General features: G+C 51.4%; 8 protein-coding genes and 1 long non-coding RNA gene across 13 annotated transcripts in view; 6 read left to right on the top strand and 3 right to left on the bottom strand.

Annotated features, from left to right (window-relative positions):
- LOC134506548 (mothers against decapentaplegic homolog 6-like) overlaps nt 1-8968 on the bottom strand; it is a 9785-nt gene extending 817 nt beyond the window's left edge. The window contains exons 1-4 of the mRNA XM_063316781.1: nt 8865-8968; nt 7658-8037; nt 5165-5257; nt 1-2097 (exon numbers count right to left, since the gene is read on the bottom strand). The exon at nt 1-2097 is cut by the window's left edge and continues 817 nt beyond it. Coding sequence (XP_063172851.1) covers nt 1559-2097; nt 5165-5257; nt 7658-8033 — 1008 coding nt within the window. The 5' untranslated portion in view covers nt 8034-8037; nt 8865-8968 and the 3' untranslated portion in view covers nt 1-1558. The remainder of the gene's footprint in view (nt 2098-5164; nt 5258-7657; nt 8038-8864) is intronic.
- Nucleotides 8969-14671: 5703 nt separating this feature from the next.
- FLAD1 (flavin adenine dinucleotide synthetase 1) lies at nt 14672-21034 on the bottom strand. Its single transcript, XM_063316852.1, has 7 exons — nt 20663-21034; nt 18992-19751; nt 18611-18758; nt 17580-17678; nt 17175-17364; nt 16044-16117; nt 14672-15048 (listed from the first exon to the last, which is right to left on the bottom strand). Exons 1-7 carry the CDS (start codon nt 20765-20767, stop codon nt 14913-14915), a joined length of 1512 nt encoding a protein of 503 aa, XP_063172922.1. The 5' UTR covers nt 20768-21034; the 3' UTR covers nt 14672-14912.
- A 2854-nt stretch (nt 21035-23888) lies between these two features.
- On the bottom strand, nt 23889-27067 carry CKS1B (CDC28 protein kinase regulatory subunit 1B). The gene is made up of 3 exons (XM_063316612.1): nt 26902-27067; nt 25751-25878; nt 23889-24381 (listed from the first exon to the last, which is right to left on the bottom strand). Exons 1-3 carry the CDS (start codon nt 26958-26960, stop codon nt 24329-24331), a joined length of 240 nt encoding a protein of 79 aa, XP_063172682.1. The 5' UTR covers nt 26961-27067; the 3' UTR covers nt 23889-24328.
- Nucleotides 27068-28370: 1303 nt separating this feature from the next.
- On the top strand, nt 28371-51389 carry SHC1 (SHC adaptor protein 1). Of its 3 annotated transcripts, XM_063317284.1 has the most exons (14): nt 28381-28487; nt 33243-33301; nt 38068-38229; nt 40127-40197; nt 42795-42858; nt 44913-45032; nt 45619-45672; nt 46192-46243; nt 46922-47048; nt 47497-47668; nt 47980-48040; nt 48310-48441; nt 49440-49693; nt 50052-51389. In XM_063317284.1, exons 2-14 carry the CDS (start codon nt 33290-33292, stop codon nt 50178-50180), a joined length of 1410 nt encoding a protein of 469 aa, XP_063173354.1. In that variant the 5' UTR covers nt 28381-28487; nt 33243-33289; the 3' UTR covers nt 50181-51389. The 3 variants fall into 3 exon arrangements, with proteins under 3 accessions (XP_063173355.1, XP_063173354.1, XP_063173357.1); XM_063317285.1 differs by lacking the exon at nt 33243-33301 and having other exon boundaries at nt 28371-28487; XM_063317287.1 differs by lacking the exons at nt 28381-28487; nt 33243-33301 and having other exon boundaries at nt 37588-38229.
- A 1315-nt stretch (nt 51390-52704) lies between these two features.
- On the top strand, nt 52705-58135 carry PYGO2 (pygopus family PHD finger 2). Its single transcript, XM_063316826.1, has 3 exons — nt 52705-52913; nt 55070-55119; nt 55893-58135. The coding sequence occupies exons 1-3, from the start codon at nt 52775-52777 to the stop codon at nt 56979-56981; spliced, it is 1278 nt and encodes a 425-aa protein (XP_063172896.1). The 5' UTR covers nt 52705-52774; the 3' UTR covers nt 56982-58135.
- A 1985-nt stretch (nt 58136-60120) lies between these two features.
- Nucleotides 60121-65578, top strand: LOC134506565 (uncharacterized). Its single transcript, XR_010068818.1, has 3 exons — nt 60121-60163; nt 64493-64589; nt 65505-65578. It is a non-coding gene; the product is annotated as an uncharacterized LOC134506565 (long non-coding RNA).
- A 199-nt stretch (nt 65579-65777) lies between these two features.
- On the top strand, nt 65778-72653 carry PBXIP1 (PBX homeobox interacting protein 1). Of its 2 annotated transcripts, XM_063316802.1 has the most exons (8): nt 65778-65836; nt 66435-66594; nt 67638-67874; nt 67955-67978; nt 68168-68238; nt 69164-69337; nt 70624-71615; nt 72366-72653. In XM_063316802.1, the coding sequence occupies exons 5-8, from the start codon at nt 68179-68181 to the stop codon at nt 72436-72438; spliced, it is 1299 nt and encodes a 432-aa protein (XP_063172872.1). In that variant the 5' UTR covers nt 65778-65836; nt 66435-66594; nt 67638-67874; nt 67955-67978; nt 68168-68178; the 3' UTR covers nt 72439-72653. The 2 variants fall into 2 exon arrangements, with proteins under 2 accessions (XP_063172872.1, XP_063172870.1); XM_063316800.1 differs by lacking the exon at nt 65778-65836 and having other exon boundaries at nt 66051-66594.
- A 1723-nt stretch (nt 72654-74376) lies between these two features.
- PMVK (phosphomevalonate kinase) lies at nt 74377-80449 on the top strand. The gene is made up of 5 exons (XM_063316879.1): nt 74377-74607; nt 75406-75469; nt 76211-76363; nt 76547-76676; nt 79461-80449. Exons 1-5 carry the CDS (start codon nt 74522-74524, stop codon nt 79595-79597), a joined length of 570 nt encoding a protein of 189 aa, XP_063172949.1. The 5' UTR covers nt 74377-74521; the 3' UTR covers nt 79598-80449.
- A 4251-nt stretch (nt 80450-84700) lies between these two features.
- Nucleotides 84701-122637, top strand: KCNN3 (potassium calcium-activated channel subfamily N member 3). Of its 2 annotated transcripts, XM_063316939.1 has the most exons (8): nt 84701-85595; nt 92654-92749; nt 98545-98963; nt 104082-104223; nt 114561-114671; nt 118490-118617; nt 118947-119016; nt 121714-122637. In XM_063316939.1, exons 1-8 carry the CDS (start codon nt 84816-84818, stop codon nt 122008-122010), a joined length of 2043 nt encoding a protein of 680 aa, XP_063173009.1. In that variant the 5' UTR covers nt 84701-84815; the 3' UTR covers nt 122011-122637. The 2 variants fall into 2 exon arrangements, with proteins under 2 accessions (XP_063173009.1, XP_063173010.1); XM_063316940.1 differs by lacking the exon at nt 92654-92749 and having other exon boundaries at nt 85407-85595.
- Nucleotides 122638-134636: the final 11999 nt, after the last annotated feature.

Raw genomic sequence — 134636 nt, 5'->3', positions numbered from 1 at the left:
CACCTTTGCATTATATAGCCTATGTCTCTTTTCTTTTTTTAACTCTGATTCTTTTTCATCCATTCCTACTTCCCTCGCCTTCTTTTCCGCTCTTTCAATCGAATCAGCGTTTTTCTGTTGTTCAGCGGCTCCACCAGTCTTTTCAATCCAAACCACCCCACTTGCCTTCTACTAGAAAAAAACACACAAAAACTTATTTTTTTCTGCCTCTTTCCTGAGTCCTTCCTTGCATTAGGATAAGATTATTCCAACTTTTCCCCCCCCAATCACTGTTACGCTTAATGCACTTTGAGTAAAATTTTAAGTGCTAAGAAGAAAAGGAAAAAAAAAAGACGAGGGGAGAACTGGGCACTGGGATACAGATCGAGTGATTCAGAAACCCAAGCAACTTTTCCTTAGCTGCCGTTTTATTCTTAGCCTTTGCCTTTCTTGGGTCCTAACTGTGGCGAGCTGAAAGGAGCATCGGTGCTAGATTTCTTGCAATTTGCAGAGGATTTTGATTCTGTGCTGCAAATGGATCCCCTCTGCAGCAATTCAGAGGAGGGGGTTTCCTCTCCTGGCTTCAATGGGGCTTGTCTGTAAAATGGGTGTCTTGATCAAATGCTTTTGGCAGCCTGTCCTTCAGCGAGCTGCAATCATTTCCTGCCTAAAGGGAACTTGCGTGCAATAAGGTGAAACAGGGGCCGTTTCTGGCCGGCAGAGCCCAGAATTTGAGCCAACTTAGGGAAGATTCTGACGTCCTTTTCTAAAGCTTTTTAAATCACTAGCTGATAGTCACTGTTGTTAGCTGCTCTGCAACGTGTTGTACACACAAACATTTTCACTAACCTATTACCAAATGCTCACTTTTAGCAGATCCTCCAAGTTCGCGTTTCTCAGCCTCGGGAACTTGAAGATGGGTGGACTTCCACTCCCAGAATTCCCCAGGCAGCACCAGAATTCTTCAACTCCCAGAATTAGCATGACTCAGCATGCTGGCTGGGGGATTCTGGGAGCAGAAGCCCACCCACCTTCAAGTTGCTAAGGTTGAGGAACGCTGCTTCAAGTCCTGCACCTTTCCTAAGGCTGTAAAATGTCTAATATGTTCTCTCTGGGTCTTTTCCAAAAAATAAAATAAAAGGAGGGGGGGAAAATTCCTTTTCTTTTCTCCTTCCCACTTGCAAAATCTCAGCTCCAGAAACCTGGTGCCTTTGAAACTTCCCTGGGTGCCAGAGCGTTCGAGCCCGGTTTTGTCCCTCTGAAATCAGAACGACGGGGCAGATCTGTTTCGGGGATATTTGAGGCCGAGGCTGGTGAGAGATAAACCAACTGGGGGAAGTGGGTTACGCAGCCCGGAGTGGTGCTCTCCCCTGCTTGGTAAGTGCGTCTGTTTTGCCTGCTTGAGGCTACTTTCTGGAGTATTTATATTCCAGAATTCAGAAAGAGGAGGAAAAAAAGCCACTGAAAGCTTCCACGGCTCTCCAGCAAAGAAGCTAGATTTTTCCCTCCCTGAATTATCTAGGTTGGGAGCAGTGCTATTACATGGTCCCCTTTTTGTTCTTCCCCACCCGTGACTGCTTCATCTCGGGGCATTCAGCAACACTTCCAGCCAACATGGGCAAGAGGTAATAAATCTGCGGGTGTAAGAGGGACCCCAGCCTTTAGCAAAGCTGATCCGGACCGTGTGCCCATCGTGGGGACCGTCGCTGGTGCCCTGGCCCCTGGCCGCCAGGCTGGTGGCACGCTCGTAATCAAACACTTTGATGGAGTAACCCGGAAGGACTTTGTGGACCGCAGGGGAGAAGCTACCCACAGGCCCTAGAGTGGGGGAACAGACAAAGAGGGGGTATTCGCTGCGGTTATAAGCCCAGACGCCACCCGATTCCTGGCTGAGCAACAGCCCTCGGCCGATCTTAGCCTGGGTCCTCCGGACAGCTTGGCTGCGGCTTCGGGAAGCGAGCTGGCCCAGGCAGAACCCGCTGCTGTTGGGGAGGTTAGAGAATATGCAGATGTTCTCGTCGTGGACAGGGTAGAGCCTTCCTACCCGCAGGCGATACTCCCAATACGCCAGTTTGCACCAGTAACCATCTTTCAGAGAACAGCGGGAGAGGGTCGTGTCTGCGGGAGAGAACAAGCCAACATGAAAGGGCCTGGGATAAGCACAGCCTAGGGAATAGTCGGATAAGAGAGGGCATGGCCCACAGCTGCATAATGGGGGGAGAAAGCGGCTGAGAAGGACTTTCAGACTTGCCAGATTCTGTCAATGTAGCTTCACAACAAAGCAGAATCCGCTCATCTGGTCGTGTTTCCTGTCTGGTCTACCTGGGAAGGCTGGCATCGCTCTTCAGACTGAGCGATGCTCCGTTTGAGCGATGCTCAATTTTCCATGCATGCCCCTGGCGGGAACTCCGGCCATGACATTTTCCTTGCGCACATTTAGCATGCAACTCTTCTGTCCTATTCACCCAACCCGGCTAGGGGGGAGTGCAGACTTTGAAAACTGCTGGGAGAGGCAGGCTTGGGCCGTGCTGCGGAGCTTCGGGGTGGCATGTAGGCAGGGCCGCAACTAAGGTCTGTGTCACCTGGGGCAAACATGGATTCCGTGCCCATTTTGGTGCCCCCCCAGTGCTCATTTTGGTGCCCCCCCAGTGCGGCGCCCGAGTCACATGCCCCGCTTGCGCCCCCCCAGTTGCGGCCCTGCACGTAGGCATGGGACTTTCTTGGGGGACCCCGTCTTCAGCCGGGAAGAGGAAAAGAGACCAGGCGCCGAGGCTGCTTGGATGTGGCTGGGTGGCCCGGCGCCAACATTCAGCCCTGCTTTGTACGTCAAGAGATTGTTAGCGTCTCTCTGGGCCGCACTTCCTCGCTTCCTCTGGCGGGGGCCAGAAATAAACAAGCCAGCCGTCTGTCTGTGTTAAGGAATGAGGAAAGCCTCCGACGTGGGGTTCCTGGTTCTTTTCCATCTCCTGGGCCATCCACAGAACGTGCCACGCCCAGACAAACAAAACCTTCCTCTATTTTTCTCTCCCTGTGTCTGCGCCACATCATTGGAAGATGCAATTTTCCCTGGGGACGGGGTGGGGGTGGGGGTCCCTTTGGAAAAAACTAAAATAACATTCAGCAAAGCTTTTTGCTAACGGTCCGTGCATTGCCCACTTAGCCAGGGGGAGAAACCAACGGCTACCACGTTGTCCAAATTTGGCAGGGGGAACGGAGGGGATTGGGGCGGTGGGGGCTAAAAAAGAGGACCAGGAATCTCAAATTGCCCTGGGCTATAGGTTGCCCAATCTGGCTTTGGCCTTTCTGGAGCAGCGACCATTTCGGGAGAGGTACAGTCTGGTGACAGTCTGGTGACGCAGCAATGGGAACTTGGGTCAGTGTTAAAAGCAAGGGAGGGTGGTGGACTTGCGGAGCAATGTTTGAGGGCAGTTTTCTGCCAAGCGGGCGCCTTCCTCACGCCCCTTGTAAAGGAAGGTAGAAATGACCTTGGGGAAAGGAAGGAATCCACCATTCAGGATTGCAGGAAAAAGTCACATCGTCTTGAGAAAAGCAGAAAAGTGTGAGGCAGAGGCTCAACATAACCCTGCCCTGATTTTGTTTGGTATAAGACGGAGTAGAGAGAAACTTCCAAGTATCTGTGATTCTCCCTTCTCTAATAAACAGCATTCCTGGAATCTCTTCTAGGCCTCTTTCTGAATCTGGCCAACCTCAAAGATGAACCTGGCCCCAATCCTGAAAGACTGTCTGCGTTTTTGTACTCTGTCTTATACCAAGCACAGGGACGCGGTGGCGCTGCGGGTTAAACCGCTGAGCTGTCGATCGGAAGGTCGGCGGTTCGAAACCGCGCGGCGGGGTGAGCTCCCGTTGCTCGTCCCAGCTTCTGCACACCAAGCAGTTCGAAAACATGCAAATGTGAGTAGATTAATTGGTACCGCTTCGGCGGGAAGGTAACGGCGTTCCGTGAGTCATACTGGCCACATGACCCGGAAGTGTCTATGACAACGCCGGCTCCAAGGCTTTGAAACGGAGATGAGCACCGCCCCCTAGAGTCGGACACGACTGGACTTTACGTCAAGGGAAACCTTTACCTTTACCTTTACCTTATACCAAGCAAAATCAAGGCAGGGTTAAGTTGAGCTTCTCACGCTGGATTCTACAAGTTCCCCCCTTAACGGTTCACTTCTTCCTTCCCCAATATCAGGTCTACGTTCCTTCACACCCCCCCAGCTAACAAGGCTTAGGGCAAACGGAGTGGGCCTCGTAAATTAAGATGATCGCGTAAGCCACGGCGAACACTCCAGGCTATGGGAATTATGGTTTGAAAGAAGAGGAAGCAGGAAAATCAGAGTATCAATGATTAATGAATTGAAGAAATGTTTAGAGATTCTTCACAGTTGCTTTATCCTCTTCTAATTTCAAAGCTGGATCATTGTTTATTTGGGGGGGGGTTAAATCAAAGGGGTGGGGTGGGGTTGAAAGAAGCTTGAGGCTTGTTTCTCTGCCTCCCCAATTGTTTTTGGACAGTGGTGAAGTCATCCTGTCGGATTTCCAGGTCTCTTTTAAGGTTTGGGGGGGGGTGCTGCTGCAGGGGTTGGATCGAAAATAAAAATGTGGGGGGTGGAGGGGGCACCATAGCCCCAGATCCAGAGAAAAGGGGCCGTCCCAAAGGGCGGACGAGTGATCAGTTTGCGTTGTGGGAGGTGGGTGTTTTGCAACAGGCCACACCCAACGTGGCAGCCCCTTTGGGACAGGGGGGTGCCATTTTGTGTGTGTGGGCCCCACGTACTTGCCACAATGTGTTGTTCCTGCTTATTGCGTTAATCTCCCTTTGTAAGATGGCTGGGAAGGTGTCCTGTATGGACGGGAGCGGTGTGTAAGCTGCAGAAATTCAGCAAGAGCAAGGATTTCAAATCTGCCCGCTGGGCCAACCCGGCTGCTGACCCCTGTTGCGTGAAATGCGATCGCCTGTGGCACAGCTTGGCAATCCCACGATAGGGTTTGGCAGCCCATGTCCTTGGCTCTCCCCCACTCTGGCTTCCCATTGTGAGGGACCCCAGCCAGTGGGAAAAGTCTGAATTGATTGCGTCCCCTCTCCCCACAACTTTGCTCTGGGTATTAGCTGTGACTGGAACACCCACAATGACACACACCCACAAACACCACAGCACAAAATCTCCCTTCTCACCTTGCCATCTTTGGCAGCTGTTGTCCAAAATATTGGCGCACTTCAGCGGTACAGCAAAAGGGGCAATCTTGCAATATGGGGGCGGCGGGGTGTCTGCAAAAATCCCAAGCCAAGAAGATCGTGAGCCATTTTGAAATGCCAGAGGCACGATTCCCAAGTCAAGGTGTCAACCGACACGTTGGCTGTTTCCCTGCCCTGCTTCACATCACCCGCAAACTCCTCAACCCGGGTTAACAAAAGTTACGGGCTACGGTTTTGTTTCTGACAGTCCGTTATCACTCTTAGAAATAGCAGCGTAGGAGGAAGAGCAGAACAGGAAAAAAAGAACCAACTGCTGTGTTTGCAGGACACGGGATGCCCGACTAAAGACACTCAGTTTTGTTTCACGTGATGTCCGGCTTCACGCCATGCGCTTTTGCAAATTCGGCCACAGAACTGACAAATCAGGCAACCCCCTGCTGGCCTTCAGCACTGTGGGACTGAAGAATAAGCTAGGATCCAGCCAGTCCTGGGAAATCAGTTGTGCAAATACAACCATGGTTTTAGACATGGGAAGTGCTAAATCCCCCCCCCTTTTCCCCCTAGACTATTTTAACGATTTGGGCAGCTGAAGACCAACATTTGAGCTGCTTGGGACTGTAAGCCACTTTGAACAGAAAGGTGGACTTTTGTTTTGCCCCCAAAAACGTTACGTCCCGAGCCAGGCTGGGATGATGGCTACCAGTGTGAATGGAGATGATGTTTTAATCTGGAGGCTCAGTGACTAGCAGAGCTGAAGGAATTCGATCTCAGAACGAAAGGAATCTGGGGGCGGCAGTGATGGATTCACTCTGGAGCGTTGATCTATCGGCACCGCCATCCACAACTAAGAGATCATAGGCCTACCTTACAGGGAGGAGGTAAGGATGATGGGGCCAACGGTTGCAGACCAATACTGCACCAATTGATATAAATCTTGCCCCATCCAGCACTGGGTCCCTACATAGCTGGATGCAATAGGTATATGTGAGTGGGACACCCTTTGAGGTTTTCAAACCCTCCACAGGTAGTCCTCGCTTAACGACCACAATTGGGACTGGAATTTTGCTTGCTGAGCGATGCGGTCATTAAGCGAATCTGACCCGATTTTACGACCTTTTTTGCAACAGCCGTTAAGCAAATCACTTGGTGGCTAAGCAAACCACGTGGTCGTTAAGCAAATCATGTGGTCCCCCACTGATGTTGCTTGCTGGCAAAAATGGCCATCGTGTGACAGTGGGATGCTGCAACGGTTGTAAGTGCAAGGAGTGGTCACAAGTTGTTTTTTCAGTGCAGTCATAAGTCTGAACTATTGCTAAACAAATGGTTGTTAAATGAGGACTACCTGCATTGCTTTTCACACTGAGCTAAGCAAGAAGGTGGAGTGCTGGTGGAGTGCACCTCCAGCTGCTGTGGACAGTTCACACCAATGTAAAACAAAACAAAACAAAACCACTCCCCTCATTGCAATAAATCTATCTGTGGATCAACCCAGACCAACAGACGTAAGGAAAGTGCGGCTCTGTTTATCCTATTCACACGCAGAGCGGGTCCTGCATGACTCTGTTTACAAGCAGTCCTCATTTAGTGCTTGCCTCATTTTGCTACTATTCTATTGACAACAGTGATGGAAAAGCAACTTTGTGACCAAGCCTCATATTGACAACGTTTGCAGGTCTGTCAAGCGAAGGGAAACAGAAGGAAGGTCGTAAAACTGGGATGTTTCACTTAGTGACCACTTTGCTTAATGACTGAGTTGCCAGTCCCCATTGAGGTTGCTGAACGAAGAGGACCTGGACTCAATTCACACGTCTTGCCAATCTGGGCTTAATCTGAGTGGAACGCTGCACAATTTGGGCCAGTTTGGTCTAGTGGTTAAGGTGCTGGGCTAGAAACCAGGAGACGGTGAGCTCTAGTCACGCCATAGGCATGAAAGCCGGCTGGGTGACCTTGGGCCGGTCCCTCTCTCTCAGCCCAACCCACCTCACAGGGTTGCTTCTTGTGGGGAAAATAGGAGGAGGAAGGAGTGTTAGGTATGTTCACCGCCTTGAGTTATCTATAAAAATAATAAAGGTGGGATAAAAATAAAAAAAATAAAAGTAAAAAATAATGCCTGCTCCGTTTGGTGCCTTGCTGTCATGGCACGTGGGAAAGACCTTGGGAGACGGGGCGAAGAGACGCTGCCAAGGGAACGATCAGATAACAGAGGGCATGGCCCGCAGCTGCATAATGGGCGGAGAAAGAGGCTCAGAAGGGACCCTCCCTAGTTTCTCGGGCTGTGAAGGAGACGGGGGAGAACTGGACTTTCAGACTTGCCAGATTCTGTCAATGTAGCCTTACAGTAAAGTAGAATTAGCTCATCTGGCTGTGTTTCCCGTCTGTTTTGCCCCGTGAGGCCGACCCTTGCAATCAGAACAGGTGAGGTGCATTTTGCCGGCACATTGCCAGCGTCCCCTCTCCTCCCCCCATACCCACCGGGGAGAGCGAGCCGGCTCAGATGGTGCGGGTTGCAACAGTGGACGGCGCCCTCGCCCCCAGCGGCCTTGCAGAAACACAGCCGCTTCAGCTCGTGCGGGTGGCGCAGGTCCGGCCAACGGTAGAGGCGGCAGAGGAGCAGTGAAGCTGACGGGCCAGCCTTGACGCCGCGGGGCTCGACCCAGACGCAGCCGGACTCCCCGGCCCCCTGGCTCTCGACGGCCTGCAGCAGCTGCTCGAGCTCCCGGTCCTTCAGCTTCTTGAAGAGCGCATGAGCCACCGGCTTCAGGGCCCCGCAGTTGTCGTCCAGGCCAGGCGTCACGCAGTGCAGTCTCCAGAGGCGTTGCACCAAGCTGGCTCGCCGAGACCGGAACATGAGGCTTGGAGAAAAACATGAGTGGCAGGGCAGCATTATTAGGTGGGTATTGCGAGCGACAACAGCCTTGCAAGGTAGACCGCTACCATCACAACCTCGGTTGGCAGAGCGAGGAGAAGAGCATTTATCCTGGATTCAGATCCTCCCTGTTTCCTAAGGCTTCCTGATGAATCCTGACCTTTCCTTCCCTCTCTCTGCATTGGAGGTATTTAGGCTGAGGCTGGTGGCATCTCTTAGGGGGCCTATTGCGAATCTTGGTCTCAAATCTCCAACAAGAGGGGTGGTGTAGATGTCCTCTAAGTTCACTCCCTCCTCTGCCCAGCCTACCCCACAGGGTTGTTGTTATGGGCAAGGGAAAAAAGGAGGAGGAAATGCTAACTACAGAGCCTTTTGTTCCTGGAGGAGAGGCAAACTATAAACGAAGCCAAAAATAAATACAGGATTTATAGAATTTCCGATTGAGAAACACCACTAGCTACTGCTCCTGAAATCCCCGGGGTGAGATTCTGCTCATCTCTGCACAAATCAGTGCAGAAGAGAGAGAAGGGGGGCTGTCACCCCCCCAGGGAGGGCCACGCAGGAATTAAGGACCTACCCCCCCTCCACGCAACGGCACCTCCCTGAATCACAACACTGATGCAAGCTACCCGGCGTCGTGTGAACGCAGGAACACCCAGGTCCGGGATTTTTAGGTCATACAATTAGGATGCAAAGCTCACCCAGCCACCTAATACACCCCCCTCCAAATATCAAGACCCCCATTTGCAAAGTTAAGAGCCTGGAATGAGGAATGAATGGGCTGCCAGGCTTGGCCCCAAAGGCATCACTCACTGTGTAAGAGGGGAGGGCGGACGACTCCACTGGATGCTGCCCGTCGGCTGGAGAACGGACGGCTCAACCCACAGATTTCCTGCCCCGATCTTTTCTCTGCTGGGTGTCCCCTCCCCATCCTTCCTTAGCCCAGCCTCTCAGTGTGGGAGTCAGTGGCCGGGGGGAGGAAACGAGGAGGGGTCTGGAATACCTTCAGCCTTCCTGGGAAGGCCTTGGCCAAAAGGAGGTGGAGGTATGGCCGAAAGCAAAATCGGGGGCTGATTCGGGGGTTGGCGCCCCCAGATTGGAGGAGCAAAGGCCAATTCTCCCCACTTCTGCCAGACTTGGCCAAAGGAGATGCCCAATTCTGTCTGGTTTGAAGGGGGAGACGAAAGGCAGCAGGGGATGAGGGCGGTGGTCTTTTAGATTTGCAATCCCCTTGTTCTGGGTTCAGAACTCCAGCCTTGCTTCTGTTCGCCAAGGGCTGAATCTGCTGGACTGGGTCGAGAACAGGCCCTATTCTGGCTTTGCAGCAACAAGCAGGCTGGGTAGGCCCCCCACTAAACTCCCCCCCTCCAATCTCTTAATTCTGGGGAACGTGAATGAAGTTAGCAATGGGCAAGTCACTCCTGCACTCCCTGTCTATGTGCAGCCACTGAGGGTGTTGTGTGGGTTCAATTGCACGACTCTCTGATGGCCAAGCGTTTGAGGCAAATTGAAGGGAAGGGACGGGGGCTTTGGGGTTTTGGACTCCAGTTTAGGCTGACCTCTGTGGGAAATCTGTCTCTTCCTCAAAGGAACAGGCAGGTCTGTTTCTGGGTTGGTAGCAAGCCAACATTTATCTATCTTTTCCCTCGTTTCCTCTGTCTTGCCCCTCTGTCCCCCAGGGAAGTGGAGACGTGAAGCCGGCACCCCATTATGCGGCCCTAGGGACCCACCCTTGCTTGCTCTGTCTCCCCTTATTACAGAAGTGGATGGTGGTGGGGACCGGGAGGGGACACACACACCACCCTCTCCACACCTTTCCATCAAGGCAGAGAGTTTTTAGCTTTCTTTGGATGACCAAGCCTTCCACTGCTGTTCCTTTCAAACAATGCCAAGCTTCTAGTCCTCATGGTCCCCTGAATGAGGCCACTTTGACCCAGGAAGAGCAAAAGCCCCTTAGAGTTGGAGGCTGGGGCAGCACCTGCTGCAGTCCACCTGGTAGGGCTTTTCTGCACTCCCTCTAGTGTTTCTCAGACTTGGCAACTTGAAGATATGTGGACTTCAACACCCAGAATTCTGGGAGTTGACATCCACCCATCTTCAAGCATGCCGGCTGGGGAATTCTGGGAGTTGACGTCCACCCATCTTCAAGCATGCCGGCTGGGGAATTCTGGGAGTTGAGTCCACCCATCTTCAAGCCGCTGAGGTTGAAAAACACTGGATTACAACGAAGCCAACCATCTGCGGAGTTTCCAGTGGTTTCCTCGGCCGGTCCTTCCCTAGGGATTGATGGGAGCGTCTTCCATGGGGCCTCTCCTGTCGAAGGGGAGGGAGGGCTTGCAAAATCCCAGGGAGGCTGCCCTTTAAGCAGCCCGGGCGTTCGCGAGACGGCTGCGGCCCGCGCTATCTTCCCCGCTTCCTCTTCCAACTTCCCCAGGAGATAGGAGAGATTGCGCTGGCGCCGCGCGGCTCTTGGTCCCAGGACCAAGCCAGCCGCGCTTGGCGCCGGCGAGGCAAGCCTCGGGCAAGGAGGTCGCCTCCGCCCCCGCCACAGCAAAATCAGCGCGCGCCCCCGCCACTCCGCCGCAGCCAGCATCCAAAGCGGGGGGCCGCTTCCGTGCGCCCCGCGCCCCGTCTCTGCAGGACGCGCGGCGGGCGCTGCAACCCAGCGGTACCCATCCAGATGTGATCTGGGCACGCCGCGGAAAGCCGGCTCCGGAGGTCGGGCGGGCAGGCGGGCAGCGAGGGAGGCAGGGAGTCCCCAGCCTGGCTGCACCCTTAGCAGCCCGGGGAGGGTTGGCCACGCGGTGACCTCTGGCGCCAGCCCCGGCCGCGCCGCGTTCGGCGCGGGGAGAGGATCTTATCAAGAGAAGCAGGAAGGAAGGAGCGGAGACGGAGAAGCTCGGCCGGAGTTAGGAATGGGGAAGTGGCTGTCGCGATGGGGGCCGGGACGGGGATGGGGAATGGGGGGGGCAGTTGACATTAGCCGCGGAGAAGCGCAAAGGAAACGCACCCACCACCGCCCCCGCAGCCCAGCCTCCTGTTTCCAATCGTGGCCAGCCTGGTGGGGGAATAAGTTATGAATCTCGACCCCGTTGCCTTAACTTCCCGACCGAGGTAGACTGCTCTTGGACAGGGAGGCTCTGCTCCAATTCCCCCGTCGGGAGGACAAAGCGGGGGGAATCGGCGGGCCGGCCAACTCGAGCAGGGAATGCCCGCTGGAGGAGAAAGGGGTCAGCAACCTTTTGGTGAAGGGCCAGCCAGCCAGCGAAGAGATTTTTATTTTTATTTCATTTCTGGGAAAGGCGGATTTGTGAAGCTGCGGCGCGAGCGACTGGCTCCTCAAATGCGCATGCAAGAAGTTGTTTTGGCAAACAGCGCAGCTGAATTCATTCCCCGCATTGAAGGCAGGCATAACTGAGAAAAACCAGAAGCAGGATGTCCCACGATCAAAATGTCAGCCGGCCTACAGGCTTAAAACAGCAGAGCTCGCTTCAAAAGGCACACTATTCAGGAGGGGTACTTTTTAGGGATCTGGGCAATGCTACGATTGACTGTTTAAAAAAAAAAAAAGACTCATTCCCCGCAAGGAAATAACTAGCCTCGTAGCTCTCCCCCTTGACACTCTAGCTTTCTACATGCAGGGCGGGTTCTTTTAACCCAGGGAGTTGGAGCAGTTCAGCGGTGTGTAGCTAAGTTAACCAGGTTTCACCAAAAAATTCCGCCGGCAAGGGAACTGTGGCCGTTGCTCACCCCTAGGCGGAAAGGCGAGGGAGGCAAGTCATCTCTAGGCTGTGGTTGGGTCTGCTCCGCAATTCTTAAAAATGCAGGCGGCACAGTGCAATTTTTTATTTTTGCAAGTCAGCCACTGAATCAAACCGGAGAGTTGGCTTCGGATGCGGATTTTTTTTTTCCGGTTTGGACATTCCTAGCAAAGAAGAAAGGCAGCTCTAATCCCACCGCCCCCCCACCCCTCCTGGCCAACTATTGTTTTTTCCCTCAATGAAACATCCTCGTTCTGGCAAAAAAAGGGCGGTGGCATCGGCATCACAGCGTCGCTCCCTCGTTGCAAGGGCCTGAAACGAAAGATAAGTGAAGATGGGAAAGCCGGCCAAATAAATCCAGGATGCGAATGTTTTCCTGTGTCTTGGACCGAACAGGGCCTGCCCATGCTAAGCCTCTGAGTGGAAAGATATCCCATCATCTAAGCCAGTGTTTCTCCACCTTGGCCTTTTGAAGATGTTCTGGGAGTTGAATTCTGGGAGTTGAAGTCCACACACCTTCAAGTGGCCAAGCTGGAGACACACTGATCTAAGCTAACATTTCCCCCGCTGCCTAACATCCAGAGGCGCTGGACTACAAAACCCATTGCCCCAGCCCTGTGGGGGATTATGGCAGCTGTAGTCCAGCACAGCTGGAAGCCACTGTTACGCCCTAGACTCTTACCCAGGCTGCTGGAGAGACCCCTGAATGAGACTGAATTAAATTGCCTATTTTCTCAAAAAGACCCTTTCCTGAAGAAACGGCAAACACTGAAAAGCCCCGCAGGAGCAGAGGAAGGACCCGTGTAGCCGAAGGATGAGGTTGCTTAGCCTCCCAGCATCTAATACCCCAGAGGCATACTGCCCCTGGACATGGAAGTTCAGCTATGATGGCGAAGGAGGCAAGATCGTTAAAAAAAAACAAACCCAGACCTCAGCACCACATCCGGTTTCCCGACGGAGCGAGCCAGAAGCCTTCTCCTTTTTGGGGGGAGTGGGCTGGTGATAGAACTTTGAATAGTAATTTTTAAAAAAGTGTGCAAAACAGGGCTTTGGGACCGCCCTTGGTGTCCAGGGACAGACTCCCATGAAGAAATCCAACCGATTTGTATTGCGGCAATTAACCGGCCCAATTATTTCCCCGGCCTTGATGAACGGTGGCCCTCCTCGGTCCCCACGCTCTGAGCGGGGAGGTTATGCGGAGCCGGTTCAGGGATCCCCCCCCCCCCGCCATCTTGCTCTGGCCTCTTGGGGATCCCAAGGCTGAAAGCATCCATGCGCAGCCCAAACGCCCCTCCGCAAAACAGCCTTTTGCTTGCCCGGGGACCAAAAAGACATCTCCACTTACTTGACTGCGTGGCCAGGAATAATTCCAGCCCCAGTGCCAATGTGGGGAATCGGCCTCTGCGGGACGCTTTAATCCAGCAGCTCCTTTAGACACCAGCAGCAAAGGAAGAGATAGAAGCATTCTCGGAGAAGTTTCAGCTTCCGCAGCACGGGAAAGCGAGCCTCTGGACGGCCTGCCGTAAGCCGCAGGATCCCGTCGAGGCAGCCAGGACCGCCGAATGTGGGCCCTAAAACCTTTCCAGAGAGGACATGATGCTCTGGGTCAATCAGGTACCAGATCTGCTTTTTAAGCCACATGCGAGGCACCAGCTCTGTTGGTTGCCAGCCCTGGAAATATCTGAAATATCTGGATGAAACGCCCGCCGGGCCACAACTAAGCCGTGGGGCCCCCGCGCTAACAAAGAGTAGGCTTTTGCTCTGCGCAGTCATGACAAAACATGTTTCCAGTTGATTCTCCAATTAGATGCTCGCTGTTTTCGTCCGCGAGAGCTCGGAAACATTTTGTGCATTGGAGTCTTCGGCCTGGGGCCCCTGTGTTGCCCCCATGTGGATGCCAGCATTCCCCCCCCCCCAACAGCCAAAAATGATGATAAACATGAGGATTAAAATAGCAAAAAGGGAGAGAGGTTGGTGGCAAATGGATAGCAGGGCAATTTGAATGCAGCGGAGCTGAGCATGCCAAGAAAACTCAAGGGAGGAGGTAGTGCAGCCGTGCCGGCCGGGGACGATGGCAGTTGTAATCCCTACCTTGAAATTAACCATGAAAGGAAAGGGGGGAAAAAAAACCTTGCAGGTCAATTTCACTACTTTAGCACGGAAGTCTATTTCACTTGTTTATAGACTGGGCTGCTGAGATTAACACCTCAGTTAACCAAGCAAGGCTCTAAGAAGATCTAAGCACTGCATTTCTGCAGCATGCTAAACTTGTTAATATTAAGCTAGCTTAGGCTACTTTGTGGCTTATGGTGTTGCGCCAACACGGCCCATTCAATTGGTTGGTGGCGCAACCCCACAATCCCCAAGAAAGCTTTTCCGCTCATCCTTTCCTGCAGATTGTGCTGGCTGTTTTGTAAGGCCCCGTAACAGCCGCTGCACCCAGCCCCTTAGCGAATTCATAGAATTAGAGGATGGAGGTACCTCAGAGGTCAGCTAGACCAACCCTCACCCAGCGCAGGAAGCCATATTGGCCAACCTTCCACAAATTGCAGTTTTCTAGATAATCTCACCCAGAATGGGAATCCTAGAATGGGAGGGTGGGAAGTATCGCTGGAGATCATCTAGTCCAACCCCTCTGCCCAGGACAGGAATCCAACCCAAGGGCCTTGCTGGCTGGGGAATTCTGGGAGTTGAAGTCCACCCATTTTAAAGTTGCCAAGGTTGGGAAACGCTGCTGTACAGAACAGATCTCCAATTCCTCATGGGCAAGTCTAACCAGCCCTCTGACTGACTCAATTCACAGCAGCGCCAAGCTCAAAATGAGGACCGGGGAACACCGTGAACTGGAAATAACAGGGATTTATTCCCTTTTTCTTTGCAACGCAGAGAACAGACAACACAGCCCGCCAGCCACTGTCTCAGCGGCGAGATATATAATAATTCGGGGCATAAGACCCATCTACCAGATGCCAAGGGGACTAGAGAGGCCCGAGGGTGGCTGTTGCCATGCATTCACTTCCACTCTAATAAGCCGGGCCTGAACTCAGTTACTTTTTTCAGGCCTTGCTGAACCAGCCATGCTGGCCACGGACATCACAGTTCAGTGGCGGGAGACACGTTCCTCTTCTTCGTTTTCCAACTCGTAAGCTGGCCGGTAGGATTCCTGGCCTCGTGCGTCTGTGTAACGCAGAGCTTGGTTTTTCCGTGTGTTGGTCATGCTGCCCAGCGAGGTGTAACTGCCAAAATGTGGAGCCAGCCAGAGAAAGGAAAGAACCAGGACATCATCAATCCACAGCTAATCAGCTTCATTACAGGTAGTCCTCACTTAATGACCATTTGTTGAGTGATGCTTCAGACTTACGACGGTGCTGAAACAACCAACTTACAACCGGTGCTCACGCTTAAGACTGTCTCAGCATCCTTGCAGTCACGGGATCACGATTTGGGCACTTGGCAACCGGTTTGCATTTATGACCGTTGCAGCATCCCGTGGTCACATGGCTGCCATTTTTCGACTGTGGCGATTTGTAAAATTGGGTCAGATTCGCCTAATGACTGCTTTGCTTAGCAACCAAAATTCTGGTCTCAATTGTGGTCGTTAAGCGAGGACTACCTGTACATACCCATTCTAACCAAAGAGACCATTTCAGGAGTTAACCCTTGTTTTTCGAACAGGTGTTTGGTGCCTGCGTGATTTCACATAAAACATTGTGCCTATCGTCCCGGCTTTGAAGGACTACAATCCTAAAGGGCTCAGCCAGCATCACTGGCTGCAAACCCCAGAAGGTTCAATTCGTACAGCCGTATCTGGAAGGCTTGAAATCCTCTTTTTTTGCCCTGGCAAGAACTCTGTGGCTTAAATCAAAGGCGGGAAAGTCAGATCTGGTTGAGTTTCCAACGCAAAACGACCCCAGGAGCCTGCCTCTCGAAATCAAGAGTCAACCCCTGCAAACTTGTGTAGGTCTCAAAAAGTGTAGACCTAGTTTGAAAACAAACCTCACCCCTCTGAAACAAGAGAAAAATCCAGAATATCCCAGTCTAGTGAGCAGCCCTGTCCACGCTGGCGCTCTCCTCTTCTCCCCCACGCCCCCCATGTTAAAGACGGTCACATTCTGAACACATCTGGGCTTTTAAAAGCTTCCTAGGGTCTTTGACTGCTTACGAGTGCAAATACTCCTGTAAATGCTTTTTTTCCAGCTTAGCTAAGGACCCAAGAGGTTACTGCACTTACCCCTTGTCGTACAGAATGCAGTAGGGAATGTAAAGGCTGCGAAGAAAGCCCCATATATCGTGGTACTTCCAGTCCTAAGTGTCAGTCAGGAGAGGGGAAAAAATAATCAAGGGCATGAGTGGGGGTTCGACACGCACATCGCAAGAACCCACCAAGCCTGTTCCAGCAAGAAAAGTTGGATTGTAGGGGCAGTGCAACTGAAAAGCAGTGATTCACAAAGGGGAGACATTTTTTTTAATGCCAAAATTGAAAAAAAAAAAAGTGTTCAAGCGCCCTCCGTCCGTTAAAAATAAAGGGAATTCAAGAACAACGAGGCTGGAAATGTTAAGGGTGGCATGCCAATTAATACAGATTCTTAGTTAAGATGAATTGAGTTTATTATGGCTGATAATTGTGCTGGGTGACATATACTGTGTTGATCACCGCTCTTGAGTGCTTTAAAGTTTAATAGCGAGTCTTAAGACTGCCAATATGACAACCTCAATTATTTATTGCTAATTAACAAAAGTGCCAGACTCCACGACACTCCTAAATCCCTGGTTTATTCCCTTGTGGTTGATTCCCTCATTCTTTTTGCGTGCCTCTTTTTCAAAACTTATGTATTTTCTTTAAAGGGTCTAATAAAAATGCCAAAATTAAAAAAAAAAGTGTTCAAGCACCATCCGTCTGTTAAAAATAAAGGGAATCCAAGAACAACAAGGCTGGAAATGTTTAGCGACGGTTCGGACTTACGACGGCGCTAAACCCGACTTGCGACCGGTCGACTTGGGACCAGTCCTTGCACTTACGACTGTCACAGCATCCCTGCAGTCATGTGATCATCACTTTCAACCTTCCCAGCTGGCTTCCGGCAAGCAAAATCAACGGGAAATCGCGTGATTTGCTTAACCACATGATTCGCTTAACAGCCATGCGATTTGTTTAAAGACCACTGCAAAAATGGTCGCAACATCGGGTCTGGGTTCACTTGACGACCGCATCACTTAGCGACCAAAATTCCGGTCCCCGTTGTGGTCGTTAAGCGAGGACTGCCTGTATTGTCAAGACGCTGGTCTATGACTGTAATAAAGATTTGATCGGATCGTATCCTCCAATGAGCTCTATTAAAATACCAGCCGCAGCAGGACTTACCAGCAGAGGGCTGACCCGCATATACTGTGGCCACTCGGGGTCCGTCATGCAGAAGGGCGTCAGGGTGCAGGAGTAGGGATCGGTGCGACGCGTACCCATCAGCACAGCCTCCAGATTGGGCTGCTGAGTTTTCAGGATGCCGAGAGCCTCTCTGATGTTCCCGTGGACCACACAAATGCGAATCTTGTACCTGTGGGAAGAATCGCCGGGAGGTTTGACAAGTGCCAAAATGCCCGGATTCTGTGTCATGGCTGTTTTTGGAATCCCTTCCTCTGGATTGGTGGACGGGACCGTAGTTCTGCGTGAATGCAGGACTGCTGAGGCTCCACAGCAAAAAAGAATGCGGCAGCAGACTTGCCCTGACGTGGCGTCAAAAGATGCCCCAAAGGAAGCTTCGGTGCCTACCGCTGAGCAGTGTCCTGAATGAACTCTTCCATCTCCGGGAAGGGAAGCGTGGTGCGGACGTAAAGAGCCTGCAGCTGTTCCAGCTTCTCTGGGTATCGTCTACAGACGAAAAAGTTGCAAAAAGGAAGAATTGAGGTAACGGTGTGTGGGAAAGACCTTGGGAGACGGGGCAAAGGGACGCTGCCTAGAAAATGGTCAGATAAGAGAGGGCTGAGCCTGCAGCTGCATAATGGCTGGAGAAAGAGGCTCAGAAGGGACCCTCCCTGGCTTCTCGGGCTGTAAAGGAGACGGGGGGAGAATTGGACTTTCAGACTTGCAAGATCCTGTTAATGTAGCCTTACAGTAAAGTAGAATTAGCTCAACTGGTTGTGTTTCCTGTCTGGTCTACCTGGGAAGGCTGACACCAGCCGCCGGTCTGCTTTCAGTCAGGGACTGGTAGTTACCATCATCTGGTCTACCTGGTTAGGCTGACATCAATCTTGCAAGTCTGAAAGTCCAATTCTCCCTCCGTCTCCTTTACAGCCCGAGAAACTAGGGAGGGTCCCTTCTGAGCCTCTTTCCCCTCCCATTATGCAGCTGCGGGCTAAGCCGCCTCTTATCTGACTGTTCCCTTGGCAGTGTCTCTTTGCCCCGTCTCCCAAGGTCTTTCCCACATGCCACTACAATAAGCAACAGCATCGAGAGCTCACCTGACTGTCTTGGGGCTCTGATCCCACACAAGCTCAACTGGATGGCCTCCAGTTGTGCTTGATCACAGCCCCCATCATCCCCAGGTGTCTGGGAACCTCAAGCCACCAGATCTGGAACACACCAAATCGCGCGGGGAAAGCCGGTCAAGTACCAGCATTTTAACCTCCTGCAAAACCGAACTTGGAGCTATATGGATGATACAGACCTGAAGCCAACCCTAAGGACTAGAAACTAGCCTCTTCTTTCTAAAGCCCACCGAAATTTAAGATTTTAATGACGGTTTGGGAGGCTGGCCTTGCAAGCACTTCAAAGCAGGATCGAAAGCAGAGAAAGCAAGGCACCTGTGCACAGCAGCGTAACAAAGATGCAACAGGGCCGTGCAGTCTTTCCCGCCATTAAACCCAATGCAGATTTTTGAGATACTGTAGCTATCCAAGCTTTCTTCAATGGTCCGTAATGCTGCTGCCACCTTCTGCCCAAGGGGAGAACCTGTGGGTAGGAAGGAGAAGGTGCCATGAGCAAAACCTCGGTTGACAAGGGCCAGAAATCTGTGGGCTTCCTGGGGTTGCTAACCTATATCTCCCAGCATAGGGGCAGGGAAGGATAGGGGCAAGGGAGGGTTCTGGCAAGAAGCAGGGAAGAGTTGTAATTTGGCACCAACTGGGGCTTGCCGGCTCTCCTATCTCGAAAGATATGCCCGTACGGCAGATAGGTCTACCTACCGGATTCAGCCAAGCTGTAGACATCCGTAGCGGCCCGGGAGATGGGATCGGCGATCAAGGGCACCACTAACCCCGAAGGCAAGTTCTCCATCAGGAAAGCGTGGACCTCGTCCAGCTCTGCCTTCGAGTCCGAGTCAAGGATCAGCTTGACTCGGTGGTAGTTACTGACCCAATCGGGGTACGAGCCCAGGTTAGTGCGGGGCCAGAACTTGGCGTGGGCTTGGTTGAGCACCGAAGCGATCCGGGTTTCTTCGGCATTCACGTAGATCTCCTGGGAGTAAAACTGGGTCTTCTCGTTTTGGAAGAGATGCCCGAGACCATCCAGGGCCCGTTTCATCAGCGACGGGATGCCTGGGAAGATGTACACATTTCGGACGCTGACGAGGGGGAACGGGAAGGTACGGCCTGTCTCCTTGTCCACCCCGTAATTGAGAAGGGATGACTCGGGGACACAAGCCAGCTTCATCTTGGGGCTCTCGGGCTTGGACTTGCCGAAAAATTGGTTAACTAGCTCGACCATCTCTGGGTGGGGACGGACTTCTTCGCCGAAGGCTTTTGCGATGGCTTCAAAGGTGACATCGTCGTGCGTGGGGCCGATGCCACCCGACGTCAAGACGTAAGTGAATCTGTTGGCGAAGGATGTGACCTCGGTGGCAATGGCGTCCACTTCGTCCGGCACCACGGAGATCTTGGCCACCTTCACGCCCAGCGAGCGGAGCTTATGGCACATGAAAAAAGAATTGGTGTCCTGAGTGTAACCCTGCAAAGAGAGACAGATTTTAGCAGGATCCCCTTCAGTCGAAGAGGGCCCCAGTTCTGAAATCTGTATTTTAAAATATATACCACGTTTTATTTTTTATTTTAAAATATATACTATGTTTGCTCTAGAAATCTAATTCCAGGTCTCCTCTGCCTTCTTCCAGGTTCCTTGAGGACTAGTAACTTAGTGACCTGCTTTTGCAAACCAGCTGTCCCTTACGATGTGCTGCACAAGGCTTAAAACAGGGTGCCTCAGACTGAATCTGTGTTTGCCCAACCACAGAATTTGATCTGAAATAATAAATTTGGAATCTCTTCTACCTCCTGGTAGATCAGTTGTCAGAGACCAGGTTCAAACCTGCACGAAGCTTATACTAATAAGCCACAATTGGCTAATTTATACAATAAAGGCACATCAAGACAAATAAACCACATTATGGCTGTCTTTACAGACCGTGCTAAATCCTACTCAATGAAACATAAGTTGCTAAAACAGTGACTGTCTTTGTGTAATCCCTGAATTACACATGGCTGGCTGGGGAATTCTGGGAGTTGAAGTCCACCCTTCTTCAATTTGCCAAAGTTGAGAAACCTTGGGTTAGACTAGTTGGGTACTAGTTCACCCTCAGCCACAGAAGCTCAGAGGACAGCTTGACCAAGTAGCCCTCTCTCGGCCTGGGCTACCTTGCAGGAGTGTTGTAGGAAAAAACAGGGGGGAGCAGGCTCTGTCTGCTCTCTTAAGCCCCGGTGCGAAAAGCCGGGTATAAATCTAACAAATGAACGAGTCAGTCCGTAATCAACACCACGTTCGCGAACAATTCAGTTTATTGTGTCACCGACGAAGTTTAATCCGCTGATCAAAGCTGCCTCGATTTCTCTAAAGCACACACAGATGTAGGAAGGCTCAGGTACCTTTAGGATCTCGTCTCCGATTACGATGATGCCAGCAGTCACGGCCACAGGATTAGAGGCACTTCCCCTGCTTCTTGAAACTGCCCCATCATCATGGGACGCCATAACTTGGAGACGCCCCCTCGGCTCTCTGGCTTGCACAATGTTCCTGTGGAGCCAGCGGTTCCAGCGAATGAGCGACCGGCCCTTGGATGCTGCCAGTTCTAAGCGTGGCCCCGGGGGGACCCGTGAAGCCGCGCTGCCTGCAAAACCCCAAGGAAATTAAGATCTGCACGCCCGTTACAACCCCTTGGACGCAGGATGTTTTTAAAAAATACGTTGGTGATTGCTTTCTTCCAGACATCTACGTTCTATTATTATCATTTCTTGCTTTTAAAGCCATCCAGAGCGTTGCAGAGTCGGGCAGCCTCGGACCTGTAGAATTAAATTAAGTGGATTGGCTTCCCGCAGCCTTGTAAGGCATGGATTCCACTGTTTCCAGAATAAATCACAACCAGCTGCATTGGCATCGGATCATAAACAGCCACTGATAGATTACAGGGGCCATTTCTCAAATTGGGAGAGCTGTGCGCATTCTGCTTAACTTTGTGCCTTTATTCTACAGCAGTGTTCTTCAAACCAGGCCACTTTAAGACGGGTGGACTTCAACTCCCAGAATTCCCTGGCCCAGCCAATTCTGGGAGTTGAAGTCCACCCGTCTTAAAGTGGCCGAGTTCGAAAAACATGGTTCCACAGCCTCCATGGGGCACATTTCCATTTGCAAAGGTGGAAATCATAATAAAACTGATGGGAAGTCATTAGGAAGGCCCCCACCCCACCCCACCCCACCCCACCCCACCCCACCCCAGGCCCAGGCTGGCCATTGGGGAAACTGGATATAAAGCACAAACCAGGCTACAGCCAGTTGCCCCAGAGCTAATTTTGCACAATATAATTTCAATTTCCTGGTTCCTGCGAGAAAGGCTGGGTGGGGAGGATGGGAGTTGAAATCCACCCAACAGGTTGAGGAAAGATGCTTTTGGGGAGGAGGGAGGGGGTGAAGGGACCCCCCCTTTCCCAAAACGGCCCCATAAAGACCTGTGATCTATGATTCACCCCTGTGTGTTAATCTCAACAACAGCAGGCAATCCCAAATGAGAGGAGCCATCACCTCCGGCGGCGGCGGCTATTTTACACTCTGCACATGCTCGGGGACGTGCTCCAAGGAGGCAGGCACTCTGCTCATGCTCGAGGGCGCCTTTTGCAAAGCCTCCAGGGCGGGCGAGACCATTTCGTGCCGGTCTAGGGGAATTCCTCCCGGGGACCCCGCGGCTGCTCGCCTTCCCGAGCCCCTTCCGACTTACCGAAGCCTTGCTCAAGAAACGGCTCGAGGGCCCCGCCTGCCGCTCGCCCATTGGCTGCTTCCCCAGGGAGCCCCGCCTCCCCCGCTTTCTATTGGTCTGGCGTGAAAGGGGCGAGGAATGGAGGCACCGCTGATTGGCCGGCGAAGAGGAAGAACGAAAAGGAGCGACGCTCTAGGCCAAGGGAAACTACATTTCCCATCATGCTTCCTGGCCCTCCCTTCATGCGAGGACGTTACCCTTTGGACGGGGAGTGAACTTGTTTTTCTCATTATTTTTATTCATAACAAATACCCTTTCCATCAACGCTGCTGAAAGGCCGAAAGCACCCACTTCCTCCTTTTTCTGAATGGCATGCAATGTTGGAAATTGCCGTTTCTGCTTAAGAATCCCGCGTTTGCAGACCTCCTCTTCCCTCCCCACCCCTCTTTCCTTCTGTGCTATGCTATTTTAAAACTGCAAGCCTGCCAAGAAGGCCGGCCTTTTCCCATTGATTGCATATATGGAGCTCTTTGAACGACACATCCTTTGAATAAGGAAACCTCTGGATTGCAAAGGTCCCTACGGATCGCTCTCGAAGGCACTGGATCGATTAGCTAAACTGAACAGATCCAAACCCTGTCAACAATCTTTATATGGATCAGCTCACGGAAGCTCCTTTGGCAGGTCAGAGAAAACTGAATATTCTATTAAGAAATACTGATGTTGGCCAATCCCCATCTTTAATGGGGTGCAATCGAAGCTACACAATTCCACCCTGTAACATGTTTATTTTCATTTCATGTTTATTTTTATGCATTTTGTGTTATTTTCATGTTTGTTTTCTATCCTGCCTTTATTATTTTTATAGCTTAAAAAACACTTGGGCAAAATTCAGCCCATTGGTCCCTTGACTCTGTCTTTCCTCTCTCAAATAGCTCATTTCCTTAGTGAGTTTTGGTTACAAGCCTCAGCTCCTTTCCTGCTATTTCTACGGTTCAACTCTCATTCTGCTCTTCAGATCACCCTCAATAATTCTCCGAAGGCTACGGGTGCTTGGCTGTGTCTCCGCCGCCGTGCACGGAAGGCATACAATGCTTTGTCTTCTGCCTCTTCCCTGATTTCAGCCATTCACACCCTGCTTTTAAAATGACCCACATCCCAAGCAGGTAACGTAATAAACACACAACACAATGAAGCTGCAGTTAAAACAATACTTTAGGAAAAATGTGTTTCAGCATAACATGTGTAAATAGAAAGCACTTTGATCAAAAAAAAAGCTTTGCAAAAAATTTTTTAAGGCCTCAGGGAGAAGGATTCTAGCTTTCTTGACATGGTAGTTTTTTTACATTTACAGAATGCTTATTTAATAGTGCAGTACATTATATATTGACCTGTAATGCAAACAGGGCCCTTTAAAAATACAATACGGATGTAACTACAGGAAGCTAGTACATTTGCCCACTGAATCAACAGCTTAAATATGCCTACTTTATTTTTTTTATAGATCCACTTGCTCAAAGTTTAAAGTCCTGAATGGCTTGCTTTGGAACACAACATAGTTGAATTTTAATCCTCCATACCAGTGTTTCTCAACCTTGGCAATTTAAAATATGTGGACTTGGACTCCATGGCTGGCCGGGGAATTCTGGGAGTCAAAGTCCACCTATTTTAAAGTTGCCAAGGTTGAGGAACACTGCTTTATACCAATACCTTTCAAATAGTTGTTTGAACTCAGTATAGTTACATCAACGCTTCTACTACTTGCTCACAACTTCCAGTTCACTTTTACAGGAGTCCTCCCTCTGCTAACTATTCAAATTTCCAAGTTACACGCAGGATACCCAGCTTATTTGAACAGCAAAGAAAACTCAGTGATTTGGGGTACCCAAAGACAGAAATGATCCTTAACACCGTGACCCTTTATTGACACAGTCCGAAGAACAATCATATTGAGAATGACTTTTAAAAGTTCCAAAGGAGAAGCTGAAATACAAGATTAAAAAGGAAATGCACATTTTAAAAAACAAGAGCAGAACAAAGTTTTGCAAGACCTGGGATTTAAAAAGCAAATTGGCCCCTGAGCTGGATCGAAGTGGAGCTTTCAGCCAATATAACAAATTTTTAAAATACTGAAGTTGCTTAGTTTTCGCAGACCGTTTTGCCGGATAAAGTATCGGTGGCAATAGCAGCTTTTCTCGGCTCTGCTGGTGTGCTGATTATGTTGAGCAGTGTTTTCTGGACTGGCATCTTAAAATATTCCTTGAAATTTTACAATAAAGACAAGAACCAGTTGCTCACAAGAAAGGTGCTTCTGTCTAAAAACATGGAAGGGGACTGATGTGTGTCATTTTTCCAGCTTCTTTGGCAGCGGCCTTCGGAAGAGCAGGATGTGTGGCTCTGCAGAGAAAGAATGGCATGCAAAAAACATCGTGAATATTGAGAACCTGGGTTTCTCCCCCAGTGTGAAAACTATCATAAACCCCCCTATCAGCTTTTCTTTACTGGCTCTGTTCACACAATACACATAACCCAGCTACTGAGTTAATTTGCTTTCTGTGTTTTTTATTTTAAATACTTTATTAGAAAGCAAAATAACATAAACAATACATACAAATACATATAACAATGAACAAAGAGAAAAGAAGAAAAAAAAAGGACAAAAAGAAGAAAACAACAAAGCTTATTAAAAAGTGGTTTCCGACTATCTAAAGTGTGATTTTAGATCTATAGTTATGTTCTCTTAACTTCTTCTCTATTTTCAATCTATGTCACCCCTATTTCTATTTGATTAAGTGTTTAGTTGCTAAATCCTATATACATATTGTTATTTTTTGCATTGTCCTTATATAATCGAGAGAAGGTTGCAATTCATTCTTAAAATCGTCCATATTTTTATCATTTAACAGGTCCGTTAGTTTTGCCATCCGGGCCAAGTCCATTATCTTAATTATCCATTCTTCTATTGATGGGGCAGACTCTTCTTTCCAGCTTGAGGTGTAAATAATTTGTGCAGCAGCAATCGGCTTTCTGTATTTGTTTTCACAGTGTATTATACCGCAAAGAAACCCAGCAGAATATGCTGAGCTGAAAAAACTAACCAAGCTTGGCATGCTGAGCGAATGTGGCTTTGCAGAAGCGAACAGACCAGGTTCGAAGTGTTGTGTGAATGTGGTCACTGGCTTGGCTATGCTCTCTGGAGTTTCAGACCCAGGTCTCTCCCAGCTCTGCTTGAGAATGAATCTCAGTGTGTGCAAAGCACACACTCCCCCCCCCTCTGAATTATAATTCCCCCGAAAGGTGATGTATAGCTAATCCATTTGAAAGTGTTTGTTGGGTCTCCATGGCCCTGTTTGCATGACAAAATGTGTTGTGAAAATACCCTACAGCAGTTAATTAATCCCAGCAAGAACCCCAGACGGGGTTAGTGATAGCTCCCATCGACCGCAATGTGCAAACATCTCACAATTAATTCTCTCCTGTTTCCAAGATAGATAGCTAGGAAAAAATAGGAGTTCTCCAGTCATTCAATCTTTGGTTTTCTTTTAATCCCTGCTTCCACGTGTTTATGGGGGGATGCCAGCCCTGCGAGGAAGACCAGACTCTTGCCCATTCCAGGGGAGGATCAAAGTGGCTTTTGAAAGGTTCAAGCCCCAAACTTTTTAATCCTAGGGAAGGGCGATAATTGAAACTCTGGCCAGGCGCTTTGCACTGCGACCTCACGATCACGACGAGTGGTGCGGATACGTTTTTAGCACTTTCACCCTACCTGGTTCGTGGATCATGTAATGGACCCAGCCTTGGCTCTGTTGGACCCCCAGGTTCCGCCACTCCGATTCAGACATCAGGTGGGTCTTGGGAACCAGCTTGGCGATGTCCTTGGGCAGCATAACGTGCCTGCAAGAGCAGCCGGATAGGGGAGAGAGGGGCGGGAGGCATTGTTGGCATCACAAGCATCTGCCCAAGCTATGAAACACACCTGGGGCGGCGGCGGAGAAGAGGCAGCTACGTTTGGCCATGCAGAGCGATGGGAGCTGGAGTCCCACCAACTTGCCCAGCGCATCCTACTGCTAGGAAGCCCCACTGAATTTTTTTGTCCTTCCCCACCCCCATCTTGGCCTGACCTGCTGCCGGGGGTCTCCCGCCTCAGCTCCCATCAGCCCCAGCCTGCAAGCTCAAAGGTTGGGAACCATGGGAGATGTAGTCCAAACGATGCCAAATGGACTGTTGTTTTTTTTTGGGGGGGAGGATTTTACGGTCTCCTAGAACCCCTTTAAAAGGATCGAGGTGGAGACCAATTGTGGCTAAGTCCATACAGAGCAAGAAAAAAGGTGGGATAAAAATGTCATAATAGTCATAATTTGTTTGTATTTATTGGCCGCCCAACTCTGGTGGACTCAGGGCAGCGTGCAAAACGAGGAAAAAAGCATTAAAAAAAAGCAAAAAACACAAAGTCGGAGAGAGAGCCCAGACAATAACAACCGTATAAATGTTATCTCTTAATATAAATATCACATTAACATAATATCAGTACGATTATATGCATATAATATCAACGTGTTATACATATATATATGTGACATTATATATAATATATATAATATTATTATAACTATGTATTATTGATACATATACATATTGTGTATATAAATGTTATTATATATATTTTATATATATTATATATAATCATATATATATATATATGTATATGATTATATAAATATTATATCATTGGGACCGATAAATAAATAAAAAGTCGGAGCCGTGGGCGTAGCTCCGCCCCCGCCCAAACCCCGCCCCCACCTCCCGCTCCCCGCTCCCCGCTCGTGCCGTCGCCGCGGCAACCTCTAGCCCCGCCCCCCCCGCCGTCCACGCGCCGCCGCGCAGCTGCCCGTCACGCCAGGCTCCGCCCCCTCTCACCGGTACTCGAACTCCTCGTCGTCGTATTTGTCCGAATAGTAGATCTGTTTGTGCGTCATGATCAGGAAGCGGACCGCGGGGCGACCGGCGCCGTCTCGCTCCCTCCGGGCGCTGCTCGGCGTTTCCCGACGGCCCCCGCGGCGCCCGAAGCCCCACCCTTCCTCGCTCTCGCCGGCGCCCGTTGGAGGAGGACGGGAAGGGGGAGGAGCCCAGCGCCTGGATAATATGAGCCCGTCACCGCCGCGCATGCGCCGCCTCCCGGCCTCGCGCGGCTTTCCCCTCACCTCGCCCCCCGAACCGCCTTTTTTCAAAAGCCGCCGCCTTCGACGCCGATTGGGCGGAAGGGTCTGGGGGCGGGGGCCTGAGGAGGCGCGGCGGAACCTGATTGGCTGTCCTCGGTTGAGGGGCTGCCGGCACGCCAACCCTGCCCATCCTCACCCTTCTTTACATGGGGCTTTCAGCTGCATGTTTTATTTTTATTTGTTTCATTAAGGGCCATGTAGGTCAAATAAAAAGTTTTTAAAAAGGGCCTGGGGTCTCATCGATAAAACGTGAGGTTTAGAACGGTCTCGTTTTCAACCCCTATAGCCGGCCCCCAGATGTTTGCACGCTCATTGGTCTCCGCACTACACCCAAGGGCCAATGAAACAGCCAGGCTAACAGCCAATCTCATTGGAAGACCGATATTGGGGCAACCAATCGGGTTGAGAGTTGTTTTGGAGGGAAAGTATAAAAGCAGTCAGCAGGGAAGCCACTTGGTCAGTCCGCGGAAGAGTTAGAAGAGAAAAGAGCGAGGTGAAGCCGGGGTGAGAAGAAACGGGGCGTTTCCCTGCCAGCGGCTAGGAAGAAAGACGCTGAGGCGGGGACCGCGACCTCTGAGGAGGAAAAAAAACGCCGTCTTCGGTGGTAGCTGTTCTGCCACACCCACAAGAAGCAGCAGCAGCAGGAGGTGGCGTCTTCGGAGGACCAGTGAGAAGACTATGGAGAAGCCGTGGGCTTTTCTGTCAGGGAGACAATCACTGAGGATGCGGTTTCCCTCTGAGGGATTCGAGAAAATTTCTCTAACGCTGAAGCCGTTCAGTGGTCTCGCTTTATTGCGTTTAGTGTGTGTTTTCTCAGGAAATCGAGGCGCCTCACGTGCCGCATCCCGTCCACGTCCCCACCTACCCTTTAGCGGGGTGGGTTGAGCTCCGAGCTTGCTCTAGGGCCGCCCTGGGAGGGGGTTGGGCTTGTCCCTGCTGGCTTTGTCGGGGGGAAGTTCAGCGAGGGTTAGAGACCCGCGGCGAGAGCGGCGCTGTGGCCCCTACGCCGGCCGGCCAACTCGCTACCGGAAGTCCCGCTTGAGCAGCTCTGCTCCTTTCTATCTCTACGGGAGGTCGGGCAAAGCTGGAGGGAAGGGGCGGGGCCGCGAGCGACCTCGCCGCCCTGCCCGGGAGGCGGGACGGGCCCCGGAAGCGATTGGAGCAGGAGGAAGCGGGCGGGGCAGGGGCTGGCCCGGAGTCCAAAAGTTTGCGAGAGGCGCCGTCGGGCCGGGAGGAGGCCGCCGCCTTTGCCGCCAGGTGGGACTCCATGCTGCGGCCGCCCCGGTAAGAAGGGACGCTGAGCCCGCGCACTGTGTCGCCGCTGCTCCGTCCGCCAGCCGCGGTGGGCATTGGGGGGAGGGGAGCTTGGTCAAGGGCGCCGCGTCTCGCTTGGCAACAGCCCCGCGGCCGCCTTTGCCCGCAACCGGAGGGCACTGCTTTCTCCCTGCTCCGCAACCACCCACCGCAGCGGGCTGGGCGTGGCTGGCCCGGAGTGTCTCAAGACGCAGAGGTAGACTGCCGCTGACTCCGGCGGCTCTCCTCTCCGCGCCCCGCGGTAAGGGCTGCAAACGCGTCCTCCGGGCCGGGCCCCCTTTGCCTCGAACCGGAGAGGCCGGATCGGAATGGCGCGCTCTGTCCGGCCCCTCCGTTTCTCCTGCTCCTCGCCCTTCCCGAGGCGTCTCAACCGCGGCGTCGCTTTTCGTAACCGGAGCGCCTCACTGACCGCCTGTTCGCGGCCCCTCTGCCAGGAGACCCGGCCGGCGCCTCCTCTCCAGGGAGGGAAAAACAGCGTCGCCATCCGGACCAGAGGGAAGACCTCTCCCGAGGCGTCCGCACGGCCCCAGTCGCCCCGCCGGCTGTTCCGCCGAGCGCCGACCCCAGAAAGGGCCCGAGGTTGACCGCCGGGGCGGCGGCCCGGCCTGGGCGGCCGACGGGCTCCGGGGCCCTTTGAGGGTGGTTTCCGTAGCGGAGGGCGCTGGAAGGCGGATTGTTTTGCCTTTGCAGGGGATTTCGTGCGGTTTTAACCCTTGGCGTTTGAAGGGCGCTGGTGTGTGTCGTATTTTTCCACCGAATCGACTCTGGGCGGTGAATGCGGTCGTTTGTATTGCAAAATCCGGGGCCAGCTGGCCTTGGGGACGTTCCTCCTTTCCTCTCTCCTTCCCGCTCCTCTTGTTCGTAACAACCGCCCCTTCGGTCCTTGTGACCGACTTCGGGGCTCTGCCCACCGGCCGTCTAGTCTGCACCCGTGTCTTGGTAATTCCAGGCATCGTCTAAGTCAGCGTCTCTCAGCCTTGGCCGCTTTCGGACGGGTGGACTCCAACTCCATCCATGCTGGCTGGGGAATTCTGGGAGTTGCAGTCCACCCGTCCGAAAGCGACCAAGGCTGAGAAACACTGATCAAAGTTATCGGGTGTGTAAAATACTTCCCCCCCAGGCCTGTTTGCTTGAAGGGGGACATTTTTCTGTCGTGCAGGGGGGGTGCAAAGCTTGGCAGGGGACAGACGAATGAGCTTGTGTGCTTCTGAAAGGAGCCGATTCAGCTGGGTGGGATTCTTTGTGATCCGTTAAAAAAAAAAAAGTCCCTTTTAGGTTAGGGCCAGGTCTTCGGCCCCTCTCGGTCTTCCGGTGTTATGCTTGAGCGCTTGTGGCTTCGTCCGGTCTTTTTGAGCCTTAGTGGGGAGTTATTTTTGAATGGGGGGGTTATTTAGGGGCTGCTTGACGGGGGGGGGGGAGGCAGGACCTACATCGAGAAGTCTTGGGCCGTGCACGCAGACCTCACCTTTTAGGGCTAAGCCCGTTTCTGCTGGCCGAGTTGTTTTTCGTGCCTCGGAGCTCAGCTAGTGAAAACAGTGAAGAGTAAATCCAGAAGGGGGGGGGGGAGAACAAAAAATCCTTGTGTGCTTGGGACAGCCCCCTCCCTCTGGATCACCTCCCCCCGCATTAAATACAGCCTTAAGGCATCTCCCTCCTGCATTTTATGCTCCAGCTGCGAATAAACGAACATCCCATCAGCTGCTAACTCTCCCCCCTTGGAGGAAATCTGGGAGTCCCGCAAAGCAGCAGCAGCATTGGCTGGTAGGGCTCAGGAGCCCCCCCCTCACAATTCTCTGCTTTTCCAGCCCCCCTCCTGTTTTCTCCAGCCCTGGCACCCCGTCCACAAAATTTAAACCCCTTGTCCTGAAATGCTCAGGGGTTGATAATTTTGCAAACTGGTTCTGGTAGCCGGGGAGGGGCTGTGTGTGACCTGTGGAGGAAAAAGTAGAACCCCTTGCTTCATGGGGCAGGGATCCTTTCTTGCTAAGATTGATTTTCCTCCCAGATTCCTTTGTGTGGAAGTCCACGTTCCACGCATGGCCAACCTCCCTTACGACGAACCAGGTTTATGTTCCATCTCCAGAGCGTAAGCAACGGGTGTAAGAACGGAAAGCATTTATCCTGGTTGGGCTCTTGGGCAAGTTTTAGGATTGGAGTAGGGCGCTTTCTCAGCCCAAACCACCCTTCCCTGCGTGATTTCTGACGCTTAGCCTGTGTCCAAACGGATGAACAGCCCTCCCCAACAGGACCCACTGGAGCCTTCTCTCCAGTTTTGCCCAGCCGCACAGTATTTGTGCATCACAGTATGGTGAGGCCAGCCTTGCTGCTCATAAGCCAGGTTTTGTGGTTTGGTTGGCCAGCTAAGTCCCATCCTTGCTTCGTCTCGCTGGACGTTGCCTCTGCCAACCAGCAACGGGTCTCCTGCCCACGGATTCAGGAAGGGAGACTTTTCCCGGCCCACCTGGGATGCAACTTTGTGCAAAAAGGGGCTCTGTCCTCGTTTCTTGCTCTCCAGGCGACCCTTAAACAGGAGCAACAGATCCAGGCCCAAATAAGGCCCTCCAATCACCTGGGGCGTGAGGAGAGCGCCTGGCGGCCTGCAAGCTGGATGCTGTTTTCTTCAGCCCTGCCCCAAGGAGGACGGCCCAGTTCTCAAATTTCACAGCTTTATAAATTGGAGTGGCTGACAAAAAGGGGGCAAGGTGGGAAAGCAGCAACTGGGCTAGTCCCATTTTGCTGGTTGCTTTTTAAATTTCCCCCCCCCCCGGAAAAGGAGGAGTGATTCCAGAAGGGGTAAGATCTCTTTTGGTGTTTTTTTTTGGTTTCCTGTTCAACGGCGGGCACCTTTGAAATATGCCAGTGCGGCGGTGGGCGTTCCGCTCAAGTTACTCCCCCATTTTTTCGTTTCTGGGCCGGAGATCCACAGGATGGGGCCCCAGTTTTTCAGATTCCTCAGCCGAGGAGGGCCCCCCCCCCCCGGGCTGAGTCCCGCATATTCCTGTGGAGGCAAAGCTGGGTCATGGGGAAAAGTGCCACGTCTCCCTCCGCTAGCCCACAAGGAAATGCACTTGGGTTTCTCTGCAGACGTGCTTTGGAGTGAGGGGTCCGTGGCTGTGTTTTTGGCTGGGGGGCGGGTCTCCAGTTCCTCCGCTGATCTCGACCCCAGAGGAAAACTTGTGGGCTCTCTGTCTCAGCCCCAAAGCCATGGAGGCAAGCTGAGACCGTCTGAGGTGTGTAGGACGACCCACTCTTTTTTTTCCATCCTGGGAGGAGAACTTTGGGATGCTGGGCAGATATCAGATAGAGTGAGCCTGCCCTTGGAAGTTCTGCAGAAGATGGGGTCTGCTTGGCAGGGTTTAAACTTCCTCCTTTTGGGGTGGGGGGCTTTGAACTCTGCTCCGCCTTTCCAGAAGCGAACTTCGAATGCTGCTTTTGATGCATCTGAGCCCTCAGTTATTCAGTTAATTATCTGAGGGAGAAGTGGAGCTGTGCCCTGAGCAGAAGGCCTCGACCATCTCTGGCTGGTCCACAGAGGGCCTTAAAATTCTCCTTTAGAACAAAGTTCCCCAGCACACACCCCCTTAAAAAAAATTGCCTAGTCTCAGAGGCTTTTGAAAGCTTCTAAAGGGCTCCTGCTTTGCTTGGCTGGTCTTTGGAGATAGACTGCCTTGGAACATGCAGGCTCCGCCGACCTCTTGCCGCGAACAGTCCCTGTTTGGCTCCTCTGCTGCCATTGTGTCTGTGTTCGGTTCCCTTGTAAAGATGCCTCTGGGGGGGGGCCATGCCACACTTGCAGAAGTGGCATCTGAGCATGGTTGGGGGCAGGTTGGATTACCCTTGAGTGCCCCCTCCACCACTCCGGCCCTGCTTTGAGACCCCTAACTGGTTGAGTGCTTTACTGCCCACCCAGCCAGGCTTCTCTGAAAGGGTCCTGAGCGCTTATTTTAACTGCCTGCCCTAATTGTGCCCGGGTACCTTCTAGAGAGAAGGATGATGAAAAGGGCCTTTGTTTGTTTGTTTGTTTATTAAACTTTTATCACCGGCCGTCTCCCCCAATGGACTCTGGGCCTTTAATCCTGCTGAGAGAAACTTCCACCGTAGGAAGGGAAGCTGGAAAAAAATTATATATTTGACAACCAGAGCCTTGGCATCCTGGTTGGGAGCTGTAAAACCATCCCATCTTTGGGGGGGATCCGATCTTTTCGGGTGTGAAGTTGATTTGAAGCTGGGGGGGGAGGGGCTTTAAAATCTTCCAACATTTTGGGGATCAAGTCAGCCCTCCTTCGGGCGAGAGAGAAAATCAAACTCAGTTACCTGGTGCCTTCCAGACGCATCGGGACTTCCCCTTGACCCAGCTGGCTGGGGAGGATGGGACTTGTTGGCTCATCTGCCTGGAGGGGACCAAGGCTGGTGCAGTGGAACGGGCCACACGGCCCGTGATGGGTCCTGAAGTTTCTGGCCATCCACATGCCAGAACAAAATAATTGTATTTATTTTTATTTGATTTATTTTCTATCCCGCCTTTATTATTTTTATAAATAACTCAAGGCGGTGAACGTACCAAATACTCCTTCCTGTTTTCCCCACCACAACAACCCTGTGAGGTGGGTTGCTATGGGGAAAGGCATAAATGAAGGCCACACTGGCATCTCTCTCTTCCCCGTATCTCCAGCCCCTCTGCAGCAAGCCCAAGTCCCTAATTCCTTCTTTGTCACCGAACTGCAGGTTTGGTTCCCGCGAAGAACAGAACTCCGGTTTTCACCCTGCCCATAATGGAGTACACGGTAAGGGTGGGCACCTTCTCTTCCCTGGTATGGTGGCGGGCCAGCTGCCTTGGTGCTGGGCTAAAGGTGTTCTTCTTCCCTCCCTTCACAGCAGGCCACAGGGTTTCCCAACCTCAGCCACATTCAGATGGGTGGACTTCAACTCCCAGAATTCCCCCAGCCAGCATGGGGAATTCTGGGAGTTGAAGTCCACCGATCTGAGTCGCTGAGGTTGGGAAACCCTGCTCTAAGGTGATGGTAGCCTTACAGCGGGCAACTCTTTCATTTCCTATCCTGGCCTCTAGCTTGCTTTTACGGCTTTGCGTGCTATGAGAATGCCGCCGATGGTCGTTTATTTCCTAAAGCTGGTTTAACAAGCCGTGGCTTAGCACGGGACCATCGGAAGAGGCAGAAGACAGGTTTTTATGGAGCTTTCAACTGGTGAGGGTCTCCAATTTTCCGCATAATCCTCAACTTTTTTGAGAGTGGGGCTGCAGACAGACGCATCGCCTGGCTACGATGGCACACGTCGCAGCTTCTACGGGCTAGGAAACTTCACCTGCTGGATTACCGCCAGCTGTTGAGGCTGTGAAAGGGACCTTTGTGAAGGAGGAAACAAGTAGAGAACGCCCAGGAATTCAGCTGGAGATAACTCCGTTGCCGTATAATTATGCTGCCCAGTGAATCCCCTTTTTTGCTGTTTCATGTCCCCCCTCCCCCCTTTTCTCTGCACTGTGGCCTAGATTGGACCTTGTTTCTCTGCTCAAAGATATAGATATAAATATAAAGGATGGCTGGATTTCGTGAGGACTAGCATCCTACAGCCAAGGATTTGGGGGGTTCCAGAGCAAACAGATGGGCGCTGGAAGTAGGCTTATTCCCCAAATCAAGTGCATGAAATATATCTCCAAAGGGCAGTATTTGATGAAAAGCATGCCAGCTGGGGAATTCTGGGAGTTGAAGTCCACCCATCTTAAAGCATGCTGGCTAGGGAATCCTGGGAGTTGAAGTGGCCCCATTTGAAAAACACTGGTCTAGATCTTCTGCGGCCCCTCCAAGGGGGTATATTTAGGGGCTGGGGCTGGGCTGACCAGCTAAAATATTGATCATTTTAGCTATGCAACAGATTTGCGAGCAAGCAATTTTCTTTCTGTTTTCCAATGGCCGTATTAACCTAGCAGCTGTTGTAGAGGGAGGAGTGGGCGGGCGTCTGTGTTCCCCAACAGTTGCAAAACTATAATTCCCTTTATTCTGGGCCGAACTAGCCCTTTGTGAGAGATTTGCTTGGAGCTAAAATTCAGGGGGGGCGGGAAAAACCCCACAGCATCGGGCTTTGACTGATCACGAGGGAGATACAGTTGTGTTCTTTCAATGGGATTCAGCAGCTCCTGCAAAAAGGCTCCTAGAGCAGGAGTCACGGGCTCCGACTTCTCTGCTGCGAAGCTGGAGGGACGAGCGGCCGGCTCTCCCGGCCTCGGCCTTCCCATCTGTAAAATGGGCACAGCCGTCTTCCTCGGCGGCAACCTCGAAGCGGGCTGCTTCAAGATCTCCATCCAAACCCCAACTTGCTGGAGGACTGAGTCCTGTGATGCGGTCCAAGCGTTTTAGTTAAGAAGGGAAAAGAAAGGAACCGGATAAAAACCCGGACGGGGGATTTGCAGTCACGCTTCCTCTTGAGGCGGCCTCCCGAGTGTCCCTGTGCGCTGGGCTCCGGCAGTGCTGGGAATTAGGGGGACCGAAGTCCCCGCATCCCTGGAGGGCACCTTGGATTTTAGGCTGGATTCTTCGCGGAAAATTCAAGGGAGGACCAGCTTCTTGGTACGCGAGCCTCATAGCAACTCCAGCCTCCTCTTCCCCGGCTCCCAAGGAAGTGGGGGCTGGAGTGGGCTCTCCTGGGGGTCTGATTTCCTGCAACCCCCTCCCCCATCTCCTTGAGCGTGGTCCGAGAAACCAGTAGAGCATCCGGTGGTAAAGCCGGGAGCCAAGTCACCTTCCCACTCCTTCCTCTTCTCTTGTTCCCCCCTTTTTTGCCTTCCCCAGGTGGGTATTTTTGCTCAGCCTCCCCAGAGGAAGGAACAAGGGGGCTGCATCGCTGCCCACCCACGGCCGGACGCAGGAAACGGCTCTGGCCTCTGCCGCTGGCTGTTCACCAAGATTAGTTGGTGGCGGAAGGGAAAACTAACAAACCGGCTGAATTTGCACAAAGCGTCTGCAAAAGCTGAGCTGGCAGGCGGAGAGCAGGGCGTTTAGCCGTTCAACCCTGCCCTGGATCTCGGTGGTTTTTTTTTATTTTTTCCCCACCTCCTTCCTCTTCCTGGATCAAACTGAACTTGTACGGGCTGGCTGGGTTGGAAGTCGTGTCCGGACGTGCCTGCTTTCCCCAGGCATTCAGGCCCGTCTGGGCGTCGCGTGCCCTTCAGGTGACGGCCGGTCCTTGTGGTCTCCTGTCCCTGGGGTCCTTCGCATCCAGAAGGACCAGATAAATGAAATTTGGGGGGAGAGGGATGCTCTGGGGTTAGTACCCGCTGCCCCGTTGGGGCTCGGAGTTCAGATCATGCTGGTTCGGGGTCCGAATCAATTAGACGATTCAGCATCTCTTGCCTAATTTTATGTGCAGAAACCGGTCACGGACCAGGGCAAAAAATGACACTTTGTGGGGGTCGCGATTAGAGCCCTGGATAATGTTCGGCGCCTCCGTTGCAACGGTGGGTGGTTGATGTCTGTAGGGCCTTTTGAAGCAAGTTTTGGGGGTTTTTTGGTTTACAGAGTTTGCCTCTCCTGAAACCGTTTGATGGGGGGGGGGGAGGAAGTAATAAAGGCTAGTTGACACCTTGAATGAGTTTGGCGCTTAAGCAGAAGGCGGTGTGGTCTAGCCCAGGGGGGCACCTCTCGCTGCCGATCCTCTGAGCCAAAATGTGATTTTCATTTTTTTTCTTTGCAACTCATGCAAATGCAGGCTTTGGCTAAGGAAACCGCAGGTGAGCAGGGTGTGTGGCTGTCGCATATTGCAAATTTGGGGTCTTTTGAAAAATAACAGTCACATAGGTCTTAGAAGCCCAATGCAAATCTTGTATCCCCTCCTGATGCCTGCCTGCCTTCTGCGCCAACCCCTCTCTCTTTCGCTCAATTTGCCCACTTGATTGCCAGGGTGGTGGAGGAAGGAAGGTGGCACTGAGCGAAGGATTCCCCCAGCGACCGCTCCATTTGCACAGGCCTGTGCCAGTGGCTTGGCACGGACCACCCTTTGCCCTTTTCTGCCCCCGCTTATCAACGCCGCTGCCATCCTGGCCGTTGACCTGATCTGTGTGCCTTGGGGGGCCCAGGTGGCTTGGCTCCCCTCCCTGGTGTTTCCCCCCCTTGCCTCCCCCTCCCACATCCGTCGCCCCCCTTCCCCGCCGAGGGCGAGGCCAGCTCGGGTGAGTCAGCACCCAGCCCTTCCGTTGGTAGCGAGCAGGGTGGGGGGGAAGGGGGCTCGGCCTCTTCCTCTGCTCATCCCCGTCCCCGCCTTCCCTCCCTCTCTGGGAAGGGTTTGCAGCCTCCCCGCCTGCAGGAAGTGGGCGCGATCGAGTCGTGCGCTGCGGGTTGGGGCAGGAGCTGCGGCCAAGAAAGGAAGAGGGGGGTACCACCACTGCGTCCAGAGGGGCTCCAGATGCTCCTTGCATCCCTCAGCCATGCGGGCCCCGCTTCCTGCGCTTGTAGAGGCTGATTCCCCAACCAGCTCGGCGTGACCATCCCCAAGCCGTGTCTGCACCCCCTTCCTGCATCCGCTGCGATGCGAGAGGCTGGTGCCTGTCCTCCGGTGGGCAGACGGGCTGCCCCATTTTAACAGAGCAGCCTTCTTGGTTTCCTGGGAGCCTGCCAGCCCCTTCCCACCCCCTCCTTTCCTGTTTGCCTTCGATGGCTTCTCTTGCCGCGGATATCGACCTCGTCTGCCCGATGCAGAAGACACGCCGCTGGAGCTGAGCTTCCACGGGGCTTGTCCCCTGCCCACCCTGCTCTGGCTCCCTGGGGGTTCAGCTGGGAGAGGATGAGGACCCCCCCAGGCATTTGACAGGCAGCTGAGATGGGCAGGGGTCCAACAGGTGGTGTGGCAGCTTTGGGGAGCAGCCTTTCTCCCCAGGAACTTCTAAAACAGTAACGCCAGCAACAGGCCAAGAATCTCTCCCTCCCCGCCCCAGGAGGGGCCGCGCGGGGTCACCGTTCATCTGGTGGGACGGGCGGCCTCTGGCCAGGGTTCGAGTTGAGTCAACACGGCAGCGGCTGGCCAACGACTGGGGGCTGTACACAGAGTATTTCGTCTGGAGAGGGCAGCAGCAGGACCAGGCACCCCGTCTTTCTTCCCTGCATTATGGTTCCTGGGATGTTCGGATCGCTTTGGACTCTGGGGGGCTCTTGAGTGCCAGCCCGCAGCCCCTTTGGACATGGATCTCCTGCCAAAAAGCAAATACACCCACCTGCACAATGAATCTTCATCCTCCCTGGACGAAGGCTCTGGGGCCGCCGAGGGGGGGTTGCCCCCCGAGTCCCTCGCAGCTGCCCCGTCACTCCCCAGCTCTCAGTCCTCGTCCTCCCTCAGCCCCATGCTGCCTCTGGGGGACCCCTCCTCCGAATCGGAGGAGAGCCCCACCACGCTGTGCTCCTTCTTCCCCAAGATGGCCAATCTCAAACTCGCCAATCCGGCCTCCCTGCTCAGCCTCCGGGGCTTTTCCCGGGAGACGGGGGCCACCGAGGAGCCTCCTGCCGCTTCCCCGCCGGACTCAGTGGGGACTGTGGGCCTCTTTTCCCAGGATATGAACAAACTCAGCTGCGGGAAGAAGATGCGGGTGGAAGGCGGCCAGCTGGGGGGCGACGAATGGACGCGGCACGGCAGCTTCGTCAACAAGCCCAGCCGGGGCTGGCTGCACCGCGACGACAAGGTGATGGGATCCGGCGTCTCCTACCTCGTCCGGGTGAGTGCGCCAAGGGGGACTGGGGAGGATGCTGGTGTTTGAGGCTTGCACACTTAGGGGGAACGTGAGCGGAGCAGGGCTTGTGAACGGTGGCAATTCTCGGATGGTTGTCCGAGAAGCTGCATGTCCCTGCCCCGCGTCTTGAGGCTGAACGGTTGAACGGCCACGAAATCTATATTTCTTAAAGAGTTGGAGGTTGCTCGGAAGCTTTTTTAGCGCTATTGATCAGAGGGATCCGGCTGCCAAATTGGAAAGCCTCAAGGCCTCCGAAGTCCCTTGGGGGGGGGGGGAACGCCGTGCCTCTGAGGACGGACAGCGGGGCGCCTCTGCCACGCTGAACACCTTCCCCTTTGGGGGCAGAGGAAGAAGAAGTCCTCGGGGGCCAGGACGACTAGAAGCCTGAGTGCTGTGAAAGGGAATTTGGGGGGAGGACAAGGCGACGGCTGTTCCCCAACGTCCATGCGCTGTATGGATCCCCCCCAGGAAGTGAACTGTGCAAATTTGTCTAGGCGGAAAAGAGGGTTCAAGTGTGGAAATGTCTTTCTTCCCAAGGGGGTGCCAACACTCCTTGGGTGTGCCCTCTTCCTCTCCCCCCTCCCCTCCCCTCCAGGCCTGCGCGGCCTCCTTGCAGCCCCTTGGCGTCTGCCCCTATTTTTTGCTCAGCCCCATGATTGCGTCTGACGTCGCTCCGGGGGCCACGAAAACACAGCAGATCAGCAGGAGTGGCGTTATCCTCCCCCCCGCCCCGTCCAACAGCCACCCTGATCCTTCCCTCTCTCCTCCAGGGTCTGTGAAATCTGGTGGGACCCCTCTGAGGGTTGCAGATCTGTCCCCAGATTGTCAACCACGTCCAAGGTGTTGGGTTCAGACACACCTACACACTGTAACTTCTTTCCTTTGCACACGTACTTGCACACCCATGGACATAGACTGCTGTAGCAGCTATCTGTGGAAGGAGGGGGAGGGGGCTTGGCCACATCCTCAATTGGGGCATTTTAAGATGGGGGATACAGAACAAAGCGGGGGGGCGGATTTGTGCCCCCGGGCAAATCTGAGATGCCTGAAAAATAGATCAGCACTTTAGTGGAGTGTTTTTCAACCTCGGCAACTTTAAGTTGGGTGGGCTTCAACTCCCAGAATTCCCCAGCCAGCAAGCTGGGCGTTGAAGTCCACGCGTCTTAAAGTTGCCGAGGTTGAAAAACTCTGGTCTAAAGAACACGCTGCCCAGCTTAAATATATTGGACAATGACTCCCACAATCCCTTGCGGTCGGCCCCGCTGCCTGGGGGTTGCTGGGATATTGAGTCCCAGATCTTGGGAAGGCATCAGACGGTGTGGCGGCCTGGAACTGGCCTGTTCGTTCGTTTTCATTTGGGATTTTTGGCCTAAGGAATGCCTGGGGTGGGCTGGGCTGGGCTGGGCTGGGGGGGGTCCCTCATTTCCATCTCTAGCCTTCTTCCCGAGTTCAACAGAGCACTTGGGAATTCCCTTTTTCCTTTGCCCCTGGTGCGTTGCCGTTGGCTGCAACCAAACAGGTAGGTGATCTCTAGGGGTCCAAGCTGTGCAGCGCAGTGCAGCACAGTCTATCTTGATCCTCAGGGCAGCGGATCCCTCGAGGTCGAATCGCCAAGATGGGTGGAACGAGCCCTTGAGTCTGATCCCTGCTGAGTACCAAAATCTGCATTGAAGCGTTAAGTGGTTGCCCCGGTTTGATTGGCGCTCCTCTGCAAATCAGTTTTCCCCCCTTACGCACGGATGTCAGCCTTCAGCTCGAACCTGCCTCGTTTTTATTCCCGCTAAACCTCCGGGAATCTGGAGGGGGCGACGGAGGAGCCGATAAAGGACAGCGCGGCCCTTTCTTTGGCGTTTACCATCTCTGCTCTCCTTTTTGCCCTCAGTACATGGGTTGCGTGGAAGTGCTGCAGTCAATGCGGGCGCTCGATTTCAGCACCAGGACCCAAGTCACGAGGTGAGCCGGCTGACAATCCCGTTGGGGCCCCCTGAAGGATGCCCCCCTCCCCGCCCCTTGGGCAGGGAAACAGCCCCTGGTTATTAGAGGAGGCGGCCCGCTGCTTCTCTGCATGAATGGCTGTTCTGGGACTTGCACCGCCCTTGGGGACAGAGTGCAATTTCTGCCGTTCGGTTCCTGCATGTATTTTCTGAATGCCTGGCACAGACCGGCAAGGCAGTTGATTGTTACTCTGGAGGAGTCTGCCCAGAGGGTCTCTGTACGAGGCCTTGGCCTGGTTTCGCCCCCCCCCCCTTTCAACTCTGCTGGGCTTCTGTGTTAGGCGTGCCTTGGGCTTTCAGTGCAGAAATGCAGCAGTAATTCCCAGAAGAGGGATCCTGTTGGGTATCTCTTCAGATTCCAGCCGGCACTTCCGATAAGTCTCTGTTGAGGGTTGCAGAAACTGTCATTAGGACTACAGGTAGTCCTCACTTCACAACCATTCGTTTAGTGACGGTTCAGACTTACGAAAGTCTTGTGACTGATCCTCACACTTACAACTGTTGCAGCATCCCCACGGCCACGTGATTGCCATTTTTGACCTCCCCAGCCAGCTTCTGGCAAACAAAATCAGTGGGGATCTGCGTGATTTGCTTAACGACCATGTGGTTCACTTAACACCTGTGGTGATTCACTTAATGGCTGCTGCAAAAAGGTCGTAAAATTGGTTCAGTTTCGCTTAATGACCGCTTTGCTTAGCAACTGAAGTTCCGGTCCCAATTGTGGCCGTTAAGTGAGGACTACCTGTACGCAAAACCCAGATTGCCTCGTCAATGAGGTGAGCTGCATGGTTGGACATCGGGGATTAAGGGGATGAGGGTAGACTCTGAGAACTGAGTCCAGAGGCATCTGAGTTTAGACCTGCCCAGCATAGTTAACCAAACAGGGCTTTCCCCCCTGTGCCTGATGGGCTTAGCCTGGCCAGGGAAGCATCAGATGGCTAGGGCCCATTTCACTTGCTTAACTTGACCAACGAGGGGTCACATTTGCCCCACGTTACGCTGGGTTAGGGTTAGCCTTGATTAGGATGGTTGTTCCCCCGCTCTTTGGAGGGTCCTGCAAATTCCAGTTGGTTCAGGGTCTTGCCTTGGCTGATGTTCACTGGGTAAATATTTCATGCCAACCCTAAACACTTGGCCTTTAGACTTAGTCCTTGGCAGGGGAGGAACAATGTAGGGTTAAAGGGCGTGTGTGTGTGTGTGTCTTCCCTCTCTACAGCCCAGTCCATTAATGGGCAGACACGGGGTCTGCAGAGAAGTGGCTGGAGAGGGCTTCACGGTGAGCCTCCTGTCCACATCGACGGCATCCCCCCCCCCATCCCAATTAATCCGCAAAAGACAGGAAGCATTTATACAGCATCATCAAATATTAACGGGCCTTGCTTGATTTCTCTCTCTTTTCCCCCCTCCTTTCCCTCGCCCTGCTTGGTGGAGGGGCGGTGTGTGAGTCTCTCTGGTGGATTGCTGTGTAAGGATGGCCGTTTGTTCCCCAAATTTATTTGTTTGTTTGTTTGTTTTCTAAAAGGGCTGGCCCCGTCCTTCCGCCCCTCTTCTCCGTTCCCCCCGTCAGTGCTGCAAGGGAAGAGCCCAGTTCACGCAAGGCTGGGCCACCTAGGAGCCTCCGGATATCTTTAGACCTCAGTTCCCATCATCCCTGACAGTTGGCCGGTCTGTTCAAGATGGAGGAGAGTGAAAGATATCAGAGTGGCCCTTGGTAGCTTCTTTTCAGCCCTTGTTTCGTTTTCGGCCCTTGTACTGGTGAAGGGGGTTGCCTGCTGCATCTCTGCATGAGTTCGTGTCCCGGACTCCCTCCGAGGCAGCTCCTTCTGCCCTCTGGGCAGAAAGCCAGGATGCACATAGAATAAACAGCAATTCCTTGGGGTGTCTGCTTGTTCTAGACACCAGGAAGTGATCGACGGTACACTGGGGTGGCCCATTGTGGCTCTGACAGATTGACTGTTGTGAGCCTCGCTCCTTTCGAGTCAGGAGGACAGCCTTGTCTGGAGATTTCTGAGAAAGCCTTGTGGGGTGGGATGTTGGAAGACCAGCCATTTTAGTTCTTAATACCCTCTGAAAAGGCACTGGGCAGCTTTCGGTGTGGGAAATTTGCTCAAGAAGAGCTGAGCTGCTGATTTGTGCCAAGTATCAGAAATCCTTTGTCTCTGGGGCAGTGTTTCTCAACCTTGGCAACTTTAAGCCGGGTGGACTTCAACTCCCAGAATTCCCCAGCCAGCCTGGGAATTCTGGGGGTTGAAGTCCACCCGTCTTAAAGTCGCCAAGGTTGAGAGACACTGCTCTGGGGCATGTGTCTGTGTGTGCTGAGACCACGTTGCTTTGAAAAGCAGTTTGGGGAGCTAAGGCCTTTCCTGCCCTCCTCGTAGGCTCCCCCCAAGGTGTCGGATTGACCTCTGTTGCCAGCAGGATGTTGGCTACGGGGGCTTGCTCTGTTTTGCCCCCTCGAGGCCTTTGAAAGAAATCCTGCATGTTTAAGATCGCATCACTTGTCTAGTGTGTTCCAACGTCCTCTTTCCTCCTCCTCCTCCTCCTCCTCTCGTGCAGGGAGGCTATTGGCCTGGTTTGCGAAGCCGTGCCCAGTACCAAGGGAGCCGTGCGCAGGAGGAAGGTGAGCAACCAGGATAGCTGGATCAACCTCCCCATGATGGGTTTCTTTCCTTTTCTCACTTAAGCCCCCTAAAAGCAACAGCCAGGCTTATGCAGGGCCCCGAACCCCAACGAACCCAGGCTCGTTTTCACCCTAATATGTGGCTGTGCCCTGAATCAATCAGTCTCGACAATCTTGAGGACTAGCGGCAAAGAAAGGAAGGGCGAGGTTTTCTCAGAGATGCCAGCCTTGCGAGGGAGGTCCGGTCAGGAAAGAGACACCACCAGGATTCCTCGAGTGCCACTTTACTGTTGTAGGGTATCATAACAGAAACTTGACAGTCTCTCTCTACTTCGTCTTATACCAAACAGAATCAAGGTGGGGCCATCTTGAGTCTCTTTCTCACCCTTTCCGCTGGGGCAGGACCATGCTGCCGTTTCTCCCCCTTCAATGGATCGCCCACTCCTTCCCCGAGGTCATCGTGATCTTCTTTCACAGAAGGGCAGGAAGGGTGCAGTTCTTGATCCCGGGGGGTGGGGGGGGGCGGACATTAACATTAAAAACAATCACCTTGTAGGAACCAGCTTGTAGAAGCGAGCTCTGCGTTTGCAATAAAATACTGGGGGTGGGGGAAACCCAAGAAGGCAATGTATGGATGTGGGTAGGAGCTGAGATCTCTAACCTGCCCCCCTCCCTTTCTGAGGCTGCCCCTCACTGAGAAATAAGTCAGAGGCTTCAATCAAAGTTTCAGCACACGCAGAGCTGATCAATAGATTGCCACTGCAGCACCTCTAATGGATGCTGAGAAAAGGTGGGGGGGGTGTTCCCATCTCTGCCTCGTTTTCCCTCCTTGTATTTCTTAGCATCAACACCCCTGCCCCCCTCCCCAGCAAAAGAGGCACATGTTTTTATTTTATTTTTGCGTTCTCTCTTTCGCCAGCCTCTTTGTTAGAAACTCCAAGCAAAAAGGGGGTGCCCACTGAGGTTCTAGGTGTCCTTAGTGAGTTCTCCCAAAGAAAGAAATTTCAGGGCGCAGCCCGAGGGCCAACCCACTCTGGCTTCTAAGCTTCTTGTGTATTTTGCACTCTTTGCTCCAGGAAGGGTGTAAAGTCACAGCCTCCACCCCACCAAGTTAAAAGGGGACATTTGTGGCTTTGGGGCCACCCATCCAGCCACTGGGGCCTGTGACCCACCATTTCTGGCTTGGCACGGTTTGCCAATCTGTCCCATTGTGTCCCTCTCGTCAAACCCTTCTCCAGCTAGAAAGTCCTAGTTTTTTAACTTGTTTTTTTTTCTTTTTCTGAAATCCAATTACTTCTGGAGCTCTGAACAGGCTGGGATGGGGAGGCAAACTCTGAGGTTTTCATGCATTCTTTGATTTTTGCCACAGTACCGATAAGCTGATGGTAATTCATTCTGCTAACTGAATCCGGCGGAGTGCAATATTTGGGGGGGGGTTCTGTCTTTGTGGGAGCCTTTCAATCTGAGCTAGGATGGAAGGGCCTTTTTCAAATGCTCCCACTTGCTCAGCGTTTGGGGTTGCAATTCTACATTTGAGGGTGCTGTTCCTATTATTATTATTATATTTTTCTCCTGCCTTTTTCATATATATAACTCAAGGCAGTGAATATGTATAATACTCCTTCCTATTTTCCCTGCCACAGCAACCCTGTGACGTGGGTTGGGCTAAGAGAGGGGGACTGGCCTGAGGTCACCCAGCTTTCATGCCTAAGGCAGGCCTAGAGCTTGCCCTCTCCTGATTTCTAGGCCAGCCCCTTTACCACCACACCAGACTGGCTTTTTGTCCTGCAGCGACAGCCCTGTGAGGTAGGCTGGCCCGAAAGAGAGGGAGCTTCCGTGGCAGGAAAGAACTCGGCTCTCTCTCCAATCCAGATCCAACAACAGCCCTGCGAGGTAGGCTAGGTAAAGAGAGGGACTGGCCCAAAGTCCTTTGAGGAGTTAAGTTGGGATTTGAACCTGGGTCTCCCCACTCCTAGTCCCCTCTGAAGCATCCAGTGGCCACGTATCTCAGCTGCTCCCCGCCAATAGCCATTCCATTTCTCCCCGTTTGGCAGCCCTGCGGCCGTGCGCTCAACTCCATCCTCGGCAAGACCAACCTGAAGTTTGCCGCGATGCCAATCACCCTCACCATCTCGACCAGCAGCCTTAACCTCATGGCATCTGATTGTAAACAGGTGAGGTTCCCTGTCCCGCATTTCTCCTGGCAGCGTCTCGTCCAGAGCTGCTGGTTGGGTTTAACCGGGTCTCTTCTGGTGCTGAGCGACCAGAAGATCCTAACCCGGGTTGGGGTGCACCCTGCAATGCAGAGGGTGGGAATTTGAACTGCTCCGAGCCCAAAATTGATTGGCTATTAACCTTCCTAGCGGCCACGGGTAGAATACCCTGAAACCTCTCTCTGTCGAGTGGGGAGCTCCAATTTGGATGCTCCCTGCGTGAAAAAGAGAACTTATTTGCCAGCAAGGAGGTTGAAGTGGTGCAACGCAAGGGAGTTATTTAACAGGTTTAAAAGAGGGCCGCTGGCCATCTTTGAAAAGTGGGAGAAGATCTGCAGATTGGCTGGTTTTATTGTGTCTTTATTGCTCTGGTTTGAAACTCTCAGCCGCCAGGAGTTTTGCAAGGGGGCAGCATGATGGGGAGGGGGGAATTGGCCCCGTTGGTTCAGTATAAATGTGCCCATCCTGGGTGTCTATAAAGTAATCTGTTGGTTTTGCTGCTTGTGGGCTGCATCAGTCTCAGTCTCTCCCCATTTTCGGCTTCTAGATCATTGCCAACCACCATATGCAGTCGATTTCCTTTGCCTCCGGAGGAGATCCGGTAAGTGTGCTGAGATTTCCCCCTCTCCCCCAGGTTTGCTTGCATTTCCCTTGGAGCAGAGCTGTGGACCTGCCGTGATTTGGAAGGAGCACCCCCCCGCGCAAAAGAATGGGGCATTTTCCGTGCTCAAAGAATGCCACTGCTGTTGCCTTGCGTTAGGGTTGTTGGGATACTGGTGGGTTAAAATGGATCCCGTGCCAGCTTTTTCCCCTGCTTTCCGTCTGTCTTCCTCTCTGGCAGGACTGCCTGGATTTCTGATCATCCCCTTTGTACTGGGGGAAATGGGGAAGCAGGTCTAACTATCGGGCGGGATTTAGGGACAGAGGGATCCCCTGCTCAGCCCTAAAACCTGCTAGATTATCTGGGGCTTATTCTCCCCTATCTTATTTTGACAGGGATAGTAGGGCCCAGCACCCAGAAATCCGGGATGAGTGATCTTTTTCTTTTTGGTGCAGTGTTTTTTTTTCCCCCCACCCCTTCCCCAAATCTGGCCTTCACCAGCGCTTTTGCGTTTTGCAGGACACAGCGGAGTACGTTGCTTACGTTGCCAAAGACCCCGTGAATCACAGAGGTAGGTGCTCCGCAGTCCTCACCCGGTTCTCCCACTCCTGCCCGGTTTTTGGTTCTTTTCCCCACAAGCCAGCAAGGGCCACGTTTGATCTGGATTGGCCTTCTACCCTAAAGCCCAAAGCAAAGGCATCGCATTATTTGAGGGTACCAAGATGTACCTCTCCTCGTGGAGTTTGGGAAAGGGCGTCGGAGGATTGAAATCAGGCACTTAAAGCTGGGATTAAAACGCGTTCGGGCTTTGGAAACCACCTTCCTCCGACTTCAGATCCCGGAGCAGGTTTAAAGCTTGGTTAGAAAGGTCGTGTATGCCTTTCTGCGAAACCGATCGTTGCTGGGTGATTTATTTTCCGCCCGGCTGCTTTTCCCCTTGGGCCCTGATGTGGCAAACCTGTGCAGTCAATTTCTGCAGGAGGAGGAGCAGAGGGAGAAATTGGAAGAATTAGCAGCAGGAGAAACTGCAAGGGCGTGCCACCCTAAATTCAGCCGGGAGGGGGTTTTCCAGCCCCCACCAACCTGCTGAACAAACTCATCTCGAGTCTGCTGCAGTTGGGAGCTAATAAATTTAAATCAATCGATCAATCGATCTCCCAGCTCCTGATATTAGTCCTACAGGGAGGGGGAAAAATCAATCAATCAATCAATGCAACCCCCCCCCCTTTCCTTTGGTGACTCTCTGCAGCTTGCCACATCTTGGAATGTCCCGAGGGGCTATCCCAAGACGTCATCAGCACGATCGGGCAGGCGTTTGAGTTGCGCTTCAAGCAATATCTTAAAAACCCTCCCAAGCTCGTCACGCCACACGACAGGTAGGGCAGGGCAGGATCGGAGTCCTTCCTGTTTCCCCCCCACACACACACCTGGCTAGCAGTGCGAGGTAGAGTGCTTTGGCACATGGAGGCTCCATTGTGGTTCTTCAGGCCTGGGAGCCATGGATAAAGCTTGCCCTTCCCTTGAGGGGGGTCTATGGTATATCCTCGCAGATAAGCCAGCCCTCAAACTTTTACCCGAAATACCATGAAAAGGGCACCACCTGCGGATAAGCCGGCCCACATTTTTTCATGGTGTTTTGGTTAAAAATTACAATACAAGGTCAGCTTGTATCGAGTACGTATGGGAAGGATAAGTGCTTTAAAAAAGTTGGGGTCTTCCCAAAACCACCAAGGGGGACCTGTTGGATGAGACCCGTCCAACGTGGCCGTGGGTATGCATGTTCCCGATGCTCCTCTCTGACTGCTGTGCCTCTCGCCTCCCCAGGATGGCCGGGTTTGATGGCTCCGCTTGGGACGAAGAGGATGATCCGCCACCTGACCATCAGTACTACAACGATTTCCCTGGAAAGGAGCCACCCTTAGGGGGGGTGGTCGACCTGCGCTTGCGGGATGGGGCTGCGGCAGCCCAGACCCCCAACAATTTGGGAGCCACCTTGGTAAGCCCCCCATGACCACTGCGCACGGCGCGAGAAGCTGTTCTCAGCAGACGTCTTGGCTGTATCACACCCTGTCCTCAGTTTTTCTCTATAATCTGTAAAATGGGTTCCTCAGGCCCTTGAGTCTTCCCTGAGGATCTTTTCCAGTTGGTCCACCCCCTTGAATTCTTCCCATCTCCCCCAAATCTGCCCTCCAGCCGGACATGGACTTAATTTACTCGTACCGTTGCAGGAATATCAGGGTGTGGGGAAACGAGACTTAAAATGTTCTCCTGAGCCTTCAGCTAAACTGCCTTTCTTCCTTCCTGTAGCCTGTTGGACAAGTGGCTGCTGGGGACTACGAATCCAAGAAGCCACATTCGGCCGCGCAAGGTACGTGATCCAGCCGGTGACTTTTCCTTTGCTAAGACACCCGGCCCCACTGAGGGTTCAGTGATGTTGTGCTAGAAATGCCAAATCTGGCAGAGCTGCAATAATCGAGGAAGGGGGTTGTTTGCTCTCTGGGTTGGAATTCCACCCATTCTGCAGATAGACTGCTTCGGAACATGGCAGCTTTCCTCTTTAGCCTTTCCCGCGCAGTTTCCCCAATCGGGTGGCATTCGTCTGGGGGTTTTCTTATCCTGCCCTGTTCATCCTCGCAGGCCGGGATAGATGCCCTCCTGGCCGCACAGAATTCTTCATTGACCCCTCCTACGTTAACGTGCAAAATCTGGAGAAAATGCAGCAGGGCGTCACCTCCAATGGCAGCGTGCAGAGAGACCTCTTTGACATGAGTGAGTGGCAGAAGGGGGCATGGGGGTCTTGTGGTTCCTGTAATAAATTCCCTCCAGACCAATATTGGGAGTCCAAGAGAGGGAAGGGGAGGCAGGTTGCTTAATTGGAATTCCTGAGGCATGCTGGGAGTTGTAGTTCAACCAACCTGGAGGGGCTATTCCCGTACCTTTAATGCTTTACTGATTTTCTTGTAATTTCTTTGTTTGGTTGTTGCAAGCCCCCTGAATTGTTGAAAGTCGGGGGGCATACAAGTTTCATTTATTATTGTTATTGTTATGTGTGTATTTGCAGCAAATATGGGAAGAGACCCTCCAGAGCAGTATTTCTCAATCTTGGCAACTATAAGACATGTGGACTTCAACTCCCAGAATTCCCCAGCCAGGGTTTTGCATTCATTTCTTCAGCGTGTTGATCGGCCATCTTTTTTCATTGGGAAATTAGTTTGTGAGATGTATGTTACATCTCCACTAGAATTAATCTTGGCCAAAAGACAGAGAAGCAATAAATACATATTATTAGCAGATGGGGGGGGGTTGTTTTCCTTTACCCTCCTCAACTGTTTTTCCTTTCTTATCGTGACTTCTTAGAGATTTTCTCTATAAAGCTATTGTGGGGGCCTTATAGATGTTTGGGATAGATTGATCAGAAATCAATCACTTGGCTGGCCTTAATTTTTGAGCCCCAAAGAGAGGCTGAATTGTAGCACCCTTAAAAAGCTGCTAATCTCCATAATTTATCTGCAAGGGGTTGAATTGCAAATACCCTCCTTGAAACTTAAGTCAACAAAACCTTTAGGCAAAAGTTTTCACCTGGCCTTAGGTTGGCTCTGTTCCTCTTTTTTGGGTTCTTCTTTTTGGGGTTTGCGGAGAAGAGCTTGCGGTGAGGAAAAAGGGAAGCAAGTTTCTAGACCTCAGTGAAGCCGAGGGGCACTGGCAGCGGCGTCGGCTGCAGATTGCTCCTAACAGCAGCCTCCCTCCCTCCCTCCTTCCCTCCCCAGAGCCTTTTGAGGACGCCTTGCGGGCACCGCCACCTCCTGCTCCGCCATCCCACCCGCCGGCTACCATGGAGGAACAGCTCCGCCAGGAACCATGGTATCACGGTCAGATGAGTCGCAAAGAATCAGAAAAGCTGCTGCAAGCCAACGGGGATTTCCTGGTGCGCGAGAGTACCACCACGCCGGGCCAGTATGTGCTCACCGGGCTGCAGGGCGGGCAGCCAAAACATCTGCTTCTTGTCGATCCAGAAGGAGTGGTATGTGGGGTTTTCGGGGGGGGGGACAGCCCTGCCTTTGCTTTGGGGAAAAAGATGGGGAAGAGGGGAATACCTGGGGTCGAGGGGAAGCCCGTCTGCTCGAATCAAGGTGGGGGGAGCGTTGAACATTTAGCCAGCAATTTTTTTTAATCCGTTCAGTCGTGTCTGATTCTCGGAGACTGCCTGGACAAGTCCCTGCAGTTTTCTCGGCAAGGTTTTTTAGAAGTGGTTGGTCATTGCCTCCTTGCTAGGGCTGGCGGGGAGTGGGTGGGAATTGCACAGCTTGGCACCCAGGCTCCGACACCTCGCTGCTGCTGCTTCTCTAGCCAGTGAAGACCCCAATCTGCTCCCCCCCCAGGTTCGGACAAAGGATCACCGCTTTGAGAGCGTCAGCCACCTGATCAGCCACCACATGGACAATCGGTTGCCGATCATCTCGGCCGGCAGTGAGCTGTGCCTGCAGCAGCCCGTAGAGCGGAGACAGTGAGCAGGGACAGACCGGGAGCCACGCCACTACAGATGTCCTTCCGCCGGGACTCCCCCGCCTCCCTTTCCTCTCCGGCCGGCCACAGGGACTTCTCCAACAGCTGCCGGGGGCGGGCCGTCCCCTCTGCCAAAGTGTCCAGCTCTCTCCCGAGGGTCGAAGGGAGTCAGTGGAGCACCAAAACCCATCGTGCCCTCCCACACCGCCACACGCTCACCCCTCGGCTTTTCCTCGTCACCCCAAAGCGCCGGCCATGATGCCAGTCCTCGGTGAGGGCGCTTAAGCCTTGGTTTTCCTGACCGGGCTGGATTTCAGACTTGGGATAAAGTCCTCCTCGGACCTCGCCTCGGATGACTTTGCCTCCTCCGGTAACTTTGTGGAAGAGCCAGGCGGGCCACGCAGCCCCTTGTTGGATGCAACTGATGCCAAAGTCCCCGTCTGGGTTTGTTTTCTGGGAGATCGGGGTGGGGGGGGAGCTGTGGCCTCCCCCCCTTCCTTAAAGCACAAGAATTTTTTAAAAAAGAGGGCAACTCTCTCGGGTCCCCAACGCAGAACCGCCCCTCCCTGCACACAGACCCCTCTCGTTCACTTTATATACGCTCTCTCTGTGCCTTGATCCTTTTACAGGTCTCGGATTTTATGCAAAATCCCTCTAGCCCCGGCAGTCAATTGACGGTGCCTGGTTTTTTTTGCAGGGGGGAGTGCTGCAGAGTGGAGAAAGAAGGGCGGTCGTTTTTCACCCGCCTGCCTCTGATCCATCACGGTTCCCCCCCCCATTTCCTCCCCCCCAAAGCCCAGTCTAAGCAATGGAGAGACCCCTCCGGATTAAGGGACGGTTTTGCTGAATTTTAGGACCATCCCCACAAAGGCAGCTGTAAAGCTGCAGGTTTCAAGACCTCCAAAGGCCCAAAAAGAGGAGAAAAAGAATCAGGTGTATCTTCCCGTGCTCAGGCGGGTCTTCCTCCCCTGTTCCTCCCCGGGTTCTGTACATAAGTTTTATAAGTTGGTGTTGCATGTCTGTTGTTATACTCAGAAGCCAACGTGTAGCTTTACTCTCTCTCACTGTGCCTGTCCCTGCCCCTCGGCGGGACCCCCAAGTTCACCTCGCCCCCTTCTCTCCCCTCCCTTTACACACACTTTGTATCGGTTTGATTTTCTCTCGATTATACCAAAGGAAATCGAATGGTTATTATTAAAGTTGGTATTTCTTTAGCCTGGGGCTGCTGGATTCCTTTGCCTGGAGAAGAGGGAGGGAGGGAAAGAAGGGAAAGGAGGAAGAGAAAGGAGGGAAAGAAGGAAGGGAGGGAAAGGAGAAGGAAGGAAGAGAAAGAAGGAGAAAAAGGAAGAGAGCAGAAGGAGGAAGGGAGAAGGAGAAGGAAGGAGGAGAGAAAGGGAGGAAGGGAAAGAAGGAAAAGGAAGGGAGAAAGAATGAGGAGAGAAAGGAAGGGAGGGAAAGAGAAAGAAGGGAAAGGAGAAGGGAAAACAGGAGAAAAAGAAAAGGTAGAGAAAGGAGGAGAAGAGGGAGGGAGGGAGGAAGAGAAGGAAGGGGAAGGAGCACTGGACAGCCAAGATGGTAGGATCTTTAGTTGTCCCATCAGGCGCTTTCTATCCCTGCAGCGGCGCCATCCTTGAAAACAAAACCCGCAAAGAAAAATGGAGCACGAGACGGGAAGCGGCTCGCATCAGCCTGTCTTTTATTCTTCCTTAGACTGAGCAATGGCATGGTTGGCCGGGGAATCCTGGGAGTTGAAGTCCACACTTGGGGAATCCTGGGAGTTGAAGTCCACACGTCTTCAAGTTGCCCGGGTTGAGGAGCGCTGCTCCAGGGAATGCTGCGAAGAGGGCGGCTGCTTCGCCCCTCGGCGTCCCGCCCTCTTGTTCGCATTCGCTCCCCGGGTCGGGAAGTAAATCTGCCCCCGCCACTCCCATTGGCAGCTCCCTCCAAGCCGCAGGGCTGGAAGGCGCGTTCCTACAACTCCCATGATGCCCCAAGGCTCACGGCCCAACGTTCCTTCATTTTGATTGGTTAATGTGTGGTAAGTCCCGCCTTTGGCAGCTTCCCTCCCCTGCCTCAGGGATCTTCTATTTTGTGGGGGGGGGTTGACAATGAATAAATCCCTCGCTCCTAAAAGCGACCCCGCCTACCCTGTTGAGGTATCAACGGGATGCTTGGTCTTGAATGGTTTGCCCCCATGCATTGAGGGTCTGAAAGCGCTCCTTAAAGCAATCCCCTTTTCACGTCACCCCGCCACCCTGGTGGAGGAATGGTTCCGTCCAACTCCTCCCCGCCACCTCATTGGGATTTGCAACTGCCCTAAGGAGGGAGATCAAGAGCCGCTCTGACGCTACATCCGGCTTCGAAAAGGCGGGCGCCTCGCGAGCTATAGAGAGCTTTACGCTCAGAACGGCAGACCTCGTTCGTCTGAGGGGAAGCCGTGTCCAAAATGGCGCCCGCAACCGGAAGCGCGGCGCGGGGGGGCTGTCTTTTCCCTCCCCTCGTCTCTATGAGCTTCCACTTCCGGCTCGCGTCGCGATGGCGCGGCCTGGGCCTCCCGGGCCCTCATAGGCACCCCGCCATCCTCCCTCGCTTTCCTCTTATGGCGGCCCCGCACCCCGACAAGCTGGAGGGGGGAGTAGGCCTCGCTCCGCCTGCTCCGGGTCCGCCGCCTCCGCCGCCTCCGCCGCCACCGCCGGGTAGCATAGCCACAGGCCCAGGCCGCAAGCAGGGCAAGGCCGGTAAGGAGCGGGGGGGGGGCGTGGTTGTCATGGAGACCGGAGGCGGACGTTGCTGGGGCAACGGGGGCCCCACCTGACCGGGGGGCGCTCTGTCTGTCCTCGGGCTTGCTCACGTTGGGAGTAAGACCTGGCAGGTGGAAGCTCAACCGGGAAAGCTCGTCGGGCGGCTTCCCTCCTTCGCAGCGGATGATGGGCGGGGTAGTGCATCCCCTGGGTGGGCCCAGGGCCCCCCTCCCCTTTTGCAGGGCTTCCCCTACGTGGAGCCTCCCTTCCATCATCCCCAGTCGGGCTGGTCCCGCTCACTGACCACCGCAGGGATAATTTCTTCCATTTCTGTCCTCAGATCACCTGCCTAGAAGCCCCTCCCCCTCCCCCCCCTAAGCACGACAACCCTGTGAGGTAGGCTGCGCTGGGCAGTGAACGTCGGTGGGGAGGCAGAACCTCCCACGCCTTGCCCACTAGGCCTGCCTGCTTATACTCACCTATTAAGGCGATAGGGAGCTGCTGTGAATATTGTGGCTGCTATTATTATTATTATTATTATTATTATTATTATTATTATTATTATTATTCTCCTGGCTTTTTCGTATATATAACTCAAGGCAGCGAACATGCATCATGCTCCTCCTCCTCCCCATTTTCCCCGCCACAACAACAACCCTGTGAGGTGGGTTGGGCTGAGAGGGGGGGACTGGCCCACGGCCACCCAGCCGGCTTTCATGCCTAAGGCGGGACTCGAACTCACAGCCTCCTGGTTTCTAGGCCAGCCCCTTCACCGCCACGCCAGGCTGGCTTTTTGTCCTGCAGCGACAGCCCTGTGAGGTAGGCTGGCCCGAAAGGGAGGGAGCCTCCGTGGCAGGAAAGAACTCGGCGCTCTCTCCAGTCCAGAGTTTTCTTTCTTTCTTGATTGCGCGGTTTCAGTGAATACCATTACTACTTTGCTATTGTTTATTTTTGATGTGATGTAAATATATTGACAGCTCTTTCACCGAAGTCAAATTCCTTGTACGTCTAATCAGTACTTGGCCGATAAAGTGTTCTGTTCTATCCAACAACAGCCCTGTGAGGTAGGCTAGGGAACGAGAGGGACTGGCCCAAAGTCCTTTGAGGAGTTCAGTTGGGATTTGAACCTGGGTCTCCCCACTCCTAGTCCAGATCCTTCCCCGCTGAACCATCCTGGCTGTTGGGATGAGAGCGGGGGACTGGCCCAAAGCCCGCCCAGGGAGCTTCTGTGGCTAAAGAGGGGCTGAACCTGGGTCTCCCAGCTCCTATTTCGACACCTTCGCCACCACGCATTATCTCAGTGTTTAAAGCACGGCTCTTTTATTTGTTTATTGGTTTATTCCAAGATTTATATGGCTGCCCAACTCTCAGCAGCGTGTCTCTGGGCGGCGTACAGCATAAACACGCAGCACGGATAACAATCGCAACAACAAGAATAAGAATAAACAGTGACAACGAACCGTATATAACTATAAAATCTAGAAGTTAAGGTCTTCAGGGCTTTTCAGTTGGGGCCTGTCATATATGGGTGGCGGGGTTGGGGCGGGGGGGGGAGATTGTTCCAGAGAGCAGCAATCTGTTTTGATTGATTGATTGATTGATTGATTGATTGATGTTGTTACCTGCCTGGCTTCCTACCCAAAAACAACCAGCCCACTCTTTGGGGACCTCCTCGCATGACGGAGAATTTAAAAACTAGGGTGGCAAATAAGAGGCAGATTCTCCGTCAGCGTGACAGTGTGACAGTATAAGAGCCAATTGAGGCAAATACCCCCTGTTCATATACTGGGCAAGCCACCGTATATAAACAGAGAGCAAGGCCCTCTCCCTCTTTGCACTGAAGGTGTTGCCTAGTCTGCAAGGAAACAGCCAGGCTGAGAGCACCCAGGACGCCACAGTATAAGAGCCCTTGTGAATCCAGCCCTTAACTTGGATTGATAAATCAATCACTTCTTTCCTGCAGCGGCCTACTAAGACACCTCTTTGCCAGCATGCATGTTTCTCCCTAAAAGTTTCCTTTAGCTGTGATGACTAATTCAGCCCACCCGTGTGTAAGCATCAAAGCTCGGGACCGTTGAAAACCATCCGATTGCTCCGGCGGGACAGATTCTCCCTTTAACCGGCCTAAAGTTCTCCTTCCCTGTCTTGTCCAGGCCTTCAAATGAAGAGTCCTGAGAAGAAACGGCGCAAGTCCAACACGCAGGTAACCTTTGGGTGGGTGGGTTTCACGTGCCCCGTGTGCATAGCGCCACAACGGCGGTGAAGCAGTAGCTTTACAGCCAGTCCTTGCACTTACGCCCTTTGCAGGTCTGGAGAGCAAACCAGAGCTGAAGTAATCATAAGCATGGTCGCTTAGCAACCACTTCGCTTAATGACCCAGTTGCCGGTCCCAGTTGGGGTCACTAAACCAGGACTCCCTGTATGAGAGCCACATAATTTAGTTTAATCTGGCATCCTCATTATAGCTTGGTTTGACCCTCCTCATCCATTCCCCCCCACGCACTTGGTAGGTAAAGGTAAAGGTTTCCCTTGACATTAAGTCCAGTCGTGTCCGACTCCAGGGGGCGGTGCTCATCTCTGTTTCTAAGCCGAAGAGCCGGCGTTTGTCTGTAGACACTTCCTCCGTGGTCGTGTGGCCGGCGTGACTAAACGGAACGCCGTTACCTGCCCGCTGAAGCGGTACCTATTAATTGACTCCCACTGGCATGTTTTCGAACTGCTAGGTTGGCAGGAGCTGGGACTAGCAACGGGAGCTCACCCCGTCACGCGGCTTCGAACCGCCGACCTTCCGATCGGCAAGCTCAGCAGCTCAGCGGTTTAACCCGCAGCGCCACCGCGTCCCACATACCTTCCAAATATATTGAACTCCGGCGCCCACTGCTGGAGGAGGAAGATCCTGGTTGTGAGGCAGCCGATCTGGAGGATACCAAATGGGGGAGGATGCTGGTCTGCTTATTCCACTTTCTCTTTTTGCAGGGCCCCTCCTATTCCCACCTCTCGGAGTTTGCCCCCCCGCCCACCCCGATGGTCGATCACCTGGTGGCATCCAACCCATTTGAAGATGACTTTGGCATCCCCAAGGTTGGGTCTTCCTCCGCGCCTTTCCTTGGCAGCCCCGGGCCCTTTGGGAACTTCCGCATGCAGGGGGCGATGGGGCCCCAGGTCCCGCCCAGCTACAGCGGGGGTCCCCAGCCGATGCGGAGGCAACCTCCCCCTTTTGGACCTAACCAGATGGGCCCGGCTTTCAACATGCCTCCCCAGAACCCTGGCTACGTGCAGCCTGGTGGGATGGGCTTCGGCGGGCAGCCGTTTGGGCAGGCTCTGGGCCAGAACTTCAGCCCCCCGAGCGGGCAGCTCATGCAAGGGCCCATGGGGGGCTTTGGCCCCATGATGTCGCCCACCATGGGGCAGCCCCCACGTGGGGGGGACATGGGCTCCGGGCAAGCCCTCAACCCCCCAGGGGGACCGCCGATGGCCCAGCGCTTCAGCCAGCCCGCCAACCTGTTTGGACAGTCCCCCCTGCAGCGCCCCAACCCGACCCTCGCCAGCCTGCCCGCCAACCCCAGCCCCTTTCCGGGCCCCGACCCAGGCTTCCCCCCCTCCTCTGAAGACAGCGGGGGTGGGAAGCCCCTCCACCCACCCCCCAACAGCTTCAGCCAGGAACAGCACACCGGCTCGCCGACCGCTGTCAACGGCACCCAGCCTGCCTTTCCGCCCAACAGTGCCGGGCACAGCGGCGGGACGGGGACCTCCGAAGCCAACAGCTTACCTCCCCCTGGCAAGGCGGCCGGCAACTCTGGGCACCAGCCTCCGCCTGGCCTCGTCTACCCCTGCGGGGCCTGTCGTAGCGAAGTCAACGACGACCAAGACGCCATCCTGTGCGAGGCATCCTGCCAGAAGTGGTTCCACCGGGAGTGCACAGGCATGACCGAGAACGCCTACGGGCTGCTGACCACGGAGGCCTCGGCAGTTTGGGCCTGCGATTTCTGCCTCAAGACCAAGGAGATCCAGTCGGTCTACATCCGCGAGGGCATGGGGCAGCTGGTGGCCGCAAACGACGGCTGAGCCCCGGCCTCTCTTGCTGTCCTCGCCCCGGTGGCCTGAAGGGATGGTGACTCCAGTTTGTACCACTAGACACTCGGCTGGGGGCACCGAGCCCTGTCCCTTGCACCCGTCCAGCCGATAAGGGAGCTGACTGTCCAAAGATGGCGGTGGAGGCTGCTTGGTGGCGGGGCAGAGAGGAGTGTGCCTGCCTGTTTTTTTTTTTAAAGACCCCACAATCTCAGGGTTTTTCTATCCTGACCCTGGACCTGCTGGTCTCATATCAGCTGCCACTGAGCAGTGGGCACACAGTTAGACTGCAGCGGCTGGGCACAGATGGTCCTTCAGAGGACAGTTTTATGTCTTTATTGACCTGTCGAGCGTCACCATCCTGCGTTTCTCTCACCCTCGTGCACTCCCAGACCACTACTGTGTTTGAAACTGCAAATCGCCCCACTTGCCTTGGAGGGTTGGCCAAACGAGGTCGGGCGGGTTCCCAGCCCCCCCCCCCTTCCTCTAATCTTCCTTACTGCCATGGAGGGCTTCATTCCAGTTTCGGCTGAACCCGGCATCCGTTTCGCCACTTGGGAGTTGAGCGGCCATCGCTGTATCATCCGGTTTCTTCCAGTAATTCACTGATGCAATTAATACCTCTTTTTTGGGGGTGTCTTGCAGGAAAAGACCCCAACCCTACAGAATGCAACAGAGGAGGGTCCGGGCGCTCCTGATTTTGCCTTCCAGCTTAAATTTTGGAACGATCAGCTGCCGCCCAGGCCCAAAGTGAACTCTTTGGTAGCTCAAAGTGACTGCCACGCTCTTAAGAAAAAGCTGTATGCATGGGGAAAGATTTGACCGCTGCCCTTTGAGTCACAAGAGGGCTTAAAAAAAAAAAAAGCAACTTTTGGGACCTATTTTTTATTACCATAATTATTATTATTATTTTCACCTTCCGGTAATTTTCCCGACTCTGACTTTGGTCGCTGTGTCTGCTTTTATTTTTGTTTGGTTTTGGTCAAGTGGTTACTGATGTGACTTTGATAATTGTTTCTATCCCGCTGGACATTTGATGGGAAGAGAAATGGGGGGGGAGGGAGGGGGAAGGCAAGGTATCGCTGGATTCATACACAGAACCTCCCTCGTGTTTTAATGTGCGAACATTAAAAAAAAACCCAAATTTTCTACCATCTCCCGCTAAAGTGAGTTGAAGGGCGAGGCTGGGGCGGTGGTGAAATTTTTAGATTTTGCATTCGTGCAAGTGTGCCTGTGCGTCTTAGTGACCCCGTTTCACGAAACCCACTCCCCAGGGGAAATGACAGGGGGAGAGGTGTCAGCTAAACTTTTGAGTGACGCTTCCTACTAAGTGTGGTTGGGCAGGATAAGAGTGCTTCCCATTGGAGAGATTGAAGCAAAAGGCAACGGTTCGCTCAGGGTGAGCAGGGGGCCTGTTTTCGGCCCCAAATATAGAGGGCTGGCCCCAAAGAGCTTTGAGATCGCAAACAACTCGACATTGAGCCAAGTTGGCAATATGCAGGCAAGCTAGTTTTTCCCTAATGTCTTACTTTGGATTAATGCCTTTATCAGCTGCTAAGCACCTCATCTTGAAACCAGAAACCTCCCCCTTTGAAACTGGGTTACAGAGCATTATTCCGCCCTCTTTGTATACAAATGCCATGGGTGGGCGATGGGGAAGAAATAACTTTCGTTCCAGGGCACTTGGTCCAGAAAAGGGCACAGTCTGCCAGAACCTTCTGAAAGGCATGGCGTGTTCCTGCGTTTGTTCTACCCTAATGCCCGCCAACAGATTTATGCCTTTCATCCTGTACTTCCTTTGGGGGGGGGGGGGCGCCACGCACCACCACAAAGCCACTGGTTCTCGGCGCCAGGTTGGCTGTGCTGCCAGGAGAAGGGACAGAAGGACCTGGCAGGGGACGTCAAATCAGAGTTTCTTTTTTTTTTCCTGGCAGGAAGGGAGGCTGAGTCTGCACTTTGGCTGTGAATTTTTCTGGCTTGTTTCGCAGAGTCCCCGGCCTTGATCCGTCTGCCTCACCCCACTAATGCAGCTCCGAAGTGCTGGAAGGCCACACACCTTGACCAGCAAAATGCCCACTGCTGTGGTTTTTCTGGACCCACCCACCCTTTTGACATTTCTGGCCTGCCCGTGCTGCCTCCAGATACAGAGATCCTGGGTTAGACTTCACCCAGCAGACTTCTGCCTGCCTGTGGAGGCTCTTCCCTGTACAGCAGGCTCCTCCACCTTGCTGGATTTGGTCAACCTAGTTTGGGGGGTGGGGGTGGCTTCGTGCAAGCCAGGCGGAGAATGGGTGGGCCCCCTCTTGTCAAACTGGCTGCCTTCCCTCCCGGCCTGTGAGCATTTATTCATTTATTTATTCAATTTTTTGTTACCGCCCATCTCCCCCAAAAGAGGGATTCTGGGCTTTTTACAATGAAATTAATGCTATAATAATAATAATAATAAACAATTAAATTCCTATAAAAACAAAAACAAGTTGCAGATACAAAGTACAATATCAATAAATAAAACATCCAATCCGGTGGAGGTGGGGGATCTCTGCGCCCAGGTCCTTCCGCAGTGGGGATCGCGGGGAGCTCTGTCTGCTTTTGCCCCGGCCGAGCCCGGCGGTTGCGAGCGGCGGAGGCCGGAGACGCCCATGGCCCGGTTGCTCCAGCCACCGGGCAGGGAAATCTGCTTTAAAAAAAAAAAAAAAGGGCGAAATAACCCATTCAGCTGTTGCTGTCTCTCTCCAGCTTCCCACAGCTTAGTCATTCTTGCAGACCCCGCAGGTTAGATTTCTTTTTTTGCTTTGGGGGGGGGGTCCCCTGTGCTTCCCTGCATCCTTTAGAACCACGCTGCTTGCCTGTGTTTCTGGAAGGGGGGCGCCTTCTCCACCCCCCTCCCGCCGCCCTCCAAAGATCCTCTTTCCCCCCAGCTTTCCCCCAACTCAGACCGGCCAGCCTCTCTCTCTCTCTCTCATTTTCTCTCTCTCTCTCTCTCTCTTCCCCCCCCCGAGCCTCTCATTGGCCGGGTGGCGCCGCGTCCCTCCCGCTATTGGCTGCCGCGCCCTCCCGGGCCGCCCCCCTCCTTGCCCCGCCCGCCCGCGCAGCGGTCGGCGAGGAAGTTCGCGATGCAAAGTTGCGAGCCCAACCCGGGTCGAGGGCGGCGGCAACGGGGCGCCTCCTGGATTACGGTGAGCCTTGCGGGAGGGGGCGGCAAGAAGAGAGGGGCGGGTGGAGGAGCAATGCGGGGGGGGGAGAAACAGGAGGAGAGCGGTCCCCCCCTCCCCGCCAGGGAGAGTCACCTTCCCCAGGTCCAGAAATGAGGTTTGGTCCAGCCGGGATGAAGGGGGTGTTGCGGGGTTGCCACGGCAACTGCCCCGGGGTGATGCTGCGGATCCTAAGTCCGGCGCGCTTCGGTGGAATTTCCTTTTGGGGAAGTTGACGTGCGGGTCTTCCTTTCCGACCCGGCTGCCTTTCGGATGCAATTATCTTACTTCCCGGGCTCGAAGGCGGCGTTCGTTCTTCTGCCGGTCTCGGGGCGCCCGACCCTGCGCATCCCCGGGCTTCCGAGCGTTTGCGGCAGGTTAGGGAGGGAGCCTCCCCGTTTCGAGGGGTGGGGGGCTCCGAAGTGGGGCAGAGGGCCGGCTGGGGCCTTGCAAGGGAAACGTTGCAAGTTTGCAAGAGCTGATGGCAGAGCTCGCTAAGGGATATCGCTGCTTGGTGAGGTTTTCCCTCCCCGGCTCTTCCTTCCTCTGGAAGTTTTCAAGCTGCGGCTGTAAAATGAAGATTGCTTCGTTTTAGACTCTGGGTTTCATCCCCCCCCCCCGCTTTTGACCACAAGTTTGTTTATTGTTTATTTGTTCAATTTATATAGCCGCCCATCTCAAACCAGTGACTCTGGGTGGCTAAGAGTCATAGAAACTGACTTTGCGTCCCCTTCCCTCAAAATGCAGTGAAGCTGCGCTTTTCCACAGCCTTTTTCCTAAGTGGATGTGGAGGGAGGAGATGAGGAGAGCTGGGTTAGCCTGGGGTGGCCAGAAAGTAGAAGAATTAGTTCCCCCATTTCCAACTAACAGATTTTCTTGAAAGGCATCAGCTGCAGCTCACAAAAGCTTACAATTTTTTTTAAAATGTGTTAGTCGGAAGAGATGCTATCCTTCTAGGTTTTCTTCTGAAAGTGGGGGCCTAGATCCTCCCTTGATGGTGCTGCTGGCTGTGAAAATAATAATAATAATAATAATAATAATAATAATAATAATAATAATAATAATACCCAGCAAGCAGGCACAGCGGAGGGCTCCACCTCCCCACAATTCCTTTGCACCAGACACGTCAACGCTCCTTGAAGTCCAACTTTTTTTAATCTTGCTGTAGAAAATGTCTGCAGCCCCCACCCCATCTCCTTAACCGTTTGCGGTGGCTTCCAAAAATACGCCAGAAGCAAATCGGGCAAGCTTGGCTCAAAACCACAGATCTAAACGTCCTTGCAGGAAACTTTAAGATCCGTGCGCTAATGGATGGGAAAGCTGGAGAACTTGCCTTGTTAGGTGACGGCCCCCTTTTTCGGGGGGAAAAGCCAACAACACGGGGGCATCTGTTCCCCCCTCCCCATGTGTAATGGAGTCCTTGGCCACCACAGCTGAAAAAATGGGGCCTGGTGAAGTGTGCCCACTCAGGGCGGCTTTGCACGCACCTCCACTAGCAGGAGATAAGACGGCTTGGCGAAGGTCTGACGAAGCTGGTTTGCAGCTGGCTGAACGGTTTGTACGAGACCCTCCTGAAGGCAGGATGCAGACCCCCCCCCCCCGCTCCCCGGTGTGGCTGGCTGTGCAAGAAAGCAGAATTATTATTACAGTTATGAACAGGCCCCAGCACCAAGCTGGTCTTTGCAGGGAGCCGACCATTCCAGCATGCCTGTTGCAGGCAGCCTGGGCCTTAAAACGTCCAGATCTTTCTTCCCTGGCCTGCCTCTCATCCCCCCCCCCCCACCCCTCTTCCCCCTCTGCTCTGCTCAGCAGAGCGATTTCCACCTGCTAAATAGCATTCATCAAAGCTAAAAATATCACTTTCCTTTTTTCCCCAGCCAGTCCCTTGCTCTGGCAGCTGTTCTTGGGTTGGGGTTTTTTTTGGGGGGAGGGGGGCGGAATGCCAGTAAGGATTCGTAGGCAAGCAGGCAGAGATTCCTAGACAGAAACTAACTTTTTAGTATAAAAGCACCCGTTTTGCTCACTCCTTTTGTTGCTTAACCTTCCTCCGGTTCCAGGCTGCAGAGCTCAACAGGTTTCTGACACCCCCACCTAACACACACACACACACACACACGTGTTATTCCTTATAAGTTGGGCCAGCTCTGTTTCCCAAGTGTTGGGTAACCGCCTGCCTTTGGTGACGAGCATAATTTAAATTCTTGACATTCTCTCTTGAGCCAGAATAGCAATGCCAGTAAGACTTTCAAACAGCCCTTCTCTCTTCTTGGAGCCATTGAAGAAAGATGCTACAAATAGGATTTTTGTCTCTTCCTGTATTTTCTTTTTTTTTTTAATCACCACACTGAAGGTTTTGCTTCAAAGAGACTAAATTCCACGACTTGCATAGGGTACTGGACAAGCCGTGACGTGTTGGGTCATCGTTTCAGAGATATTTCCTTACTCCTCAATGCCTTCAACCGTGGCAGAGCTTCTAATGTGCTGGGAAAGTCCTTAAAAATTCAGGGAGAGATGGACCTGCCTTGAAAGTAGCCCACGTTGAACAGGACAGCTCAAACATCAGGAGCTGACCCCAGGAAACATTTTATGGCAAATTTCTATTCCACGGGAGTCACGGGTCCCGGATTTTGGTTGCGTTCTGTAAGTTAGCCCGTTTGAGGTGCCTTGGTTCAAAAATTGTTGGCCTATGGCGCACCGTTTTGCCCAGTTAAAGGTTACAGACAAACGAGAGTCTTAGTGGTATATAGATTCTGGTGCATTGCAAGGAATGTAAAAGTTAATTAAACCTAGCTACTCAAGGAGCCTTATTAGGTCTACTGAATTCCAGAAGGGCCATTTTAGTACCTATCTCTATCATTCCAGCCAGGGGCAATACATTTAAGGGTTCTTTTTTCCTCCTCCCTCCCCATCCCTCTTTCCTTGTGTGCTGCATTTTTTTTTTAAACACATTAAAACACACCTCTTTGTTAGTCTCTCTGGAAGGCTTTTTACTTAAACAGAAGCAGTGGAAGAAGCTCGCTGAGGCCATTTGCACCCAACGGTGACAAGGAAAAGAAAGGGAAACAAACAGCTTATTCAGTTTCCATTAAACTTTGTCTGCAATTCAAATCCTCACTTGTCAAGCTGAAGCTAATTTCCCAGTCAAATCCCACCCCCCATACCATTTTGCTAACACTGCAGTATCCTCAGGTGAGTCAAAGGATTTCTCTGCCTTGTCCTCAAAGCTAAACTGGGAAGGATGACCACAGATATGGGTGATCTTGTGCTAGATTTTTGGGGTCCCCCACCTTCAATTCGGTTGCTGAAAAGGAGGCAGTGGGGGAGGGATAAAAACCAGAAGCAGGCTTTGGGGGAAAAGATTGTGAAAAGGAAAAATGGATTTTTGTAAGAAAGAATTGGAAACTGGGGTTGTTGGTTGGTTTAAAAGATTGGTCCAAGGAGTACTTTCAACAAACTCTTTAGATGATTGCAAGAGGAGAGCTGGTTGGTGGTCCAAAAATAGGATTTTGGCAGCCTTTTTCCAACTAACAAATTTTATTAAAAGGCATCTGTTTTTGTGAGCTGCAACTTGCTTCACCACATGCATAGTGGCTGGACAGGTATTGGATTTTAACTGGATTGGGAAGGGACAACACTTTTACTTAATGTTCTAACCCCTACTTTTTTAGTAAAAAAAAAAACACATTTTTTTTGCAAACCTACCTACAGGTAGTCCTCACTTAATGACCACAATTGGGACTGGAAGTTTGGTTGCTAAGCGAAGCGGTCATTAAGCAAATCCAACCTGATTTTACGACCTTTTTTTGCAGCGGTTGTTAAGTGAAATGCTGTGGGTGTTAAGTGAACCACGTGGTTGTTAAGCAAATCACGCAGTTCCCCATTGATTTTGCTGTCCAGAAGCTGGCCCAAAAGGTTGAATATGACAATCTCAGGACCACGGGATGCTGTGATGGTCATAAATGCGAACCAGTTGCCAAGCACCCAAATTGTGATCACGTGACCGCGGGAACGCTGTACTGGTTGTAAGTGTGAGGACTGGTTGTAAGTCGTTTTTTCCAGCACCGTTATAAGTCTGAACTGTCACTAAACGAATGGTTGTTAAGCAAGGAGTATCTGTACATCTTCGATGCACCCTCTCTTCAATTCTACACCCCTACAGTCCTTTTCACCAAGCCATGGGTGGTGAGTTTTGGGCAGGAAAGGTGAAAAGTCATCCCGTTGATCTAGCAAATTTGAAATCTACTCTCCTTTTAATGCCAGGCACTTACGTGCCAAAAGGTTCTTCTGCCATCTTTTTGCTTCCCAACCCTGCAGGTGGATAAGCAAGCACCTTGGGGCATGAGTAGACATGGCTGATCATTCAAACTCCCAGGAGCTGGAAAACAACAGCTGGGTGATCACGGGATCAGAGGTGAGCACAGGAACACGATCCAAGACGGTGTTTTCAGGTGGGTGGGGGTAGAAAAGGGCTCCAGAGCATGACGGAGAACCCTACTGTTGGATTTTCCCCATCCCCCCATTAATGGCCTGCATTATAACATATTTAGCTGTTCCGGAGTCCCAAACATGTGCAGGCTTTCACCAAATCCTCTTATTACAAAGTAAAACACCTTCCCGGTTCTTTTTAGCGCATTGTTCCTTCCTCTGGGATTGTTTCGAACAAGGAACGTGGGGTAAACAGGAAATATCTGAATTAAAATGTATTTATTTATTACATTTATACAGCCCCCCATCTCAAGCTTGGCACTCTGGGCGGCCTCCCACAGTGGAAAGAGCAGAAGACCGAACGATCAAAACAGTGAACAACAAAACCATTAAAATACAATTAAAACTATAATAAATTTTAAAAAATGAGAAAAGTTTGGATACATACCTTAAAAAGTCAGGGATTGTTCATCCCTGGTCTGAAAGAAAATGTGTGGATACTTTTATTCAGGTGGTCCTCGTTTAGCAACCACAATTGGCAACATGGTTGTTAAGCAAAGCGGTCACTAAGTGAAACTGCGACTGCGTTTATGATCTGACTTCGGCTTTCCCTAGATTTACAGACCTGCGAAGGTTGTAAATGTGAGGACTGGTCGCAAAGTGACTTTTTAATCACCGTCGTAACTGTGAACGGTCGCTAAACGAGGGCCAACTGTATTTTTCCTACCTAAACCTAACTTTGCAGGGCCAAATTCTTCCTGTGCAGCTGTACTCTCTTTCAATGATACTTGGATACTCTGGGGGAGTCCAGGAAGCGTTAAGATCCAGCTTTGCTCTCCTGAAAGCCATTCCGAAAGGGAAAGATGTATAGACATTCCTGATCCATTTTTTTTCTCTCTAGGCTCCCCCTGTAGAAGATCTCGGTTTTGCCGCTTCAGAGGAGACTCAGTTGGAAGGCAAGTTAACCACAATTAACACTGAAGGGATGCAGCAAGAGAACACAAGGTTTTCCACCTTGCCTGTTGTCCACCCACTTTTAATTCTGCCCTTGCCCGCCAGCTACATTTGCAAAGCTCGGGCGGTGAAACTGTGCATTTAAATGAAGAAAAAGGAATATGAACAGATGCAGAGGTCAAAATAAATCAATTAATCTGCACGCTCTTTCCAACAGCTTCCCCCGCTGAGAGCGAACCCTTTGTGGACAGTCCGGATCTGGAAGAAGACAAATCAAAGGTTGAACATTGAAATCGAGGGGCCGGGGCATGTGTGCAACAAGTCACAAATGTATAGTGTTTGGAGTAATTTTGTACACCTCCAGAGGGGCGCTGCATATAAATCCTTTAAATTGATAGAATTCTCCAAATCTCAACACACTTGCATTTTCAAAGAGAAGCCCTTGCTTCAGGGAAGGCTGCTGAGGTTTCATCAACGGGGGAATCCCAAATTAAAAGAACACTTTTATTTAATTATTGAAAAAGATTGCTACCCTTTCTTGCCAGATGTTTAGCATTGCTTTTCAATTTGTTTTGCTTTTTTTCCTCACTCGCTTCCTTGGTTTCAGCCCGTCTAAAGTATTTGGGGGTTGGTTCTCTTTTCGTTTGCTAAAAAACAGCTTCTACCTGATTGCCCAAATTAAAAAAAAAAATGGAATTTGTGCCCGGTGCAACTCAAGAGCTCTTTAGAGGCAACCTTTTAGCTTTACTCCAAAATATTTTCCTTGCTGTCTGTAGGCCCTTCACTGTGGACATTTTGCAGTGCTGTACGTGCCTAGAAAAAAAGGGAAAGAAAAATGACTTACCCATTTCGACAAACTTCCCTTTTTTCCATCCAGAGTCCCGAGACAGAAGACAGCCTAATTTCCAGAGATGTTTCCAGCCTATCCTCAGAATCTACCCTCCTACCTTTGCTGGATGAAAAGACGACAGAGAGCCAGAATCCAGAGGAAGAATGTTTCCCCCTTCCAGAAGAAGTGGTTGCCATTCCCCAAACAGGTGATTTTATTTACTTACTTTATTTATTTATCACATTCCTTCACCGCCCATCTCATATTGCAGTGACTCTGGGCGGTGTTTTCTTAACGTTTACGAAATTTTATGTTTTCAAAGCAAGGGACCCCTTTCTTGTAAGAGCGAGCCAAAGGATGCCTTCATTTTTTTGTGGTCAAATCTTAGGGCTTCCAAACTCTTATAATAAAAATAAAAAAATTTGCACCACCTTGTTGTCCTCCTGGCTGCAAGGGGGGAAGGCAAAGAAGAACTGAGATCCCATCAGCCTGAAGTTTGCTTGTGCCCATTTTACAGAACCATAAAACCCCATAAAGACAGTGCAGTAGTCAAAACTCTCTGAATGTATTTGTGGAAGGAAAGAAAACTGTTCTTTTCAGAGGGGTGTGCACTGCAATACAGGCAGTCCTCACTTAGCAACCACAATTCGGACCAGCCGCTTGGTTGTTAAGCGAAGCGGTCACTAAGTGAAACCACATCTGTGCTTACAACCTGACCTCAGCTCCCCTTTGCTTTGCAGACCTGCAAAGGTCGTAAATGCGAGGATTGGTCGTAAAGTGACTTTTTCATCACCGTCGTAACTGCGAAGGGTCACTAAACAAGGACTACCCGTAGAACCAAATTCTAAGAAAGCCAGTGTGGAATCGTGGTTAGAGAGGGGAATCTGGTTCTGTCGACTCTCAGCCAGATGACAGGACAGTCTTTTTTGTTTTTGTATTTTGATTGCACTGCCATCCTGGATGCCTTTTCCGGCTGAACAACTGGGTTAAAACGGTTTTCAAAAGTGAGAAAGGTCGTAGGTTCATGTTGGGGGCCTGGGAAGGAAGTCTGCATTCACAAAATAAGAAATTAAAAAGAAGACTTTGTAAATCCAAAGTGAATCAGCTTTGGGGCCATACTGAATACGTGTCTTTCCTCTCCTGAAAAATAAGTGTTCTTTGATTGGGGGGAAATTTCTGTTCGCCACAGGTGAGCCTGTGGCCTTCGAACCAGGTGGCTGACACGCAGCCTCTCTCTCTTGCCACTTGCAGGTCCCCTGCAGGAAGAGCCAAATTCTTCCAGCATCGGGGAAGGGTCTGCATCCCTAGAAGCCGACGTGGAGGGTCTGCGCAGACGGAAAGGCCACGTTGATGTCCACCACGTCGGGCCGGAGCTGTCCCACGATGCGGCTAAGGATGTTCTTGATGAAGAGAGCGACAGGCTTTCCAGGACGAAATGGCTGCTTGCGATTCTTGCCGTTGTGGGCTTTGGCGTCTTGGCCACATTGGGTAAGCGAGGACCCCGATATGGGATCGAGTCGGGGAATATTTCAGCCATCCCCAAATTCATTCTTTGCCTCTCTCTACAGGGATCATCCTTGACACCGAGGACGGTGAGTTTGGGGAGAGATTTAAATGCCCTTTTCCTTCCTGGGCTCAAAGAAGCCCGTTGCCCCCCCTCCTTGAATTCCCAGCCACAGTGGGCACAGCTGCTGTTGGAGACGGGTACCCCAATTACTTTATTTTTCAAAGCTGTAACTTTTTTTGGAATTATTTTTCTCCCTCCCACCTTCCACCTTCAGGCGCCCTGGACATGCTGAACACGGGGCTGAGCTCAGGCGGGGAAGAACTGTATCCAGCCAGTGGTGGAAAGGTGAGGAAAGGAAAGTGGGGGTGGTTTGGGGGGGTCCCCAATGCAGGCCGGGGAAGTGATGGATTAAAGCAGAATTTGGGACGATCCGTCGGAAGAAAAAGGAAGAACCGCCCAGAGTCCCTCTTTTGGGGGAGATGGGCAGTGGCTAAATGTGAATAATAAATGATAAAGAAAGAAAGAAAAAGACGCAGAAGAGATGCAACAGCTCTGTGCAGACAGCTGAAAGGGAAGTTATAGAGAAGTGGTCGATAATTATTTTCTGCAGCTGCAGAAAGTGGGAAATGTGGGTTTTACACAAGAGAGGCAGCTCTCTTGAGGTCATTTCAAAAGAAGGAAAAACTCCCCGAGAGCGGGATTTCTGTCCTAACAGCCAGGAACCACGCTGAGACAAGGAATAGGTCTCTAGTGTTTTATTACTGCTACATAGACAGAAAATCCTAACAAACTGAAGAAGCCTGGGAAAAACCCAGACAGATAAACCCCAAAGGCTAAGGCGGGCCCGATCTGTGTCTCTTTGAATGGCCACCTAATTCCTCAGTACTACGCATGCGCTTTACAGCCTGGATGGGAGCCCCCTGCTGGCCATCCGTACTCATGACAATTTCCTAGCGGAGGCTGCAGCTGGGTGAAAAGGCTGGACGGCCGCCTCCCACGCAGGCTCAAACAGCTTCTCTGGCACGTTGTAGAGGGTTGGACTAGATGATCACTGAGGTCACTCCCTTCCAACTCGACGATTCGGTGAAGCTTTGCTAGTTGTGAAGGCGACGGGCTCGGAGAAGGGCCGAGCCTGTCGCCTTGGAAGCAGGTTGGGCAATCACTGCTTCTCAGTCAACCGGGTGCTTCGATTGTCCGGCCTGGTGAAACCAGAACGAGGACAAATCTTCGGGACAGCGCCCAGGAGCTCCCTGATTTTTCTCCCCCGCAGGACTGGTCACCCTCCCTGGACCCTGTGAGCGACGCCGAGCTTCACCCAGGCAAGGAAGCGCCTTCTTCAGCGGAGGTTTCTGGTGACCCCAAGACCCTGGACGCGATGGGGCTGTTGCTGGACAAGCTGGCCAAGGAGAACCAGGATATCCGTCTTATGCAGGCTGAACTTCAGGTCGGGTTAGGGTCGGTCTCTGTGGGGCCCGTTTGGCAAACAGGCAGGCGGAGCTGGTGGGAAAGCCTCCTTTGGTCTGGAGCGGCCGAGGAAAGAGCCGAGATGGTGGACAAACCAGCGTTGGGCCCCTACTGGCCAATCGCAGCCAAGACGGCTCGATTCCTGCCGAGACAACCTAGTTGTGTTGGAATGGAAAAGGGGGTCCGGCTCTAGAATCTCGGAAACGGGGTATCTGGGCTTTAGGACCCCACCTTTCAGAAAGACGGTTAGAGGGGAGATTCCCCAATCTTCTTGCTGTCCCGTGAAGCAGCAGGGAGGTTGCGACGGACTTCCCTGATCCGAGAGGAACGAGCAGATGGGATGGCCCTGCGAGGTTGGCCAGACCGGAAATCAGTTCCACAGGAAGGCTGAAGCTACTTCGGTGGGGATTCGCTCAACATCTCAAAAGCAGCATGCCTTTTCCCCCAAAATCTCTCCATCGCAATGCACGTCCAAGGCAACCAGATTTCTGGTGAAGCCTTTGAATGTCCACTTGCAATTTATCCCCAACTTGGACAAGCTTGCCCAGTCCTGGAGGCAGATGTGGCTTGTTGGCTGGTAAACGTGGCTGCTAGATTCTCATTTCTCTCTCGTGGTCCCTTGCATACCTCTGTCTCTTTATCTCACCCCCTTTTCTTGCAGGCGCTTAAGACCCTTGATTCATTCATTGGGGTCCAAGCCCATTGGTGAAACTGAAATATCCTTTTCCCTTGTTTTGGTTCTGGAATACGATGATCCTTTGCCTCTGTGCTTAGAGCTTGGGGCGGTTTAAAAAAAACCCCTGCAAAAATACAGGTAGTCCTCATTTAACAACCACTTGTTTAGTGACGGTTCAAACTTATGACGGTGCTGGAAAAACTGACTTACAACCAGTTCTCACACGACCATTGCAGGGTCCCTACGGTCACATGATCATGATTTGGGCGCTTGGCAACCAGTTCTCATTTATGAAGGTTGCAGTGTCCCGTGGTCACGTGATCGCCATTTTCGACCTTCCTGGCTGGCTTCTGGCAAGCAAAATCAATGGGGAACTGTGTTATTTGCTTAACAACCACATGGTTTGCTTAACGCCCGCAGTGATTCGCTTAACAACTGCTGCAAAAAAAGGTAAAATTGGATTGGATTCACTTCAGGACTGCTTTGCTTAGCAACCGAAATGCTGGTCTCAATTGTGGTTGTTAAGCGAGGACTGCCTGTAAGACCTTTTGGACTGCAAAAGTCAGCTCTTTTGCTCCTCGGCTTCACAGGCCCAGAAGGAGGAGCTGCAGGCGTTGCTGCAGAAGTCGGAAGGCGAGACCTTGGCCGTCAATTCCCTGCAGCAAAATTTGGCGGCGGATAACTTGAGGCTGGTGGAGGCCTTGCAGCGGGAGACGGCCGCCCTCTCAGCCGCCCGGGGTGAAATCCAGCTTCTCCGGGAGAAGCTGCGTGGCACAGACCAGGCGGGCGACGCCAAATCCCACCAGCATCCTGGAGGGGAACCCGGCCCGCGTCGCCCTCGTGGCAAGCTGGACCATCAGGAGAAGGAACTGCGCCGGCTGCATTCCTTGCTGGCTTCGCTCCGGCAGGATCTGGCAAGAGCCATCCAGAAGGCCCCCCTGGAGGAGCTCAGAAGTCTGGAGCAGAGGCTGGCCAGTGAGTTGGAGCCCGGCGAGGCCGAGGAAGGGGCCCAGATCCCGTGGAAGGAGGGCGCCAAAGGCAGGCCGGGCAAGGCGAAACCCTGGCAGAGGAAACCCCAGGGAGAGGAGAAACTTCGGCACCAGGACAGGGCCCCCAAAGTGGCCCACGAGAGGGGGCCCAAGAGGCACCTGGCCCCCCACCAAGCCAAGCCCCCGAGAGGAGGAGACCCCCAGCGGGGAAACCGGAAAGCCAGGAAACCAGTGGAGCCCCGCGAATTGTGGGAGACACTGGCCAGGCACCCATACCCCGTCCCCCAAGGCTGCTCGGGGGCCACCGAGTGCGCCCACCAAGAAGGCTTGGCCCCTGTCCAGAAAGCCCCCTTCCTGAAGCTGGTGGAGAACTACCTTGTTGGACTGGGCTGGGGGGAGCACGCCAGTGGGCTGCTCCCCACGCTGGAGGGCTTTTTTGGCAGCGAGGGGCTTTTCGCCCACGAGCGCGTCAGCTTCGTGGGCTTTCTCGACGAGGTCGAGGACGCCCTGGAGGAGCTGGCTGAGCATTTGGGGGTGAGTGAAGACGAGGTGGACGGTTTCGAAGAAGAGGTCCTGAAGCAGCTCGGACGCAGGTGAGGAGCCCGGAAGTCGGAATGGGGGGAAAGGAAGCGTCGCGGGCAAAGAGGGTGGGGAAGATACATGGGATGGTTTCTGAAATCCTTAATATAAATAGATTAAAACGTTTCTCAAACTGGCATCTTCCAGTTGCAGGTAGTCCTCAACTTACACCATTCGTTTAGTGACCAAAGTTACAACAGAACTGGACAAAGTGACTTACGACCTGTCCTGTCCTCACACTTATAACCGCTGCAGCGTCCCCACGGTCACGGGATCAAAACTCGGGCGCTTGGGCAACGGGCATGTAGTTACAATGGTTGCAGCATCCCCGGGTCATGTGATTGCCATTTGCGACCTTCCCAGCTGGCTTCCAACAAGTAAAGTCGATGGGGGAAGCCAGATTTGCTTAATGACCATGGCAAAAAGGTTGTAAAACTGGGTGTGGCTCACTTAACAATTGCCTAGCTAGCTAGCTAGATTGATAGAAGATAGATGATAGATGATAGATAGATAGATGATAGATAGATAGATGATAGATTGATAGATTGATAGATTGATATTGATAGATGATAGATGATATAGATAGATAATAGATAGATGATGGATGGATGGATAGATAGATTCTTAGGCAGGGGTCAATGTTTGGAAACTTAGGTGTGAAAGGGAGATTTCTAAATGCCTTTCTGCAGGCCTTCTCACAAACAAACATCCCATTTGAGCCCCGGTGATCCCAGCTGAACGATAACCCAGTCCCTTTCTTGCAGATCGACTCGGGGAGACAGCGCCAAAGAGCGGAACCGCGAAGGCCACCCGCACAAGAACCGGGCACACGGTTAGACCTCCCTTGACCGGAGTGACGAGGGTTGTGTGGACTTTTGTTGAAGTATTAAGGGAAGGACATTCTTAATTTCCTTGCCATGTTGCTCCGGGTGCCGTATTCCCCCTTTGACCTTCATATCCTGTCTTACACGTCCTGAGAGATGTCCGGCTGGTTAGCCGTGGCCGAGGCATCCGAGACCTCCTTTCCCCGTCCTTGTTTCGGGATGACACCTTTGCTGGAAATGAAAGCGTTCCCCTCTACCCCGTTGGCCTCCACATCCCACAAACACACACCCTGCCCCCAAAGCTTGTCTTCCAACGGGCCTAAATCTCGCGGTCCCCTCCTTGCTTCCAACACAAGCCGATCGGGGCAGGCAAGAGGCCAACCGCAGCCCCGCGTAGGGAAGGGGGGCCCGCGGAAAATTACGGCATCCAATGTGCTTCAAAGGCGGTCTTGATGAAGAAGATGGTCTTCAAGTGCTTGCGGTCCTGCACGTTTTCAGTTGAAGAGGGCTCAGATGCCAGGGGGTTGCCCTCTTTCTCCTCGCATGACCCCCCACCGATTCCCCGTCTCTCCTACGTTCTTGCACTGTGTGTCAGACAGCAAATAAAAGCACTGATTTAGAACAAAACTCACTTGGACAGCTTGGCTGGGGAAAGTAACGTGAGAGGGTGGTCCTGCCCTGCAGGGGCCAGATGAGCAGCAGGGAGATCCACCTTCAAGTCTATCACCAGCCGTGGGGGGTGTACTTCGGGCCGGCCTCTCCGTCTGAGCCCAGCCTCCTTCGCAGGGTTGTTGCGGGACAAAGTAGGAGGGGAGAGTGCCGCGGCGTGTCTTTCCATTTGCTTATTTGGAATTCTGCTCTGAAAAATACTGTAAAATCACATACAGGTAGTCCTTGCTTAACAACCATTCGTTTAGTGATGGTTTGGACTTAAAACCGTGCTGGACAAAACTGACTTACAGCCAGTCCTCACACTTAGGACCGTCGCAGCTGCCCTGCAGTCACGTGATCACAATTTGGGCTTTTGGCGACCGGCTCGCGTTTATGGCCGTTGCAGCGTCCCGTGGTCACGCGATCGCCATTTTCAACCTTCCCGGCTGGCTTCCGGCAAGCAAAATCAACGGGGAACTGCATGGTTCACTTAATGACCACGTGGCTCCCTTAACGCCCATGATGCGTTGCTTAATGACCACTGCAAAAATGGTCGTAAAATCAGGTCGGATTTGCTTAATGGCCGCCTCGCTTAACAACCAAAATGCCGGTCCCCAATTGTGGTCGTTAATTGAGGACGACCTGTAAAGCATCTTGGGGGTCGGGGCAATAGGAAATAGTGTCTCGGAGGCAGGATGGGTGACGTTTTGCGTGATGGGGAGTGAAGCTGGTATGACACCCTGATGACCGCAGCCTTGGAGCACCACCGGAGGACTCTAATCCAGGAAGCTCGGGAAGGGCGGGCACCATCTGGGTAGGTCTTCGGACGGGCAGCCCTGGCAACTCTGCAAGTCATGCTGCAATCTGAAAGGCTTCCCGTTTCGAGGGCGCACTGCAACTCCCGGAAGGAGAAAGGCTGTCATTTCTACCCACTCCCACCCCACCCGGCTGAACATTTCCTCTAGCGCCTGGGCTCCGATCCCCTTCGCCCCCGACCAGTTGGCTGTGTGTGATGGGCGATGTGGTCCAGCTTCACCTCCAGGGCCGCAGCTGGGAAGAGCTTCAGCTGGAAAACAGCCTAGAAACCGAAACGTGCAAATAAACCTCTTCCCGCGGGCTCGCAGCCCATTCACACGTGCCGCCGCCCCTAGCTCGAGGGGGCGTGGCTGCGGGGAAGCCCCTCCCCCGCAGGAGCGCGCTCTTCCCCGCCTCCTCCCGTGATTCAGGCTCCTCCCCCGCCCCAGCCTACGCTGCTGGGCGCTTCGCTTTGTCCTCCTCCCCCCCCCCTCCGAAATGGTTGCGCCCGCTCTGCGGACGGCGGAGGCCGGGACGTTTCCATTGGCGCGAGGCGGAAGGGCGGGGATGGAACGTTCCGTCCCGGACGAGACCATCGGGGCGGGCAGGGGTGTGCCCGGGGAAAGTTGCTGCGACGCAGAGCTCGCGCCATGGCTCCGTGTCCGAAGCTGGTGTTGCTGCTGAGCGGGAAGAGAAAGTCGGGCAAAGATTTCGTGGGCGAAGAAATTCAGAGCCGGTAAAAAAGGAGCGGGGGGGGGTTAAAAATCTTGGTAGGGGGGAATTGCAGGAGGGAGGAAGGGGCGGGCCGTTTGCATGATGGACGGGGTGGGTGGGCTGCCTGCAGGAGACCACCCACCCCTCCACGTGCGTGGAGGGAGAGATGCGCCTCCCGCGGGGGCGGCACTTATTTTGCAATGCCCCCTCCCCTGATCATTGCCCCCCCCGCGTTCAGGGCCCCCACCCCTTGCACGCGGGTCTTCTGGGCGTGCAAACGCCGGTCTTAACGGTGCCCGACCCGGTTGCACCGGCTGGGCGCGTAAACGCGGCTGGGTGCAAAAGCCCCCGACGCGGCAAAGGACGACTAAATAAAGCGGGTGCGGGAATAATATTTCGGGCGCCGACCCAGAAGGTTCCTGCTTAGATTAAATCTCTTGGCTTAATTGAGAATCGAGGCTTTCTTCGTTAGCTGCAATCTATAGATTTGTCGGCTGGTGGCTGGGGGTGGGATGCAATGCCTCACGTGACGGAAGCGAACGGGGGGCGGGGAACTTGGCAGCCCTTGCGTATATGACTTTGGTGGTAAACTACTCCTGCCCCTGGAGGCTCTACTGAGCTCATAGCTAGCCAGGGGAGAGGACACATCTCCCTGGGCCATGGGAGGAGACTGCTCCAAACTCCAGTGTCTTTCCTGAGTTAGGGGACCCTTTTGCCTCTCTTTTCTGCATTTGGAGGTAGACTGCTGCTGGCTAGGTAGGCTCCATTTTGAATCTGTTGCCTTTAAAACACCCCCCCCCCCGGTTTCTTGCTCTTGCAGGTTGGGGCTGGATGTTTGCACCATCCTCCGCTTATCGGGGCCTCTGAAAGAACAATATGCAAAGGTAAGTTATGACTTGAAAAACTCCCCATTGGTAGAAAGATTCTTGGCCCCAGAGTTCCTCACCTCTGTGTCTTCCCAGGCTTTAAAAATCTTTGCCCTTCAAATCTCTATTCTACGTAGTCTGTTTGACCTCCTGAATCCTTAACAGGTTTTAGCTCGATGTTCTTATTTAATTTAAATTGCAATTAAAAAAATCAGCCTGTGGGTTTTTCTCTTGTTGCCGTTATTTGCATCATTTATTCATTTGTTTGTTTGAATGTATTATGGATCGGATTCACGTTCCCCGTTACTCCAGGGATTTGCCTCCGTGTCCTGCATCTTCCATTCCCCTTTTAAAGATAGGGTGCTCTTGAATAGGGAGGCTCTGTTTTTAAATATCCTGGCTAAGAGCCATCCATGGATCCGTTGTTGTTTCTTTCGCTGGTGTCCCACCCGACTAAGAGTTTCCTTAAGGGGGGGAGCGACAAAAGTTTAAAAACGTAAAAGCAAGGAACGCAGAGTGGCTGAAATGGATAAAACCAGCAATTGCATATATCCAAAAGAAATGGAACCCTCGGTGTTTTTAAAAGCAATGAAATTAAAAGGACTTTGTGCTGGGGGGGGGGAGAATTGTGGGCCCCAGAAATGGTCTTCCCATTTCATGTGGCAGTGAGTTCCGCAGGTGAATTAGGGCCTTTTGGGATTCCAGGGATGGGGATTTTTGGGGGAAATGGAGAGGAAGTTCTGGCTTTCTTGCACGCAGGAACACGGCCTGGATTTCCGGCGGCTTCTGGATGCCAGCGATTACAAGGAGCTGTATCGGCAAGACATGATCCATTGGGGGGAAGAAAGACGCCAGACTGATCCCGGTTTCTTCTGCCGCATCGTGGTGGAGGGCGTGACGCAACCCGTCTGGGTAAGGCCAGGGCGGATGTTGGTGCCCTCTGGACCAACTACAATGCCCATCTCAGCCTGCTGCTGGGCTGGGCTGGACAATGGGGTTTATAGTCCAAAAAACTGGGAAGAGCAGAGTTCAGAATTTGAACCCGCACCCCCAAAGGGTCATTTTCCTTCTCTCCCCCTCAACCCTGCAACGCAGGTTGTGAGCGACACCCGGCGGGCCTCGGATGTGGAATGGTTTCGAAATGTATACGGCGATCTGGTGCAAGTGGTGCGTGTGGTCGCCAATGAGGAGACCCGGAGAAGGCGGGACTGGGTGTTCGTGGCAGGTAATGGAGAGCGTGTGAATGTGTAGGCATGTGTGGTCAACAGTTTTGATACAGGTAGTCCTCGCTTAACGACCACAATTGGGACCGGAATTTCAGTTGCTAAGCGAAGCTGGCCTGATTTTACGACCTCTTTTGCAGCGGTCGTTAAGCAAATCACGGGTGTTAAGGGAACTACGTGGTTGCTAAGCGAAACTCACAGTTCCCCATTGATTTTGCTTGCCAGAAGCCAGCCAGGAAGGTAGAAAATAGTAATTACATGACCAAGGGACACTGTGACGGTCATAAATGCGAACCAGTTGCCAAGTGCCAAAATCGTGATCGTGTGACCATGGGGTCACTGCAGCGGTCATAAGTGTGAGGACCAGTTGTAAGTCTTTTTTCCCAGCACCATTGTAAATCCAAACCATCACTAAATGAGTGGTTGTTAAGTGAGGACTACATGTATTTTGCTCTCTTTCTATACTTGGCACTTGGAGGTGGTTAAAAAAAAAAGCACAAGAAAGGGAATCCAGAAAAAAGTGTCTGTAATTTACAACTAGGGCTAGCTTATTTACAGGCTGTTTCATAGGTTAAAAAAACAAATAAGCAAATCTTCTAGTCCTCATGACCAGGAGGAGAAAGCAATGGGGCTTTTTCCGACAATTTTTAAAGAATTATATGCCTGTCATATATTTAGGGCCTGCTCCTATGTATGAATGTAGAGGTTAATTAATGTAGGGATTAATGTCAGCATTTTGACAGCCAAAGACTGATTTGCTGATTTATTAAGGGGTCAGTGGCCAACACTACATCCTCTGGAAGCAAATTCCGTAATTTAACCATTTGCCGAGCGAAGCCAGTTTGTTTGTTCTTAGTAGACATATTCCCCGGTGATGGATTTTGGATTGTTTCATAGGTATCTGACACAAGCCATCATAATGTTACTCTTACCATTGAACAAATGGTGAGAATTATCTTACTGGTATGAAGATAACATGATGTTACTTTCCTTGTCCCACCCCTACCTAATTCTTTCTTCTGCTTCAGAGAACAGTTAGAATTAAGGGTGGATGGAAATTATGTAGATAAAAGATGGCGGAATTTTGCAAACAGAGAAACGTCATGAAAAGATATTGAGATTAAATGAACAGGGGAGAAAACAAAATTAATTAAGTGCCCTTTGGCCTTTAAATACGTTGTAAAATCTGGTTTTATGTCTCTGTAAATTCCATCAAATGGGACGCGGTGGCGCTGCGGGTTAAACCGCTGAGCTGTCGATCGGAAGGTTGGCGGTTCGAAACCGCGGGGCGGGGTGAGCTCCCGTTGCTCATCCCAGCTCCTGCACACCAAGCAGTTCGAAAACATGCAAATGTGAGTAGATTAATTGGTACCGCTTTGGCGGGAAGGTAACGGCGTTCCGTGAGTCATGCTGGCCACATGACCCGGAAGTGTCCTATGGACAACGCCGGCTCCAAGGCTTTGAAACGGAGATGAGCACCGCCCCCTAGAGTCGGACACGACTGGACTTTACGTCAAGGGAAACCTTTACCTTTACCTTACCTCCTCCTAGGTGATTTCTTAAGCACACCTGTGCTTAAGAGGAAGTAGGTTGTGTTGCAGGCGTTGTTATCCACACACCCAGAAAGCAGCTGATTGGAGGTGGGAGGCTGGACCTGTTTGCCCAGAACTATAAGCTGAGCTTGGTCAACCCAGTTAGGCCCTTGATCATCCTTCAGGTGTGTCAAAACTCAGAAGGAATCTGCCAGCACCTTTTCTGGTGAACACATTTTTATTAAAAGTTTTAATTGGAAAATCAGGAAGAGTCTCGTGATTTTTTTTTTTGGCCCGTAGACCAACACAGCTCTCTTCCTACGACATCTGCAGACGGGCAGAGCATCAAGCATTCCCTAACCTTTTTATCCTTTGTAAATTATAACGCTGCAGATTATTTGGGGATGTGAGGCTCGGCGGGCTGTGACAGGGCTGAGAAACCCCATTGCAAACCCTGGGGATTGTGGCTTGCAGGCTGGTGTCCCTCAGCAGGCAGGTGCTAAGACACGGTTTGATGATGGGCTGATGACACTGCTGGGTTGTGGTGCACTTGCTGTGTGGCTGAGGCTTGCTCAGCCTTGCATTCTGGGAATCCCACCTGGTCTTTAAACTGAGACACTAAGTTCCTACAGGTAGTCCTCCACTTACGACCATTCATTTGGCAACCATTCAAAGTTACGACGGTGCTGGGAAAAGTGACTTGCGACTGGTCCTCACACTTACAGCCATCGTGGGGTCCCTGCAGTCACGTGATCAAAACTTGGGCGCTTGGCCACCGCATTTATTTATGATGGATGCAGTTTCCTGGGGGGGGTCACATGATCACCATTTGCAACCTTCCCAGCCGGCTTCCAACAAGCAAAGTCAACGGGGACCTGTGCGACTCACTTAATGACTGCATGCATCACTTCACGACCACATGATTCACTTAATGGCCATGGTGATTCACTTAATGACCGCCACAAAAATGTAAAATCAGATGCAGTTGCGTGATGCCTCGCTGAACAACCGCACCACTTAACGACCACTTTCTTGGTCCCTACTGTGGCCATAAGGTGAGGATTACCCGTAGTCCTTAGGTGTGCGAAGATCAGCTGATGGCAGCCTCTTCCAGCTTGGAGCCTTCGGTGTTGTGCACGCGTGTTGGAAAAGCAACACGCTTGAAAACTGGGTTTAAGCGTGGAGATCTGCCCCGTACATCTGAGATTTGAATCCTTCCCCCTTCCTGAACATGCCCCTTTCTCTCCTCCCCAGGAATTGACGATGCCGAGTCCGAATGCGGGTTAGACCAAGGCGTCCCGTTCGACTGGGTCATCACCAACAATGGAGACCAGCTTTCCTTGGATGTCCAGCTGGAAAAATTGCTTCTCTTTGCCCAAAGCAAGCTGTAGGAAAGGCTGGGCTCCCCTCTCCCCTTTCTTCCCCCCCCACCTCTTTTGGGGGGCTGGGAGGGGTTAGGCTGGGGCTTGGCTGAAGGACCAAAGAGATTGGAGGGGGTGGGAGGAGGCCCTTCCCAAGCAGATGCCCCAAGCAAGGAACGATCCAGCGAGAAATTCCTTCCCTTCCTGGGATGGGGAATCCATTCCAGAAAGTGCCATAATCCAGTGCCGGTTTTTCTTCTTTTTTCTCCATCCCAGAAGGGCTGCATGCTTACCACCACGCAGATGTTTTTCCCGCCCTTGATCTGCCTCGGTCCCCCTCCCTGTTGGCCTCCAGGCCTGTGCGGTGGGAGGGATAACGGGGTCCTCTTTCTGTTTAGCTTGCCTTCCGCCCCCCCAGCTGCCCAATTTAGAGGAGTACCTTTTTCCGCCACCAGGGGGCAGAGCACGCCCAGCCCTTTTATCATCGCTTGCAGCTTCAAAAAAACAAACACGCTGATTTTGTAATTCCAGTTAGCTCAACGTGTGTGCCTGGAGCTTGAATTTCATAGCATTTCTTTTTCTTTTTTTCCTGGTCTGATGCTCCAGGAAAAAAGAAATCCCATTGGCAGGGGGCAAAATGCCCAGGGCGGTGGAGTGGAAAACCCTGTCTCTTCCCTTCTGCCTTTCCAAGGTGAGATTTCCCGCTGTGGCCGGGTGGAAACCTTCCCAATGCCATGATGCTCGGCTGTTACAAAACCCTTGCGTCTTTTCCCCAGCGTGGGGGAGTGAAATTGTTGTGCCTTATTCTTAAGAGCTATCCGTAGGTCGAGCTGGCTTCATCCCTGTTTTCCTTTGCTTGGTTTTCCAAAAAAAAAAAAACAACCCTTGCCAATTTTAGGGTGCCAATTTCTCTCCTGGCGAACCTCCCCTGCAGCTGCGATTCTGTTCCGGAGGCGGGGTGGGAATGCCATCTTCCGGCACCATGATTAGCAGGAGGGTGCATCTCTTTTGCCCGTCCGATTTCCCCCTCTAACTCCGCTCCTCTGCCTGATGCTGGGCTTTATCAACCTCTCCGAAGCAGGAGTGGGCACCCTCCCTATGGAGCCTGCAGAGGAAAAAAGTTGGCAACTAACAAAGCCAGCTCCAGGGAAGATCCGGTAGGGCAATCAAACTGGTTTGGATTTGCAAAGGGCGGGCTGGAAGGTGGCAGCTGGTGGGTGCTGCGAGGCTGCTCAGTTGGGGAAAAACCTTGTGTGTGTTTCGCCTGGACCCCACACACCGAATGGGAAGGCCTCTCAGCTGTTTGCGGGCACCGACGGTCTGCCTTTGCTAACGCCTCTCTTGTAGAGAATGGTCACCTACTCTGTCTTCCTATTGGGTAGGGAGGTGGTTGTTTTGCCCCCAATAAAACCCATTGGTTGGTTAAATTCCCTGCCTCCCTCTTTTATTGTCGCCTCTCTGCCCCAATCCGAGGAATCCGGAGGAGACGGAGCAACTGCTCCGAAGGGAAGGTTGCAGCGAGGTTTCACGCCGGGTAGTTTGAACGTACTTGCTGGATAGTGTCCTATCAACCAAGCAAGCGGTGAGTGGTCAGGGGACGGGTGCTCCCTGTCTTCTGATGCGTCTCACCCTCGCGGTGCGGAATTCAGCCAGCTGCTTCCAAGGCAGGCGTAAGCGGATCAAAGCAAGTTTAGTTCCTCTTGTCTGTTGAGATAGAGTGCCTCTGAATAGTGAGGATCCTCAAGAGAATCGAGTCACAGGGAAGGTCATCTTGAGGCGACAAGATGTGCCAACCCCCACCCCCACCCAGTGATGTTCCCTTCAGGCATTTGGCTTGGATAGAAATAATAAATGTATTGTTCCGGCCCTGTGCCCTAAAGCCTTGGCAGACGGTTGTTCCCACAGGCCTGTTGAAGAAAGATTTATTTTCCCCTAAGAGAAAGACCAACAAGGGGGGCTGTTTTCTTGCAAGACAATAGATGGAAAGTTTTCCCATGTCCCAGTTTGCTTCGAAAACAATTGCCGATGTTGCGGGATTGGCAAGCTGGAAGCAGTGTGACCGCCAAGGGGCGTCTTGACATTGGCTCTACGTCAGCTCTGCAATGATGCTGCCATGCGACTCCAGCTGATCCACTGGGAAAACTTGGATACTGGTCCGTCTCCCCCCCCCCCCCCCCCCCGTTCTGGGAGCCATGCACAAGTGGATTCCTTTAGTCCAAACTAAAGTGGAATTGTTGCGGTGTTTCTTGATTTTTGACAACTGGGGCCGTCCACAAACAATTGCAATGTTTTTTTTAATAAATATACTTTTACTAGTTTTTACCAAACAGTATTGGCTAACTACATTTGCATAAATAAAAAAAAACATAGAAAAAAAATCCAGAAGAAAAGATCTATGGGTAGTCTTCGACTTACGACCATCCGTTTAGCAGCTGTTTGAAGTTATGGTGCAGAAAAAATGACATGACTGGCCCTCACACTTACGACCATCACAGTGTCCCCACAGTCACGTGATCAAAACTCAGGTGCTTGGCAACCAGCATGTTGGTTGCAGCATTCCGGGCCACATGATCACCATTTGCGGCCTTCCCAGCCAGCTTCCAACAAGCAGTCAATGGGGGGAAAGCTGGAGTCACTTAATGGCCACATGATTTGCTTAATGACCATGGTAAAACTGACAAAAAGTTGTAAAATCAGGCCTCACTTAATGACCACATCACTTAGCGACCAAAGTTCCGGTCCCAATTGTCATAAGTCAAGGACTGCCTGTACTGCAATATGAATAAAGAGACAGGTACTATGCATATGGAAATTTGCCAAATATATAAAGTATACCAGATTGTAGTCTATTGCTAGTGAGATAAACCATAAAATCCACCCAAATTTGATAAAATTGTGGTTCCTGCCTCTGGTGTCTCATGACTTAAAACTTTCTAATTTTTTCTAATGAGCAATTGAAGAGGACTTATTAATCCACAGCTCAGTTGTTGATTATCTAGACTTTTTCAATGTTGCGCAATTATTGCTTTGGTGGCTAAGATTAAATAAATAATGAGCTTTTCCTCTTGAGCATCCCACTAGCCATGGCCTCCTCCAGCATACCGGAGGTCCCTGTCCAAACATTACTGTATTTGAAAGGATTAAACAACTTTTTCGTTCAAGGCCATCCCCCAGATTGCTTGAGACAGAATTTAAAGGGTTATTCCAGGCTTTCAACGGTTCCTACGTGCTCCCATTGGGGAGCCAGAAAGAAAAAATAAGGCAGCGAAGGAGAATGAAAAGAATTTAAATTCATTGAAAGAAATGGAAGTCTTTCTGCCCTGAAGGTGCTCAAAAGGGGCTCAAAGACCCCATTAGACCTCCAAGCTGGAGGGCCGACTTCCAGTCTGTAGAAGCATCAGGGAAAGAAAAAGAAGGTGAATTTTTAAAGACCGATCCTTGCTCTCCATCTATTGCATTTTTCTCCACGACGTGGCATCCAATGTGGGTCTATTTACTCAGGTTTTATTTTAAAATCGCAAAGTCGCACCAGGTGCTAAGCTGAGCCTTTCCTCACAGACTTCTCCCACCACCTTTGGACAACCTCAGCTGCTAATCTGCTAAATCGGTCCGACTTCGCCGGGTGTGCGTTCCAATCTGCAGCTGCTTTGGAAAACCAGCCAGCCAAGTTTCTGAAAGCCCAAAGAGCCATTTCGCACAAGAGGGACTGGCCTGTTGCTGATGGGTGTTGCAGTACAGGAATTTTCCCACCCTGAGATGGGGGGGGGAGATGGGGGGGAACCCTTCTGGCTGTCCATTTCTACCTAGGGAGGGGAGATGCTTCTGCTGATGGATGGCTAATTCTAAAAAAAAACCCTATATGCATGCATATTTATATCTATATCTATATCTATATCTATATTATTTATATTTATATTTGATAGATATACAGTATTTGTCTATGTTTTGTTGCCTGATCATCCCACATCCCATAGGGTTCAGCTTCACGTGCTGTGAGAATTCCCCCTTAGGATTAGCCACTTAAGGTTGGCACGTGGAGGTTACAAATGCCAGCCAGTCAACGCTGGCGTGTCAAGAGGGACCTCATTCCCAAACCCACCCCGTTTTCCTGGTCCCTCCTGGGCAGTTAACAACGCCTTATAGCCCCTGGATCCCTGGTTGGTTCGGGGATCCGCTTTCGTAGCTCGTCTCCCCCACCCCGCTCCAGATGGTGCCCAGAGGTCTCTAAAAATGGGGATCCCAGGGTGCCGCAGATCTGTGTGGTTCCTTTAATTCAGGCCTCTTCCCCTTAATTTCCCGTCTCCCTTCAAAACAGAAAGCCACCTCATCAGACCACAGGGGAAGTTAGAACAGGCAGCCACGCAGCAGGTAAAGCTCAAGCCGCTCGGAATATTTCGGCAGAACAGACAAGAGGCCTGGAAATAAAAGGAAATCTTTCTATTGTCAAGCAGGGGTGTTTCCTGCTCGCCCAGCCGGAACCTCGAAGGCGCTGAGGGAGTTCCCAGCTGAAGGCTGGTTGGGGCTGATGGGAGCTGGGGTCCGCAGCTGCTGGCGAGGGCGGAAAAATGGACAGACCCGGCCGGGCGAGATCAGGTCTTCCAGATGTTCGGGCGACCCGGTTGCCATCAGCCCCAGATGAAACGGAGGGGGGGGCGGCTCCTCTCCTCCCCCTCTCCCGGGGCTAAAAAGACGGGAGCGACAGCGCCGGGACTTCCACCGGGCGAGCGGCCGGCCCCTCCCGTTCCCCAGCCTCCCGGCAGCATCACCTGTTGAGTTTCCCACCTGCCGCCCAACCACTCCACGCCTCCCGGCCCCCGGGGGGGGGACGGGGGCGGAGCCAGGCAGGCCCTTTAAAACAGAATGAATGAAGCCTGCACGGGGGAGGGGACGGGTGGGGGATGCCAGCCGCCCGGCAGCCTACAAATCCCGTGGTGCCGCCGGCGCGCACAGGCGCAGTCCCGGCGGCCGCCTTTGGGGAGGGGGCGCCGGCGGGGGGGTGATGTCAGCCCGGCCGCTCCTCCGGCAGCCAATGAGCGGCAGGCGAGGGCAGGGGGCTTGGCCGGCGGCGCGCGCGCGGGAGGCGAGCGTGCGAGGAGCTGCCTGCCAGTCGCGCCCGCTGGCAGCCCGGCTGCAGCCGCCACAGCCCAGGCTGGGCACCCGCGGGGCCCGCTTGGATGCCCCTGCCCTGGGGCGGGCAGCGCGCTGAGCCGGGGCGGGGGCGGGGGCCGGGGCCAGGCAGCGGCGGAGGATGGAGCCGGGGGCGCCCTTCCCCGAGCCGGGCGGGGCCGAGCGGGCCGCCGAGGAGCCGCGCCCGCCCGCCGCGCCCCCCGGCCTGGCCCCGGCCCCGGCGGGCCCCCTGCGGGCTCCGCCCCCGGGGGCCGCCCTGCGCCCGGCCTCCCGCCACGGCAGCCAGCCCAACGTCAGCGGCGAGCCCTGCTGGGCGGCTCCGGGCCACTCGCCCGGCTCCAGCGGCGGCGGCGGCGGCGGCGGCGGGCCGGGCAAGCACCGGCAGGCCAGCCCGCTGGCGCACCGGCGGGACAGCAACCCCTTCACCGAGATCGCCATGAGCTCCTGTAAGTACAGCGGCGGCGTCATGAAGCCGCTCAGCCGGCTCAGCGCCTCCCGTCGGAACCTGCTCGACGCCGCCGCTGCCGCGGACGCCGAGGCGCAGCCGCTGCAGCTGCTGGCCGCCGGCGCGCCCCCCCCGCCCGAGATCGTCATCTCCCGGGAGGACAACCATTCCCCGGCGGGGCTGCCGCACCCGCGCCCCAACGCGGCCGGCCCGGGGGGGGCGGCGGCGGCGGCGGCGGCCCACAAGCCCCCCGCCGCCGGGGCCGGGGGCGCGCCCGGGCCCCCCTTCGCCAAGGCGCCCAAGCGCAAGAACCAGAACATCGGCTACCGGCTGGGCCACCGGCGCGCCCTCTTCGAGAAGCGCAAGCGGCTGAGCGACTACGCGCTCATCTTCGGCATGTTCGGCATCGTGGTGATGGTCATTGAGACCGAACTGTCCTGGGGCTTGTACTCCAAGGTAGGCGGGGCGCAGGGGGGGGGGCGGGGGCCAGCGATGGGCTGGCTGCCTTGCGGGGCTGGCTGCCTTGGGAAGGGGCGCGTCGGCGGGTCGGGCTCTCCTCCTCCTCCGCACCCTTTCCGAAGTTGAACCGGGGAGGGGGGGAGCCGAGCGTGCCCCCCTCTCTTTAGGGACCTCCCCCCAAAGTTTGACGCGCGGCGGTTCCCCATAATGCAAACCAAGTTTGGCCGTTTCGGCGCGTCGGAAAGCGGGGATCAGTTCCGGGGGTCGGCGGGAGGGGGTTTGTGTGGAAAGAGGAAGCCCTCCTTGCCTTTTGCTCCCCAACTCCCCCCCCCCCCCATGAAGTCAAGCTGGGCGCTTCCCTCCCATCTCCAAGGCGACGGGTTATACCTTTTGGGTAAGAGGGGCTCAGCTTGGCCAAGGTGAGTAAATAACGTTTTTCCACCTGGCTGCCCCCACCCTTCATTCAGCCGGTGGCCCCCATCTGAAGACTCTGCCAGAGCAAAAGTAGGGGGGGGGGCTTTCAGTCCTGGTGTTTGCTGTTCCTCATAGCTGTTCTTGGCATGTCCTATGTGGCTTTGGGGGAGAAGTGGAGGGGCTTTAGCTGGATGCTGGTAGGAAAAGAGATGGATTTTCCCAGCTAGTGTTCTGGCTGAATGCTTGAAAAAAAAAGGGGGGGGGGAGAAGAACAGATAAATCTGTCCCCCCGCCTGCCCCCATCCAGGTGTGTTTACACTTCCTGTGTTGTCCCTACCTGTTGCAGATGTTCATAATATTGCCAGCTGGTGAGGATGGATAAATCATTGGGTTGGAAGGGACCTTGGAGGCGGCCTCTTTCTCTCTTTCTCTTTCTCTTTCTCTCTCTCTCTCTCAGCCAGCCTCCCTCCCTCCCTCCCTCCCTCGCAGGGTTGTTGTGGGGAGACCCAGCAGGAGGGAGAAGTAAATACACCCCTTGGAGCTCCTGAAGAAAAGGTGGGGGTCACCTCTAACAGAGCGAGTTAGGAAGGAATACAGAAAGTCATCTGGACTGCAAGGGAAAGGGATTTCTATGGGGTGGTGGGACCTGGAATTTGAAGCAGTACCATCCTGGGCCCAGGCCGTTTCTCCCAAAGCGGCTGGCATCTGCCACGCTGATAGAGAAGGCCCAAATCCCTCCTAGAAGGGAATTAAAATTAAAACTTAATTCAGGGGCATAAAGCTTCGCCAGCATAAATGTAACCCCCAAGATAGGACAAGCCAAAAGGAAGGAAATCAGAAGCAATCACTTGCGGATGTCATCGCTAAATCTAAATTGCTGAAATATGAAATATTTTGCTGAGATGGTTATCTTACAAATAGATAAGCATACGTTGCAGAAATTTGTTATCGTCTGTGGTTGACTTTTGTACCCGCTGAAGTTATGTTTTGCTGAATATTGTACACTGTTGCCCGATGGTTACTTTCTGGACACAGAAAACATCTTGTGACACTGATATCAAGAAAGCTGTGACCGATGGTCAGTGCTCTCTGAGATCAGCAAATCAGCAAATTGACCCACAAGCTTTGAGAGAGATCTCCTTGGGTCCTCCTCCTGCACAGAATAAAGTCAATTTTTGCCATCTCCACCCCGGTGCTGTCCACTTGGGCAAGGGCACGCCGGGTGACAGACCCTGGACGTTGGCTCAAAAATTTGGAGCAGTCCTTTTGCATTAATCCAGCCTCTTGTTTTTTCCTTTGTTTTCTTAGCTGCTCCAGTCCTGATGCAGATTTTAAATGGCTGGGGTGTGTGAGTGCCTGGGTGTGCTTCAGAGTGATATAGATACCAAGCCCTGGGTCAGGGGCTGCGCTCACCGGAGTCCCTGATTGCCTGTGTCACAGAAATAAAACTTGGGGTGTCTGTCTTGTTCATCCAAGGTAGCTATGCAGTAAAGCCAAGGTTTCGCATTCGGTGACACCCCGAGAATGAGAAATGAATTGGTAGGATCCTCATGAAGAAGCAGGGTGGTTTAGTGGTTCGAGGGGTTGAACTAGAAGCTGGAAGATCTGAGTTCTAATCACAAAGCCTGAGTTCTAATCACAAAGTTCTTAAGCACAAAGCCAGCTGGGTGTCTTTGCTTAATTTTGCATGCCTTTGCAACGTCTTCGGCGTTGAAGTTGATACAGCTGAAAGTTGCTAAGGTTGAGAAACACTGTGGTAGAGCATCTCTGACTTCCAGACTCTTTTGGAGGACCTCCAGGGAAGGGAACTCGCCACTTCATGTGGCAGCCTGTTCCTCTGGCTGACAACTTATAATGCCTCCTGGCATCTAGTCTAAATGTCCTTCCTTGCCATTTTAACCCACCGGTTTCTCTCCTGCCATCCGAGGCAAGAGAGAATATGCCTATTCATTCTTTCCTGTAACCCTTTGGCTATTTCAAGACAGCTATCGTATCGCCCCACAGCTGCGGAGCAGTGGGTTGCTCTGGATGACCTCTAGGGTTCCCAATGGAGGGAGTGAATTCTGTAAGGAAGGCAGAGGTCCGGCTGGTGACTGATGGCGTCTCTTTAAACCAGCCCTTTGCATTTTTCTTTGGTGGGTCTGTAATATTTTAGAATATTGTCGGTCTTCAGAGGGATTAATGCCGCTGTGATGCTGGGGCCAAGTTTTCAGTCGGCTGGAAGGATTTGGCTCGGTGCACCTGCCCAATCTCTGCCTCATTTCTCTGCTTCCCTGAGCCAAACTTGGCCCACCAGATACGTCTGGGCATTGTTGATAAATCCATCTCCCTGGAATGATAGACGGGGAGCAGGGTGGTTCCCAGCTGCCAGCGGTTTCCCACCCAGCTCTACAAAATGGTCCTTGCCTTGTGCTTTCCTACAATACAGAAATAAGGCCAAGTGGTAGGACAGCGCAGGATCAGAGCCTGATTTCTAAACTAGATTTCTGGAGGGGTGGGGGCCCTGCGTGGTGCAAAAATTGTGATCTGTTGAATAACTGGCATGTGGCTGAATATGCGCAAGGCCCAAAGCTGTAAACCATGGTTTCTTCCCCCTGGGGCAAAATGGCAATCTGGGAAGACGTAGTGCAGGGAATTCACCCAGGCATAGATGGGGGAATGTGGGAAAGATCTTGATCCCTTTTGAAGACATGCGCCCCGTAAGAGGGTGACCTCTTTTGCCTCCTGGCCCATTAAAACTGTAGCTCCAGTCGCTGGAGTTGATGCCCAGTGGGCAGATCATAAAAAAGAGTTGCAAACATTTTGCTAGATTCACTTTTATAGCAAGATGTATAAGATAGATAGATAGATAGATAGATAGATAGATAGATAGATAGATAGATAGATAGAGGTATCCCTTGACATTAAGTCCCGTCGTGTCCGACTCTAGGGGACAGTGCTCATCTCTGTTTCAAAGCCGAAGAGCCGGCGTTTGTCCGTAGACACTTCCTCCGTGGTCATGCGGCCGGCATGACTACACGGAATGCTGTTACCTGCCCACTGAAGCGGTACCTATTAATCTACTCACATTTTCATGTTTTCGAACTGCTAGGTAGGCAGGAGCTGGGACTAGCAACGGGAGCTCACCCCGTCACGCGGATTCGAACCGCCAACGGATAGATAAAAATAAAACAACTGGCTAAGTCCGGCTTTGCAGTTGCTGGCATTGCCCTGTTTAAAGGGAAGTCACGCAGATGGGGTGGTGGTGGATGGGTTGCTGAAAAAACCCTGCTGGAAAAAGCAGGGCAGCGGTGGTCCTGGATTCCTAAAAGTGGGAGGTGGGCTTGCAATTGCACAGGGGCAAAAGGGTGAAAGATCACTCTGTACATGCTCAGAAGTAGCTTCCTGACTGCAGAGGGCCCTTTGAGCAACTGCAGGGCCGAAATGGGAAGGTTAAACTAAGGGCAGGTGGCTGAGAAGAAGGATTGAAGAAGGTTTTTCCTCCGGTATGTTCCATAAGCCCATCTTAAGCCAAGATGGGTTTGCTTCTTTGGGATTTGGTGAAGGGTGGCAGCGTGGCTTGGAAACCATGATGCTCAGGAAGGGGTGAGCACATCTGGTACACACTAAGCTTTTAAACATCTTTCAGCCTTCCCTTAATTTAAAAGGGAAGCTGGTCCCAGCAGGCGCATGCTGGCTAGGGAATTCTGGGAGTCGAAGTCCGCACGTCTTAAACTTGCCGAGGTTGACAAACGCCACTGTAAAGCATCTGGAGCTGGAAGAAAATCTTTCCGGACTCAAGGGCAAAAGATTGATTCAACCTCTAGGCTGAAGCTGCCCACTTTACGGTTAGAGGAAAAGTTGGCTCCCAAGCTATTAATAATCCTGAATTATGGGAACAGCCTGCCTCCGCCCCCCCTCCTTCCCTATCCCTTTGGGTCAGCCCTATTGTGTTAGAAAAACCAGGGCTGGTTTGGCAGGGATAGCCTTGCGTGGGTGGTGGAGAAGAGGGAGTTTTTAACAGCTGTGCCCAGGGCGGGTGAAGAATTCCCTTCCGGTGGGGGGGGGCAGGCGATGGCACCAGGCTGGGTGGGGGTGGGGGGGTTGGCTACACTCCCAGTTGATTAGGGAGACTCCCTGCCTGCAGAAAGTGGTTTAAAATGGTTGCCTCTGAAGGCTGCCTTTAGCACAGAAATCCCGAGCATGGATCCTGGTTTCCAAACTGAAGGAAGTGGGCTTGCTGGACCACACTGTGGCACATTTTCTCCATGCCTTCTTTTCCCCTGTGCTTTGAAGCCAAGGCAGGAGGAATTGGCCAGCATCCAGCGTAACGGCACTCTAAGCCCAAGTTGGCATTGATCATAGTTTGTTGACTCAGCTCTACGGTGGGCTATTCCTGTCTGTTTTTGTGCGTCGGGCTGAGCTAGCCATCATGCTTCGCAATGCGCAGCAGCTGGGGGGGGGCTTGTGGCCAACAAAGCCCTCCCCAAAATAAACCCATCGCCTCAGCCACAAACCTTGGGTGTTGGACTAGATGATCTCTGAGGCACCGCTCTTATTTTTTATGGGGTATGAATCAAGTCAGGGACAGCCCTGCATTTTGTGGACTTGCAGGTCCCGTTTCCAAAGAATCCAGCTAGGCCTCTTTAGGGGGACCGCCTGCCCCCCCCCCGGCAAACGGATTTTCGTAACTCTTCCTCCCCCTGCCCACCTATGGCGAGTCGAAACGCTTCCAGGTGAATAGGCAAACGGCCCTGCTTTTGACCGCTGTGAATTGGCAAACGTCAGATTTCCACCTGTGGCTTGGAAGCTGGGGGAATGCCATTGTGGCATGCTTGTTTACATTTGCTCATTGTGTTAATTTTGCTCGTTTTGAACCAAGGTCACTAATTGGGTTCTCGCACACGTAAACATTAGACTTGGATCAGAAACAGGAGATGGGGGCTGTCTCAAAACAATGGGGTTTTGTCGGCCTACGGTTCTAAGTTTAGTGAGATTTATGTCTTTTGTTTTGCTTTGCTTTGGTAAATGGGGAAATGCCTCCCCAGAGGGATATCATTCTTCTGTTTTCTAGCAGACGGAAATCAATGGTCAGTGTGCAAGAAAAACCCAGACTGTTCTTTCAATTCCTGGAGGAGACCTCGATTCTGATATTCTGATTTTAAATCTTTTTTTTTTCTTTTTGGAAAAAGGTGACAACTTCCATTGTTTTGATTTGCAGAACCTCTCTGCTGTGTTCTTGAAACATTGCAGCAGAAAAATAATTCGGCTTCTTGGTCTCAGCAAAGCACCAGATTGTTCAAAGATGCAGCCGGTGGGGTGACAGGTTGCCAGCCCCCTTTTTTTAAAAAAATCAGAGCTCCTGAGCATGTCCAGAGTGCCTTCTCCTTGAGCAGAGAACAGCTTTTAAATATTCCTCGTCATTAGCTGTGTTGCAATTTTTTTTTTAATTGTTTGCAGCTCTTTTTAATTGCAAGCCTTGTCAAATAAGTGTTTGCTTTTTAATCTGCCGCTGTTAGCCATCAGGGGTGCCTTTCTGGGGGAGCGGGGCTAGGAGGCCAGTAGGGTAAAAGCCACACCAAGTAGCCCCTGAGCATGGCAGGAATGCCTTCTTTGTGAGGCATCTCGCGTGGCAAGCATTGAAGAAATGCTGAAAGCGTCAGATGGGGCTTTTGATGTATTTCATCCAAAATGAATGTGGGGTAGTGCAGGGCGGAGGGAGCGAGAAAATTAGCTAATAGCTAAATCAAATTTTGCTCTAGGAAAGCAGAATACCTTTTTATTGCTGATAACCGTAGACAATGAAAGAACCAATTCTCTTCTTTTAAAAAAATCCACGTGTTTCAAACCTTGTCGGAGATCTGGGCTTAATAAATGAGAAGGTGAATGGAAATGGCATTAGCTTGTGACGCAGGGTGTCGCCGCCCTCAACAAGTAGGGAATGCAAAGCTTGGGCCCTTCGCAGCCTTTGGGGGGAAAATCCTGCCAAACCTCTCTGTAGGAGCCCCTAGTTTATGGACATGAAATAATTTCCCTGCTGGAGATTAGCTCAGACACCTTGCTCTGGTCTTCTGGAAACTCTTAACGGAGTGAAGGGGGTCTGTGGGGAGGGGTGGGATGCTCAGTTGGATTATTTGTATGGTGTTTGTACACTTGCTGCTTTTAGGACTGTATATGCTGTAGTTCCGACCTGGGACATTTTATTGAAATGCCTGTTTTGCTTGTAATTATTGCAACCCATGGAGAGGATCAAGGTTGTGGAGATAGGATAGGAATAATAGGAATAATCATGGAGAGGAGAGGAGGGGAAAGGGAAAGGGAAAGGGAAAGGGATAGAATAGAATAGAATAGAATAGAATAGAATAGAATAGAATAGAATAGAATAGAATAGAATAGAATAGAATAGAATATGAAGTTTGGGCTGAATGTCATTTACTGGGTGATGTGCACCCCACTCTTCTTTCAACAGGTTGCAGGGGATCTGACCATTTGGGGATAACATAATTCATCAGGGCACCCGGTCCAGATCTTATTTTTGAAGGGGTCGGCGTATAACTTGTGCAGAGAATTTAAGAAATGTCAGTCTCTGCACCCGGCTTGTTTGGAACTGAGGGGGCCGCACAGATCACAACCTAATCTACTATTTTTTCTCCCCCTTGCAGGGTTCAATGTTCTCCCTGGCCTTGAAGTGTCTCATTAGCCTCTCCACTGCAATTTTGCTGGGGCTTATTGTCGCCTATCACACCCGGGAGGTCCAGGTATTTAAGACGCCAGATGTAACCCGATGTTTGAATGGGTTGGGTTGGTGGGTTGGTTTGTTTCTTAAGGTTTCAGCAGAGCGATGAACAACGGCAGCTGGGCTGTTTCAGGGTTGGTGTTGTGTTTAATTTTTGATTGCCTTGACGTGCGTCTTCACTTTTGAGATTTTAAAGCATTATACTCTTGTTTGATCCCTAAGGCGGCATCGAGGTGGGCTCAGGTTGAGCGACTGGCCCTATCTTTCTGTAATGGGTTTTTTCGCTTCTGCAAACCCATGCTTTCCTGCACTGGCCCTACTGTGTGTTTCAACTGCATACGAATCAGCACGCACCCCAAGATATTGAAAATAAAGGGAATTCTCTGGATGGATGGATGGATGGATGGATGGATGGGCAGATGCAGATAGCTGATAGATAATAGAGATAGATAGATATCAGAGAGACAGAAGGCTAGATATACTGTAGACAGATGATAGATAATAGATATTTAGAGAGAGAGAGTTTATTGACGGATAAATAGATGTTGAGACAGATGAAAGATGGATAGCTAGATGGATAAATGGATGGATGGATGGATAGATGGAAAAATGGATGGATGGAGGGATGGACAGACAGACAGATCTAGAGCAGTGTTTTCAACCTTGGCAACTTTCAGATGGGTGGACTTCAGCTCCCAGAATTCCCCAGCCAGCATGCTGAAGTCCACCCATCTGAAAGTTGCTAGGCTTGAGAAACACTGCCCTAGAGGATGGTTGACCTCAGTGAGAAAATACATTTAATTTATTTGCAAACTCTGCTCAAGGCCTGAGATTCTTCTCTCCTGCAGAGGAAAATGGGTATGCTGACCCCAAAGCAGGCGGATCTGTAGCTCAGGGCACACGACGCCTCAAGCCGCTGTGGGGCTCGCCCGCTTGTGCCAAGCATGTGTGAATCCAGCTCTCGTGGTCTGTAATGTGAGTTGCCTCCCAAGTTGGGCAGAGATGGGGGTTCTTGCTTTTTGAGAGCGTTAAGCAGCGTGTTTAGCTTCTGCAAAACATAAGCGGCATGCTTTGCCCTTTAAAAGCCCACCCCGGGGTGCCAGAAAAGAATGAAGGGGCTGATCTGTTTTTCTGCTTCTACAGAAAGGCCTCCCTGCCTGCCTATTTTTCTTCCTCCCCACCAAAAGAATATTATTTATATATATCCCAGGGCCCTGAATGTCCAAGGGAAGGGGGAGTTTTCAACCTGGACGACCCCACAGGCTCTGCGGACGGCTGTGGGTCTCCATGGTTACAGGAACAGCCTTCGAGAGTGACTTTCATTTTCCGACATCTCAAACCAATCCATGTTTGATTCAAGCTTTTTGCTCTCAGTTGGGTTCGGTGGGAGGGGGTTTAAATGCCTCCCCCCCCACACACACCCCTCCTGGGATAGATTCCTGCATTTTCCCTCCCCTCTCACAGTCAGCTGTGAGACATGGACCATGCCTCTGAGTGTGTACAGAGTGCAGCAGAAAGGGGGCTAGAAACGGGGAGGGTCGGCTGAGGCAAGAAGACTGCTGCCTCTTCAAAGCCGTAGCCCCCCAGCTTTTGGAGGCTGGGAAAGCTTTGCATCGAAAAAGGGGAAAAGAGAGCAAATTTTTGCAAGCCAGTGGATGACAATTGGTATGACTTTCCGGGCGTAGTTCCTTAGCTCGCTCTTTAAGAAATTTAGATTCTGCCTTCAGAACAAAGGCTTCCCAAAGCAGCTGACAAACATAATTAAAGGGCCATCAACCTGTGCTTAAGCTACACGGAAAATGCTCTTAATTACCCAGCTAAAAAGAACTAGAGTTCAGAAGGCCAGGCCTCTTCAGATAAAAATGGAAAGTTTTCCATTCAGAAGCATAAAGCCGAGCCTCTGTGGAGCTGAGCCGGTGACGCATCTCTTGCAGTTTTCCTGATAACAGTATAAAAGAAGTTTGCCTTGCCCTTCACATTTTTACCACCTTCCCAGCCCTAATTTCCTGGTGGTCTCCCATCCTAGTCAGAACCAAGCCAAATCCTGTTTAGCTTCTGAGGACCAGACAAGACTGATCTTATGCTGCATCTGCAGGGACCCCTCTGGAAACAAGAAATCACCATAAGCAAGGCTGTGCCTTTAGCATCTGTCCGTTGGATTGCTGCTTGGTCCCCTTTCCCCCCAAAGTTCAGTTTTGCTGTCACCAAGGCCCTGTGTCCCTACCACCATCAACACACTCCCTGCTTCCCTATCCCAGCAGTGAGTCTCTGGATTTTCTAGGACATAAATAAGTATTATTCACAACTTTGATCTGTGCAAACACCACACTTGGTTATTCCTGCTGTTGCAGGCTGGGCAACACTGAAGGAAATTGCATGCAATTTCTCTATGGGCTCTCAAACCTGCCTTACGCTTTTTAAACTTCTTAAACTTTTAAATGAGACTGATTTTATTGTTTTATACCTCTGTTGTCCACCGCCCAGAGTCACTTCTTGTGAGACGGGCGGCCGTATAAATTTGGTATATGATTAAATTGCTCCGAACATATTATTGCAAGCTGGATTCACACATTCACCTTGCCCAAGATCTGTAACCTGCAAACCTCAACCAGGGTCTTGTGCACTCACCCAGTCAGGTCTGAATGTCCCAATTTTTTCCTGCAATGTTCCTTTCCTATCTCTGCTAGAACTGGAAAAATCCATCTCGGAGTTTAAGACCCTTGGCATTCCTCAAATTAGACTGCTGGCTGGAAAGACGGCGGAGCGGGGGGAGCAGGTTCTTGCAAGACGTTGGCTGCTTCCAACCACCAGTTCTTGCACTGGTATCATTTGTCCTGGAACTGAATTCCTTGGCAATTAACGTCTGCAGAAACCTCAGCAGGTGCTGGTTAGCCTGGAAGAAACGGTTAGCCCCCTTGCTGGCTAAAATAATCAAAAATAATGAAAGCCATAAAAGAGTCAGCTCTGAAACTTTGGTGGCGGAGGCTCAAATTGCACTGCGTGAGGATCAGAGGTGGAAAATGGTGGTGGTGGGGGGCGTTCAAACACTTCTGGCTGCATTTCTACCTGTGTGAACAAAAACACTGGTCGTTTTTTAAATCCACGCCGGCTCGAGCGTGGCTCGCCTCTTTGGGAGGAATTATTTTGAAATGAAGCTGTAAGTGGGTTGAGGTTTTTTTGGTGCCAACCTCCCTTTTTAAGTGGTGTTGGAAGTCGTTGATCTGAAAGGTTTCGAGGGAAGGACAGCTGGATGGTTTGGGGGGGCTCACTTTGGGGATGGAAGCTCTGGGAAGTGGGCGCGGGAATCCCCCTTCAAAGCTTCTCTCTAATTCCCCTCCATTAGCATCTTGCTCTGGGCCATTTCAAACATTTTCCGGGGAATTGAAATGCAGTTCAGCTGCGCGCAAGAGCGTCTCCTGCAAGGACATCTTTTAACATCTCTGAGCAGGTCATTAAGCTCCAGGCTTCAATATAGGAGCACAGGTCGTCCTTGCTTAACAACTATTCATTTAGTGATGGTTTGGACTTAAGACGGTGCTGGAAAAACCGACTTACGACCAGTCCTCGCACTTACGACCATCACAGCATCCCCGCGGTCACGTGATCACAATTTGGGCGCTTGGAAACAGTTTACATTCTCTTTCTCTCTTTCCTTCCTTCCCTTTCCCTCCCTTCCTTCCTCTGCTTGTCCTTCCTTCCTTCCTTCCTCCCTTCCTTCCTCTGCTTGTCCTTCCTTCCTTCCTTCCTTCCTTCCTTCCTTCCTTCCTTCCTTCCTTCCTTCCTTCCTTCCTTCCTTCCTTCCTTCCTTCCTTCCCACCAAGTTAGTATCAGGAAACACCAGTTAGGTGCCCCTGGACTTAAGGCTGCTGTCACCACGGCACTTTAGTAGCAATGCTAATGTGGGGAGGAGTATGCTTGCTCAGGGGAGACCCTTCTCGTTCTCGGTCCTTGTGGCCACGGAAAGATGGGTCCATCTCAGCCGAAAGATGGGATGGAAAAAGGCAGGTTTCTCTGCATCATCTCTGTGGCCCAAGACTTATAGTTCATAAAGTTACTCTGGGCAGGAAAGTCTGAGCTTCTGGCTGACTTTTTGGCCCCAGAATTCCTGCTTCTCCAGAAAAGAGGTCCAGATCCTCTGTTTAAGACAAGCCAGGAAAAGTTTCCAAGCCGGATGCAGAAGTTAGGGGCAGATCTGGGGTGGAAGGCAGCCAGGCTGGGATGAAAAAGTGAGGCAATGAATTGGGTGTGTATAAATGGGCCAGAAAAAGAGGGAGTCTTGTGGGTGAGCATGTGCACACAGAGAAATGTGGGAAAAGGCTGATTAAAATGCCAGGGATGAAAAATAGGCTTTGCGCATTTTGGCTGACCCTTTTTCCCTCCTCCTCCGAAAAATGGAAATGTAGAAACCCAAGAATGTTTCTGAATCAACCGGAGTCTTGCCTGTTCCAACATCTGGCTTTGTCCTGGCCAAATGTCTCCCTCCTTGAAATGGACATGCCACACCTGGAGATCCTGGTCAGTCTCTTAGCTAACAAGGAGGAAAGCATCTGCCTCAACTTTGAATTTCTAGCTGGGCAGGCAGAGAGAGATGGTGGCGGAAAGATGGCCCCCCAAACTAGCAGCCCCCACACCTTGGACCTCCTCTTCAGCCTCCCCTGAGAAAGTCAGCTCCAAACTGAGAAATTGGAAAGGAATTCTCAAGCCCACCGTGCATAAGGTGGAAAAACAGAAGCTTTTGGAGGAAATGGCAAGGCGGATTCCAACATAACATTGGAGTTCAGTAGTTGTTTATTTGTTCAGTTGCTTCTGACTCTTCGTGACTTCATGGACCAGCCCACGCCAGAGCTTTCTGTCGGTCGTCAACACCCCCAGCTCCCCCAGGGACGAGTCCGTCACCTCTAGAATATCATCCATCCACCTTGCCCTTGGTCGGCCCCTCTTCCTTTTGCCTTCCACTCTCCCTAGCATCAGCATCTTCTCCAGGGTGTCCTGTCTTCTCATTAGGTGGCCAAAGTACTTCAGTTTGGCCTTTAATACCATTCCCTCAAGTGAGCAGTCTGGCTTTATTTCCTGGAGGATGGGCTGGTTTGATCTTCTGGCAGTCCAAGGCACTCTCAGGATTTTCCTCCAACACCACAGTTCAAAAGCATTGATCTTCCTTCGCTCAGCCTTCCTTATGGTCCAGCTCTTGCAGCCATAGAGTTCAGTAGACCCAGATGATATTTCAGGTTCTCCTGGACACAGAAGAGGTGGTGGTGCATGACCCTTAAGATCATGATCTAAGGTCTGAAAGAAGATATGCCCAACCTGCCCTGCCATGATGTCCCTGCTTGAGGCCCTCCTTCATGGGCTGCACCAAGGTGGGGCTTAATCCCTGACACCGTTGTACACACTCAAGCCCTTCAAAAGAACATCTTGTTCCTCGCTTGCCAGCAAAAAACAAGCCAGTCCATCCATCTGGCTTGCTCTCTGCCAGTAATTGCCAATTCCCAGCCAAGAACAGACCAGCTGCCGGTCTGTTTTTTGCCAGCAAGAAACAATTCAGCTTTTTTTCTTTTTGGCTGTCCTCTGCTTGAATTTAAAAAGAAAAGGATGACCATTGAGTTCACGGGCTATCATTGGGATGAAGGGAAAGGGAAGAAAGTTGGAAAGGGGTGGAACTGAAGCAGGAACGGAAGGAACGGTGGAAAGAGTGTAGAAAGAAGGGAGTGTGGAAAGGATTGTAAAGGAGGAGAGAAAGTGAGTGAAGAAGGGGTGGTTTCTTAAGGACTAGAATCTTGACTCTGAACTGTTTCCCCCCCCCCCTGCCTTCGCCAGCTCTTTGTGATTGACAACGGGGCCGACGACTGGCGGATCGCCATGACTTATGAGCGCATTCTCTACATCAGCCTTGAGATGCTGGTTTGTGCCGTGCACCCCATCCCTGGGGAATACAAGTTTTTCTGGACTGCCCGCCTGGCCTTCTCGTATGCGCCTTCCCGGGCTGAGGCCGACGTGGACATCATTCTCTCCATCCCCATGTTTCTCCGCCTCTATCTGATCGCCCGGGTTATGCTTCTTCACAGCAAGCTTTTCACGGACGCCTCTTCCCGCAGCATCGGTGCGCTCAACAAGATTAACTTCAACACCCGTTTTGTGATGAAGACGCTCATGACTATCTGCCCCGGGACGGTCCTTCTGGTCTTCAGCATCTCCCTGTGGATCATCGCTGCCTGGACGGTGCGCGTGTGTGAGAGGTGAGCTGGCACATTTGGCCCGCAGTGGCGCATGATGTTCATGGGTGCGCATGTTCTGCGCATGATGCGCCCAAGGGAAATGAAAGCAAGGGCTGGGTCAGCTTTTTCCTGCAGGAGGGAAGGTGGTCAAACTTAGATCAGGGTTTCTCTGCTGCGTTGTAACCGCCAGAAACAGTCTGGTGGCCTTGCTTTAACATGGATATAACTGAGAAAGAGGGCAACAGGATAAGCTGGGGGCCTAAACATTTTTAATGAGAAACGGCGAGCATCTTTGGGGCTCTTTAGATTAGAAAAAAGATGGAAAATTACCAAAAAATGTCAGGCTATTGAAAGTTGAGTTCTTTTTCACCTTTCTCCCCGGCCCAGCATCTATTTATATTTGGAAATGGAGTTGATAGGGGTTTCTTAATTTAAAAAGAAAAAAAAATTCCCCCCCAAAACTCTAATTTAAAACAGGCGGCGCTTTCTTGAAAGCAAATACTGAAAAGCGACTTGGGTTCCAAATGGATGAGGCTTAATCTGCACTGAATTTTCTCACCGCGCTTAACTTCCCAGTTAATGAACCAGCTCAGTTGGTTTGTATTCTGTGCCGAGCCATAAGCATCATGGGTTATGTTTACATTGCGTGCTGAAGTCCCCGCAGTCAAATCAGCACTAACCAGGTTTATGCACCTATGATGCATTGACTAAGTGGACGTTTCCTAGCTTTCTAAGCTTTGCTTCAATTGTGCGTGCACGGACGCGTGTTAACTTTTAACAACCGTCGAGAAAAGGGCCCTTGGGTGCAAGGTGCAAGAGAGGCCCATTGCGCGCATCAAGATTGCACACTGCGCTGTTCCCAGCCGAAATGAAGACAGATGAAACTGCTTATCACAAGGGCAGACCCCGAAGAAGGCGGAATTTCTGCCCACAGTTTTGTTCCCCAGTGAAAGAAGCCTCTGTTTTTCTGCTCTGTTTTCGGGGAGCTTGAGAATTCCTTGGGGATTTCTCGCTTTGCATTTATTTTCCTGCTTGTAGGTTCAGCGAATTCTGCAAGCATTGAGACATATCTTTGTACCACTGGAAGTCTTCCTGTTCCCCTGTTTTTTCCTCCTGGGATCTCCCCTTGGGATTTCATGAAAGCCTCAGATTATGAAAGACTGGACATTTCTACACCTCTCTCAGGCCACTTCGTCGCAAAATGGCTCCGTCTGTCACTTGGTCGCTGGCCGAAAGGCAACCGTCATGTTGCAGCCCTCAAATTTCACCAGCCTTCCCTGCTCCTTTGAAAGAAGCGCAGGAGAATTTTTTATTTGCTGAGCGTTACTCTACCTCCCTTTACACCCACGATGTGGGTAAACAAACACACGTGTGCACCTCTTTTTCTACCCAGCCTCACACCCAAGGCACTTGCAATAATTACTTCTTATTTATTTATCTATCAAATTTCGTCACCGCCCATCTCCCTCAATATTTATTTTATGCTGCCTTTTTAAAAAAATCTGCTAATCCTGCTCTCTAAAATCCTTCCAACCAAAAGACCAGGAACTAACTTTCTGCATGCAAGGCTGGGCTTTGTCCCTGAGCTGCTGTCGCTCTAACCCGTGGGGAATATCTAATGAACCCCTCTGCAAGAGGAAATGTGTGTGTTGCTAGGAATTCTGCCCTGTTTTTATTTTAGAATGCTAACTAAACTACAGGTAGTCCTCACTTAACAACCACAATTGGGACTGGAATTTCGGTTGCTAGGTGAAGCCGTCATTAAGAGACTCCAAACCAATTTTATGACCTCTTTTGTGGTGGTCATTAAGCAAGTCACCGATGTTAAGCAAACCACATGGTCATTAAGTGAATCAGGTGGTTCCCCACTGATTTTGCTCGCCTTCCCTGCCCCATTGCATCTGTTAATGGGAGCCATTGTGCAAAGCGTGTGGGGGTCACTGGGTCGGAGAAGGTGGCTTGGGGATCGTTTTGAAGAGAGGGTAGCAAAACTTTTTAAAAATTATTTTTGCTTCTAAATCTGAATTAGGCTCCCAGGCCTACATGTGACTCCCCCCTCACTTCCAATTTTGCAATTCAGCTGGAAGGAAAAAAAAAGAGTCATGGGGGGAATGTGAATTAAGCCCCCCTCCCTTTCCATCTTCTTGGGAACCTCCCTTCCCCGTGGGCTGGCACTCTCCGGAAAATTCAAGCTGGCGTGCCGAAAGACGCGTGTAACACTTCACCACACACACAGACGCACACACCCGCAGCGCGTTTGGGAGTCTTTTCTCGCCGGTGTGCTAGTGGCAGTGTGGGGAGGTGACATCCACGTGGGGTGTAGGCGGGACTCCCTAACAACCGGGGAACGGAGCCACCTGGCTGCCGAAATGGCTCTTTGTAGGGAATTGGCAGGAAGTCAAGCGGGCGGCATCGAGGTGGGGAGGAACGAGGGCTCCTGGCTTCCTGCAAGGGTTGCTTTTCACAGCCGGGTAGGGGGGAGCAGAGTGGCATTGCTCAGTGCTCAGGGTGTGAATCAATGTGCAAGGCGGGGGGGGGGGGGACCATCTTGGCCTCCGCCAGTAGGAACATCTTCCTGGGGGTCTGGCTGTGTGAAAAACAGGTGAAGGGCGGGATATTCCCTTTTGTGAGGGACCAGCCATAGTGATGTGCTCTTTATAAAGGACCCCCATTCCATCCTCCCTCTCTTTCTCCTTTCTCTCCTCCTCCTCCTCCTCCTCCCTTTCTCTTTTTCTCTCTTCCTTTCCCTCCCTCCCTTCCTCCTCTTTCTTTGTCTTTTCCCTTCTCTTTCTTTTTCCCTTCCTTTCTTTTTCTCTTTCTTCCTTTCCTTTCTCTTTCTCCCTTTCTCTTTTTCTCTCTTTCCCTCCCTCCCTTCCCCTTCTTTGTCTTCTTCTTTCCTTTCTCTTCCTGTTTTTTTCTTTCCTTTCTCTTTCTCTCTCTTCTTTCCTTTTCCTTTTTTTCTTTCTCTTTCTTTTTCTCTCTTTCTTTCCCTCCCTCCCTGCCTTTCCTTTCTTTGTCTTTTCCTTTCCCTTTCTTCCTTTCCCTTTTTTCCTTTCCATTCCTTTCCTTTCTCTCTCTCTTCCTTCCCCTTCTTTGTCTTTCCTTTCTCTTTCTTTTCTCCAACCAATACAATATCCCTTAACTTTGCTGACCAGCTAGTTAAAAATCCCCTCCATTCATTCATTCTCTCTCTCTCTCTCTCCTGCTTCTGCAAACTTCAGTCTTTTTCCTCTGTTCTTGCATTCTCCTTCTGCACAAACGGTGCCTTTTTGATTACAGATTTCCTGGCAATGGGCAAACCCTTAAAGATATAGATTGTCCTGTATTCTGTCTTGTCTGTTTTGTACACACCAGCTGTGTGACATCTTTCTGATGCTTCCACCCTGCAGCTTCGCTTGCCCTGGGCCAGGTTTTAGGGTCACTTCTGCGAGGCAGAACTTTGTGCCTTGAACACAAAGATGCAAACGTTTTCACTTCACATTTCAGGTATATGGAACTTGCTAGGCTGAAGGATGTCTTCAGCATTGGCTCTCTGCTTCCTGTAAAAACTAGCTCGACTCTAGCTGATGTCCAAGTTTGGCGGGGATCCCCGTGACAGATTTCTATACCCCCTTGGGATCGGGTGAGATGGAAACCTGAGTAGGTGGAGCATTTGGAATTAACATTTTTGGGAGGCTGTAGCTCCCTCGAAGGTGGGCCTGCATTGCTCTCTCTCTCTCTTATTGGATGAGGAAGGAGGGAGGCTTATAGTGGGCAGCTCGCCTAAGGCCATTGGTGCCAGCCTGGGCAGTTCTGCCATGCTGTCCAGACTTTAGTGCAGAGACTTGCGGCCACAGGGAGTGAATCTGGATTGGCGCTTCTCAACCGGCACCTAGGCTTCCCAAGTTAGAAGTCCCTAAAATGGCCTTTCCTTGGCAGATTTGAACCCAGAGCCTCTCCTTTTGAAAACAGATCGGGCTGTGAGATTTGAGTTTTCCCGTCTCGAACCCCAGCAGGACTTCCTGCGAGGACCAGTACTGGGTGTTTTTCCTTGCTTAAGTGTTTGAGGGGGGGGGGCAGTTCTGCCAAGCCTGCTCCTGCCTCTGTTGTCATATTTTATGTTACAGTCCTACCGGGGAAAATTTGGAGCTTCCTTGCTGGCGGTGAGAGGGAGCATGTAGAAAAAAGAAGGGGTGCAATCAGACACTTGGCAGAGCTGGACCCATGTCGGTTTAGCTGTTCGGGGGCAAAAGTGTAATCCTCTTTGCAGATGCTTCTCGAATGGTGATGCTGGCTCTGTGGACTCAGCCTTAGCTCTGAACTGAAAAAAAAACCTCTGAAAAGTATTACTAATGTCTTTCTCTATCTTTTGGTAGCCGCTTGAAGGGCCAAATGGTGCTCGCTAAAAGGGGGCGGGCAGGCTCCTGAGGCATCCAGTTGCCGACCTGTTATTTCATTCATAGGGAAGTGTGGTTTGAGTAGGGGTATTGCATCTGGACTGCAGAGGATTGGATGGCGATGTCAGGAAAGATCTCTAGGGGGACCCCAAATTCTTTGCTGCCCTCTCATGACAGTGAATGTCCAGATCAGAAAATTCTGATTTTCAGTCTCCTTGGCTCGCATGCGCTGGGCTCTGGAAGCCAAGATCTAGTCTTTTCTCTTGAAAAACAACAACGCATCTGCACTGTGCATAATGAAGCTGTTTTTCAGGGGCCCTTTCCAACTGGCAAAAAACCTGCAAACATCTTAACCCAAATCCAACCTCCCTTCCTTGCTGAAAAGGAAGAGCATTCGATATTTATTAACCAGGCTCATAAAGCAAGTGACAGAGAGACGGCCAAGTGTAATTCCCAAAGGATGGTGTGTGTGTGTGTGTGTGTGTAGAAAATTCCCCAGATAGGTAGATCATTTTCTTTTCAAGGGCTTTGGTATGATACTCAAAAGTATAAAAACCAGTGTGTGTGTGTGGGGGGGGGAATAGACCCACTCTGTGCCAGTCTGAATTAGCAAACCTCCGTGGAATTTTTTAGCATCCTTGTCCCCGTGGAAGCCAGTGTCTCCCGAGAGTATCGTGGTGGGTCCAAGTCCATGAGAAATGTTTTGGTGCCACCTGATTGCAGTTGCACGGTTTCACCCCAGGGGCCTGTATTTCTTTGGTAGGTATCACGACCAACAAGACGTGACCAGCAACTTCCTGGGTGCCATGTGGCTGATTTCCATCACATTTCTCTCCATCGGCTACGGTGACATGGTTCCACACACGTACTGTGGGAAAGGCGTCTGTCTGCTCACGGGAATTATGGTAAGGCAAGAAAACTTCCTTTCTTTAAAAAAAAATAAAAAAATGCATGTGTTGGCAGGTGGAAAGGGGCACCTGCTCAGCTCTGGGGCATCCTATGGATTGGATCCTTCTACCCACCCAAGTTTTGGGAAGGATGCAAACTGGTTATATGCGCAGTGTGGGAAAATGTATACAGTGGGTCCTTGGTGCTCCCTGAGCTGGGTGGTTGGCCTGCAGACATTTCATGACCAAACTAAGTACCATCATCAGTGCTGGTGAGGGTGGGATTTGCTCCCTGTTTATATACAGCCGCTTGCCCTGCCAGGGTTGGTGGGCGTGTGGTTTTCTCCTTGGCAGTTCCTTGATTACTGTTTTCTGCTGGATTGTTTGCCTGGTGTTGATCCCTGCTTAGCTAGGTGTTGGCTGGTGGAGAAGATGTCTTCTGGCCTTTTTGTTTCCTTCTTAGCTTTTTAATTGTCTCTTTTGAAGGGTGTGTGAATGTGGTTAACCTCTGTGCGTCTATTGATGGCTGATTTGTCTGAATGCCAACCTTCCAGGGATTCCCTGGTGTTTTGGATGTGGCTTGGCCTAGGATGCTCACCGTTTCCCGGCTGAAACTGTGGTTGAGTCTGTCCCTGTGTGGCGAGATCAAGGCGGTTTCGTGTCCCGACTGCTGGTTGGTGTTCATGGATGCGCTCAGCTGGTCTTCTGCCTGTCTGTCCCACCCACCCCTCCCCAACACAGGCAGGGCAAGCTGCTGTATACAACAGGGAGCACACCCCACCCTCCCCAGCACTGATGATGGTACCTAGTCGGGCAACAAAACGCCTGCAAGCCAACCACCCAGCTCAGGGAGCACCACGGATTCCACAGTTCAACTCTGAGCTACAGAGATTCTCTTCCTTTAGAAATTTATATGCCAAATCAGCTGGCATATTCCTGTTTCTGTTTTGGGAACGAGCTCACCTTTGACCAGGTTTGACTTTTGACCTGGTTATAGTGTTCGCCCAACCCAGCGGACTCCAGAAGGCTCTGTCACCTCCATCTAACCCAGGGATGCTTTAGATTAAAACTCTTTCCTGTCCCACCCTTGGTGGAGTTTGAGTTGTTTGCACACCATGGTTAGTCTAGGCACCTGTGTTTGTGCATGGGGTGAATGGGCAGGACTGGCATCGAGATAGCCGGACCAAGGTCTGACTCGGTATAAAGCATCATAGGCTTGGAATGGATCTCAGAGGTCATCTAGCCCAACCCACTGCTCAGGCAGCCATCTCCTCACGTCCCAGACAAACGGCTGTCTAATCTTTGCTCAGGGAGGGAAGTCCCCGTGACTCCGGCTGTTCTCTGCTTAAGAGCTTTTGCAGTTAGGACATTCCTCCGTAATTCGAATTTGGATCTCTCTCTGTAAAGCTTCCACCCGTCGGGTCTTGTCGTACCCTCCGGAAAATAAATCCACAGCCTCTTCCCTGGGACAGCCCTTCAAAGATCAGAAAGCCGCTCTCGCGTCCTGGCCCGTGCTTTGGTGCAATGGATTCTTTATTTGGAACCTTGAGGACTAGAATGTTGAGCTTTAGCAGAAGGGTGGAGGAGCAGCTCGGCAAACAGGAGGAACCGGGCCCAGGCTCTGGCATGAGGCCTTTCCAGATAGGCCCCACCCAGCTACGCCTGGCCCCACCCACTCTTTGGAATGGGGCTGAGAAATCGCCCAGCGGCCAGATGTGGCCATTGGTGCATTGTGTTGGATAGCCCTGATTTAGGGAAATGCGATGCTGTTCCTCTGCACCTATTTTTCTGCGCTGGCTTTGGATCCTTTGAATATTTAGAAATAGCCCATCGCTTGCATTCTGGGTTTTTGTCCAGCTGCTACACACCTCTGCTCTTCCTCGTTTTTCTAGCAATTACTGCTAGATAATTGCATTTAATACCAGCCCACCTTACCCTTCTGGTTGCTAAGGAGACCAGGAAGGTCAAAAGCCCGTTCTTGAAAGGGTGATCAGACGGAGGTGTGGGGGGGTGCATGTTAAATTGCCTGGAATACCAATGCAACTAGGAACTCCTGAGTTTGCCTCTTCCATCTTCCAAGCTGGAGCTCCTGAGCACTCACGGGCTGCTTGATGTGATGGAACTGCCGCTCGCCATGATGCTTAGCCTCAAAGCAAAATATCTCGGCTTTGCGGTCTCCCCAGGAATGTTTGCAAAAGTAGAAAGCCTTCACTCAGAGCCCCGCAGGCTGGATGGAGCCCCTGGAAGACCAGATCAGGCCCTGAGGACCAGTGTCTGTCCATGCCTTCGCCTTATTCGGACTGATTTTTAAAAGGGGCCGGCTGCCCTGCAAATCAGGTTTTGAAAATTCACGTGGGTTGAAATGCTAAAAGAGCCAGATTGATATTAGTCTGGGGCAGCATCAGGGAAGGGGACGCACGAGAACAAAGGCAGAGGCAGGGATGCCCTGAATCAAATTGGGGGTGGGGGGGGGAAGAATAAAATGGAGGGGCGGGGATCTCGTATCTTGGTGTCTTCCTTTCCAGATGGCTTGGCTCCTGCAAAGAATTAGATATGGTGGCTTGTGATCCACATTTGGCCTGATCCAGCCAGGGATCTTTACTGGCTATGCTCCCTAAAAATAAAGCCTCCCTCTACAAGAGCAGTCTGCCTCTTAAATGCAGTCCAGGCAAATGAAGGGAAAGAGAGATTGCTTCCCTCCCTGCCAGCGTGCTTTTCAAAAATGCTGGCAAGTCATTGTGGGAAACAGGATGTTGAACTGTTGGAAATGTTGCCTCATTTCAGCAGATTCCAGTTGGTCCAGAGTGGATCCAGATGTCCCCCGGATTCCCAGCCCCAGCTGGGGCCTGTCCGCCACACCCCGTCCACCCACTGCATTAAGCAAAGCTGTTTCATTTTTAAAAACCTTCTCTTCCATGCTTGCTGTCTTTTGTTCATTTATCTTTCATTTAGTTAATGGTCTTGATTGGGGTAATCCCCTGGGGGAGGGGGGAATAAGTAGCGATTGCAAAAGAAATGGAAATAAAAATCACTGCTGGCCAAGTGTTGCTGATACTTTGCAACTGGGGAACAATGTCCTTGCCAGATTGATTTTTCAGAAACTGATCTGCAACCTGCTGAGAATTCCAGAGCAGTGGGAAATGGCTGGGATTGATAACTAAGCTCTCTGTGTCTGCCATTATCTCTCTCTGTCTTCTCCATCCATCCATCCATCCATCTTATCTATTTTCTATCTATCCATCTTCTCTATCTATCCATCTCTCTCTCCATCCATCTATCTTCTCTCTATCCATCCATCCATTTTTATCATCTATCATTTTTATCTCTGTCCATCCATCCATCGTCTCTCTTCTCTCCATCTTCTATCTCTGTCTATCCATCTATCCCTTTTATCTCTCTCTCTCTCCATCCATCCCTCTCTCTCTATCTTCTATCTCTCTCTCTTCTTTCCATCTCTCTAGCTATCATCCATCCATCCATCCATCCATCTTTCTGTCAATCCATCCATCCATCCATCCATCCATCTATCTTCTACCTATCCATCTCCATCTATCCACCTCTCTCAAATTGGTGCACTGCCAGATCCATATAGACTTAAGTGCATTAGAAATGTGGCTTTTCTGAACTCACAGAATGGGAAGACGGTATTCCGTGCTGTTCATTCCACCCAACTTCATTGCATGGCTCAGTTTTTACCTGGGATTCCATCTGCTTAGCTTGTGCTCCCAAATAATGCACCATGGGCTTGCCAGAAAAACTGGTGAAGGGGACTGGTGCAGTCTCAGCAAATGCAAAGATTTTGAAGGAGGACAAGAAAACTTGCCCTGTATTATGATTTTTTTAAAATGCCTGGGGTTGAATCGGATGCTTCCCTGAATGTAGACCTGCTGGGTCCTCCTGAGAGGGTGGGACCTGCTGGGTCCTCGGTCAGTTCTGTGTCAAGGCGTCCCCAATTGTACGTCCTTTGAATGGCACCTTGTCATTTGCCAGATGGCATTTCTCAAATGTAGACGATGCATTGGAAAAGTCTGGGTGAGGCTTCAGACTTGAGGTCTCTCTCTCTGGGTCAACTTTGCAGGGGGGGGGGGACACCTAGCTGTCTCTGGAGATCCTGATGGTCCTCTGAGTGTCCTTTTGGCATCTCGGTGTGATTGAGTTGGCACTGTGTCTGGTTGATGCCCAGGAAATGGGACTGCTATGCGCTTTACCCCTTAATGCCTCCTGGTCCACCCTTCTGCATGAAAAATGAAACTTTTGCAATCTTCAGTGTTTTTTTCCAGCCTCCGTGCCTGCCCTGGTTCCTTGAAACTGGTTTATCTGAGGCAGCAGGATCTGAACCGGCTGCTTCCTGCCTGAACATTGCGTGCCCTCTGAGCTGAGCTGTGGCCTTTTCCTGACACAGCTGAGGTGGCATCTCAATTATTTTTCAAGCTTCGTTTGTACAGGACAGGGCATGTGATGGTGGAAACAAGCTTAGACTGCAGAAAGGAGTGGGGGATTGAATCTATCAGCTGCAAAAATTTAGCTCTCTCCAGGAAGAAAAACTGCCCAGCTGGTCAAAGCGAACATCTTTCCCTGCCTTAAAAAAAATCAAACTTTTTCTTAAAAATGGAAAAAAAGAAAATGGAAAAGCATTAGAAGTGGAGACAACCCATCTGGCGGCTTGTTGTTTTGTCAGCCAAATCTTAATTCTGTCTCACCGGCCCCAGAATGGGGAAAGCAGTGGCCCTCCCGGTGTGGCTGAACTACAACTCCCCAGAGCCCCCACCCAGGTCATCTGATAGTGAAGGATGCTGGGGATTGTAGCTGGACATCTGGCAAGCCACCGATTCCCAGCTCCTGATCTTCACCCACTAGCTCAGATCCCGCCAGGATGGACTGGGCTGGCAGACTAGCCAGAAGCTTGATTTTTAATTTTGGAAATGAACCATGTGGCTTTCAGGATGCCAAAAACATTTCACTTCCCTGGCATGAAAGCAGCGTACTTGAAGTGATAAATAACAGAGGTTAGACAACTAGAGTCCCCCTTTTAGGGGGAGATGGGCGGTGATAGAAATGTGAATAATAAATAAATAAAACTAGGAAGAAACAGCTCCCACCCTCTTGATAAGAAATAACTAGGCTGTTCTTCACAAGATGGAGAGCTCAAACCGAGCCCGGGAGGAAATCCTGTTGGACTTCAGTAACAAGCTGTGGCTTTTCGGTGTCGTTCATCCAGAAAATGAGTCCTTTAACACCAAGGTGGCTCTCCTGCCGTGGCTGGCAGATCACCCAACTTCAGAGAGAGAGAGAGAAAAGTATTTCCAGCTGAGTTGGTTCCTGCTATTTGGATGCTGAGCGAGAAGAAGAGACAGTGTTTTGCTCAGCGGTGAACACCAAGCATAGCTACAGGTAGTCCTCACTTAATGACCACAATTGGGACTGGAATTTTGGTTGCTAAGCGAAGCAGTCATTAAGCAAATCTGACCCAAGTTTGCGACCTTTTTTGTGGCTGGTGTTAAGCAAATCACCGTGGGTGTTAAGCGAACCATGTGGTCATTAAGTGAATCGCATGGCTCCTCATTGATTTTGCTTGCCAGAAGCCGGCCAGAAAGGTCAGAAATGGCGGTTACATGACTGCAGGATGCTGCAGCGGTCATAAATGCGAACCGGTTGCCAAGTACCCAGATCATGAACATGTGACTATGGGGATGCTGCGGGGGCATAAGTGTGAGGACCGGTTGCAAGTCAGTTTTTCCAGCACCGTCATAAGTCCGAACTGTCGTGGTTGTTAAGCGAGAACTACCTGTACATTTTGGTGCTTTGTGTGGGGGGGCGAGGAGAAATAAACAGGAACCCTGTGTGTAATTTCAGGGGATGAATCCAGCAAAGGCTTGGATTGAGCAGAGAGCTTGCAAGATTCATAGGTGGTCTAGCCCTCAAGTCGCAGAAGTTCCCCCCCAATGGCTCATGCTGTGTAGAACTGCGTCAGTTTGGCCTACCCAGCATCCTGATCCAGGTCAGAGTAAGATTATGGATGGATCTGAACAGGATGCTGGACGTCTACATTTTGACTTTTCTGATCTTCCTGCAATCTGTTGGGAGGCTGGGCCAGAGTCGAATATGATCCGAGTTCCGGAGGGAACCCTTTTGGGTGCTCTGTGTTTAACAGTGGAAGAAACCAAAAAACCCGACATTGAATTCCATTTAATTTCTGCCTTGCAGGCCACATTTCCTCTGCCGGCTTTGACCTGGGCAAGGCAGAGTGTGATAGGATGAACCCCTCAGCAACCCTGGGGGTTGGGGGGGTGGCAGGTCGAACCGTTGCCAAGAGGTGCGGCTTGGGGAAAACGGTGTGTGCTCCGTGATCGAACAGCCGTGCTTCACCACCTGGGGGGTTTCCCCCCTTTGCACTGGAATTTTCCAATTGGTTCAGCGCCATTTCTGTTCCATCAGCCCTGGCCACCGCATTTCTTTCCAGCTGAGCTGAGCTTAAAAAATGGCAGCGCTCAATCGCTCTTTGTTTTTAAAGTGCTGGCTCCTTTCAGTCAGCTCTAAGAATATTTTCTGGCTCTTTTTTTTTTAAAATGTCTCTCTTAAAAGCCCTTTTGCATACCAAACATTGCCGTGCGTGTGTGCGCGTCTGCGTGAGAGAGAACGAAAGAAGCCTTGGATGCCAAGTGCCAGTGGAATAGGTCTTGCAGGAGTGCTCCAGAATTTCGATCAGCCTGGTCTCTTAATTACAGAATCTGTTATGCTGAGACAGGTTCGGTTTAATCTCCAGAGTGGGGGATGGATAAGAAGGCTTCTATTTTAATAGACACAGTCTGGAGTATATGTACCCCAAGCTGTCGTTCCGTGCGTGTCCACATGGATCGACATCCACCCACCCCTTGAAAAAGTGCACACACCCTCACACGTTTCCACTCTGATGTGAGAGAGTGTGGGAAGCCTGGAAGAGGGTTGGAACAACTGTCAGATGTAAATCACCACCACAAAGGAGGAGGGGAATCTGTGGCTCCTTTATCTCATAAACAGCCACCCAGCCCGGATGACCAAAATAGATGGATGATAGAGAGAGAGGAAGAAGCATCTGAAACATTTCAAAAAGACTCCCATCTTTATAATTCCGTATATGAGGGTGCTAAATTAGGCCAGGAGTTTCCAAGATTCTGCCTTTAGGCCACTGCTAGCCTTAAAGAGACCAGACTGAACTTGGTGTGATTTCAGGCAGGCCGTTCCTGGCCCCAGGCAGTCTTGACTGAGATATAATTATTTGGATAAAAATGATCTTGTCAGTTCCTTTATGCTGCCTGGCAAGAAGGCGAGGGAGGTGGGAGACACACCACACACACACACACACACACACACACACACACGCATGCATGCACACACGCCGTTCTCTTTACGTGGATTTCCTCTCAAACGCAAAGCTTTAGGGCTTGGTTTTTGCCGTGGTGTTCGCACTGGCCGTGATTGGCGGGCGATCTTCGGCAGCTGGCGTGTGGCGTGCCTTTTAAGCCTGATTGAACCTGGGCGGGTCGACGGCGAGGCGGGGCTGGGGCAGAATGTAACATCTGTCTCACACACTTAGGGGGGCCTGTGTGCATGTAGGGACAGTTGTGGTTTTCAAATCCAAACATCAATTTGCTGGGAAACTCATTTGGTTGCCCGTGCACTTCCTTGCCTCGGTGCCGGGGAGGAGAATATTAATGGCCTTGTACTGGGTTTTCTAGACAGATGCAATCAGTCTTTGCACACCAGCTTGGGGTGGGGGGAGGGAGATGCTGCCAAGCTGGGGAAGGTTACAGGACATACGCATCGCTTAAGGGCTTCCAAGAAGTCAGACCCAGGGCATGGGCAGTTTTGGAAATAGGCCACTGATCTACCTGGGCTTTTGGTCCATGGCAGCAGGACTCATGATGGGAGTAAAACCTCCACATTCAGGGGCAGTCTATAGTTGAGCGCTGAGAAAGATGCATGGGGAGATTCTGGTTTTCAGATCTGTGGGCCAGCTTTGAGCCAGCGACTGTGAGAGAGAGGATCCTGGATAAATGGAATGATCTGCTTTCTTTTTATTCTTTCTTGGCTTTCTGATGCGCCAGGCTCATGAGTCTACCTCATTCTCCACCTTCTGCCCTTCCTCACCGACGCTAAATGTGCACGGCAATTCTCTGGGTAGTCAAAAATGTGCCTCAACTCAGAGGAGAGGAAGATATGCGCCAGGCAGGGCAGAAAAGCAGCTATAAACCTTTCAAATAAGCAGCGAATGAGCAGCCCATGGAGGGCTGCCTCCCCCCCCCTTGAGCGCCATTCCCAAGAAGAAATATGGGTTATGGGAGGGCTGCAGTGGCCAGGCGTGGGAGGCAGCCGGTGGAAAACCTTGAAAAGGGGTCCTGTAATTGGGAAGAGAAAATACGGATCAGCCTGGGTTGCAAATGCTACTCGTAGGTTTCAGCTCCTGGGGGGCGCCGCGCCTCGTAGTTTAGGATTTTGACATTGGCGGATAGGGCGGTGAATACTAAAATAAGGCCCAACGAGATGCTGTTATCGTTAAAGCGATGAAAAATAGGAGACGTCTCACGCGGACGGGCGGCGCCTTTCAGCACCACGGACAGCGGGCGGGATAATCCAGATTTGCGCTTTGATTGTAGGTGCGGATTTCACCCCCTAATCTCCTTCCTTTCCTAGAAAAACTCGCGTGGATGGGGAAGGGTAACAAAGTGGTGCGTTATTGCAACAAACACCGAAGTTTCTTTTCTGGGGGAAGAAGTGCCAAAAAAAGGGAGGGGGAGACGGAGAGTGAGTGGATTGTCAAAAACCCGGTTTTAGGGAGAACGTTTAAAGCCCTAAACCAGCCTTTCTCAACCTGGACCCTGGAGGAACCCTTGAAATATTTTTCAGGCCTTGCTTGGGGAACCCCTGCCCATGCAGGCTCGAATAGAGGCTAGAAGTTACAAAATTATTCTATTCGTTTCGCGGGGAGGCCTGTCTAGATGCATTAACAGTGTTCTTAAACTGAAAATAAAGAAGGAAACTTGCCTCTTCGACGTGAAGTTGCCCGAATTTGAAACGATTTTTTAAATAAATCGTGACCTCCCAGGGAACCCCTCAGGACCTCTCCGGGAACCCTGGTTGAGAAACCCTGCCCTAAGCAGACCTCAGAACTTAAGAGAGAACCATTCCCAGAATGTTCACAGGGTGGGGTAGGGGGTGTTCCTTGGCAGCCCCTGGCTGGAGTTTTTCCCCCACTCCCCAAAGATGATGGGTTTCAAAGTTTGGGGCCTTCTGGCTGGAAAGATGTCCCCATCAATCCATGAAAAGTCTCTGCTGCTTTTCAGATCGATGACCCACCAGTGATGTCCTGGGAGAGAAGTGTTAGCGTCCGATGAGAAATTCACTGGCTAAGTCAAGCGTTTGGTTCTGTTCGCGAGAAGGCTGCAGCTGTGCCCCTGTATGAGCTCGGGAGTCTTGGGAGTTGGGGGGGCATTTTGGAGGAAGAGCATTCAGTCTGGAGTGATTGGTTGAGGTGGTCACAGCTGAGGGAGCAGCAGAACGATTCTTCCCTGCAGAGGGTGCCTGTCGCACCCCTGTAGGCCCTGAATTGGGCTCTTTCCTCTGCTGGGTTTTCCGCTGTTTCCACAGAAACAACTGGAAATAGGCTTTTCAGGTTGTTGTCTTTGCATACGCAACTACAGCTGGGAAGTTTGATTGTCCAGAATGAAATGGACTTTCGTTTTACGTATAGGCAGGGGAGGGAGTAAGCAGTGGCTGGAGATTGGCTCGGCTCCCCTTTAAACATACGAAATCTCGACTCCTGTGATCCCTCGTCTCTACCTGTTGGGTCTGAAGCTGAGGGGAGTTGAAAAGTGAAATATATGAAGGGCAATTGGCTACTGATCCTTCACCCGAACCAGCCTTTTTCCATCTGGGCAATGTCCAGAGGTGTGGACTGCAACTCCCAGAATTCCTCAGCCAGCCTGGCCATTGCTGAGAATTCTGGCAGTGGGCATTTTTCCCTCCGGAAGTTACCCACAGTGGAAATCACTGCCCTGAGTGAATGGTGGCATGTTACCTTCATTCTGCTTGATTTTCGAATTGCTCTGAGAGCTGACAGCAATGCAGAAGAACAGGGGGCATTCTGGGAAAAAATGGGTCCTTGTGTGCAGGGGAAGCAGGCAACGGTGGAAAATATATTGAAGAGCATGGGGCATTCTGGGAAAAAATGGGTCCTTGTGTGCAGGGGAAGCAGGCAACGGTGGAAAATATATTGGCAAACAGGTGGAGCTTTCCTGCAGCTCAGCACACCCCCTCCTGCTAGACCGGCATTGATTCTGGAGCTTATTCTGAATTTTGGCCTCTCTTCCCCCTTCTAGGGAGCTGGTTGCACCGCCCTGGTGGTGGCTGTGGTGGCCCGTAAACTAGAGCTGACCAAGGCCGAGAAACACGTCCACAACTTCATGATGGACACCCAGCTCACCAAGCGGGTAAGCGCAGGGGCTGTGCGAACCCGTCGGCTGTGTGGCAGCACGAAGAAGTGAGCAGGTTCGCTTAAAATGTGGATCAACAAGCGAACCCCACTTTAGCCTGTAGTGTGGATGTGGCTTATGACGCCTGTGAAAAAATGGGGAGGAGGCCGCAGAGTGCCTGAAGGGTCAGCCAGGCTGTCGGTCCCGGCCTTCTGTGTTACGCAGGAACCTTCGGCTGGACGATGGTTATCCTTTTTCCACTGTGGCTCCCCAGCAGTGGGCATTTAAGATAGGTTGCTAATTGTCATTATCATTATTATTATTTATTAAATTTATAGGCCTCCTGACTCGCAGGAGATGGCACCCTCCGCCCGAGGCTAGTCAATAGCTCATTCTTTCAGGCCTTTGTCCGGCCACTTTTTAAAATCATCTCAACTGCCAGCCCATCTAGTGGCAGGGAGTTCCACTGCTGAACAGTGCATGCATTCGGGACTTCCTTTCGCCAGCCTCAATCTCCTGCATTTAGTTCCTGTGGAGGAGTTCTGAAAGAGGAGAAGGGGAGGAGGAGGAGAGGGGGGGGGGAAGGGGAAGGGGAAGATATTTGAGACCAGACTGCAGTTGGGTGACCTGTAGAATTACTAAAATTATACAGCAATATCAGGATGGAACGAAGCAATGGTTTCATTTATACAAGGCTGGTTATTATGTTGGATTGTTACTAACACATGCTAAACATGTGTTAGTAATGTTAGTAAGTACTAACATTAGTAAGAGGCTGTAGTAGTGGATTCCTGCACTAGGACTAAATCAGTGTTTCTCAACCTTGGCAACTTTAAGCTATGTGGATTTCAATTCCCAGAATCTCCCAGCCATCATTGGTGGACTTCAACTCCCAGAATTCCCTGGCCAGCATGCTGGCCAGGGAATTCTGGGAGTTGAAGTCCACATGTCTTAAAGTCGCCATGGTTGAAAAATACTGGACTAGATGATCTCGGTTCCCTTCCCTCCTTCCATTCTATGATGCAAAAATTCTAAATGTTTGCTTTGGACATCCTGGAGGATGTTCCTGATCATCTGTCATAATGAGCTAAATGCTCCTTGGTTTGGATTAAAAAACCATGAGGGCTGGAACCTTTATTTATTTAGTTTTTCAAGGGCAGTTGCAATTAATGGGGAAAAGCATAGCTTTGCACGCAGTCCTACATTCATTTGGTCCCCTGGTTCTCCAGTGGGGCATGCCTTATGATTTATTAATATTTGTTTTCTTTTAAAACTGTTCTTCCTCCCAATGGGGCCCGGCGAGCAACGGTCAATAAATAATACAATAGGCTCCCATTAAAAAAACAGTTTGATAAAAGTGACCGCCAATAAAACGAAATGCTCCTGAAACAAAATGTTACTGAGTGCTATTAAAACCATTTTTTTAAAAAAATTAAGCAATTGAAAAAAAAGAAAAGGATTCAATTAAAAGGCAATCTAGGCCTGTTGCAAACATGACCCTGCTCTGATGGAGGGAACAAACCCATCTCCAACTATGATTTATTTAATTGAAGCTTAACATGCTAAGATACGGTGCATTAAGGCTGTATTGTGGTTGGCATTGGGGTCAAGCCCATTGAGCGAATTTGACTGCTAGGGTTTGTGGGTCCCAGCTGGTGGCTTGGCCTGTTGTGGGAACGGAGCTACATTGTGGTTGATACAACAAACTGGGGTTAAACCAGGGCTTTGCAAGGATGGAGTCCCAGGCGGTGCAAACGAAGTTGGCCAAAGAGGATCTGGAAATAAAAGGGCCAGTGCTGAGTCCAATAAACCACTTTTCTTGCCCCAAAACATTTTAAATTAGATCTCCCACCTGCAGATTCAGGGGTGGCGCTGATCCCATGGATGGGATCCAGATGCGCACATCGTTCCAGAACAACTTCTTTGCCCTTGCCGGGTGGGGTGATGGGATCTGTAGTTCCAGCTGATTGGGCAGCCCTAGATAGCTGATGTAGGCTGTGAAAGTCCACCTGCTGCTGGATGAGTTTGGGGATTCAGCCTGTTCCCCCAGAAAGGCAAGCTAGAGGAAGGCCAGCCATGAGATAGACTGCCTCTGAATATGGAGGTTCCTTAATGGAAGTTCCCTAAAGCCTTCCCAGCTAACCGCTATCGCCAGCCTTGTTTCTTTACCGATTTCTTTCTGTCCCTCTCCCCCTCTCTCTTTCCTTCTTCTTTTTCTCCTCACTGCCTGTGAGAAGCAGCCCTTTTGCAACACCAATTTTGCTGGCGCCCCCTGCGCCGTTTTTATTTCCAAGAATGCCTCTCGGCCCTGGGTGAGCCTCTGAGCTGTTTGAGGAAATGAAAACGGTGAACCACTCAGGGTTCGGTCTGGAATAATACCCTTGCAAAAAATTTTTAAAAATTAAAATTCAAAGGAAGAAGTGAGCCCCAGGGAGCTGGAGAAGGGATCAGAAAGGCAGAAACAGCAGCATCCCCGGTTAACTTCTGCTGCTTAAGATTGCTCTCCCCGGCACCCATTTTGTGAAAACATCTGTAAAACTCTTTGCACTCCTGTGGGCCCCGACCCTTATTTTGCAGCCAAAATTCCCAATCAGATCAAAACCTCTTTTCAAGCTGAACTGATGATCAGGGAAGGGGGTGGAAGAGCCTCTATTTTTATTTTTATTCCATTGTCAGCCGAGCAGCTGCCTCATCCCCGAGCCTAGCGTCGTTTTCCCTTTCCAGCAGCATGACTTAAATGGCTTTCGCTTTGTTTTCTCAACTGTATGGGAAGCTTTAAAAAAAATTTTTTTTTAAGAGAAGCCTTAAAAAGCGGGGGGAGGGGCTAGAGACTGAGCAGGCACAGGAATGTCTGGTCTTTTGGAGAAATTTGCAAGATGCAAAGGAAGCAGACGGGGTGCCCTGGGTTGTCTGTTCCCTTCTGGGCACCCGACTCGCAAATCTTTCCAGAGAAAGCCAACTCATCCAGAGCCTGTCTGTTTGAAGAATCCTGTTTTTCTGCTGTGCAATGGCACCTTTTCCCAGCCTCACTTTCTCACGGGCGTTCCTCTTTTCTCTTGGTCTTCCCGCTTGGTGGAGAAGAAGAACGATTCATTTGACGGTGGCCTCGAGCATTAATATATTGCTCCAGACATTGGCTAAGTCCAGCCCGGTGGATTTTATTGGCGTCGGGTCTCTTTGTGTGCTTTTGAACCAGAGCCTTGAATCTCTTATCGTTTTCCAGAACTATTTTGTTTGGTTTGTAACAGGGCAATATTGTACTGCTGAAATGCAGATATCGGCTGGAGGTGTCGTAGGAACAGGAAAAGCGGGGTGGGTGGGGGTCTTGCATTTCCCCGTTTTTTCTGAATCTTTCTGGTGAAAGGAGGGTGAGAGTCTTTGCTTTTCCAACCTCTTAGATAAGATAACCTTGGCAACTTTTAGATGGGTGGACTTCAACTCCCAGAATTCCCTGGCCAGCATGCTTTAGTTATTGGCTTAGCTTTGGGGCACTGTACAAACATTAGCTTGGGTAAACCAGAAAGAAACTAAACAAGGTTTAAAAAAAAAATCCGACCAAGCTTCCCGCTGTACGGATGCAGCAGCAACAAAGATGTCACGCTTCATGCAAAGAGAGATTAGCATGGTTTGCTGCTTCACCCCGGCCTTTCTTCCAAGCGGCCCCTCCTACTTTTGCAAGGACTCTTCCCGGCGCTGATGGGAGTTGTAGTCTAAAATCCCCGCAAGAGGCCCACTTGGGAAGAAAGCTCGGACTCTCTCCTGAGGGGAAGAAATGTGGCCCTCGGGGGGAGATTGGAAGCTCGGCGGCCGACCCCTGCCTGCGCTTTCTCTGGCAGATCAAGAACGCTGCCGCCAACGTCCTTAGGGAAACCTGGCTGATTTACAAACACACCAAGCTGTTGAAGAAAATTGACCATGGCAAAATCCGGAAGCACCAGAGGAAGTTCCTCCAAGCCATCCACCAGTAAGTTGGGCTCCGTCCTTCGGCCCGGGCAGTGACATTTGCTTGGGGGAACCCGCTGCCGAGGCCTGTTGCAACTCAGGAGCCAGGCTCTGGGTTCAAGTTTCAGCTTTCCCCAGCCTGGTTCTTTTCCCCAAGCGGGCCAGGCTTCGGTGAGGGGCCGTGAATAGGTGGAGTTGTGCCCTGTACTTTTCCTCTGGGCCTTCTTGCAGGGACTGGCCAGGGTTCTAGTCCTCAGCGGGGTCGTTCCAGGCGGGGCGAGGACTGGTGGCAGGAGAGGGAAAGATCAGGAGGGTCTTTCCTCTCCGCTGTTGTTTCCATCGCTCTTCTAGGTTAAGAAGTGTGAAGATGGAGCAGAGGAAGCTGAGTGACCAAGCCAACACTTTGGTCGATCTGTCTAAGGTAATTCTGCCCTCGAAGGCCTGGAGGAGGAGGCTGAATTGGCAGGGTCCCGAGGCGGTGGGCTGGGCAGGGCGGGACCGCAACGGCCTGCAGAGTGGCTGGGCTGGGGGAAACACCGTTGGGGGACATTTTGCCCCAGTTCTGTCCAGTAAAGCTAGGCAGATCGGGTGCCCCCGCATCCCACTCCTCCCTCCCCAAGCAGGGAGTGGCTGCCGAGGGACCATTTGGAGGACCTCTGGGAACCCCCGTGCTGGGTTGGCCGGATGGGCCCAGAGGCGCCTCTCCTGCTCTGCCCTGCCCTTGAGCGATTTCTCCAGCCCCTTCCTCCATCTCCCTTGAGGTGGGGATTTTCCCTTTTGCGGAGGGAGGGGGGCGGCGCTTGGCGGCCTCAGTGCTTCCCCTCCCAGGCTTTCCCCAGCGTTTGGTTGCCAGGCAACCCCAGGACAAGCAGCAGCCGAGGCCTTTTCCCTTTTTCTCGCACTGGAGGGGGGGGGCACTTCGCTTTGGGAAAACGCCCCCTTTGCGCTCTCTTTGGGGGGGCCTCGGGCCAACGCAAGGGCCGGTTCCGAAAAGGAGCCTTCGCAGCCCTCGGTTGGGGCCGGAAAGGCTGGGGGTGGGCCGCCAAGGGGGCTGGACTACAGTCCCCATCAGGCCTTCTCCCCCCTCTCTGCCTTTCCCTCAATGGCAGTTGGGTTCTTGGGTGGGTAAGAAGAGGCGGGGGGAGGGTTCCCCTGGCAATTATTGCGAGTGTCCCTCATTTAATAAGCAGTTTCTTTCTCTCTTGCCTTTGTACCAGTTCAGCTCTTTTCTGTTCATTCCCCCTAACATTTATTTATTTGTTTATTATTCAAATTTTCTATTACCCCCCATCTCCCCCCAAAAAGGGAGGGGGGTGGGCGGTAATACATTATCTGTCTGCCTGCTTTGCTTTGCTTTCTTGCCTTCCTTTTTCCCTCCCTCCCTCCCTCCCTTCCCTTTCTCTCCTCCTTTCTCTCCTTCCTTCCCTCTCTCCCTCCTTCCCTTTCTCTTTTTTCCTTCTTTCTCTCCTTTCTTCCTTCTCTTTCTTTCACTTTTTTCCTTCCTTTCATTTTCTCATGGTTGGTATTATTACTCTGATGGCTACTCTTTCTTTTAAAAAAAAACATCCTTTCTCATCCCATTGCTGGTTTTAGTTTGCTGTTTTGCAGCATTCAGATGCTGTGGGGAAAGAGGCAGGAATGCAATCAAAGGCTGGGGGTGTCCTGGGAAATCAACTCAGGAATATCAGCAAAAAAGATCTTTGCTTCTCTTTGCTTCATTCCCCTAAAACAACAGGTTCACCTGTTGGAATGTCTCTTTCTTTAAAAGAGAGAGAGAGAGAAGTCTGTTCAAAGTAAAATCACCCCTGCCATCAGTTGCAACCAAGTTCCTAGTCCTCATGTTTTAAGGACTGATTCCAGAATGGAAACCCCAGTCAGTGTGAAAACCACAGCATTCTATGTGGAGGCTGTCTCTATTCCTGGATATTTATGAAGTTGGACTGGGTTTGTGGGAACTGTTCTCTTTATTAAAGGCAATAAAATACAATTGAGTGGCTTAAAATAATTTAGTCCTGTTGCAAAGCAATTATGTCAACTGCATCGGTTTTTTTGTTCTCTCACCATGACTCAGCCTGTTTCCTGAACCTTAGGGTGGATCCCAAACAGCCCATCAGGGAAAATGTGATTTTATTAGAAGTCAAGTTTCTAGACCTTAAGACTGCAAAGAGAAGGGCAGCAATTTGCTAATGTTCTTTTTCATCTGGCCTACATTGAGAAACAAAGGCATCTTTCCAAAACAAAAAATACATACATACATGCTTCAGGATAATGCGTTTCTTTGGCAAGAAAGCTGGACTGCTGTGACCTATATATAAATTAGCCGAGTAATTTTTTAAAAGCTTTTATATTCACTCCCTGAAAAGGTTCATGGGACGTTGCTGGCCAGTCCCAAGCAGAAGATCCGGAACATTTCCCTTCAAAAGAAGAAAAACCTGCTTTTCTCAGACCAGATGTTGCTTTAAAGAAAGAGCTAAATACCTGTGGGAGGGAGGGAAAGATGGTTAGTAGTTACGGGGGAGAGTGCCCACTTGTTATTGGGGCCCACATCTCACAGTGAATGTTGCAGGAAAATTTGAAAGAAAAAAGAAAAACCAAGCTGGTGCCCACTTTGTCTGCTTTTGGCGCCCAGCAAAAACTGGCATCTTCTGGCGTCCAGGACTTAACCCTAATTGCACCCTCTTCTTCCTTGTGAAAATCTGGGCCTCTTCCTTCCTGCTGTTTTAGTTGTTTAATGTACAGGCCGTCCTCATTTAGCGACCACAACTGGGACTGGCAACTTGGTCGTTAAGCAAAGCAGTCACTCAGTGAAACCGCAACTCTGCTTACGATCTGACCTCAGCTTTCCTTGGCTTTACAGACCTGCGAAGGTCATAAACGCAAGGCCTGGTTGCAATGTTACTTTTTCATCCCCGTAGTAGCTGCACACTGTCGCTGTACAAGGCAGTTGTTAAACGAGGACTGCCTGTACAGCTTTTTTTTTCCCCCCTCTCTCGCTTGGAAGTTTGCTCATTGGCAGCTGGGGGCTGGGAAACCCCCCCTTGGGTTAGCAGGCAGGGAAGAATGGGGCGGAACCATCTCGGAAAGAAGTGATTTCAATCCCCACGCTTTGTTTTGGCAGATGCAGAATGTCATGTACGACCTCATCACGGAGCTGAACGACCGCAGCGAAGACTTGGAGAAGCAGCTGGGCGGGTTGGAGAGCAAGCTGGAACAGTTGGCCACCAACTTCAGCTCTCTGCCGTTGCTGATCACGGACACCTTGCGCCAACAGCAGCAGCAGCTCCTGGCCACCATCATTGAGGCCCGGGGGGTGAGCATGGGTGTTGGGGCCAACCAGACACCCCTCTCTGACAGCCCCCTTGGGGTCAGCTCCACCACCTTCCCCACCCCATATACCAGCTCGAGCAGTTGTTGAACTGGCCCCGTGGGGGAAAACGACAGCAGCCACCACCCGGAAGGCAAGCGAAAAAGCCGGAATGGACCCCCACGGGGCTTGATCTGTTCCAGTACAAACTCGAACCCAGCCCCGGAAGGAGGGGAGGACCCCAAGCGCTCAGGGAGCCCGGGACCCAGAACGGTACAGTCTCGGCCCTGGCGCCTCTGCGGGGTTGGGGTGGGGCAGGGAGGGGAGGGGTCTTTTTCAGCAGAGCCCCTCGCTGCGGGGCTTTGTGGACGATCAGAATCCACGTTCAATCTCAGGTCTTCAAAGTGAAAACAAGCCAATCGAAGGGCAGTGCTGCTGCGATGGAGCCGGATAGGGGACCAATCCACTGTGTGGATCCCACGCCACAGGCGAAGGGGTTGTTCTCCTTCCTTCCTCCCTTCCTTCCCTCCTCCCTCCCTCCCTCCCTCTCTTCCAAATCTTGCCAGAGGATGCCACCATGGAGAGGAGAAGCAGCTTCCCTTCCCACTGCTCTCTCTTTCCTCCATTTTCCATCTGCCCAGGAGTGCAACACCGCCCTGGCTGCTTCTGTGTGAGTCCCTACGGCTGGGCCGGCCTTCCTGGGGATCCATCCAACGTGGCACGTCCTCATAGAGCAGCAAGTGGGATACTTCAGAGCTCAACTGTGGGTCGGGGTAAGGGGGGAAGAAAGGATATCTGCATCGTAGAAGGGTTTCCTTGGGTGGCGTCAACAGGGTCGGCAAAGAGGCAGGGGTGAGATCTCTCCTGGCAAAAGTCAGACGGGACCGGGGATTTCCATGAAGAAGTATTGCAGCAAAGAAATTCAAAATTCCTTTGGATTCCCCGGGCAGAGAGCGCGTGCAAGAAAATTGCCCCCGAGGTCATCAGGGATGTTTTGAAAACCCACAGCCTAACATCTTCTCCATCTTCCCCCTCTTTCTCAGCTGGGGTTTCTCAAAGCTGCCCTGAAGCCTAGATCAGAGCCTGGCCGGATTTCCAAGGCTCAGTTCCCACTGCAAAGTTTTGGCACCTTTCCGTGAAGTTTATCTCATTCCTGCTCCCCACCCCCCCACCCCACTGCTTTCTTTCGCTGGAGTTCTGTGTTTGGGGAGGGGAGAGAAAAGCAGGTGATAAAACCCAGCCGTGGTGGCAGTGGATGGTGGCACTGGTTACGCGGCACATGGGAAGGCTGAGCGTCCTTTGAAACGGCTCTAGAGTGCACCTTCGTGATTGTAATGTTGTCTGAATTGGGAAACACGCCTGAAGTCTGCCCTCTGTTGCCAATGGCAGACATTTAGGACAAAACAGGGTACCCCGAATCCCCCCATCACGTTCCTGGGAGTTAATGTGAAAACTCTGCCTGCCTGCAGGAGAAAGCCGGTGCAGTTAGCTTATGACCGACCGTCCTTTTTTGTGGTATCGATTGCAGCTTTCATCCCCCCACCCGCCCGGCACTTCTTCCCTTTCTCTGTTGCCACCCTGCCATTAAAAGAAAAAAAAAAAAAAGGACAGGTTTGTTTTTCCAAAAAGCGGGAGCTCAGCTCCTTCCAACCACTGCTCTTTTTTAAACCCAGCTGCCTTTTACCAATCTAATCCCTGTCTTCCTCCCCTTCTCTCCCTTTTTGATTTTTTTAAATTAAAAACAGAGAGAGAGAGAGGGAATATATTTGAGCTGGCGGACGTCCAAGGCTCTGCACTCAGCCGGGGGAGGGTCCTTGGCGCAGTTGGCAAATCCTGCAAGGAACGCTGGTTTCTCCTGACAATAAAAGCCAAACAGGTGACATTTAATGTCTTTTTGATCTAGCAAAGCAACTGCGTAATTGCCCGGCCGCTATTAATTAACGTGCCACCCGACTGTGCGAGTTAATTGTGAGCCCAAAAGCCAGCAAGTTGCTTCTAGTAAATCCCAAAGCCTGAAATCTTTCATTTCTTTTCTTTTCTGTGCATTTTTAAAAAACATTCCCCCCCCCCAGCTTTCCCCCCCCCCCCGCTCCTGTCTTCCCTTCCAGCAGCTGTGTGGTGTTCCAAGCAGCATAAAAGCAGAAAGGATGAAGCAAGGGAGGGGAGACTGCCAGCTTCTAGCTGTAGTAGGTGGCATGTTCCATGCGATATGAGTTGCTTAGAAACTAGAGCTTTCAGGAAAAATAGTTTTGACACCCACCCTTCCCCACCCTGCCTGCCCGCCCCAATTTGCTATGCTGGTGACACATTTGCAATTCCTCTCCCCCAGTGTGGCATCGTTTGGCCCCAAATATTTGGGATGTTAGAAGCTGAGATTTCTCCAAGGCTGGGTGAAACGGGTGCCAATGTTAGCCTTGGTTCCCCCAGCTGGATTCCATCTTCCAGAAATAGATGCTTAATCATTCAGCTCTGCATCTCTCCACTCAGAAGCTGGGGGTTTTCTCCTTTCAAAGCACCCTAGGCCATTCTGGCCTTCTGAAGGCTCTGCTGTCCCCGTCTTGGGCCATAAACATGGCACGGATTGGCTATTTTTGGGTTACAGTTATAATTGACAGAAATACTACCCCTCTTGGCTGGAGGTGCCATATTTAGAACTTTTATGAAGAGCCTTGCTGTATAATTCCACTTTTTTTTTTTGCAGCGAGGACTGTTTTCATTTCAAACCTAAAATATGGAGGGGGTATCTAGAGAGCGTCCCTTCATCCAGCTACTTATCAAGCACTTGCCGGGTTTTTGAGGGTTTGCATTCTGAAAAGCCCCTACATTTGGCGGGGGGAGGAGGAGAGAGAATAACGGTTCGGATACCTGGAGATGGTTGGTAGAGGAGAGATTCAAACCAATCCAAGCCCACCCCCAATTTTGGGCCTGGGCCTGGCCGCTACACACCAGCCTTTTGGGGAAACAGCAGGAGGAGCAGGTTTTTTAACCCTTCCTCAACTAATAGAATAAAGAGAGGGAAATATGGGTGGCCACATTGTGCCTTAAATGGCATGCGAGTCAACTCGCTCCGTTTCAGCACCCTGGACAGCGACGGGCCCCTTGTTCAAGGTCCAGTTCTAGGCCCGGCCATTTCTTGATGGCTCTGGCCAGTATTCCCTATTAAAAACAGCTGAAAACATTATAACCAGCCAAATGAAAGAAAGATGACTAGGAGAGTTGTACAATTGTAACCTACCCCATATATTCCCCAAAGGGGCCCGCCAAACTCCCTATCCCAGGGTCTGGGTGGGCGGGGTTTACCTCTTCGATGAAGAATGTGATTTCGGTCTTCCCAGCTTCACGCATAAGGGACATGAATGTTGTGGGCAAAATGGTGCTGTTTTTCTCATCAGCACTCCCTCGCTCTTCACCCCACCCCTCTTTCTCTCCAGCCAATTCAGAGCTTAGTTTGCCCTACAAAAATTGGGTTCGTTCGCTGGGCCAAGCCATGGTTTGTTGAATGAAACCACCCCTGGGCAGACTTTGGCCACTGCCAAGCCATGGTTTGCTAAATGAAACCACCACTGGGTAGGCTTACAGAATATGCTAAGCCACAAACCCTGATTTACCAACATTGGCTGGATTGGCACACGGTACGCCAAGCCCAACCTAAGTCCGACGCATCAGGGTTTGGCACAAAACAGGACCTAACAATTGGCAGGACAGCTGCCAACGAGGTGACTTGCCACTTGTGAATGTTCCAAGTTGTATCTCAGCCTGGAAACTTTCCCACACCTCTTTGCTTCACCTCTTACCCCCTTGTGAAGGTATTGCTAATTTTTTTTTTAAAATGAGAAAATGCCTTTTATTTTGTCCAATTTAAGGAAGTCTATCAGCTGTTCACCTGGAAGGCCTTTACGCACGCTAGGGGACCAAGCAAATTGTCTGTTTCTAAATACGCCTCTTGAGCAAGGATTCGGAGGAGATAACAACTGAGACTTTGCTTTCTGGGGCAGAAAACAGGATGGCAGAAATTTGATGCAAAATATGGGTACCGAACCATCATACCTTCACCTAGGGTGGGCCCCTTCCTTCCATGAGATTGGATAACATCAAGGAATTCCATCTTTTTGGAAATGGCAGGTACCAGTTAAATTATCTCATGCCAGGGAGCAAAGGAGGAGAAAGTCGGCCCAGGGGAGTGGGGGGAACCAAAACCAGACCACAGCAAACATTTTGGGGAATTGACAGAGCAGCAATTCCAAGTTGGACAATTACAGGTAGTCCGCACTTAACCAGAAATGGGGACTGGAATTTTGGTTGCTAATCGAAGCAGTCATTAAGTGAATCCAACTCAATTTTGTGACCTTTTTTGCAATGGGCGTTAAGCGAACCACATGGGCATTAAGCAAACCACATGGGCATTGTGAATCATGCAGTTCCCCATTGGTTTTGTTTGCCAGCGCTGGCCGGGAAGGTCAAAAATGGCAATCACATGACCACGGGATGCTGCGACAGTCATCAATGCCAACCAGTTGCCAAATGCCCAAAGTATGATCATGTGACCAGGGGGACACCGCGACAGTCGTTCTTTCCAACACCGTTGTAGGTCTGAACTGTCACTAAATGAATCGTTGTTAAGGGAGGTCTACCTGTAAAATACCAATTGGAAGCATTTGGAGGCAGGGCAGCCAGGGAGGAGAGGCAGACTTACCAGATGGCAGTTGAACAACTTTCTCACGGACGTTCTCCAGATGTTCCTGCTGAAAGGAAATCTGTTACAAGAAGCTTTCCTTGTCACCAAATATGTAAATCTACAATGCCTTACTGTTTTGGGGGGGGGGGTGTATGTGTGATGTATCTAAGGATGCGGTTTTGCTAGGACGATACCACTTGGAGAGAGGGGGATTGTCCTGTTGGGATCTCCTGCTTTAACCTCCTCCTCCTGCCCATGCCGTGCGGGAAAGTGGCTGAGGCACTCCATGGTCCACCCACCCCTCCTGACCAATCTACACGGCGTGGTCTTAGCGCACCACCCCTCTGTGCCCCGCAGCCATCTCCTCTTGAGAGAAACCTTGTTTAACAAGCCATCCCTATCTCCGATGTAAAACTGGATCGACCAGCCAGCTGACAGGAAGGGGAAGCTGCCTTTTTGGGAGAAGCTGGCCGTGCTGGCCATGAAGACCCCATTTGCGAAGGCTGACCACAAGGGCGCGTTTCCAAAGGGCCCCCAATTCCTCCATGTTTCCAAAGTCATCTTGGTGTCCTGCTCCAGTTACCCCTTCTTGCATTGGTCCCTCCTGTTCCCCTATTTCCGGGGACGCCACACCGGGCCTGCAAACAGCTGCCACGCCAACGGAGACTGGATAATATTCGTTGGGGAAGGAAGAGGTGGAGAAGGAAAGGACACCTCGCAGGAGTGTCGGTCTCCCCCCCAAAACGGAAGCCACCGTGGCTCATATTTTTCTAACGCCATTCCAGCAGCCGTCTCTACATTCCGACCCACAAACGTCCCATCCGGGAGAGGCCGAATTGGCAGCAAGGACAAGACCCCTGCTCCTTGGAACTCACAGAAGACTGAGCGTTGATGCAGAAAAAGTTCTGTATTGCTCACTTTGTTTTTCTAGGGAAAAAAAAAAAAACGATGACTAAAGGAAAGCATAACCATAGTTTATTTTACCTATGAAATATATTGCTATATGACAAAGGATGATGACGATGATGATGTAACTTTCAAGTAATTTTTTTTTTTTTTTTAAATCTGACGAGATGGTTTAGGGAAGCAGCGGGGAGGACTTCTCCCTGCTAACCCACATGATTGTTTCTGGGGTCCAGAGGCTTGGCAGAGGGGGAAAAGGGGCATTGTGGTCCCTCCAGAATTTAAAAACACAAAGCTCCAAGTCTACAATTCTAACAGCTGGGAAATCACTTCAGCTGAGTGAGGTGGTGTACTAACAGCTGCAGGATGTTCACTCCCTGAGGTTTTCATCCCCTTAGGAAGTTCCCCCCCGTAGTCCTCACTTAATGACCACAGTTGGGACTGGAATTTCCGCTGCTAAGCGAAGCAGTCATTAAGCGAAGCCGACCCGATTTTACGACCTTTTTGGTGGCGGTCGTTAAGCGAATCTCCACAGGCATTAGGCGAGCCATGGTCTTATTAGACAGGTTGTTTTGTCCAATAGGGTTTGAGTGTTTCTGTGCTTGTGACTAGAAATGTAACCTCCCAGTCCAGGGGATTGGGGTATGAATGGAGAGGTGTGCAATAACGGTGGCACCTTTTTAACCTCTAGAAACCGTTTTTTTCTTTTTTTATTATTATTATTCCCTATAACCACCATTCTTTGTCCTTTTCCCCACCCACATGTATCCTTGCAACGATTCTGAGAAATGGAGTGTTTCCTTCCTTCATTCATGGGGCTTGCAAATCTGCCTGCTCCCCACGCCCCACCCCAAAACAATGCAAAGGTCTTTCAAAAGCTGAGAATTGGGGGCAGGGGCAGAAAGCAAGCAGGTGAGCTAAGCTGCTTCCTCCCTCCTTGCTTTGTAACTGTTTTGTTTCAAGCTCTGCCTTTTGAGATCTTAGCTCAGTGTTTCTCAACCTGGGCAACTTTCAAGATGGGTGGACCTCAACTCCCAGAATTCCCCAGCCAGCCATGCTGGCTGGGGAATTCTGGGAGTTGAAGTCCACCCATCTTGAAAGTTGCCCAGGTTGAGAAACACTGCCTTCGCTTTTCCATGTCCGTTCCTCCTGATTCATTCTCTCGCATTTTAATATGCTGTTTTAAACAGAAATTGAAAGCGGAGCAGCACAGCTGGATACTGGCTTTGTCCCAAGGTGTTTTGAACGCCACGCACCCTCCTTGGCTAACCAAAGCGAACTCCTCTTTCCGATCTCAGCAGCTATTTCATTAACACCCCACCCCTTCCCATTTTTTAAAAACATGCCACGGCTGGGAATGAAAGCGAGGAGCTCAGTGAGCGGGCGTGCCAAGGAAAGGACCTGGTCGGATCGCCCTGTCAGGTAGACTGCCCCTAGCCTGGAGGCTCCACCTCAGAACATTCCCTTTCCGCCGTGTTCGGTGGGGCAACTCCGCAGCCGAGCTTAGAATGGATCCGGGGTTTGGACCGGGCGGGCCTCTGCTAGAAGTGATGGGGTTTCTCTTATTTATTTATTTATTGTTCAAATTTCTATCGCCGCCCATCTCTCCCGAAAAGGGGACTCTGGGCGGTTTCTCTTGTCTTCCTTTCTCTTGTCTTTCTCCACATTAATTAGGGCTGCCAGCTGATCTCTGTCTCAAGATGCTCCTTTGCCTTTGAAGATCCACTTGGTACAGAGCTGAAGCACAGGGGCCAAGCTCCTCCTCCACAGTAAAGCAATAGGGCTGACAAGCTATCAGTCATGCTATTTAGGCGGGCCAAGGTGACCTGTGCAGGGAGAATGGCCATTTCTGTCGGATCTGGCACCTTCCGGACATCCTGCGTTCCACATCCCGTCTGATCCCCGGCTAGGGAGGCCCTGCCAGTGCTGCCAGAAGAGCCCCCCTGTACCCCAGAACCAACCATGCTCGATTCCAAACTTAATGGCTTTAACCTGTTCACTGTAAAACAAACAAAAAAAGTAAAACTCACAAAAAAAAGTGCCTTGGATTTTAATCTTAAGAGGTCAGTCTGTATATCTTGAAATTTGCAGGTGTATAAGTAATGTAGACACCAGGATAGGAAGACACACACAGGAAATGTATGCGATCAACAACCCTGATATAAAGGCTTTGAAATCTTCACGTTTTCTCTTGGGTTTTTTTTTCCCCTCCCTCCCCTCTCCTGTTGTTCCTTTTTGCTTTTCTTTCTCCTCTTTTTTCCCCAGCAGGCTGTCTTGATTAGAAGAAAAGATATCGGACCCTTCGCTTCTGTTAAGCACAGGAAGGGAGCCAGGGGGTCGTAACTTTCAGCTGGTTTCATAAAGAAAGAAGGGGGGGGAAAGCTGGCTTTCTCTCTCTCTCTCCAGATTGGGGAGGGAGCAGCACCCGTGGGGGAGAACTGGATTTCATATTAAACCAGGCAAGCAGGTGGGTGGGTGGGTGGGTGGGGGAGACAAAGAGAATAGCTAAGATGCTCCAATATATTCAGAGGGCCACCACAGTGAGCCGACGTGCCTAAGGAAATTGAACGGCAGCCAGGCTGTCCTCTCCCTCCGAGAGCCGTGTTCGCAGAGGGGGAGGAAGCAAGCTGGGAAAATGTGCGTTTCAAAGCGGTAGCCTTAATGCCGGGCTTTGCATCAGGGTAAAAGGTAGTTTGCTAACTGGGGCTTGTCAAACCACTAGGATGGCAGGGGTGGGGGCATGTTGTGTGACTGCCACACCGTAAACGGGCTATCCGACTTTTTCAGGTCTGATGTTCCTGTTTCCCCACAGCCCGAGAAATGCGACAAAATTTCAGTGTGGTTTTATTTGCACTGTCATCGAAATTAAACATTCCTGTGATTTCTCTCCGGTAGCGTATTGAGCTGAGTCCCCACCACCTCTTCCAAATTACAATTTGGGAACCGGTTTTGGAGCTCTCTGGGGCCTCCACTTAAGATTTTTGGGACCACCCTCCCCCCCCCCCCGAGATGTGCCCCCTTCCTATTAAGGCCACTAATAAGCAAATCAGGGGCCCTCCAATCTCAGGTAACCTCTAGATCCCTCCCCTTCTGTATGAATAAGGCAGATACCCGTTGGGAGCACCAGAGATGATTCAACCTGGTTATTGGTGTCAAGGGAAGACTGTGCAATGTTTCATAAATGAAGCTGGTAGCTGTGCTGAAGGAGATGGAGGTTTCTCCATGAAAAATAAGTGTTGAAAAAAACTTCCTGCCGCTATATGAATTGCCCTTTGACATCCGTCTTTCTGTAAACTGAAAGGGAGCACGTTCAGAAAGCCACCCTATACTAACAAGGTTCACACATGGCTTGTTGTTTGAACAAACCACCATGGCTGGGACTGGGGCTACTGTCAAGGCAGCAACCCAGATTTATGAACTGCAGTAGCTTCGTTCATGCGATAGGCTAAATTCTACAGATGGAGCAACTTGTGTCTGCTGGGATGCTGTCCATGGTCCTGAAACGTCGTGTTTCTGCCTGCGTCTGGATAACCAAATCGGATAACTGCTGCTCATTGCCGCAGCCTTTGATTCATTTGATTTCTGTTCCATGCTTGTCCCAGTTTCAGGCCTTCCCTCAGTCTGGGGCTCCCTCCCGCCAAGAACAGGATCAACACTGCCACCAAGTTCAGCTCGGGAACACCGGAGCTGCAGTTACAGATCAATCACATTTTTCATTTTATTCTTGAAACGCCAGCCAACCAACAGGACTGTTTCTTCTGGCTTCCTCGCTGCTGTTGAAAGGAGCAAGTGATGAATGCTGGGCTTTCGAGAGGGGAAAAGAGCAAGATCTCAGGCAGGTGTTAGATCTATTCTCGGCTAAAATGTCAGCAACAATTACTTGTCTCTTGGGTGGAGAGACCGAGATGAAAAGGCAGCACGTTCCTTCTCTTTTTTCCTTCTGGCTCAGTTGGGGGGGTTTCCCATAACCATCCTCACCTAGCCAGACAGTGATATTTTTCTCCAATGAACGATAATGCCTTGGAGGTTGGGGTGCCATGATTTGGCACAAAGCTGGCACCACAGACTTGGGAGGCTCGCTCATTTAATCAGATCTACAGACAAACTGGTGACCTTGAGGCCACAAATATGCACCTCAAATCGGGCAAGAACTTAGCTCTAGCATCCCTAATTAATTTGACCAGTCCAGGGCTTCCCCAGTTATTAATGTCTACCTTCCCCTTTGTAAGTTGCTTTGCTTGACGAACGCCCATTGGGATACATGGCACAGTTACTTTGACATGCCTAAGGCCAGGGTTTCTCAACCAGGGTTGCGTGGCACCCTTGGGTTCCTCAAGAGGTCACTAGGGGTTCCCTGGGAGATCACGATTTATTTAAAACATTATTTCAAAGTCAGGCAAATTCACATTAAAGAGGTAGGTTTCATTCATTATTTTCAGTTTAAGAACACATGCATATCTACAGGCCTACTCATGAAACACATAAAATAATTTTGTAATTTCTGGCCTATATTTGAGCCTGAGAATGTGCAGGGGTTCCCCGAGCAAGGCCTGAAAAATATTTCAAGGGTCAAAGGGTTGAGAAAGGCTGCTTAAAGTAGTCAATCCACTGGAATTTAATGGCCCGGCCTGATAGGTTCTTAGTTCTTAGTGCCTGTGTCCAAGTAGGTAGATCCTAGGATCTTAGGACTTTGGTTATCTAATCTGGTTATCTGATCTAGACGTAGCGATACGGTCAAAATGGCCAGTTTGCATTTCAGAACAGCAGCAGAAGAAATTCTGGCTCCGAAGGGCTGCAGTCCAGTGGGCAGGCAGGAGGCAAAATTCAGCGGCAGAAAAATGGGCAAGCGGAGGCAGGAAGCCAGCACAACTTAAGGAAGGAACTGGCAAGGATCTCTCAGTTTCTCTCTGGGACAGATCATTGTTCTTCTTCTTCAAGGTCCACCCCACCCAACCAGAGATAAGTACAGTCCCCTAACCCAGCACAGGCGCTGACCGCATGGCCTGGCTTGGCTCTTGCTGGCAAAGGCAGCCAATTGTGGAGTAATTGATAGACCAAAAGCGACAAGAAAGAGCTCTCTCTTGGTCTTTCCCCTTTGGTGGCAAGCTTCCAATGCCCTTTCAGCGTCGGCTGGCAGGTCGAAAGTCAATTAGTGCAGCCCCATTGAGTTTTGGCGCACTGTTCTCCTGGTGCTGGGCCTTCTGTCCTGCTCCACTCAAATGTCACCCCCCCACAATCTCTCTCTCTTCCTCTGTGAAGCTCACCCGAGCTGCCAGCACATCCCAGGCACTGGGGGACCCCAGACTTCCACATGGTCCCGGCGACGGCCACGGCCATGGCCACCCATCCCACTCTCCCTTTCTCTGAAAAACGCACCCTGGCTCCCAGCCGCAACTGCACTCCTGCCCCAACGCATGCACACACCTCCCTCCTCCCCCCCCCCTTTTCTCCTTGCTGCATCATAAGCCAAGAAAACTTTTCTCTGTGTTTGCATGGCAGATTCAAAATGTAATACATACAGGCTTATGAGAGTTCTTAGTTCTATCATTGCGGGGAGGTGGGATTTATTGAAAATGTTGCTTTTTGCTATAGGCCCATGCGCATGCGCGCGCGCACACACACACAGAGACACCCTCGAATTTTTGTATTTAACTTGAATGTTGCTGCAACAGGCAATAGAAATAAAGGAATCCCAGGGGCAATTTCAAAGTAATTGGGAGTAAATTTAGATCTCTTCTCGGGATGCAGAAGAGTCCCCTTCGGATTACAATTCTTCAGAGTCAGATAATGGAGGGTGGAATGACCCTCCTCTGGGAATTCATCGTCTCTTGCCATGCCGCTCCTGCCTGCCTGAGTCGCCAATGAACCGGTGGGTGCTCTGGCAAAGCTCCCCCACCCACCCCCTTGGCATGGATTTCATAGGGACTAGAACCTTTGGCTTTAAAACAGGCATGAAGGCGGCCGTTCAGCTTTCATTTCATTTGCTTTTCTCTCCGGATCAGCACAGGGAAGAGGGGAGAAGACAGACATTTAACCTTGGCCTTGGCCTTTCTTCCCTCCAGTGCTGTGGATGAATGAATGAATGAATGTTTGTTTGTTTGCTTATTTAAAGGTTTATAAGGCCGCCCCACTCTGCGTGACTCTGGGCAGTGTGCGACAGCAACACACCCTAAATCGAAAAGAAGAACAACAAAGAACAAAGCAAACCATCTACTGTGCAACAGACAGACAATCTATAAACCCAAAATGTAAAATGGCAACCAAGCCACAACAAAACAGAAATTTTCCAGGATGGAAATTCTCTTTAGTCACCTTATCTAATAACACCGCCCCGCCCCGCCGCAGGGCACGACGCACCTTGAAGAGGAATGCTAGGTTGAGGGAGCCAGGAATGAGCTGATGCCCTCCCTGTCAGCCCCAGCCAGTCCAGTCCTGGTCGGGGAGGATGGGGGGTGTAGTCAAACTGTTTGAAGGGGGCCAGATTGAAGAGCCTCTGAAACAGCCAGGTGAACTGGGCAGACCGGGCCAGGTGAAGGTTGGCCAATGCTGCCATCTGGTGGCCCAAAGAAGAAACACAGCTAGAGCAATCTAACAGCTGGATGTCCTTAAAGAGGCCCCGGGATGGGCTGGGTGGGGGGGCACACACTTTCTCCTAGACCCTGCCCCAATTCTGTGAGCAGGCAGCCCGCCCATCGAAACCCAGGCATCCCAATCCTTTTGACAGTTTCTCCAACCGCATCATCAATCTGGGAGCCCAGTGAGACTGGTTTATTACAGTATTATTATTATTATTATTATTACTTGTAATATCAACATACAATTTGAACATACAATAGTAATATTAACATGCAATCTGTCAGTTTGGGTCAGATATGAACAACGTCCTGGCTGTCCATCAACCACTGGGTTAAAGTTAGCTCCCGGTTCCTGGCTGGGGAGTGAGTTCGAGTGTTCTTGATACTCGGTGGTGACGAGAGCATATAAAAGATTGATTTTATTGCCCTTACGAAAACAGATGAGCCACGGAGGTGCTCTGTGAGAGGCCTTTGATCGCTGCGTGTCATGGAAATTGCGGGCAGGTTTTTGATCACTTCATTTGGCGCAAACGCTTATTTTTTTATTTTCCGCAATGAGACGGGGGCATATTAAATAGTTCCAG

This window comes from Candoia aspera, chromosome 17 (genome assembly GCF_035149785.1).
Source record: "Candoia aspera isolate rCanAsp1 chromosome 17, rCanAsp1.hap2, whole genome shotgun sequence".
NCBI lineage: Eukaryota > Metazoa > Chordata > Lepidosauria > Squamata > Boidae > Candoia > Candoia aspera.
The sequence above is the reverse complement of the archived record's forward strand: the minus strand, read 5'-3'. Positions and strand labels throughout refer to the sequence as shown.

Bases quoted from the DNA above. Each gene is read 5' to 3' on its own strand.
- FLAD1 (XM_063316852.1), bottom strand. From the start codon at position 20,767: ATGGCGTCCCATGATGATGGGGCAGTTTCAAGAAGCAGGGGAAGTGCC. The intron at 17,679-18,610 runs GTGCCTTGCTTT...TTTCGTCTGTAG, and splicing joins TGTTACGCTGCTGTGCACAG to ACGATACCCAGAGAAGCTGG. The intron at 16,118-17,174 runs GTAAGTCCTGCT...ACTGACACTTAG, and splicing joins TGCGGGTCAGCCCTCTGCTG to GACTGGAAGTACCACGATAT.
- CKS1B (XM_063316612.1), bottom strand. From the start codon at position 26,960: ATGACGCACAAACAGATCTACTATTCGGACAAATACGACGACGAGGAG. The intron at 25,879-26,901 runs GTGAGAGGGGGC...CTGCTCTTGCAG, and splicing joins GACGAGGAGTTCGAGTACCG to GCACGTTATGCTGCCCAAGG. The intron at 24,382-25,750 runs GTAGGGTGAAAG...CTTTCTCTGCAG, and splicing joins TTACATGATCCACGAACCAG to AGCCACACATCCTGCTCTTC.
- SHC1 (XM_063317287.1), top strand. From the start codon at position 37,702: ATGGATCTCCTGCCAAAAAGCAAATACACCCACCTGCACAATGAATCT. The intron at 47,049-47,496 runs GTAGGGCAGGGC...TCGCCTCCCCAG, and splicing joins CTCGTCACGCCACACGACAG to GATGGCCGGGTTTGATGGCT. The intron at 49,694-50,051 runs GTATGTGGGGTT...CTCCCCCCCCAG, and splicing joins TTGTCGATCCAGAAGGAGTG to GTTCGGACAAAGGATCACCG.
- PYGO2 (XM_063316826.1), top strand. From the start codon at position 52,775: ATGGCGGCCCCGCACCCCGACAAGCTGGAGGGGGGAGTAGGCCTCGCT. The intron at 52,914-55,069 runs GTAAGGAGCGGG...TGTCTTGTCCAG, and splicing joins CCGCAAGCAGGGCAAGGCCG to GCCTTCAAATGAAGAGTCCT. The intron at 55,120-55,892 runs GTAACCTTTGGG...CTCTTTTTGCAG, and splicing joins GGCGCAAGTCCAACACGCAG to GGCCCCTCCTATTCCCACCT.
- PBXIP1 (XM_063316800.1), top strand. From the start codon at position 66,393: ATGACTTACCCATTTCGACAAACTTCCCTTTTTTCCATCCAGAGTCCC. The intron at 67,979-68,167 runs GTGAGTTTGGGG...TTCCACCTTCAG, and splicing joins CATCCTTGACACCGAGGACG to GCGCCCTGGACATGCTGAAC. The intron at 68,239-69,163 runs GTGAGGAAAGGA...TCTCCCCCGCAG, and splicing joins ATCCAGCCAGTGGTGGAAAG to GACTGGTCACCCTCCCTGGA.
- PMVK (XM_063316879.1), top strand. From the start codon at position 74,522: ATGGCTCCGTGTCCGAAGCTGGTGTTGCTGCTGAGCGGGAAGAGAAAG. The intron at 75,470-76,210 runs GTAAGTTATGAC...TCTTGCACGCAG, and splicing joins TGAAAGAACAATATGCAAAG to GAACACGGCCTGGATTTCCG. The intron at 76,677-79,460 runs GTAATGGAGAGC...TCTCCTCCCCAG, and splicing joins GGACTGGGTGTTCGTGGCAG to GAATTGACGATGCCGAGTCC.
- KCNN3 (XM_063316939.1), top strand. From the start codon at position 84,816: ATGGAGCCGGGGGCGCCCTTCCCCGAGCCGGGCGGGGCCGAGCGGGCC. The intron at 98,964-104,081 runs GTGAGCTGGCAC...TTTCTTTGGTAG, and splicing joins ACGGTGCGCGTGTGTGAGAG to GTATCACGACCAACAAGACG. The intron at 119,017-121,713 runs GTAATTCTGCCC...TTGTTTTGGCAG, and splicing joins CTTTGGTCGATCTGTCTAAG to ATGCAGAATGTCATGTACGA.